Source organism: Alosa sapidissima, chromosome 9 (assembly GCF_018492685.1).
Source record: "Alosa sapidissima isolate fAloSap1 chromosome 9, fAloSap1.pri, whole genome shotgun sequence".
Classification (NCBI taxonomy): domain Eukaryota; kingdom Metazoa; phylum Chordata; class Actinopteri; order Clupeiformes; family Clupeidae; genus Alosa; species Alosa sapidissima.
Window position 1 is genome coordinate 7,404,220 of NC_055965.1, and position 113,964 is coordinate 7,518,183.

At 42.6% G+C, this 113,964-nt stretch overlaps 6 protein-coding genes, 2 long non-coding RNA genes and 1 pseudogene across 17 annotated transcripts in view; 6 read left to right on the forward strand and 3 right to left on the reverse strand.

The window, feature by feature from the left end:
• The first annotated feature begins 3,605 nt into the window (after positions 1-3,605).
• On the forward strand, positions 3,606-6,353 carry LOC121718246. Of its 5 annotated transcripts, none has more exons than XR_006033886.1 (5): positions 3,606-3,706; positions 4,300-4,349; positions 4,674-5,402; positions 5,716-5,809; positions 5,954-6,353. It is a non-coding gene; the product is annotated as an uncharacterized LOC121718246 (long non-coding RNA). The 5 variants fall into 5 exon arrangements; XR_006033885.1 differs by having other exon boundaries at positions 4,674-5,209; positions 5,328-5,402; positions 5,716-6,353; XR_006033888.1 differs by having other exon boundaries at positions 4,674-5,209; positions 5,331-5,402; positions 5,716-6,353.
• Positions 6,354-11,927: 5,574 nt separating this feature from the next.
• On the forward strand, positions 11,928-60,276 carry LOC121717877. The gene is made up of 41 exons (XM_042102581.1): positions 11,928-12,081; positions 12,977-13,015; positions 13,120-13,449; positions 13,692-13,934; positions 14,559-14,864; positions 14,954-14,982; positions 19,766-19,831; positions 19,964-20,114; positions 20,203-20,316; positions 20,587-20,774; positions 20,938-21,096; positions 21,633-21,875; positions 29,577-29,745; positions 32,700-33,005; positions 33,095-33,123; positions 34,255-34,320; positions 34,453-34,603; positions 34,689-34,802; positions 35,073-35,260; positions 35,439-35,611; positions 37,705-37,893; positions 37,992-38,058; positions 38,179-38,270; positions 40,777-40,899; positions 47,179-47,186; positions 47,315-47,353; positions 47,461-47,787; positions 48,142-48,384; positions 49,157-49,462; positions 49,551-49,579; positions 50,799-50,864; positions 50,997-51,147; positions 51,236-51,349; positions 51,616-51,800; positions 53,602-53,760; positions 53,919-54,125; positions 54,334-54,566; positions 54,665-54,731; positions 58,039-58,130; positions 59,418-59,580; positions 59,757-60,276. The coding sequence occupies exons 1-41, from the start codon at positions 12,060-12,062 to the stop codon at positions 59,868-59,870; spliced, it is 6,060 nt and encodes a 2,019-aa protein (XP_041958515.1). The 5' UTR covers positions 11,928-12,059; the 3' UTR covers positions 59,871-60,276.
• A 982-nt stretch (positions 60,277-61,258) lies between these two features.
• On the reverse strand, positions 61,259-62,316 carry LOC121718248. Its single transcript, XR_006033891.1, has 3 exons — positions 62,216-62,316; positions 62,067-62,123; positions 61,259-61,981 (listed from the first exon to the last, which is right to left on the reverse strand). It is a non-coding gene; the product is annotated as an uncharacterized LOC121718248 (long non-coding RNA).
• A 29-nt stretch (positions 62,317-62,345) lies between these two features.
• Positions 62,346-65,095, forward strand: c9h22orf23 (chromosome 9 C22orf23 homolog). Of its 3 annotated transcripts, none has more exons than XM_042103163.1 (7): positions 62,346-62,419; positions 62,736-62,829; positions 62,954-63,016; positions 63,144-63,320; positions 63,485-63,619; positions 63,944-64,044; positions 64,451-65,095. In XM_042103163.1, the coding sequence occupies exons 2-7, from the start codon at positions 62,739-62,741 to the stop codon at positions 64,559-64,561; spliced, it is 678 nt and encodes a 225-aa protein (XP_041959097.1). In that variant the 5' UTR covers positions 62,346-62,419; positions 62,736-62,738; the 3' UTR covers positions 64,562-65,095. The 3 variants fall into 3 exon arrangements, with proteins under 3 accessions (XP_041959097.1, XP_041959096.1, XP_041959095.1); XM_042103162.1 differs by having other exon boundaries at positions 62,376-62,478; XM_042103161.1 differs by lacking the exon at positions 62,346-62,419 and adding an exon at positions 62,442-62,584.
• A 1,532-nt stretch (positions 65,096-66,627) lies between these two features.
• LOC121718218 (intelectin-like) lies at positions 66,628-72,005 on the forward strand. The gene is made up of 7 exons (XM_042103144.1): positions 66,628-66,808; positions 67,150-67,275; positions 68,479-68,726; positions 68,998-69,156; positions 69,800-69,920; positions 70,427-70,530; positions 71,448-72,005. The coding sequence occupies exons 1-7, from the start codon at positions 66,742-66,744 to the stop codon at positions 71,598-71,600; spliced, it is 978 nt and encodes a 325-aa protein (XP_041959078.1). The 5' UTR covers positions 66,628-66,741; the 3' UTR covers positions 71,601-72,005.
• Positions 72,006-72,764: 759 nt separating this feature from the next.
• LOC121718219 lies at positions 72,765-76,206 on the forward strand (annotated as a pseudogene).
• Positions 76,207-78,432: 2,226 nt separating this feature from the next.
• On the reverse strand, positions 78,433-97,083 carry micall1a (MICAL-like 1a). 3 transcript variants are annotated; one of them, XM_042103058.1, is made up of 17 exons: positions 96,939-97,083; positions 96,040-96,166; positions 92,174-92,222; positions 90,104-90,245; positions 88,496-88,596; positions 86,912-87,036; positions 86,014-86,648; positions 85,333-85,396; positions 84,750-85,177; positions 83,901-84,304; positions 83,140-83,274; positions 82,585-82,711; positions 81,152-81,242; positions 79,754-79,827; positions 79,518-79,632; positions 79,000-79,046; positions 78,433-78,882 (listed from the first exon to the last, which is right to left on the reverse strand). In XM_042103058.1, the coding sequence occupies exons 1-17, from the start codon at positions 96,982-96,984 to the stop codon at positions 78,755-78,757; spliced, it is 2,838 nt and encodes a 945-aa protein (XP_041958992.1). In that variant the 5' UTR covers positions 96,985-97,083; the 3' UTR covers positions 78,433-78,754. The 3 variants fall into 3 exon arrangements, with proteins under 3 accessions (XP_041958992.1, XP_041958990.1, XP_041958993.1); XM_042103056.1 differs by having other exon boundaries at positions 83,901-84,346; XM_042103059.1 differs by lacking the exons at positions 96,040-96,166; positions 96,939-97,083 and adding an exon at positions 93,244-93,514 and having other exon boundaries at positions 83,901-84,346.
• A 516-nt stretch (positions 97,084-97,599) lies between these two features.
• gga1 (golgi-associated, gamma adaptin ear containing, ARF binding protein 1) lies at positions 97,600-111,169 on the forward strand. The gene is made up of 17 exons (XM_042103084.1): positions 97,600-97,676; positions 98,725-98,809; positions 99,225-99,300; positions 99,860-99,958; positions 100,513-100,636; positions 101,111-101,211; positions 102,825-102,905; positions 103,280-103,414; positions 104,136-104,217; positions 104,520-104,630; positions 105,056-105,193; positions 105,361-105,437; positions 105,688-105,884; positions 106,386-106,624; positions 106,854-107,023; positions 107,881-107,991; positions 109,094-111,169. The coding sequence occupies exons 1-17, from the start codon at positions 97,634-97,636 to the stop codon at positions 109,202-109,204; spliced, it is 1,980 nt and encodes a 659-aa protein (XP_041959018.1). The 5' UTR covers positions 97,600-97,633; the 3' UTR covers positions 109,205-111,169.
• Positions 111,170-111,337: 168 nt separating this feature from the next.
• Positions 111,338-113,964, reverse strand: part of ddx17 (DEAD-box helicase 17) — a 10,034-nt gene continuing 7,407 nt past the window's right edge. Inside the window, exons 13-14 of one of the 2 annotated variants that reach the window (XM_042103078.1) lie at positions 112,947-113,186; positions 111,338-112,583 (exon numbers count right to left, since the gene is read on the reverse strand). In XM_042103078.1, the coding sequence (XP_041959012.1) occupies positions 112,078-112,583; positions 112,947-113,186 (746 nt within the window). In that variant the 3' untranslated portion in view covers positions 111,338-112,077. The remainder of the gene's footprint in view (positions 112,584-112,946; positions 113,187-113,964) is intronic. The other variant, XM_042103077.1, reaches the window with a different exon arrangement.

Below are 113,964 nucleotides of genomic sequence, written 5' to 3' on the forward strand. Positions count from 1 at the left end.
GTCTTAGTAGCTTAGTTTAGGGTGCAGTTGTGGCTTCAATACTGTTAGGCCTACATCACATTGAATCAAGATAATCTCCCACAAGGGCAAAATTAGAAGAAAGCAGAGCAAACATGCACATAGGCTATTAAATAGTGTTGACTATATGGCTGGCTTAACCTCTAGAACCTCTATGTTACGTCACCGCCACTGTTATTATGTTTGGCAAATAAAAAATAAAAATGGGTCTGCACTTGTCAGTTAGTTTCCATTTCCTAGGCAAGGGATGTACGCCTTCTGTGGAGAAATGTTGCTTTACTTTCTGTTTCGTTTTTGAAGAACCAATACGTCATGATACATAAGCCGTAGCCTACAAATGTGTGTGCACACACTAGCCTACACCATTTGAGAGGTGCAAACGAATGTTTAAAGGCTTATTTATACAGTCGACTGGTAACTTTAAGGTAGGTACAGTGAGGTGATTATATAAGATTATTAATTATTGACTTGATTTTAATCATTAGCTTATCTTGTGGGAGGATGGACTGCATAAATAGCCTAGTCTGCTGTATTTTTTAGGCTAATCATGATCAGTTCATTTTGCCACTTGTATTTGCTATAATTAACCTAAAAAAATGTGATTTGAAATTCTCTCTGTTCAGCTAGCACTTACTTTGCACCAGAATTCGTTTAAATGAACATAATTGGCTATGGTTTACATAAGGAATATTATTGCTATGCTTTAGGACACATTTAGGATACCTGTGCACACTTTTTTCAGGTCTCAAGGATGTGCAATATCTGTCTCAGCAAGGTCACTGGAATTGTGATGGTTTGGAATTTATATTTTACTCTGTATATATATATGTGTGTGTGTGTGTGTGTGTGTGTGTGCGCGTGTTTGTGTGTGTGTGTGTGTGTGTGTGTGTGTATATGTGTGTGTGTGTGTGTGTGTGTGTCATGCGTCATGCGTGTGTGCATGTGTGTGTGAGTATGACAATGAACAATGTCTGAATTATCATGTGGAGTCTAAATGGATTATTGCATACAGCAACTGACCATTTTTGTGTATCTCTCTCTCTCCCTCCCTTTCTCTGAGTCCCTCTTGTATCCTACACCTCTCTCTCTCTCTCTTTATTTGCTCTTTCTCCTACATCTCTCTCTGACTTTGCCTTTGGGCGAAATGATGACTCTCACAAAGTCAAAAAACCTTGTGAATTCTCTCTCTCTCTCTATCTCTCTCACACTCTATCTCTCTCTCACTCACACTCTCTCTCTCGCTCTCTCTTTCTGACTTTGCCTTTGGGCGAAAACATGACTCTCACAAAGTCAGAAAACCTTGTGAATTGCTATACCAAAAGCCTGACAATACCAGTCAATGACATACCAGTCTTCTCAGTCACTGGGGCCTCTGGCCTTGGATTCCTGTGTTGTGCTGCACAACCACCGTTGGAATCCACCAGTGGTTTCCTGAGAACTTGACGCAAGTGCCACGATGACCTCTAACGGAGCCTTTGGCTAAGTCCTCTTTCTCTCATTTCTTTACATATTGTGTTTGTTATGACATATCTGCACTGTTATGTAATATTAAATGAAGTAAATAATTAGCATTACAGATATTTTATGTAGATATTTAGACTAGCGGTAGTAGTAGCGGTAGTAGTTTATCTATGTCTTCTTGCTGTCTGGACAGAACAAGTCCAGGGGGTTCTCAGGCAGCCAGAGGTCAGATAATGGTTCCCACCATGAGATGGAATGGGTAAGCTACACATCCACAGCAGTGCTTAATAGGCACAGCCCGTGATACTGGACAAAGGGTGCCGACATTCAAATTTTCTGTTTATAGAAAGGGCATATAATTTGTTTCAGCAAAACATGAGTATATTGACAGTGTCAATCTTTAAAACAGGAGGCTGTGGGTGATCTGGATGACATCAACATGATCCAGAGGATGTGCCTGAGTGAGGAGATGGACTGGGTACGTGTGTGTCGGCCATCTTAGAGCCCCTCAGTTTACAGTTTATGCCTCTGATGTTACAACCACATCCACACTAAAGCACCTGTCCACTGAAACTGTCATCAAACTAGAGTCACATTATTTCCATATAGATACGGTGTTATTTTGGTGACAAACCCAGCAATGTTCTTGGTATAGGTTAGCTCAAGCAGCTTTGTATTCTATTACATCTTCTTAAATATATGATGCAGACACCTCAGATGGGTCCTGTGGATGAGGTCACCCGATCATTACAGAGTCTGTGCTTGGCTCCCCAGGAAGAGCAGATGGACTGGGTATGCAGACTTTAAAACAGCCCTTTATTCAAATCCATATGTTTAATGGACCATCCCTCCACTACTCAGTCCTTCATGTTGACATTTGTTCACAGATGCCAGAAGATGCCAGCTGTGGCTTGGTAGAATCATTCCAGGGCCTGTCGCTGGGAGCAGTTGAAGAGGAGATGGAGGCTGATGAATGAGACATTCGATTATTTTTGTCAAACTGTAAATGTGTAAATTATTGTATATATTTAAATGTTTTGTATGTCTGCATACTGTATATGCGCTCATAATAAATTAGCAATAACAAAGATGACCTCCGAAGAGGGGGGGTGGGGGTGGGTCAAAAAAAGGATGAAATGAAATGTTCAAATTATGTATATTTGTAATCCATTTTATAAATGCATTAAGATTATACACGCTACAATAGACAGCTTGAACTGCAAAGCTTTATGGTGGTGTAGAATTTTCTCCACAACTTTTTGATTTATACCCTTACACAAATGAATAAACTGGTAGCACCTTATGTTTTAAAAGACACTGACTCTGTCTGTCTATATTGGAGAGACATCTCCCAGTAGACAAGAGTGGAAAAATCAGTCAATGCAGACGTGCAAATGGTGTCACATTTTCATGCATTTACAGTTATTCACTGATGCTTTTATCCAAAGCAACTTACAAATGAGGACTGATATTAAAGCCACAGTGTAAACAGCAGACCTTAAAGGAACAGTAAATACTACCTTTACACACAGAACAATAAATACTACCTTTACACACAGAACAATAAATACTACCTTTATACAGAACAATAAATACTACCTTTATACACAGAACAATAAATGCTACCTTTACATACAGAACAATAAATACTACCTTTACACACAGAACAATAAATGCTACCTTTACATACAGAACAATAAATACTACCTTTATACACAGACCAGGACAAATGGGCATGGTAGTGCAGAGGTGTAAGTGATAACCAGAAGAAGTAATCAGGGAAGTTAGTAATAAGTGTGAAGTAAAGGAAGTTCATGGTGAGAGTGGTGTCATGAAAGCCTAACGAGGCTTTGTCACCATTGCACAATAAGTTGCAGATCATTGTTCCTTAGAGTACCTACTACACAATTGAGATTTTTAAAAATATTTTGGGCTTTGGCTGTTTTCAATTATCCAAAGGAGAGAGAGAGCGATAACTGCATGTTTACATGCTTTGCCAGGTCTGGTTCCTAAAACAAACATCTGTTACCGTGTGGTGTGCCTGGGTGTGTCTAAAGAAATGCCTGGCACAGGAGCAATAGCAATAGGATTCACTTTCGATTCAGTTTGGTAAGACTTACCGTAATAGATTTGCCTATGAGTACCAGTGCCACTTGCCAGCGTGTCCTCCTCTGTGTGTGCAAGTGTGAGGGTCAGCAACATCAAATCAACAACCACCCACACACAAGTAAGTGTGAGATTTATTTTTAAGAAATAAAAGTGAAATCTGTTGGGTGGGAGAATGTTTAATGTAGTTTAATATAGTTTACTGTAAATCCTGAAACAAATTGTTGCCAAAATTTGAATATGTAATGTTACGCATTTCTATAAGGTATCACACATGAAAAATATGTTCGGCTGCTAGTTACTTGTAACAGCTTTTATATTTGGTCTTTCCATCTGTAACAGTTTTACACAGCTCAACATTGTTAGGGTTAGGCAGGGATCACATTAGCAAGCGACAGGTCTCCTATTGTTCTCTAGGGTTCGGCAGCGGAACGGTGGCAACGCTGGCGTAACGCTAGCATTGAACAAGCTGAGCGTTGGACTTGGTTCAACTTTCAAAGCGCAACACAAGCGTATTCAATTGTCAGATTAAGGCAAAACCGTGTTGTGTTACCATAGGAACAAGATATAACTTATTATGGTCTGAGCGTTGCATACGCTTGCCGCTGGCTAATGTGATCCCTGCCTTAATGTTCTTAGTTTGTCTTCTATGTGATTACATTTCATGTGTCGGTATGGAGAACACTGTCACTGACTGTCCTTCAATTTGGCCAGGTCTGAATCAGCTGTCTACTCAACCATCTAAGGGGGAAAACACTCTGATGGTGATCTACCATTGCTCTGGCAGTGGGAATTGGGGACATTTACATTTGTGACTTAAATATTTTACATATCTGTGTGTGTGTGTGTATGTGTGAAAAAGTGAGTGAGTGGGAGAGAGAGAGAGAGAGAGAGAGAGAGAGAGAGAGAAAGTTGTTGCATGTGGAACGTCTGAATGTAAGAAGGAATCCATTTTAGAGTTATGCTACATCATTTACCCAGTACAAGATTCAACAGGAATTCAAATGAGATCAAATGCATTTCTTAGTATTCTGTTGTGACTGACTGTTTCCCTTCATATCTCCCTCTCACCCTTTTCTTCGTTCTAGTCAGTCAGACCATCAAGACTGAGCTTTGCAAACCAAGAGCCACTCTTTAGGTCACCAGCAGCGGTCAGCGATCTGACCGGGTCTCTGGTCTGGACAGCAGCCCTCTTGACAGAGGAACACACACACCAAGAGCATGTCTGACCAGTGTACCAAGGCAGTCAGATTCACAATGAGCTCTGCTGCTAAAGAAGCCATCCTTTGGGGGTCAAGTGTCAGTGGGAGGTCTGATCGGTTGTCTTGGGAAGTCATTATGAACCTACCTGGACAAGGAATTGTACCAGGTGGTCATTTGACATGTTCTCCAAGACAACCTGACTGAGAAGCGATGCCTAAGTCCTCCTTCTCTGTCTCCTTTTCAATTGTTTTTTTTTTGACGTCATATACAAAATATTTAAAATATATAAAATGTATCTGAGTTATCAGATTATAATTAAATTAGAGGAGGGTATAATGTACTCTATCTCTAATGCCAGGATAAACTCAGAGGATTTAGACAGTCCCCTGCATCAGAGGACTCAAGCAATGAGATGGAATGGGTATGTTCACCTGCATAACGCACACACCCCAGTTTGACCAGAGATCTGTCAGATAAAATAGTTTCCACTTTTCAAACAGTTTGAATCTGAGCGCCCAATTACATTTCCCATACTAAAGCAGGCAACTAGAGATGAACATGAGGACATCACCAACATGCTGGAGGGACTGCATCTGAGTGAGGAGATGGAGTGGGTATGTTTGAGATCAAGGAACCTAGGCTGTCCATTCAACCACCTAAAGACTAAATCATGACAAAATCTGACAAATAAAACATCACAAAAAAGGACGAAAGATCCTACTAACCAACACCATATCCTAATAGCTCCTGCACTTTCTGCTTGTAGCAAAGCGTCTCTGATGTTTATTATACAGTGCTATAGACTGGAGAGCTTCTCTCAGCAGCCCCAAGTGATGCACCATCGATATAGTGTATCAGCCCCAAGTGATGCACCATCTGTATAGTTCAACTGTGTGTTTGATCCTCCTGTACATGTCCTGATCTCAGACACCTCAGACGGATCCTGTAGATGACGCCACCCAGAGGGCTGACAGACCTCAGCTGAATCACTATGAGGAGGAGATGGACTGGGCATGACGGGGTAAGTCAAACACATTCTTCATTCCAAACAGCTCATTCTAAAACAGTTTTGTTCAGTTGCACGACAATAATAATAAATAAAAAAAAGTCTATGTAGAATATTGGCCTATACATTGTCTGCATCTTTAGAAACCATATTTTACAGGCGCCTAAGGATTCTTCCAGTGACTTGGCAGAACGTCTGCAGTGCCTGCCGATGGGAGCGGAGGGAGAGGAGATGGAAAATGCCGAGCGTGACTGTGGTGTTCCCTATTTTCACCGTTTGAAAGACCAGCAGATCACATCTCCAGTGGACTGTAAATAATGTATTTAAAAGTGTAAATTGTACATCTGACACTGTGAACCATATTGCTGAGTTTAAAACGGCTCTAGTAGCCTCTGGGCTCTCATGCTCACAGTGACTTTTCCTGCTTGTGAATTATAACCTATGATTTGATGATGTTTGTTTTTATAATGTATATATGTGCATGTATGTATGTTTACTAATAGACGGGTGGTGGTGGTGGTTGTACTGGATCAAAGTAAATGTGACATACATCACTTCATCGATGGCCTGTTTTCAGTGATCTGGTGTTCACAATTATAACATGTTTACCTACACTGAATCTATCTTTTGGTAATACAATCACACATTAAAAGGTGCCCTGCCACACAAAACCGTTTTTACTTGCATTTGTTTAACATGTTAGGTCTATGCGTTTGTGCTATGTTGTGAATGTGAAAATAAACAGCTACCTCCTTCGTCAGCTCTAGCCACTGAAAAGAAATAAGCAGAGAAATTAGGGCAATTGCAAAAGCTCTTCAGATTGACGTGGAATTGATGAACTCATTACTATTCATGAGCTCGCCCAGTTGAGACCATGCCCACAAAATTCGTTTAGCTCTGTGACTGTTTTAGTAGGCCTATGCAAGGATGGCTGAATGTCAACGGTCTATGCACGAATAGAACTTCAACAATGCATTTTGACTTAAGGATCATGGCTTCAGTTTATTTTTTTGGAACAATGCTATAGGCTTTGCAAAAAGGTTGCTGTTGAAGCCTGGAGCAGTAGGCTACCATCGCAGCAGTCTACGACCAGTGCCCGTAAGTAAAACGTTACGGTGTGTTTCCACACACCGAAATTTCGCGTCGCTCTCATTGAGGTTGAATGGAGACGAAATTCGCCCTGGTTGGGCGAAATGAAAGCGAATCGCCGAGGCAGGCGAAACATAGTTGGCCAAAGTTTAACTTTATTTAAATGAGGACCATTCGAGAACCAATCAGGTCCGCGTCTTTATGTTTGGAAGCGGGAGTTACAAAAAAGTCTGACCAAGATGGCGGAGACTACCTGAGATGTAACACGAAAATTTTTATGTGATTAAAATGTTTCTACACAAACATTGGCACTTGGATCAACACGAATTGTGGTTTATATGCCACACGAACTTAGTCAGAGCACATACACCACTAAATAGACCACTATATATGTTAGTTTAAGCACTCAATCTTTTTAGCTAGCTGACAGGCGAAATGCTAGTATTTTAGGACATTGGATTGCATTGTAAACCTAGCTAGACAGCTAGGCTACATGCTGCAACACAGGTATGAAATATATTTTGTCTTATTGACCTTGTTGTTTCTATGAACATGAATTGTTGTTTATAGGCAACATCAACTTAGTCGAGGCATAAAGACCCCTGGATATCTTCATTAAGTACTTAAACGTTTGAACTAGCTGATTAGCTTAATTAGCTCGCTTGCCACCACTGGCTAGACACTGCAGTCAAAAGGTTTGCGGTTTCGCCGTCACGCCCCCGAGGCGAAATTTCGCTGGCTGAAAATCGCAAGGTGTTTCGCTGTGTGGAAACCCACCGTTATTGTCAACTCAAGGAAGTGCTACAGGTTTAATGAACTCGCTAGCCTAGGTTTTATTTATGCACATTTGGACAATGCTAGCATTGGCTAGCCAAGCAAAGTTCATGCCATGAAGCTAAAATTAGTTGATAACAGCGACCATCGCGGCAGTCTACGGCCAGTACAGTCCGTAACTAAAACGTTATTGTCAACTCAAGAAAGTCTTATGTTATACAGGTTTAATGCACTCGTTAGCCTAGCAGGTTTTATTTATGCACATTTGGACAATGCTAGCACTCGCTAGCCAAGCTAAGTTCATGCCATGAAGCTAAAATTAGTTGATAACGGCTGTCATGTTATGGAGGAAACCTACTAGCTGTTAGCCAATCAGAGTCAAGCAGCTTAGCTCGTTGAATATTAATGAGAACTGGTGCAAATCGAGCTGAGTCTTTATGCAGGCTTTCAATACCACGCTAGAATGGCTTGAAACAAGGTAACCAAGGCATGTTTTCCACAGAAAATGTTACAGAGTCCATTGTAGAACTTCAGACATTACCACAAAGTAATGAAATACGTGTGGCAGGGCATCTTTAAAAACAATTTATCATTTGCAAAAAGTTTTATTGATTCCAGTGCCATCAGAAAAGAGACATAAGTGCCCCAGAAAAGCTAGATATAATAATGTATAATAATTTACCATCCTATCCTGCCCCAATTCTTTCAAATGTCTATTCTCAATAAAGTTTCATTAGTTTCTAACAGAAGGAATACACAGGGAATTTCAAAAGCATTAATCATAAACTTACAAACCTTATCATGTATTGAATAATCATAGCAAACATGAAGTCATGACAAAAAAAAAAGGCCACAATAACATGACTTATTGAGTGGGATATGTCTATGCCAGAAATACATAAGCATCAGCATCCTTAATCCTAAACGCTGGATAGAGTGGTTCAGTAAAACGGGCCTTGAAAGTGTGCAGATGGATCAGGGTGTCTGAACAGACACAATAGAAGGTTAGAGTACCAGCCTCGCAATCCAGGAACACCCCCACTGTGGCTGATGTGGGTGACGTTGCTGGTATCTCAGTTGCCACATTTTTGTACCAGGCAGTGTAACCTTCATCATGGCAGGTCAGACACCATGACTTCCCATTGGTTCCCAGCACACAGTCTGCACCCCTGCCCATTCCCAGTAACGACGACCAGATAGGCCTTCGTTACACGTCACTTGGGAATTGGAGCCACGAAATCGGTCAGGATGGTCAGGATGGCATGGGGAGGAGATATGAACTCATGATGGGGGCTAGGGAGAGCATGGGGAGGAGATATGAACTCATGATGGGGGCTAGGGAGAGCATGGGGAGGAGATATGAACTCATGATGGGGGCTAGGGAGAGCATATAGAGGAGAGTATGAGCTCATGATGGGGGCTAGGGACAAGAAATGTGATGCTGATACAGTGCACCCGGAAAGTTTTCAGACCCTTTCAAGTTTTCCACATTTTGTTATGTTTCAGATTCATCTTAAAATGGATTTAATTATTTTTTTTCTCATCAATCTACACACAATGTTCCAACACTCCACAAAAAACAGGTGTTTGGAGTGTTTCTTAAATTTATATAAAAAAGACTGAAATATTCCATTTACATACAGTAAGTATTCAGACCCTTGGTTGTGACACTTGCAATTGAGCTGTGGTGCATCCTATTCCATCAATGGTCCTTGAGGCGCCTCTACAACTTGACCGGAGTCCACCTGGGACTAAATGAATTTACTAGACATTAGGAGAGGTATACATCTCTTTATATAAGGTCTGACAGTTGATGGGTTGATGGTGTATGTCAGAAGGAAAAAAGTATATATATATATATATATATATATATATATATATATATATATATATATTCAAATTGGTATTTAATTCCTTGATTATGATATATGTTAATTCCATAATTTTATATTTAGGCTAATATCCATCACGAAAAGCAATAATAATATAAGAAAAGAAAAAAATTGCAATTAATCAAACTCGAATCAAACAAACAAATCTTGAATCCTGATTTTTTGCACTGTTGTGCAGCATTAATATGACACAATAAGACATTTTTAACCCTGACTGACTTCTAGAGTCTCTGTTCTGTTGGCACATACAGTAGGTTCTTCATAAACAAAACTGGTCAAGCCAGTCGGGCCTAAAATACAAAGACAAATATTTATGGTATGGTCATGCTGAAAGCAGTTGTATGCAGTTAACTGGTCATGAATCTGGTCATGCTTCTGTTCTGAGAACTTGAGCAGCAGTTCTGGGAAGGAGAAAATACTTCCTTAAAGTGTGTTCTTTTTCTTTTTCTGGGACTTTTCTCTGACTGGTCATATTCTCATAAATGAGCCAAGATTGAGAAATGTGTAAAACAACACACACAAAATGAGCCGGGCGATGTATCTGATACAAAATGAGCCAACCAGGCAATGAGTTAACATTCAAGCACAAACTTGCACAGACGAGCAAGTTCTCTAAGTCACACCATTTCCATGAAATCATAGACAAATTCTCATTTAAAGTCATCTGTAATTTCCCTCCAGATGTGAAATAGCACAAAACATTACTCAGGTTGCTTCAAGTGCTTTAAACATGTCAATAAGTTCAGAAATATTGACAATTGCCTGTTGCCACTGCCTGGTTTCTGCAGTACATTTGCCTAAATGCCCACTGCAGTTTTTGTGGAACACTAATTAGAGCCCATGAAGCTTTTGCTGCTCCAGACAGTTCTTCACAGCACTGGACCCCAAGTATGAAATGGAGTAGCTGTGCTGAACCACAGAGTGCAGGTCTCTGTGTCCATGTCGTACTGTATGTCTATTAACATTCTTTATCCCTGTTCCATATCAATGCTTATGAATGGTAACTATAACAACCATGTAGGACGACCATAGATATACGTTATTATATATATGAGGACAACGGTTGAGCCTGGAAGCAGGCTTCGCAACAGTGGAATCAACTGTAAACAAGCTAACTGTCCATGCTATTACTGTTATAGGCCTAGGGCCAAAGAAAGTTGTACAAGTTGGCTTCTTTTTAAACGGAACCGCGTGCTATAAAGGCATCACTATTGCCTATAGTGGCAACCGGGTGATAAGCGGGATAACGGCCTTCGAGGTGTCCTGTTACACTCTGCTGCGCGTCAGGGAGTTCTTTGCCTCTCGCCCTCGTCCATTAATTCCGTATAACAGGACACCTCTGTGGCCTTTATCCCTTACTTACATGAGCATTTTTTGAGTTGTGAAAGGACACTCTTGTGTTTGTTAGGAGTGGATGCATCCAGCAAGTCCACACGGACTCGGCCTGAGCCCAGAGCTAGTTCCACATGAACAGAAGGCTGATCTGGTGCTTTATGTACAATTTAAATAATGATTTAAATAAGGACAGTACTGTAAATGACAGCACAACTGTGATATGGGTCAATGACGTGACATTGCACATCATCAGGTGTTGCAACCAGGTAAAATACTAATTTAAACCAAGACATAGTAGATTAAAGTGAACAAATGGTTGAAACATGTGTTGTACTTAAGTATTCTATTAAACAATATACTTGTTTAATTTGTAAAGTATTTATTCACATTTTAGTAAAGTTTTAAAATGTGAATAAATAAAGTAGGCTACACAATAAGTTACTTTTAATACCAATGTCAACTACAAAATAATAATATGTTAAGCATTGTACTCTCAGGTATACTTAACCAAAAAATAAAACAGTTACAAAAAAAAAGAAAGAAGTGTGTTTAAAAAAAAAACATTTGGTTGTGGGTGGTAAAATGCTTTCTAAAAATGTGTTTAAACACAAGTCTTCTGACTTCTAAAAAAATGCATTCTTTCCCTTTTTAAAAAGCCTTATTTGTCAGTTTCCCATAAGCAAAACGAGCAGTCTGAGGTCATATGAGGGCAGGAAGAGAGGGAGGGTAGTGAGAATAACAGTGTCACGGTCTGTGACTAGCGGAGTGCAACTGGCCCTTAAGACTCTGGTTTGCCACGTAATATTTATATTTTATTCTTTGCTTACTAATTGACTCTTCATTTGATTTTGTCAAAATCCTGTCTTTCCTAAACACCTCTCATTTCACTGGCTAAATACCAACAAACGCTGTCTGCACACACTGGCTAAATACCAACAAACGCTGCACACACACTGGACAAATACCAACAAACGCTGCACACACTGGCTTCCTCTTCTTCTCGGATGCTCTCTCTTTTTATTCGCCCCGCCTCACATGAGAGCTGTCATGAGCTAAGCAGTCGTACCAAGACCAGTTAGTGAGAGTACAAGTTACACAGTGAACAGGCTGTCTTGACCACTGGAAATCCAAGACAAAGGTGTCACGCTGCGTCTTAGTCCGAGGAAAGATTCAGCATGGATGATATCTACCTTCCAGGTGGGTTACTACACTGTTATAACCAGGTCTATATTTATGATGGCAAACAAATACAAACTGGACTAATTTTTCTATAAGCTGTACTCAGAACAACAAACTGACTATTTCCAATGCCGTTGAACTTTTGAGAAAACTGTTTGAGAAGCTGTTGAACTTTTGAGAAAAAGAAATGACAGACATTGCAAGAACTTGATGACCTTAGATGACTTGATAAGGCAAGGATACTGGCCATTTCCCCCAGTTGTTATGACCAATTGTTATGAACAACCTCTCAAATAACTTTAAGTATAAGTATATAGTATATATACTTCTTTGATCCCGTGAGGGAAATTTGGTCTCTGCATTTAACCCAATCGGTGAATTAGTGAAACACAAACAGCACACAGTGAACACACAGTGAGGTGAAGCACACACTAATCCCGGCGCAGTGAGTTGCCTGCTTCAACGGCGGCGCTCGGGGAGCAGTGAGGGGTTAGGTGCCTTGCTCAAGGGCACTTCAGCCGCGGCCCACTGGTCGGGGCTCGAACCGGCAACCCTCGGGTAACAAGTCCAGAGTGCTAACCAGTGGGCCACGGCTGCCCCAAAAAAAGTCAAATAATCCACAATCAATGGACATGTTGGGACTTATGGAGAAGGAAATGGTTTATTATTGGTTAGTAGTTGCTGCTATGTGTGTGGTCTGTTATTGATGAAGATATTCTGTCCTGAGTGAGTTGTGACAAGTTTGCTCCTCTCTTGTTGGCCTTGTGCCAAGACATTTCTGGAAATGAATTGAGAAATTGTGTTGAAATCTTCGTTCGTGTTGGTTATTCATGTGAAGAAGATTTACAATGATTTACATTATTCAATGTTGATGAGATATAACTATTTATTTTGCTGTACTTTTCCAATCCAGTGAACCTAAGATGTACTCTGCCCTTCGCTGTGTTATTAGGTAAAGATGTAGTAATCCTTCTACAAATATGAACACAATGAAATATGGAAATGGAAAGCTTCAGTTTATGTCATCCATGTAATCTCCATCTCTTGCACCCCCAGCAGTGTCTCCAGCCTTGGCAAACATTCGGCTCATAAATGGGACGCATCGTTGTGCTGGAATAGTTGAGGTTCTTCATGACGGTCAGTGGGGTACCATATGTGGTAGCAAAGCCTGGAAGACCGACAGTGCTGAGGTGGTTTGCAAAGAGCTTGGATGTGGGAGACTCCGTTGGACCGAAAAACATGATCGAAAATCCTCTCAGCCGATCTGGCTTGACAATGTTGACTGTGATGGAAAGGAGTCCTCAGTGAAGAACTGCGGCCACGGACCTTGGGGTAACCACCGTGGATCTATCTGTGAACACTCCAACGCGGGCGTTGTCTGCTCAAGTGAGTGAACATGGATGGCTTCTAACTTTTCAAACCAAAATCTAACCTGCTTATTATTTCCCTAAAAAAACTATGGTCTGGATCTGGCCTTAAGTTCAGCGTATGTCAATCAAGAACACTCCCTGTTTTGGTTGCTCTGTAAAGATAAAAGATAAAGATAAGATAAAATAACTAATATAACTATTGTGAATGCAGCAGTTGCCACTTCTAACATATGAGCCCTCTGGCTTCCCCATATTCAGACACCTCTAATTCAGTTGATGTGAGGCTGATAAAGAGGTCTGACCGCTGTGCTGGCCAAGTGGAGGTTTATCGTGATGGACAGTGGGGCCCTGTGTGTTATCATCACTTGAATATGACTGATGCTGAAGCGGTTTGCCAGAAGCTGGGCTGTGGCTATGCCCTTGAGGTGGTCAACTCAGTACTGAGAGGGAGGATTTATGATTGTGGACTTGGTGAAGGTGCTGCTGAGGTTGTCTGTTCAGGTAGGTGATGACACACTGCCCCTGATCTACTGTCATTGCGCTTCCTCATTTGTTAAAGTGTTCAATAATGAGATGTCTGTAAACAAGAAGGGTCTATAATATGCTTGCATAAAGTGCATAATATGCTTGCATAAAGTGCTGTTCAATTCTGAAGAAATTACTGGTCATATTCCTGGTCTTGATGTACAATCAATTTATACTATATATCTACATGACTAAACTTTAATCGGAAGTAATAAAGAGTAAATTATTCAGTTATGTTTCATTTCCTGAGTGTAGCACTGTAAAAATGATTGTTGGCGTACGTTGTAGGTCCATATATGGGGCAGTTTTGTGCACTTGCTGCTTCCTTTAATTAATATACAGTGTTGGTATGCTCTTCCTGTATAACATGTCTCTCTGCCTACCTCTCCCTCATCCCTTTTCAGTATGCACATCTTCATTTGGTATTTGGCTAATTTCCACATTCAGTAGTACTCTTTGCAGACTGTGTATGTGTACGTGTGCACCCTCATGGCTACTCTCTCTGTTGCCTTTCTATCTGTTCGTCATGACTCTTCTGAGGCCATTTTAAGTACCAGTGTTGTGTGTGTTGAATGGTGTTCACGTGATTCTGTCGTATAGCCGTCAGGCTGGTGAATGGGCCTAATCGATGCGCTGGCAGAGTGGAGGTTTTCCACAACGGAGAATGGGGAACCGTGTGTCATGACTTCTGGGACATGACAGACGCTAAAGTGGTCTGTAAAGAGCTGGGCTGTGGGGAGGCCATTGAAGCACCAAAGGATGCTCATTTTGGAGAGGGATCAGGGCAGATCTGGCTGGATGACATGTTATGCACTGGAAATGAGTCGACTCTGATGAGCTGTGGTCATCAACGTCTGGGAACCCATAACTGTGGACATCACCGAGACGCTGGGGCTGTCTGTTCGGGTAAGTTGCGATAAAATGTTTTCTAAATCAGTTCTGAAACATGACTTGAGTATCAGGCAGTGACTGAAATAAAATATCTCTGTTTTTAGAGTTAATTACTACCATGGTAGAATGCAAGGTAAGCTGGAACCACATTTCTATCGCCATAACATTTTGGTTATTCAAATTTTCAGAATTTTGCAGAATATTCTGATAATGACTGCTGAAATGACTAATGACCACTGCTGTTGGTACACATATTGTGTTTCTAGTTTACAACCTTCATGTAATTACGCCAAGTAGTACATGCCCTCAACACCAATTCAGATGTTCTAATTTGGTATTCTATTGTATCCTCTTCTAGATTTATTTTAAGTAGCAGTCTGTGTACATTTGTACATAAAGGATATAGCCTACAGAATTATCCTGACAAGCTGCACCCACTGATAAACAAAACCTACTGTAGTTCCTGATATTACACAATTTGTTGGTCATTGACCATGACCATTGTAAGCATGTTGCTCAATCAATGACAAGAAATCAGCTACGCAAGTCAGAGAATTACATGTTTTATATTCAGTAAACTAATTAGGCTATACTGTAGTGGACACTATATACACTATATAATATGACATAATTCACTGTACTGTGTTAACTCGTTCTGTGCTTACTGCTTTATCTCGTTCTGCTTTAGGGACGCTGTCTCTTTCAGGATACGCTGCTGGTTTGTTGTTATCACCGGCAGCGCCATGTTTGTTTCATATCATTTTAGTATGATTGAATAAGCGACACGCTGTTGCGTTGTCAACGTGAGACTCTTTCTCCACTCCGTTTATTGCAATCCTACATTGGGGACCCCGACGTGATCTACTGGACGCATTTCAGAGACATACCGAACGACTATGACGACAAACGCTGTTACTATAAAACTTCCTTTCTGGGAGTCATCGGCTTCAGCTTGGTTCGCTCAGACCGAGGTGCAGTTTGCTCTGTGGGACATCACCGCTGACGCAACCAAATACTACTATGGTTAGTCTCCTGAAAACCCCACCGCAGCGGATAAGTATGCAGCACTCAAGGTTCACCTGTTAAAGACATTTGAACTTTCTGATGCTGAGAGCTAGCCGGCTGTTTTCCCTGCAAGGCTTGGATGACAGCAAACCCTTTGAGCTTATGGACAGGATGTTGGGTCTGCTTGGGGAGCACACGCCTGATTTCCACTTCGTCCAGCTTTTCTTGCGACAACTCCCTTCTCAGGTACGGGTTGCGTTGTCCAACACCACCATCACTGAATGCCATGCGCTGGCTGAGGAGGCTGACAGTTTTTCCTGGCTGGTCAACATGGTGGCATGACTGCTGCTGCGCTCTATCCTGCCTACGCCGCCGCAACCGCACTGGCCCACACTTATCACGCTGCCACCACCCCACTCCCTGGTGATCTGCAGTGACGACGGTTTTGCACCGGGAACGTTCTGACAACGGCCTGTGTTTTTACCACGCTAAATTTGGATCCAGAGCAAAGCAGTGCCGTTCGCCTTGCAGCTTCAGGGGGACGGGAAACGCCAGGGCCGGCGCTCAGTAGTGGCCTTGAGCGTCGGCCGCACCGGCAAGCTGCTGTTCATCCAGGACTCCCTCCGGGCGTCATCTGCCGCCAAGCATGGAGTAGAGCATCACATCGCCACCACTGGCCCGCTTGTCTACGCCCGGGTGAGGCGACTGGACCCAGCAAAGCTCGCCATCGCCAGGGCTGAATTCGATGCCATGGAACGCCTCGGCATCATCCGCCGCTTCAGCAGCCCATGGGCTTCACCCCTCCACATGGTTCCCAAGCCCGCCGGTGGGTGACGACCCTGCGGCGATTACCGCCGTCTCAACGACGCTACAACGCCAGATCGCTATCCAGTGCCTCACATCCTGGATTTTTCAGCACACCTGGCAGGTAAGGTTATCTTTTCTAAGGTAGACCCTGTCCGTACCAGCAAGTTCCCGTCCACCCGCAGGATGTTCCCAAAATGGCGGTGATCACCCTTTTTGGCCTGTTCGAGTTCCTGAGGATGCCATTCGGCCTTAAAAACGCCACCCAATGGTTCTGTCAAATTTACTGTGACAGCTCCAGCGCCTCATCGACTCTGCGCTACGTGACCTGCCTTTCCTGTTTGTGTACCTGGACGACATACTAGTGGCCAGTGCCTCCAAAGCCGAACACCTATCCAACCTGCGGATCCTTTTTGAGCGTCTTAGCCTGCATGGACTGATCATCAATCCAGCTAAGTGCCAGTTTGGATCAGAGGAGGCTCCTTCATTGAGGAAAGGGAGGAACACCCTCCCTAAAATTTCAGAGAAAAATAAAGAATATATAAAGTGAATTACTAATCTGATAAATTACTATTAATATCACTATTTTTAACACTTTGAATGAACAAAATCGTTCCCCTAGGTCAAAATGCTAACTGCACCCCCTATCGCAATTGAAAATTACTGTATGGAGGAGCTTCCTCCTCAAGCCCCTCATTAAAGTCCATTATAAACGCCTCGGACCCCAGCGGCTCGTGAATCACGTCGTTTTCAATGGCCAAGGGAGGAAGCTCCTCCGTACAGTAATTTTCAATTGCGATAGGGGGTGCTGTTTTTAGCGGCAACGGTGCAAGAACGTTATTAGGCATTTAGCTAAGAATCTAATCTTGTGTTGAACGGAAAGCTTGTTTTTTGCTCGTAAAATAAACATTACAATGGAATCAGAGGACAATGTCCATCTTTTATACATTCAAATACAGTGCTAAGGTTAGGACCAAAGCAGGAAGACCAGTTCCAAAAATTCATATTCCAAAAAAAGATAAGGCTAGTGTAGGCTACTGAATTCCCACTTAGCTATTACAACCCGTCTTTAAATTATAGCGATTTGGCTTTAAAAACAATAGCATGTTACAAATAACCACATTTAAGGTCTAATTTTTAAAGGTAAATAGTTACATGGTTTTATAAAACAAGTGTCTATTTTTAATATTATAGACTTTTCTGCAAATGTATTACATTGAGCAAAACCTCCAGACGTCCCATAATTTTGCACATCTGGAAAACAGTATTTCATAACTAGACCTACATATTTTCCCTGACTTCTCAGACCTAAATTTACATTTATTTATATTTACATTTATTAATAACTCTATTGTTCAGATATGCCACCAACACCATCACTCACAACACCATCCCTCACATTTGCCACTAACACCAATCAAGCGGACATTCCTTCCTCCGTTATTTTTTTAACCACCGGCCGCCACTGGTTTGGATTGACCACCATAGACTTCCTGGGACATCGAGTCACCAAGGACGGGCCGTGCCACTCCCGCCTAAGGTTGATGCGGTCTTGAATTTCCCTCGGCCGGTCACAGTAAGGTCTCTGCAGGAGTTCCTGGGAATGGTGAACTTCTACCACCGCTTCATTCCCACAGCTGCTGCTCTCATGTGCCCCCTGCATGGGGACTTGTGGGAAAAGTGGCCAAACACCTGGTGGATTGGTCCTCGGAGAGAGACACAGCATTCACAGACACTAAGTCTGCTTTGGCCAACGCAACGATGCTGGCACACCCATCACCTGATGCGCCAATTGCCACAGATGCTTTGCGCTTGGCGCTGTGCACGAGCAGTGGGTGGATGGTGCCTGGCAACCGCTCGCTTTCATTAGCCACCAGCTATGCCCCAGTGAGCGTAAGTACAGCACCTTTGACCGTGAGTTGCACTTTACCTTGCCATTCGACACTTCCGTTCGCTGCTGGAGGGCCGACAGTTTACAGCTTTCGTCGATCACAAGCCCCTAACGTTTACCATGGCTAAGGTGTCTGAACCATGGTCTGCCCGCCAACAGTGACATCTCTCTTACATCTCAGAGTTTACCATGGACATACAACATGTCGCAGGTAAAACCAACCTCGTCGCAGACTGCCTGTCTTGTGCCATCGTGGGGGCCGCCCACCTGGGGCTTGACTACACCCACATGGCAGCCGATAAGTCCACCGACCCGGAGGTACAGTCACTCAGGACTGCTGCCACTGGACTGCAGTTAATGGAGATTGCTTTTGGTGATGGTGGCGCCATGCTGCTTTGCGATGTCTCCACCGGACCGCCACGACCCATCGTTCCCACTGCATGGAAACAACGGGTTTTTGAGGCTGTGCACTGTCTCTCTCACCCGGGTAGAAAACCATCTCAAAGGTTGGTGGCAGCCAAGTTTGTCTGGCATGGGCTAAAGAAAGATGTGCGGCACTGGGCAGACTCTTGTGTGGAGTGTCAGCGCTCCAAAATTCATCTCCACACCAAAGCACCCCTGGCGCATTTCCCTGTGCCGGAGCGGAGATTCGACCATGTCAACGTGGACCTGGTGGGCCCCCTTCCCTCGGTTTCACTTACCCCTTCACCATGGTGGATAGGACCACTCGATGGCCAGAGGCTGTCCCACTTACAGCAACTTCGCGCCACGGCCTCCCGCAATCCTACACTCCTTCACGTCTGCAGTCAGCAGAATATGTTTTCATCCGTCACGATGCACACCAGAGATCGCTGCAGCCTCCGTACGACGGCCCGTTCCGCGTTTTAGAGATGGGAGAAAAGCATTTTGCGGTAGACATGGGTAAGGCAGAACACATTTCTGTGGACCACCTCAAGCCGGTTCATCTGGATTTGGACAGACCTGTGAGTCTCGCCCAGCCTCTATTACGGGGGCGCCCTCATGTTTGGCCCAAGTCCCGACCCCACTTCCCACTCTGTTTATTGCAATCCTACAATACTACTGATACCAAGAATATTAATTTGTGTAATTTCTGATAGACAGTAGTGTTGTAGTGAATATACCTGTTTAAATGGTAAACTAGGATATGCTGTATATTGTAATCATTTCACAGCTTTTGTTGTAACTGGTGTTGTAGGATGTGAAGTGTAAGCTCCGTTTTCTGGGTGAACTGAAAAAGAACACATTAGTGCTACCTGAGCGGGTGAGTCTTACGGTCAGGGCTGTGTCAGCCTATCCCTGCTTGTTTCACAGTTACTTAACATTGTCATGGTGCTGTTTCATAGCATGTTTTCATAGTGTGGGATTTTCCTCTTTGTTGTTCTGTTACTCACAGGTATTGACCAAAGCACTGGATTATTTACTGGACATTAACCAACCGAATCTGACATCATTCGGAGGCGCCGTGGTTCAATCTGCTGAGTGGCTGGCATCCAGGCTGATGCAACCGGGTCTCACCAACAAAACAATTACAACAAATACCACAGGTATGCCAGTGACGGACCCGATGTCTCACTCCCTTCAGACACTGATAGGCAATACGCGACTGTGCGACTGACTTTTGTTTGGTTACAGAGTTACAGATTGTGAGTGTTGGAACAAATGCCTCTCTAACTGCACACACTCAGCTGATGTCTTCTGACGTCCTTCTGGACATTGACCTCCTGGGAATCGCCCAGAATAACAATGGTACGCTCCTGTCAATCACAGGTCCAGTTGAAGTAACTGGCAGTTATGTCCAGACCTGTTCTCTCAAGTATTTCTCTTACAGCCATCACATTAAGAGCAAACACATTTATAAAATGAAAGCCTGAGATTCTAGGCTCCTCCATACTGTGGGGTCTCTGTGTGTTTAGCCACAGCCTCTCCACCTCCACATGGTACGTATCCCTGTACACTCATGCTTTGCTTTGTCTCTTACAAAACTGGCACACATTTTCCTTACCTTACGTCTTCTAGGTTCAGCATCTGTGGTATTGATGTCCTACAAGAATATGCAGGATGTCCTTCATGCCAGTCTCTTCAAAACAGAAAATGACACAACTAAGACCATGTTGTCAAAAGTGGTGTCGGTCATTTTACCGAACACCCAGAACAAGACACTGTCTAGTCCAGTCAACATCACTTTCCAACACGTCAAAGCGAGGGTTTGTTTCATATAAAACATCTTAAAAGAAAGAATAACTCGTAGAATGTCTGAAACGTTAACTCCTTTGCTTCGCTCAAGATGCAATTACAATTCCAGAAATTCTGTGCAATTACACTTGTATTTCTTTCTAGTGAAATGAGCACATCTCTCATCTCTTCTAGCCCTCAGATCTAATTGGGGAGGTCTCTTGTGTGTACTGGAACATCAGTTCTTGGATAGAGGATGGATGTCACGTCAGCCAAACCAACACCAGACACACTGTGTGCACCTGTGTCCACCTGTCTACCTTTGCTCTCATCATGCAGACAGAGATTTCCAAGGTTCTTATGCAACACAAATATTACTGGTGTCTCAGTCATGAAACATTCAACTTCATGTATTTTACTGGTATACAACTTCACATGTAAATAAGTACATGCTAAAGTAACTGTTTTAATTGCGCCACCAACCATTATTACGGGTATGTAATTTTCAGAGCGATCTAACCTTGGAGTTGCTGCATACCATCTTGGTGTCGATTGGGTTGGTGTTCCTGACCGTGGCTGTGGTGACCTTTGCCATCTGCCGGTTTAACCCCAGAGTGACCAACGCCGCTCGTCTGAACCTCTGCATCTGCCTACTGCTAGCTCATCTCCTGTTCCTACTCACCCAGAACTACTTGCACCTCATTAAACCTCACCAGGTGGTTATTGTTTACAATAATATGTGCTAGTCACACTATCAAGACCCACTGTTATCCAGATTACCTATAATCAAAATAATTTTAGAAACCTTGACTGTCTTGCTTTTGTAGTCCTATTCTTCCCCTGGATTCTTCCCTTTTTTATGGGAATGTTTGTCGATGTCCAAAACATAGATTCCTGGGCCGCCAGTCACCGTCTCGGTGTGTCCGCAGGTGCTGTGTAAGGTCCTCTCAGGTGTGCTGCACTTCCTCTACCTGTGTTGCTTTGTGTGGATGTCCATCGAGGCTCTGCTGCTCTTCTCCTCCATCAGGAAGCTCAGACAGGTCAAACCCAACGACCGCGCAGGGCCACACTGGGGTTACAAGCTCCTGATTGGCTACGGAGTTCCACTGGTCATTGTGGCCGTGTCTGCTGGGGTGATGCCTGATGGATATGGAAGTCAGCAGTGAGTAATGAAATGGCAGAAGCAACTGGAAATAGTTTGTAGAGGTGAAATTAAATTAAATATTTAGAATTAATAACTATTGGTCTTGTTCTCCATAGATGCTGGCTGAAGACCGACTATGGGGTTATCTGGAGTTTCCTTGGTCCTGTTTGCCTCATTCTTGCGGTGTGTATGAATGAAGTAATAACATTGAACCTTGAGGGGTTACACTTTACTTGACAGTGTCGACATAAGAGTGACATAACACTGTCATGAACGTGTCATGAACAAGTCATAAATGTTTATGACATAACGCTTCTGTTATTAAAGGAATTATCCGGAGTAAAATGCACTTTAGATCAATTTACGGATGATTAGGAGTACATACGTTGAGTTGACATCAAAATCATGTCATTCGGATGTGTTTTGAGAAAGTTCGATTTTACCGTTTTTAGTCAAAACTCATTAGCGTGGAAGTGAGAAGGGCATATTATTTTGCCGCTACAAAACGCTATTTTTATACCTCTTCTACAGTTCCAAACAACATTACACTTACGTGGTAGTAAGTAGAGGGTCCCTAAAGCCAAACCGAAATATCCCGAGGGTTATTAGGGTTAGTGTTAGGATTAGAGGTTAGGATTAGGGTTAGGTTTCATGTGTCATGACAGTGTCATGTGTTCACGACAGGGTCATGTCACTCTTATGTCGATACTGTCATTATATGTCACTGATATTATTGAAGTAATAACATGACAGAGTGATAAGAGATGTAAATACACAAGGAGACTTGATGCAACGCAAGCCACTGACTGCTTGTCTCTTCCAACAGGGCAACATCATACTCTTTATCGCCATCATAGTCACTCTGCAGTCCACTCTAAAAGAGGCACGCAGTGATGTGTCTAAGGTGAAATACACCAGGTAAGATAAAATATGTGTATAGCATACAATACACACAGTACCCACTGACACACACACAAACACAGCCCCCCCCCCCCACACACACACACGCATCTAGAGCTGGGACTATACTCAAACACAACCACTACTCATAGTACTCCCATACATTTTTTCATTAAATGTATAGGCTTCTCTTATCACTCTGTCCGGTTCTGCTCTCTCCTGGTTTGAATCCTACCTCACAGGACGCTCGTTTAACGTATCATGGCTTGGTCAGCTATCTGCACCTCACCATCTCACCACAGGGGTCCCCCAGGGCTCAGTGCTGGGCCCCCTTCTCTTTGCTATCTACACCACCTCCTTGGGACAGATTATCCGTTCGCATGGCTTCTCATACCACTGCTATGCAGACGACACACAGCTCTATCTGTCCTTTCCACCTGATGACCCCTTGGTTTCAGCACGGATCTCGGATTGCCTCTCAGACATAGCTACATGGATGAAGGCACACCACCTCCAGCTGAACCTCTCAAAGACTGAACTACTGGTCCTCCCAGCTAAACCTACCATACATCACGACATCAACATCAAATTTGACTCCCTGTCTGTTTCACCTACCAGGACTGCAAAAAATCTAGGAGTTGTTCTCGACAACCAACTAAACTTCTCAGATCATGTTGCCTCAGTCGCCCGGTCATGCCGTTTCGCACTCTACAACATACGGATAATCAGGACTTACTTGACTCAAGATGCTACCCAACTTCTGGTTCAGGCAATAGTCATCTCACGACTCGACTACTGCAATGCCCTCCTGACAGGTCTCCCAGCCTGCGCAGTGAAACCACTTCAGATGATCCAGAACGCGGCGGCGCGCCTGGTCTACAACCAACCCAAAAGGGCACGTTACCCCGCTGCTCATCCAGCTACACTGGCTACCTATGGCGGCCCGCATCAAATTCAAGGCTCTAACGCTTGCCTACAAAGTAGTCTCCGGTTCTGCTCCCACCTACTTGAATGCCCTCATACAGACATACGCTACCTCCAGACCGCTGCGCTCCTCAGACGAACGACGTCTAGCTCTACCACCGGTACGCTCAAGCCAATCCAAACTTTTCTCATCTGTTGTTCCTCGTTGGTGGAACACACTGCCAGCTCCTACAAGGGCAGAGACATCCTTCTCCATTTTCAGAAAACTCCTGAAGACCCAGGTCTTTAGAGAACATCTCCTCTCATAGCAACACTTACAACAAGTCTTACTGATCCTAGCACTCACCAGCCGTCTCAAACTGACAAGTAACTGCTAAAAACAGCACTCACTGATGCACTTATTCTTACTGTACTCTAATGTTTTTAAATTGTCCTAAAATTGTTGAGAACTGCTCTAAAACTTAAACTGTTTACTATGTTGTTAGTCGCTTTGGCTAAAAAGCGTCAGCCAAATGTAATGTAATGTAATGTCTTAATATTCACAACACCTTGTGTCAAATCTGTTGAGGTATTTCAGATGAACCTTAACAAAGGCATGTTTCCCTCCACTGCAGAGTCCTACTGTTCAAAATCATGGCCCAGTTTGTCATCCTGGGTTGCCCATGGATCCTTGGCATGTTTACAGCAAAGAGCAAAGTCCTCGAATTTATCTTCATAATTCTCATTTCACAACAAGGCACTTTCATCTTTCTTGTTCACTGTCTCCTGAATGATGAGGTCAGTTAACATCTGCTTCATCTGCTCAGATACTCCATTAAAAAATCCCACTGTGTGCCAGATCCATGGTTATCGCTGATTGAAACAGTCTACATGCCATTCAAAAGCTAAACTCCTGGCATTGTCAGTAGGTGACTAATTAATAACTAAGAACTTATTCATGTGTGTAACTACAGCATGCTGTCTTCCCCTTTCCAGGTGAGGCGTCAGTACAAAAAATGGTGGCAGGAATTCAGTCCACCTGAGAAACATCTGTCTACCACTGCTACCTCGCTGGCCTTAAATGAAAACGTCACAACAGGAACTCATGAAGAATGACAGGTTAACTAAAGGCCATTTTGTGATACAGAAATGAGCAATAAGATTCCTACGTTGCTTGCTTACACAGCAGCCTTAAAACAAAATTAATTAACCTATACCAGCTCTGAAAGGCTTGTCTTTAACCTTCTCAGTAAAATTGCTACGCTTTCATGTCCATATACTGTATATTATATTGCATTTTATATCAAAATCAATACCATGCTGTGCGCATATACTCAGTAGCTGTTTGAGACCAGCACTATATGGGCTAAAAATGGCCAAATCATCTGCGTACATAAGGTGATTATGATTACTTCGAGTCACCAACCCTACAACCTGTACCACATGCATTTAAGATCAAGGACAAATCATTCATATATGTATATGTTCTATATATATATATATATATATATATATATATATAACCTGTAATCTCTTAATTATGTTGTAATATTTTCATTTCATTTTAATAGGCTGAAATACGTTGTATTTTCCCAAACTCTGATAAACATTAGAACACTGTTTGAATAAAATATATGATGTTGATTACCACTCACCTCTGGTTTTTTGTTGAGTTTCCCACATGTGGAAATACTTGGTCCGAAAAGTGTTGGTCTTGCCTGTGCATTCTGTAGCCTAAATGTGATGTCAGCCTATAGGCTTAGGCTACTTAGCTTAGTTACTTACTTGTTTATGTAGCCTACTCATAAGGCTTTTAGGCCTACTCCGAACACACCCTGCACTTGTCACCATGGCAACTTGATGCAACTTGTCAAGCTGTCTGCAAGTTTGTTAATGGTTTGGAGGAGGAAAACAGTAATGTAAAACGTAATCTATTTTTCTAATAGTCTACCTTTATGCCAACGATACAGTTATTTACGTGCAAGCAAAAAAACAGTAGGCTGCAATTAAACTGAAGCATTGGTCCATGTTACTGACTGGCTAAAAAAAATCATGTCTACACTTGAACATGAAACACTCTGTATGTTCTTCTCTCAGAAATCCACAAGTGCACAGCAACCTGATATTTTTATTGAATGAGAAAAGCTCATGGTTGTGTCTGATTTTAAACTGGTATCATTTTAGATTTTAATTAAACTTTTAACTTTTAAAACATGATAAAAAGGTGGCTAAGATTGTTACATTTAATCTGGTTAACTTGCAACAGATAGGCCATATTAAATATAATCATGGCATGCATAAAAAGCACATATATCATACTACACTGTTTCATAAGCTGGTCTCAAGCAAAAACCCTTTATAAGCAGACCTTAAAAACACAAGACCAAAAAACTATCAGCTATCAGCACTGTACATATCAGCTATTTATTTGTTGTAGTTTTCTACAATTTCTAGATGCCCGTCTCATTTTAATTAAATATTACATGGGCTTGCACTGCCCCCACTGGGTGAGTTCATAAAGCAGAAGAACAGCAGTGGCAGGGCAACTAGGGCAACCACCAGGGGAGACTGGTACAGTGTAGACACAGCACGTTTGGGCAGCAGGGGAGACTGGTACAGTGTAGACGCAGCACGTTTGGGCAGCAGGGGAGACGGTGAGTTAATTGCTGTCAATCATCCCTAAGGGCACCTCCCGAACTTTGTTTAAAAAAACATCAACAAGGCTTTTGCTGTATGATTGTGTGAGTAAGGTCACATACTGGGTGCCTTTCAAATAAGGACCACCTAATTAAAGGGTGCTTTCACACCTTTCACACAACCACAGTGTTTTCTCCAAGGATCAATTTGTTTGGGTACATGATTTATATTGATATTGCTATTGATGTAATTTACTAAATGATATATATAGCAATATATATACTATATATATATATATAAGATATACTCACTTTAACAAGTATGAAAACATTTAGCCAAATCTTATTAATGTGTAGAGTAAAAGTTTACATAGTCTTCTTCACAAAGGTTTTTTGTCATTTTTTAGATGCATTGATAATATCCCTTTATCAGCATTTGTAACATGTATCATCATAAACATCATGGAATATTTCATTTCCATGTCCAAAGCAAAGTCGGCAGTCAGCTTGTAGCCAGTAGCCAGATCAATGTCATTGTTACTCTAATACATGATACAGTAACGCATGATAATGACAATACATAAACACTGATCTTTCATGTCATGATTAACAATTATGTTAGTCTTATGTCACAGAATTCAAGCAAGGCCGTAGCCAGGATTTTTAAAATACCGAGGTCAGGGGTGTCGCTAGAAATTTTGGGCACCCTGAAATGCTAGGGGGGGTTTTCCGAGCCCTTCGATCATTTTACCAACAATGACAGAGCCATAGATTTTTCCATTTTATAACATGTTTTGTTTATAACTTGAGCCAAGACACTTTTCCACAATATTCAATTTTTTTAGATGCACCTGAATATCTGAAGAGCCTTTTCCCAAATTGGCATTTAAGAGAAATGTCTTGAATGTTTTAAAGTCAGCTTCTTGCAAATCCCCCAGTATCGACAAAAGAAGTTCAAATGCCATGGTGCTATTTTGAAATAAAATATTGTCAGCATTATATTAATTAAGGTGACACACGTGGCAACTTTTTGACCTAAATGTACTGATGATTAAAGTACTCCAATTATGCCACAAAAGTACCCAAACAATAATACTAAAGAGAATTGCCAAGAAATATTGTTCAAAAAGTTGCCCTAGATTGCCCACTGCTATTTCAAATAGGTCTGACACCGCCAACTGTCTCAGCAAACAGGTAGTATCATTTCAGCCTAATTATGCCCTCAATCTTTCACTTGCATCAACAACTCCAGATGTGGCCAGCACATCTTGACGTCTTGGTTCAGATCCATTGTGGTGCAGAGGCAAAATGACGTAACTGAATGTGCAGTGTGTATTGCAGATGTTCCTCTCATCTCTAATCCGCTGTGGGTTGTGAGGGTGTAGTGTATGTGAAGCAACATCAGGTGATGAACAAACTCGTCAGACTGGTTTTGGACACACAACGTTTTGGAACCAGACATTTTGGAGTAGTGAAAAAAGCAATCAAGGAGATCAAATTAATCAAAATAACTGATTAATTTCGATTAATTAATTTGAGAAAAAATAACTCATTAAAAAAAATAACGCAGATTAATCGATTCCGTATGACCTTTGACCCCGAGCCGTAGTCAGTAACCATTAGACTGTAAAATGAAGGAGAGAGAAGAAAATGTGCTGCCTGGATCATTGATTGGAACATTTACTTTTAAAAAACGGCCTGATGGTATTGATAAAAATAAAGTGTTGATTAAAATAAAGTCCTCTGCAATGTCTGCAGCAAGGAATTTGCATATCACCGGAGTTCATCAACTCTAAAGTCGCACATCAATGCAAAGAAATAGTGTTGACATTGAGGGGAGTGTTAATTTATTTGCCCTAGGTTATATCTGTGGCCCGAAATACCTTGTTTGTGAAAAACAACTTCTTCCCGAAGCACTTTTGATTTTATTTCCTCAGCATATTAGGTCATATCATAGATTATTATGGCCATTATTATGACCACCGCGCAGCGAAGCGGCGGTCATATAGGTTTAGTCAGATTTTTATTTTTCGCATGTCCAAATTTCCGTCAAGGATTCCCGGGACACTGAAAGACCGGGGTACACGAAACTTGGTGGGCATGTAACCCCACATGGATAGCATGGAACCATCGTTTTTCATTTTGATCTGTAGCCCCCCCGCTGGACTGCACCCCCCGAAAAGAGGGTAGGGCAGACACAGTTTTCTGTGAATATCTCGAGAACCGTAAGGTTTTTTTTTTTGTATTTTGATCTCAAGGGGCCATGGGGGTGGGGTTGTATAAAATTAATTTTACATGTGAAATCTATGAACTAATCATGTTTTGGTACTTGTTGTCTAGCAGATACCAGTGAGAATTAAGTGTGGCTAATGCAATTTAGTGAGACAGTTAGAATCATAGGCCTTTCAGCGTGATTTATTTTTGTGGAAAAAATGTGCTAGACTGGGCGGCGGTCATATTTTGTACCGCTCTGCGGTACATCTAGTTAAAATAATAAGAGTTTTTGAACTTTAATGTCACTAATGCTGATTATTCAATGATTTATTTTAATTTAAATATTTAAAATACTTTCACAGCAAAAATTATATATGTGATTAATTTAGATTAATTAATCACAGAGTATGTAATTAGATTATTTTTTTTAATCGATTGACAGCCCTAAAATGTAAATAAATAAAGTATCAAGGTCACATTTTATTTTACACTTACTAATTCAAAATTTTTTGGTCAAAATTAATTTTGAAAAAACACCTCCCATTTCAAATCAATGTGTCAGGATACACACCGACTCAGGTCAACAGGATCGGTTCAAGCATCAAAGCTGTATTTATTAGAAGAATACGTGTCTCAGTCAAAACGCACAGAAGATCAATCCAAAATGAACAGGGTAAATGAGAAGCCTCCAAAAACACAGAAGATCCAGAAACAGCATAAACGGAAATCCAAAGAGAGTCCTTAAAGAATGTTCAAACGCACAGAGGAACTGACTTAACTGAGGGAGAGAAAAGTCCAGGATCAAGGGTAGAGAGCACTGTGTGACGGCCATGGGTACAGATCTGAGTCTCTGGAACAGCGACGAGGACAGACAGGTAGCCAAGGTCTCAGCTGCTTAAAAAGCGTTTCAGTGTGATTACCCACAGGTGTGGGTAATCAGTACTCAGGGGAGAATGATTGAGTGGTTGCCGGCGATTGAGGAGTGGGTGTGGCTGAGGCAGAACCTGGCATGGCTGTGACATTACCCCCCCCTCCAGGGGGCGCTTCTGAGGACGAGGGGGCCTGGCGACGTGGTCGACCTCGGCGGCGAGGAGCAGGTCGACTGGGATGGGCATGATGGAACTCCACAAGCAAGGCAGGATCGAGGACGTCATCTCGACGAACCCAGGAGCGATCCTCGGGGCCGTATCCCTCCCAGTCGATCAGGTATTCTAGTCTACCTCTACGCCGCCGAGAGTCGAGGAGGTCCTTGATGGAGTAAACAGGACCCTCGTCCAGGAGAAGCGGCAAAGGGGGCTCTGAAACAGCTCCAGGCTCTGTGGAGGAAGGAGAGATGGGTGAGTGATACTCCTGCCCGTGCCCAGACGACCTTGGTCACACCTGGGAGTCGATTAGATCACCGACCTTCCTCCTTCCGATGGGAACACCTGCATCCTTGTCGTCGTGGATCAATTCTCCAAGGCCTGCAAATTACTACCTCTAAGAGGGCTTCCAACTGCTTCAGAGACTGCTGATGCTCTGTTCACCCACATCTTCCGCAATTTTGGAATTCCTGAAGATGTTGTGTCTGATAGGGGACCACAGTTCATCTCGCGTTTCTGGCGGGCCTTTCTCCGTCTGATGGGGGTAACGGTTAGCTTGACATCTGGCTATCACCCTGAAACCAATGGGCAGACTGAACGTAAGATTCAGGAGATCAGTCGTTTTTTGCGGACTTACTGCCATCGCCATCAAAATTCCTGGAGAAATTCCTTCCCTGGGCCGAGTATGCGCAGAACTCCCTGCAACAGCCAACCACGGGTCTGTCCTTCTGTCAGGATACACACAGACTCAGGTCAACAGGATCGGTTCAAGCATCAAAGCTGTATTTATTAGAAGAATACGTGTCTCAGTCAAAACTCACAGAAGATCAATCCAAAATGAACAGGGTAAATGAGAAGCCTCCAAAAACACAGAAGATCCAGAAACAGCATAAATGGAAATCCAAAGAGAGTCCTTAAAGAATGGTCAAACGCACAGAGGAACTGACTTAACGGAGGGAGAGAAAAGTCCAGGATCAAGGGTAGAGAGCACTGTGTGACGGCCAAGGGTACAGATCTGAGTCTCTGGAACAGCGACGAGGACAGACAGGTAGCCAAGGTCTCATCTGCTTAAAAAGCGTTTCAGTGTGATTACCCACAGGTGTACAACAACTTTGCTGCCGTGATCGCTTGCTGAACAATGATAAAACAGTTCGTTATGGACCCTTTCAAGAGAGTTCCATTATCAGCATCATAGTTGGCCCCACAAGACTTCCTTTTTAACATTCCATATGTTATCTTAATGCAGAGGAAGTAGATTGGGGCCCAAATAGAACGTTCAAGTATTGTTTTTGTTTTTATTGTTGAAAGGGTCTATTGCAAAGCGATCACGGAGCTCGGTTTGGACTAGACCAAACACGCACAAAACTCTGAACAACTCGGTAGAGTTATCAACCTGCCGAACAATGGAAAGACAGTTCTTTGAGGCTAGGCTAGGGTTTCTCAACGGGGGCGTTCGTACTACCTAGGGGGGCGCTGGCCCCCAAGTACGTGAGAGTTTTTTTTTTTTACATTTTAAACTTTCATGGTTTTCACATATTTTTGGTGCAAAAATAGGCTACCTGAAATAAATAGGCTATTTTCATTCATGGGTTTCTAACCCCTCTACCGTCCCAGCTACATTTTACTGTTCATCTATGCTCAGTGGTCATACAGTGCAGTTCGGGCCTGCACACGCCCGGACTCACGTTCCCCAGCCCCAGCTATCGTCATCTCTATAGCCCGTTTTCCTCTCGCTGTTGTTCTGCAGCTACTCTGAGCGTAGTCTCCACGAAAAGACCGTTGCTAATCCGTTGGATTGTTACGGTGCATATGTTGTTCACGTGATGTGCACTTGATTTTTGTCCATGATAAAATGACACGTCTTGTTGCCTACATTTAATGTGAAAAAAAAAATCATTACAACCAATGCTGATGTGGTAGTGTTTTTTTTTTTACCCAACCAGTCTCCTATTGGGACATTTTCTTATAATTCCAGAAGAAACCAAAACAGCACAGAAATGGGCTCGTTTTTTATTTAAGCAATATAGCATGAGTGTGAGTGGCCTAATAGCCCACCCAGGGGTGATATATATATTTTTTTAATTGTGTGTGTGTGTGTGTGGGGGGGGGGGGGGGGGGGGGAGGCACCAGAGGATCAAAGTAAGGTCAGGGGGGCGTTTGCTCAAAAAAGGTTGAGAACCACTGGGCTAGGCAATACTCACGGAGCGTCCGAGACAAGGACCAAACCAGGCCGCTCTCACAAGGCAAAACACTCTACCTGTCGGACCAAACCAGGCCGCTCTCACAAGGCAAAACACTCTACCTGTCGGACCAAACCAGGCCGCTCTCACAAGGCAACACTCTACCTGTCGGACCAAACCAGGCCGCTCTCACAAGGCAAAACACTCTACCTGTCGGACCAAACCAGGCCGCTCTCACAAGGCAAAACACTCTACCTGTCGTCACGTTCAGCCTACGCATGGAAACACCAGAGAACCAAACACACAGCAGACGAGACACCGGCAGAGAGAAACGAGAGAGGCGGAGACAGCGCTACCTTGGCTGTTATTTATAGACACTGACCATCTCCCGTATGTAGCCGCCATGTTTTCATTATATTACTTTATTATAGGGGGTCAGGTTTGATCGCCACAAATATGCTTGCATAAAGTGCATCAAAGTAGTTGATGTTTAGTTTTATAGAAATTACCAGTCATATTACTAGTCTTCATGTACATGTAAATCAATTTATACTGTCTATCTACATATAAACTTTAATCAGAAGTAATACAGAGTAAATTATTCAGTTATGTTTCATTTTCTGAGTGTAGCACTGTAAAAATGATGCTCTTCCTGTATAACAAATGTCTCTCTGCCTGTCTCTCCCTCATCCCTTTTCAGTATGTACATCTTCATTTTATATTGTGAAGGGCTAATTTCCACATTCAGTGGTACTCTTTGCAGACTGTGTACACATGTGCACCCACATGGCAAATCTCTCTGCTGCCCTTTCTATCTGTTCGTCATGACTCTTCTGAGGCCATTTTAAGTACCAGTGTTGTGTGTGTTGAATGGTGTTCATGTGATTCTGTCGTATAGCCGTCAGGCTGGTGAATGGGCCTAATCGATGCGCTGGCAGAGTGGAGGTTTTCCACAACAGAGAGTGGGGAACCGTGTGTCATAACGAATGGGACATGACGGATGCTAAAGTGGTCTGTAAAGAGCTGGGCTGTGGGGAGGCCATTGAAGCACCAAAGGATGCTCATTTTGGAGAGGGATCAGGGCAGATCTGGCTGGATGACATGTTATGCACTGGAAATGAGTCGACTCTGATGAGCTGTGGTCATCCACGTCTGGGAACCCATAACTGTGGACATCACCAAGACGCTGGGGCTGTCTGTTCGGGTAAGTTGCGATAAAATGTTTTCTAAATCAGTTCTGAAACATGACTTGAGTTTCAAGCAGTGACTGAAATCAAATATCTCTGTTTTTAGAGTTAATTACTACCATGGTAGAATGCAAGGTAAGCTGGAACCACATTTCTATCGCCATAACATTTTGGTTATTCAAATTTTCAGAATTTTGCAGAATATTCTGTTGAATTGAATGGAAGATCCTAGGTCTGATATTTCTTGATAATGACTGCTGAAATGACAAATGACCACTGCTGTCGGTACATATTTTGTGTTTCTAGTTTACAACCTTCATGTAATTACGACAAGTAATACATGCCCTCAACACCAATTCAGATGTTCTATTTTAGTATTCTAGTGTATCCTCTTCTAGATTCATTTTAAGTAGCAGTGCAGGCCTCTCTGTGACCTCCAAACAACCTGTGACCACCAAATTTGTACATAAAGGAAGTAGCCTACAGAATTCTCCTGACAAGATGCACCCACTGAAAAACAAAGCCTACTTTCTCTATGTATTTAGTTTTCAAGAATGATCTATGAGCAAATAGAAAAACAATGTTCTCACCTTTGTGTTGATTTAGTTTCAATCTATCATATATTAAGTAGGCCTACCATTTCTGCAAGCTGCTGTTTCACGTTAGCTCCTGATCTTACATAATTTGTTGGTCAGTGACCATGACAACTGTAAGCATGTTGCTCAAGCAATGATGAGAAATCTGTTACAAAAGTCAGAGAATTACATGTTCTAAATCTCTTTAGCCTACATAACCTAGGCTATAGCCTATTTGTTACCATTTCATCGTGGCTTTTGCTGAGAAACAAATAGTTTGCAACAACACATGCTGAACTTGAATCAAACATTCTTTAGAACACAGCTGATCAACCGTCTGCTTTCACTTTTGAATGAAGTTCCAGTAGTTGTGGAGTGATATGAAAGACATGAATTAGAAGCACAAAACCCATTTTCCTTGACAGCGAACTGTGATACTTAGCAATGGTCTTCTATCGAGAATTATCAGACCTCCGAACGTTGGGATGGACCATTAAAGTGAATTAAGCATTCTGCAGCATTGATAATTCATTAAAAACTAATCAGGCTGTATAATACTGATACCAAGAATATTAATTTGTGTAATTTGTGATTACACAGTAGTGTTTGAATATACCTGTTTAAAATGGTAAACTAGGATATGCTGTATATTGTAATCATTTCACAGCTTTTGTTGTAACTGGTGTTGTAGGATGTGAAGTGTAAGCTCCATTTTCTGGGTGAACTGAAAAAGTACACATCAGTGCTACCTGAGAGGGTGAGTCTCACGGTCAGGGCTGTGTCAGCCTATCCCTGCTTGTTTCACAGTTACTTAACATTGTCATGGTGCTGTTTCATAGCATGTTTTCATAATGTGGGTTTTTCCTATTTGTTGTTCTGTTACTCACAGGTATTGACCAAAGCACTGGATTATTTACTGGACATTAACCAACCGAATCTGACATCATTCGGAGGAGCTGTGGTTCAATCTGCTGAGTGGCTGGCATCTAGACTGATGCAACCGGGTCTCACCAACAAAACAATTACAACAAATACCACAGGTATGCCAGTGAAGATCCGATGTCTCACTCCCTTCAGACACTGATAGGCAATACGGGACTGTGCGATTGACTTGTTTGTTTACAGAGTTACAGATTGTGAGTGTTGGAACAAATGCCTCTCTAACTGCACACACTCAGCTGATGTCTTCTGACGTCCTTCTGGACATTGCCCTCTTGGGAATCGCCCAGAATAACAATGGTACGCTCCTGTCAATCACAGGTCCAGTTGAAGTAACTGGCAGTTATGTCCAGACCTGTTCTTTCAAGTATTTCTCTTACAGCCATCGCATTAAGAGCAAATACATTTATAAAATGAAAGCCTGAGATTCCAGGCTCCTCCATACTGTGGGGTCTCTGTGTGTTTAGCCACAGCCTCTCCACCTCCACATGGTACTTATCCCTGTACACTCATGCTTTGCTTTGTCTCTTACAAAACTGGCACACATTTTCCTTACCTTACGTCTTCTAGGTTCAGCATCTGTGGTATTGATGTCCTACAAGAATATGCAGGATGTCCTTCATGCCAGCCTCTTCAAAACAGAAAATGACACAACTAAGACCATGTTGTCAAAAGTGGTGTCGGTCATTTTACCGAAAACCCAGAACAAGACACTGTTTAGTCCAGTCAATATCACCTTCCAACACGTCAAAGCGAGGGTTTGTTTTATATAAAACATCTTAAAAGAAAGAATAACTTTAAAACATCTTAAAAGTAGAATGTCTGAAACGTTAACTCCTTTGCTTCGCTCAAGATGCAATTACAATTCCAGAAATTCTGTGCAATTACACTTGTATTTCTTTCTAGTGAAATGAGCACATCTCTCATCTCTTCTAGCCCTCAGATCTAATTGGGGAGGTCTCTTGTGTGTACTGGAACGTCAGTTCTTGGATAGAGGATGGATGTCACGTCAGCCAAACCAACACCGAACACACTGTGTCCACTTGTCTACCTTTGCTCTCATCATGCAGACAGAGATACCAATTTCAGATCGATACAAGATTTCTAAGGTTCTTATGCAACACAAATATTACTGGTGTCTAAGTCATGTCAACTTCAGTCTCAGTCAACTTCAAGTATTTCACTGGTATACAAATTTACATGTAAATAAGTAAATGCTAAAGTAACTGTTTTAATTGCAACACCAATTACAGTGTTTCCCATACATTGACCCCACCACAATATCAACATTGAACACCACACAATGATTTTCCAGGTTGTACTAAATTGTGCTTAAATCTGGTTAGCATTATAAACATGCTGCGCTAATTTGTTGAAAACTGTTGTATTGAAGTTAATTCTGCAAACCTACCACCACAAATAGAATTCAATTCTGTGGGAAACACTGAATTAGTATTATGGGTATGTAATTTTCAGAGCGATCCAACCTTGGAGTTGCTGCATACCATCTTGGTGTCGATTGGGTTGGTGTTCCTGACCGTGGCTGTGGTGACCTTTGCCATCTGCCGGTTTAACCCCAGAGTGACCAACGCCGCTCGTCTGAACCTCTGCATCTGCCTGCTGCTAGCTCATCTCCTGTTCCTACTCACCCAGAACTACTTGCACCTCATTAAACCTCACCAGGTGGTTATTGTTTACAATAATATGTGCTGGTCACACTATCAAGACCTACTGTTACCCAGACTTGCTTTTGTAGTCCAATTCCTCCCCTGGATATTTTCCTTTCTTTCGGGAGTGTTCATTGATGTCCAAAACATACCCTAGTGTTCAATTTATATTTATAAATATACTGTAATTACACATATAGCCATATTCTACTGCTCTTTGTACTGTTCATCCTGCACATCCTTGACGTGTCCACCTTGACAGGGACAACAAGGAGGCAGACATTTTGCCCCTCAACAGCCCCCTCCCCCCAGACAATTGCACTACCCTATCCCACCCAGAGTGTTCTATTTATATTTATAAATGTACATACTGTAATTATGTTTATACAAAGCCATATTCTACTGCTCTTTGTACTATTCATCCTGCACATATACTGGATTTTACTACACCTATAATGTTACTGTTACTACACTGCACTGTATAAGGTTCACACTGAATATCCATATTTATTCTGTTTTTCTTATATATTATTTAAGATTATCTTATATAATATATTACTGTTAATAATACACTGCATATATATATATATACAGTATATATATTTTTTTACTACTCTTATAATGTTATAATGTTACTGCTACTACACTGCACATATCTGTACATGTTGTTCCTGCATTGTTCATACTGCTTATCCATATCTATTCTATAAGGTTAGTCCTAATACAAATGCACATATAGTTAATTTATATTACTGTAAACCATTCCACCATCTTAACTGTATACTGTATCGTAACACCTCCAATTATCACCCAATACTAAAACAACGATATTTTGTAATACTTCAAAATAACATTTGATAAATGAACCTTACATTTCTCAGTAGCCATAGGTGTGTGGGTTTGAACTAAATCTGGTTTGGTTCTTACCGGGGCTTTTACTGCCTGAAATATTCGATTTTGTTTACTACGCTCGGAGGTTAGTGCTGGCCTGGTGAGTCGTCTACTTCCACCCTTTCACACGGCACATGAACGGTTAGGCCGAGAATTCTCGTCGCTACTTCAAAATTCCACTGGAACTCCAAGCGGATTTGTACATGCAGCCTTACAACACTGTTTACAGCTCTTCGAGTCATGGACAATTTTCATTTTTGGTACATAGCTAATTTAGATACACTTATGGTGTGGGTGCTTGCGTTTCTTTAGGAAACCGCCGTCTTGGTTTGTATAGAAATTAATATTAAGTGACACATACACGCAAAAGGACGGAAACACGGGACTGGTGGTAATAAGGGGCGTTCCGATACTATTGTCTACACAGCACTATATATATTTGACTGTTTATGTACCACCTGCCTTTACTGTGTATATCACATTTCTGCTTTTTTGCATTTCTGGCTAGAAAGCAAACTGCATTTCGTTGTCTCTGTACTTACTCAATGACAATAAAGTTGAATATAATCTAGTCTAATCATAGATTCCAGGACCGCCAGTCACAGTCTCTGTGTGTCCGCAGGTGCTGTGTAAGGTCCTTTCAGGTGTTGCTTTGTGTGGATGTCCATCGAGGCCCTGCTGCTCTTCTCCTCCGTCAGGAAGCTCAGACAGGTCAAGCCCAATGACCGTGCGGGGCCACACTGGGGTTACAAGCTCCTGATTGGCTACGGAGTTCCACTGGTCATTGTGGCCGTGTCTGCTGGGGTGATGCCTGATGGATATGGAAGTCAGCAGTGAGTAATGAAATGGCAGAAGCAACTGGAAATAGATTGTACAGATGAAATTAAATTAAATATTTATAATTAATCATTTTTGGTCTTGTTCTCCATAGGTGCTGGCTCAAGACCGACTATGGGTTTATCTGGAGTTTCCTTGGTCCTGTTTGCCTCATTCTTGCGGTGTGTATGAAGTAATAACATTGAACATTGAAGTAATAACATGACAAAGTGATAAGAGATGTAAATACACAAGGACACTTGATGCAACGGAATCCACTGACTGCTTGTCTCTTCCAACAGGGCAACATCATACTCTTTATCGCCATCATAGTCACTCTGCAGTCCACTCTAAAAGAGGCACACAGTGACGTGTCTAAGGTGAAATACACCAGGTAAGATGAAATATGTGTATAGTATACAATACACACAATACCCACTGACACACACACAAACACACATTCACAAACACACACCCCCACTCACACACATCTAGAGCTGGGACTATACTCAAACACAATCACTACTCATTGTACTCTCATACATTTTTTCTTTTAATGTAAAGGCTTCTTAATATTCAGAAAACCTTGTGTCAAATCTGTCGAAGTATTTCAGATGAACCTTAACAAAGGCATGTTTCCCTCCACTGCAGAGTCCTACTGTTCAAAATTATGGCCCAGTTTGTCATCCTGGGTTGCCCATGGATCCTTGGCATGTTTACAGCAAAGAGCAAAGTCCTTGAATTTATCTTCATAATTCTCATTTCACAACAAGGCACTTTCATCTTTCTTGTTCACGGTCTCCTGAATGATGAGGTCAGTTAACATCTGCTTCATCTGCTCAGATACTCCATTAAAAAATCCCACTGTGTGCCAGATCCATGGTTATCGCTGATTGAAACAGCCTACATGCCATTCAAAAGCTAAACTCCTGGCATTGTCAGTAGGTGACTAATGGGACTAATTAATAACTAAGAACTTGAGTGTAACTACAGCATGCTGTCTTGCCCTTTCCAGGTGCGGCGTCAGTACAAAAAATGGTGGCAGGAATTCAGTCCACCTGAGAAAGATCTGTCTGCCACTGCTACCTAGTCGGCCTTAAAACGTCACAACAGGAACTCATGAAGAATGACCACCAAAGACTTAAGGGACCCCAATGGATTCATTTGACAACAAATTCAATTCTGTGTGATTCTCCATGGGCTTTGTAATCAACCATGCAGTATTCAGCATAAGCCTCCCATTTTGTGATACAGAAACCAGCAATAAGATTCCTACGTTGCTTGCTTACACAGCAGCCTTAAAACAAAATTCATCAACCTATACCAGCTCTGAAAGGCTTGTCTTCAACCTTCTCATTAAAACTGCTATATTTTCATGTCCATATATAGTACATTTATCAAGTTCCTGGTTTCTGTTTCAAATGTAGGCCTATATGGGACTGTTTATCGACTAAAATGTGAAGTATATATAAGTGTTGCTTATTTATTGTTGTTGTATATAAAATGCATTTTATTTAACACAAACCAGTAATATTTTATCTTATCAGTCCCCTATATGGTATTGTTTATCTGTTTGAATTTCAAAATAGCAATTAGAAAAAGTGCTATTATTAATGTTGTTGTTATTATTGTTGTTGTTATAAAACGTCTTTTATTAAACACAAACCTGTATTATCTTAATTATTGCATATCGTTTTAATATTTTCATTTCATTTTAATAGGCTGAAATACTTTGTATTTTTCCCAAACTCTGATAAACATTAGTACACTGTTTGAATAAAATATATGATGTTGATTACCACTCACCTCTGGTTTTTTGTTGAGTTTCCCCACATGTGGAAATACTTGGTCCGAAAAGTATTGGTGTTGCCTGTGCATTCTGTAGCCTAAATGTGATGTCAGCCTATACTAGGCTTAGGCTACTTAGCCTACTTACTTACTTGTTTATGTAGCCTACTCATAAGGCTTTTAGGCCTACTCCGAACACAACTGCTTGTCACCATGGCAACTTGATGCAACTTGACAAGCTGTCTGCAAGTTTGTGAATGGTTTGGAAACAGTAATGTTACGTAATCTATTTTTCTAATAGTCTACCTTTAGCAAATGGAAATGCCAATGATACAGTTATTTACGTGCAAGCAAAAAACAAACAGGCTGCAATTAATCTAACTGAAGCATTGGTCCATGTTACTGACTGGCTAAAAAAATCATGTCTACACTTGAACATGAAACACAGCACAGCACAGCAACCTGATATTTTTATTGAAGGAGAAAAGCTCATGGTTGTGTCTGATTTTAAATTGGTATCATTTTAGATTGTAATTAAACTTTTAACTTTTTTTAACTAACTTTTAAAACATGATAAAAAGGTGGCTAAGATTGTTACATTTAATCTGGTTACCTTTAAACAGATAAAAAGCACATATATCATACTATACTGTTTTATAAGTTGGTCTCAAGCAAAAACCCTTCATAAGCACACCTTAATAACACGAGACCAAAAAACTATCAGCTATCAGCACTGTCATATCAGAGCTATTTATTTGTTGTAGTTTTCTACACTTTCTAGATGCCCGTCTCATTTTTAAAATATTGCATGGGCTTGCACTGCCCCCACTGGGTGAGTTCATAAAGCAGAAGAACAGTAGTGGCAGGGCAACTAGGGCAACCACCAGGGGAGACTGGTACAGTGTAGACGCAGCACGTTTGGGCAGCAGGGGAGACTGGTACTGTCACAGTCACACCAGGTTCGGTTCCAGCCACACCCACTGCTCACTCTCCTGAAGCTCCCCTCACTCGTTCACACTCCCCAGTTTACTAATGACCTGCACCTGTTCCCAATCAGCCTCACTCCCTACTTAAACCCCAGTCTCCCCTCAGTCTTTGTCTGGCCTCGTCAGTGATGACACCAAGGTGCTATCCACCAGCCTGACTCACAAGGAATACGCCTCCTGGATTCCCCTCGCCTGTTCCAGCGTCCACCTGGTCCGACCCCACGAGTCACCTCCGGATTTGGATCTACTGTAGTTAAGTCGATCTTCTGTGTTTTGGGACTTCTTCCGTTAAGTTTGCCGATCCTCTGTGTTTTGGACCCTCCTTGGCCTACTGTTTCCAGTGGAACTTCTGTTTGATCCCGACCTGGGTTTGACAACCCATTTCCTGGTTTTCCTTTGTAAATAAACTATATTGTTTGAACTCTACCTCCCTGTCCTGAGTCTGTGGGCCGTGACAGATACAGTGTAGACGCAGCACGTTTGGGCACCAGGGGAGACGGTGTAAACCGCAAACTGCGGTGTAAACTGCAGTGCAGTGTAAACAGTCTTCTCAGTGCAGGCCTCAAATTACTGGAACAGCCTTCCTAATGATCTAAGAGTACGCAGCAGCTATCTAACCTTTTAAAACCAAACTTAAGAGATAAAAAAACAAAAATAACCAAAGCTGCAATGAATAACTAGTCTCTCATCCTTGGTACTGTCCCTACATCATACTCTATTCTAAATAGTTTTTCCCCTTTCCCCACTGTACTTATTCTCTCTCTCTCTCTCTCTCTCTCTCTCTCTCTCTCTCTCTCTCTCTTCCCTTGTTTCCTTAACCAATAAAACAAAAACTCCCGGACCACGTAGCTAAAAAAAAAAAAAGAGTAGACCTACTTCAACAGTATTTTACACAAAAGGCCTACTCACTGGACCGCCTTGCTTATTGTCTTTGCACATTACTCAAGTCAAGTCAAGTCGGCTTTTATTGTCAATTTCTTTACATGCACTGGTCATACAAAGAATTGAAATTTCGTTTCTTACTTTCCCATGCAGACATAGACATGCTTTAAATACAGACATAGACATACTATGGACATAGCCATAGACAATAAACATTAAATTAAAGTGCAAGACTGAAATATAGAACATGTATGTATCAAAATAGAAATATAGGACATATATTAAAAAAAAATAGAGGTAGTTGTGTTGTATATTTCTATAGTCTTAACAGTTACATGAAGTAACTGGGGGGGGGGGGGGGGTTTGGTAGACAGGATCCTAGTTTCCTAGGTTCCTGGTTGGCTGGTGGGTGGGGGGGGTAGAGTGTTCAGCATCCTGATTGCTTGGTGGATGAAGCTACTTGCCAGTCTGGTGGTGCGGGAGCGGAGGCTCCTGTACCGCTTTCCAGAGGGCAGGAGGCTGAACAGTTTGTGTGCAGGGTGGGTTGTATCCTTGACAATCATTAGTGCTTTGCGGGTGAGGCGGGTGGTGTAAATGTCCTGCAGGGAGGGGAGTGGTGCTCCAATGATCCTCTTAGCTGTGTTAACAGTGCGCTGGAGGGTCTTCCTGTTCTGATCTGTGCAGCTTCCGCCCCACACTGTGATGCTGCTGGAGACGATGCTCTCGATGGTCCCTCTGTAGAATGTAGTCATGACAGGAGGCGTGGCACTTGCCTTCTTCAATTTGCGCAAGAAGTAGAGGCGCTGCTGGGCTTTCTTCGCCAGTGATGCTGTGTTGGTGGTCCAGGAGAGGTCGTCGCTGATGTGCACCCCCAGAAATGTTGTGCTGCTCACTCTCTCCACAGCATCTCCGTCGATGGACAGTGGTGGCAGTTGTTTGTGGCCTCTCTGAAAGTTGACAACAATCTCCTTGGTCTTGCTGACATTTAGCAGGAGGTTGTTGTCTTTGCACCATTTAGCCAGCAAGTCTACTTCTTCTCTGTAGTGAGCCTCATCGCCCTTAGTGATGAGGCCCACCAGTGTTGTGTCGTCCGCAAACTTCACCAGATGGTTGGAGCTGTGAGTGGTTGTACAGTCATGTGTTAGCAGTGTGAAGAGCAGGGGGCTGAGCACACACCCTTGAGGGGCCCCCGTGCTCAGGGTCAGAGTGCTTGAGGTGTTGTTCCCGACACGTACTGCTTGTGGTCTCTGCAACAGGAAATCCAGCAGCCAGTTGCAGAGGGAGGTACTGAATCCTAGCTTGTCCAGTTTGCTGATGAGTTGTTGTGGTATTATGGTATTGAATGCTGAACTGAAGTCTATGAACATATGAGTCTTTATTGTCTAAGTGGGTGAGGGCTGGATGGAGGGCAGAGCAGATTGCATCCTCCGTGGATCGTTTGGCTCGGTATGCAAACTGGAAGGGGTCCAGGGTGGGGGGTAGGGTGGCTTTGATGTGTGACATGACTAGCCGTTCGAAGCACTTCATGATTATGGGCGTGAGTGCTACAGGACGGTAGTCATTGAAGCATGATGGTGATGATTTCTTTGGCACGGGTATGATGGTGGCAGTTTTGAAAAGTGATGGGATGACTGCTTGCTCCAGAGAGGTGTTGAAAATGTCTGTAAAAACATCCTTCAGCTCTTCTGCACAGTCCTTCAACACTCGTCCTGGTATGTTGTCTGGGCCTGCTGCTTTGCGTGGGTTAATGGTGGCTAGTGTCCTCTTCACGCTGGCAGAGGACAGGTACAGGGGTTGGTCGTGGGGGGGAGGTGGGGTTTTCTGTGGGTGAGTGTCATTTTGTGCTTCAAAACGGGCGAAAAAACTGTTCAGGTCATTTAGCAGAGAGGTGTTGTTCTCACAGCTCCGTGGCGCAGGCTTGTAGTCAGTGATGGCCTGTATGCCCTGCCATAGGCTCTGTGCATCTCTGCTGTCTTTGAAGTGTGTTGTTATTTTGTCTGTGTAATCCTTTCATTGTGTCAGACTAGGATTCATATGATTTAAACTGGCATATCAGAACTGTTCTGATTTACATACAAGTTGGTTCAATATTGCAAACAACTCATCTATATTTTTATTTATTCAACTATATTTGACCACATCTGCTCGCGGACCACTTGGGATAGCTTGCGGACCACCAGTGGTCCCCGGACCACACTTTGAGTTATACAAAGAGGTCAAGATAATGTTTTGTTTTAATGATAACGTTTACTTGTTTTCGGAGAATAATCCTATCTGATGTGTCAGATCATGGAGCAGCTCAGAAATGGACATGGGGGACTCTGGCCACGAACGACCCAGTACAGCAAGGAAACTCAGGAAATGTAGGTAAATGCTATGAGAGGTCGTTTAGACCAATAATGAATATTTCACATGCACATATGTTTCTGCAACTATGGTCACTGTTGATGCCCCTAAATATAAACAAATAAACCCCTATAAAATATAAAAAGTATTTAAAAAGTATTTAAGTGTTACGGTAAGGACCCATAATTAAAGTTTTTGCCTGCATACTTTCTGCAGAATTTGCCTCATTGCCAAAACTCTACACACAGTCAAATAAGACATAGCACTTGGAGATAAACAATTCACATCAACCGCTCTGGTTTGGGCATAGTGGCTCCACAATGGAACAAGTCCAGAGGTCCAGACCGAACTGCCCACCCTCAAATTTTGTGAGCGGGGCTAAGTTAGACGGGCTTTCAGGCTAGGAGTTTGGACCACTGAGCAACGGTCCAGTTCTGTCTCTCCTTAGCCCAGGTAAGACGCTCTAACCTTGTCTCTATTTCAGGAGTGGCTTGACTCACTGTAAAAATATCCCTGTTAAATGACCTAGTAAAACTGGCATCAGCCACAGTTAACAGCATTGAACCGTTATTTAGCAGTGTCTCTATGTTATCGTCTAAAGGCATATCTGTTTAACATGCACTTAGTTCATTAAGTGCTTCTTATGTGTTATGGTTTATTATTGATATTCTCCTTATTGTAGCCTTACCATGTTAATGTTATTATATTATTGATTGAACGGACATTATTGTTTATTATTGCTTTTTTCCCTCTTTTTCATTGTTTATTTCATTAGGCTATTGATTGAATTGACATTGTTGTTTATTGCTATTGCTATTCTTTTTATAGTCTGGCCAACATCTTAATTTGTTCCCTGTTTAAAATGTAAGTATTATATTGTTTTGTATTTGTATGTCGCTTTGGACAAAAGTATAACCATAACCATAATCATCTTCAACAACAGCATAATACTGTAAAAATATTACAGTGCTGGTCCAGTAAAATTATGGTAAACTACAGGCAAGTTATCGGCTTTACACCGTTTATACCTCCACAATATGCCTGTCATCTGCATTGCCGTAGAAATACCTACCATACCCTTGTTAAAGCTGCTCTAAGCAATGACACACATTTTTTAGGCTAAAATATTTTTTGTCACTTACACCAAACATCACCTCACTATCAGCTAGCTGCCTGTGTCCTGAATACACTGTACATAAAAAAAATGTGATCTCTGTGGACAGCCCAGGCTCCAAAAATGGCAACATAAACAACCTGGGCCAACCTGACCCATAAAAACATAACAAACTGTTGCAACAAATCACCAATGAGATGCGTGTTTAGGAGAGTTTCATTTGCACGGGAGGGAGGGGGAGGAAGTAGCAAGCTAGCTCTCTGTTTTGTTTGAACATCAACAGAAGTCACGTTACCCAGCATCGCTTAGAGTGCCTTTAAGTATTACAGTAATGACAAAACAACTGTGATCTGCAAAAGAGCAGTCTGAGGTCATATGAGGGCAGGAAGAGAGGGAGGGTAGTGAGAATAACAGTGTCATGGTCTGTGACTAGCGGAGTGCAACTGGCCCTTAAAACTCCACGTAATGTTCAAATTTTATTTTACACTTACTAATTCAACATTGTTTTGTCAAAATTCTGTCTTTCTTCTCAAAGGAAAATCAATGGCTACGAGCTTCCAGGAGAAGACAGGTTGGCAGGATATCAAGGCAACTGGGGCACTGTAATTTCAGATATACGTACACAGGAGAGGTGTTAAATTCCTAGTGCTATATACAGTAGGTGAGGGATTTTCCACAGTGGCCAATCAACAACCAAATCTACTGTATTTACCATCAACAAACTAATCATCAACAAAGCTGGTAATTTAAGTTTGTTGATGGTGGAAGCTGGTGATGTTGGTGAAGGATGTTGTTTGTGGGAAAAAGAAACATCCTTCACCAACATCCAACAAGTGCATTTCACTGGGGCTATTAAGCAGGCACCTTCCTTCATCTGTGTTTTATTGAATTAGGCCTACGACACTTCCAGAAGACTCAACAGTGTTATCTGGCATCCCAGACCCACCCCCCTTCACACTCATGATGGGTTCTCTACCAACAAATACCGACTGCACACACACTGGCTAAATACCAACAAACACTGTACACTGGCTAAATACCAACAAACACTGCACACACACACTGGACAAATACCAACAAACACTGCACACACACTAGACAAATACCAACAAACGCTGCACACACACTGGACAAATACCAACAAACGCTGCACACACACTGGACAAATACCAACAAACACTGCACACACACTGGGCAAATACCCACAAACACTGCACACACACTGGACAAATACCAGCAAACACTGCACACACTGGCTAAATACCGACAAACGCTGCACACACTGGCTTCCTCTTTTCTCTCGGATGCCCTCTCTTTTTATTCGCCCCGCCTCGCATGAGAGCTATCACAAGCTAAGCAATCATACCAAGACCAGTTAGTGAGAGCACAGTGAACAGGCTGTCTTGACCACTGGAAATCCAAGACAAAGGTCTCATGCTGCGTCTTAGTCCGAGGAAAGATTCAGCATGGAATATATCTACCTTCCAGGTGGGTTACTATACTACCATACTTCTGCTATTATCAGGTCTATATTTATGATGGCAGACAAATACAAACTGTATTCAAGACTCTAAGCTGTACTCAGAACAACAAACTGACTATTTCCAATGCCGTTGAACTTTTGAGAAAGCTGTTTGAGAAGCTGTTGAACTTTTGAGAAAAAGAAATGACTGACATTGCAAGAACTTGATTAGTCAGATGACTTGATTAGGCAAGGATACTGGCCATTTCCCCCACAGTTGTTATGACCAACCTCTCAGATAATTCAGAATCCACAATCAATGAACATGTTGGGCCTTATGGAGAGGAAAATTGATTATGATTGATTGGTTAGTAGTAGTAGTGCTGTTATGTGTGTGTTCTTGTTATTGATGAAGTCATATGTATGATATTCTTGCCTGCTTGTGACTACAAACTTTGGTATTTTGGTGTGCTGACAACTAGGTTTCTGACAACTAGGTTTCATGTCCTCTTTTTTTCCAATGGTAAGCATAAATGCTCTCTTCTTGGCCTTCTGCCAAGACATTTCTGGAAATTAACTGAGAAGTTGAGTTGATGTTGTCGTGTTGGTTATTCGTGTGAATACACACCCAGAAGATTTACTTTGCGGCAAAGATGTGGATCTACAAATATAAATAATGATGTTTAATTATGCTCAGAAGTGACTGTGAAAGTGAAATTTGAAAATGTTCTGGTCTGTGTTTGGCAATCGATACTGAATATACCTCTCATTTTTCAATTACTGTAATTTATTATGCAGGTATGCATTATGCATTGTTGATGGGATATGACTTGTATTTATGTTGTACTTTTCCAATGCAGTGAACCTAAGATGTGCTCTGCCCTTCGCTTTTTTATTAGGTAAAGATGTAGCAACCCTTCTACAAATATGAACAAAATGAAATATGGAAATGAAAAGCTTTAGTTTATGTCATCCATGTAATCTCCATCTCTTGCACCCCCAGCAGTGTCTCCAGCCTTGGCAAACATTAGGCTCATAAATGGGATGCATCGTTGTGCTGGAATAGTTGAGGTTCTTCATGACGGTCAGTGGGGTACCATATGTGGTGGCAAAGCCTGGAAGACCGACAGTGCTGAGGTGGTTTGCAAAGAGCTTGGATGTGGGAGACTCCGTTGGACCGAAAAACATGATCGAAAAACCTCTCAGCCGATTTGGCTTGACAATGTTGACTGTGATGGAAAGGAGTCCTCAGTGAAGAACTGCGGCCACTGGCCTTGGGGTAACCACCGTGCATCTATCTGTGAACGCTCCAACGCGGGCGTTGTCTGCTTAAGTAAGTGAACATGGATGGCTTCTAACTTTATTCAAACCAAAATCTAACATTCTTATTATTTCACTAAAAAACTATGGTCTGGATCTGGCCTTAAGTTCAGCGTATATCAATCAGGCTTGTGCAAAATTACAGAATTGAATTGAAACTGGCTCTTAAATTCCAATTCAATTCTTGAATTTCACTTGCATTTCAATTGAGGTAGCAATCAGGAAGCAGAATTGCAATTTGAATTGTGCACAACCCTGATATCAATCTAGAACACTCCCTGTTCTGTTGCTCTGTAAATAAGTAATATAACGGTTGTGAATTCAGCGGTTGCCACTTCTAACATATGAGCCCTCTCCCCATATTCAGACACCTCTAATTCAGCTGATATGAGGCTGATAAACGGGTCTGACCGCTGTGCTGGCCGAGTGGAGGTTTATCGTGATGGACAGTGGGGCCCTGTGTGTGATCATCACTGGAATATGACTGATGCTGAAGCGGTTTGCCAGAAGCTGGGCTGTGGCTATGCCCTTGAGGTGGTCAACTCAGTCCGGAGAGGGAGGATTTATGATTGTGGACTTGGTGAAGGTGCTGCTGAGGTTGTCTGTTCAGGTAGGTGATGACACACTGCCCCTGATCTACTGTCATTGCGCTTCCTCATTTGTTAAAGGTTGTATCAGCGGCTAACGTCACTTCTGTTGATGTTCAAACAAAACAGAGAGCCAGCTCGCTACTCCCTCGTTAGGAAAGATTAGATGTATGTGATAATTTATGTTTGGGTCTTTTTTGGGCCTGAAATCGCTGATACAACCTTTAATGTGTTCAATAATGAGATGTCTGTAAACCAGTTTATTTTCATGGCTTCTCCTCCTTTTTATGCAACAGGAAGGTAGCTATTGAAGTAGTTGCTGTTTAATTGTGAAGAAAATTAGTTGTACGGTCATATTACTGGTCTTGAAAACCTTAGTCTACATCAATGGAACTTTAATGGGAAGTATTGATTCAGTTGTCATATGCTTAATTTCTTGTAGTGCTGTAAAAATATCACTGTGATGAGTGTTGATGCTATTGGGGCAGTTTGGTGCACTTGCTGCTTCCTTTAATTAATATACAGTGTTGGTATGCTCTTCCTGTATAACACGTCTCTCTGCCTACCTCTCCCTCATCCCTTTTCAGTATGCACATCTTCATTTGGTATTGTGAAGGGCTAATTTCCACATTCAGTAGACTGTGTACACATGCACATGCAGACTGTGTACACATGTGCACCCTCATGGCTACTCTCTCTGTTGCCTTTCTATCTGTTCGTCATGACTCTTCTGAGGCCATTTTAAGGACCAGTGTTGTGTGTGTTGAATGGTGTTCATATGATTCTGTCGTATAGCCGTCAGGCTGGTGAATGGGCCTAATCGATGCGCTGGCAGAGTGGAGGTTTTCCACAACAGAGAATGGGGAACCGTGTGTCATGACTTCTGGGACATGACGGACGCTAAAGTGGTCTGTAAAGAGCTGGGCTGTGGGGAGGCCATTGAAGCACCAAAGGATGCTCATTTTGGAGAGGGATCAGGGCAGATCTGGCTGGATGACATGTTATGCACTGGAAATGAGTCGACTCTGATGAGCTGTGGTCACTTACGTCTGGGAACCCATAACTGTGGACATCACCGAGACGCTGGGGCTGTCTGTTCGGGTAAGTTGCGATAAAATGTTTTCTAAATCAGTTCTGAAACATGAATTGAGTTGAGGCAGTGACTGAAATCAAATATCTCTGTTTTTAGGGTTGATTACTACCATGGTAGAATGCAAGGTAAGCTGGAAAAACATTTCTACGGCCATAATATTTTGGTTATTCAAATTTCCAGAATTCTAATAACGACTGCTGAAATGACTAATGACCACTGCTGTTGGTACACATTTTGTGTTTCTAGTTTACAACCTTCAAGTAATTATGCCAAGTGGTACATGCCCTCAACACCAATTCAGATGTTCTATTTTGGTATTCTAGTGTATCCTCTTCTAGATTTATTTTAAGTAGCAGTCTGTGTAAATTTGTACATAAAGGATATAGCCTACTTCTCATGGAATTTAGTTTTCAAAAATGATCTGTGAACAAAAAGAAAAACAATGTTCTCACCATTGTGTTGATTTAGTTCCAGTTTCAATTGAGTAACATTTCTGTAAGCGACTGTATTTCCTGATATTACACAATTTGTTGGTCATTGACCATGACCATTGAAAGCTGTGAAAAAAACCTGTGGCCACCAAATTTGTACAGAAAGGATATACAGAATGCTCTTGACCAGATGCACCCACTGAAAAAAACATGGGATTTAGTTTTCAGATATGATCTATGAACAAATAGAAAAACATTGTTCTCACCTTTGTGTTGATTTAGTTTCAGTTTCACCATATATAGTATTGAGTAACATTCTGTAAGCTATTGATATTACACAATTTGTTGGTCATCAACTATGACAACTGTAATGTTACTCAATCAATAACGAGAAATTGGTTACAAAAGTCAGAGAATTAGCCTACATGTTCAGTAAACTAATTAGGCTATACTACTGATACCAAGAATATTAAAGCTGCAGTTGGCAAGATTTGTTTGATCATATTCACTGAAACCGACACTATGCTCCAACAGAACAACATAAATCAGCCGATTTTAGAAAAAAAAAACACACTTAAACACACTTCTATCTCCACCTACATTAGAGCCTGTTATTTGTTTTGCAAAAATCCACAGCTCCCGGTTCTTCTGGTCCAATCAGAGCAGGGCTGTGTGAGATCTGACTGTCAATCACAGTCTGGTGCAGTCTGGTGCGCACTGATGAGCACAAACTCGATGAGAGGGTGCTCGGTGGTAGTGGGGTTCGGGCATAAGAGTTGTAAACATTCAAAATGTTGGCTAAGTCCCCTCAATCTGTCAGACTTGCCAACTGCAGCTTTAATGTAAAATGGTAAACTAGGATATGCTGTATATTGTAATCATTTCACAGCTTTTGTTGTAACTGGTGTTGTAGGATGTGAAGTGTAAGCTCCGTTTTCTGGGTGAACTGAAAAAGAACACATTAGTGCTACCTGAGAGGGTGAGTCTCACGGTCAGGGCTGTGTCAGCCTATCCCTGCTTGTTTCACAGTTACTTAACATTGTCATGGTGCTGTTTCATAGCATGTTTTCATAGTGTGGGTTTTTCCTCTTTGTTGTTCTGTTACTCACAGGTATTGACCAAAGCACTGGATTATTTACTGGACATTAACCAACCGAATCTGACATCATTCGGAGGAGCTGTGGTTCAATCTGCTGAGTGGCTGGCATCTAGACTGATGCAACCGGGTCTCACCAACAAAACAATTACAACAAATAACACAGGTATGCCAGTGACGGACCCAATGTCTCACTCCCTTCAGACACTGATAGGCAATACGGGACTGTGCGACTGACTTTTGTTTGGTTACAGAGTTACAGATTGTGAGTGTTGGAACAAATGCCTCTCTAACTGCACACACTCAGCTGATGTCTTCTGACGTTCTTCTGGACATTGACCTCCTGGGAATCGCCCAGAATAACAATGGTACGCTCCTGTCAATCACAGGTTCAGTTGAAGTAACTGGCAGTTATGTCCAGACCTGTTCTCTCAAGTATTTCTCTTACAGCCATCCCTTTAAGAGAACATTTATAAAATGAAAGCCTGAGATTCCAGGCTCCTCCATACTGTGGGGTCTCTGTGTGTTTAGCCACAGCCTCTCCACCTCCACATGGTACTTATCCCTGTACACTCATGCTTTGCTTTGTCTCTTACAAAACTGGCACACATTTTCCTTACCTTACGTCTTCTAGGTTCAGCATCTGTGGTATTGATGTCCTACAAAAATATGCAGGATGTCCTTCACGCCAGCCTCTTCAAAACAGAAAATGACACAACTAAGACCATGTTGTCAAAAGTGGTGTCAGTCATTTTACCGAAAACCCAGAACAAGACACTGCCAAGTCCAATCAACATCACCTTCCAACACATCAAAGGGGTGAGGGTTTGTTTCATGTAAAAAATCGTAAGGAAAGAATATCAACTTAATCTGACATGTTAACTCATGAAATGTCATCAAATCTGTGCCATTATTCTTGCATTTCTTCCTAGCAAGGGCGTAGGTTTGGTCTGAGCTTTGCTGGGGACACTACCCACTAACCCCCCCCCCCCCCCCACAGAAAAAATAGCCACTCAACTCTTTTACCAACCACTAGAGACACAATGTGAAAATGTGATATCATGATTATAGTAACCTAAATAGTCCCGGTTATCAACATTATTGGGATATGATTACAATGTGCTGAATCTTTCTCTACACCTACCACCAATGTTGGACAGAACTGAAAATTGGCCTGTCATCCATGCACAGTAGCAACAAAACAGGTGTGTCTCCTTTAAAAAATAAGTGGTGTGGCTCCTTTAAGACAATCATTTGGTGAGTGAGCTGTCCAACTTGATCTAACTATACTAGTGTCTAGCCTAATCTGATTTTAATATTTACAGATATCTACAGATATTCTATTTGGTCTGTTATGAAATCATGCATTGACCAATTTAAGCACAGCTCAGTTTAAAAAAACTTAAATGCATGCATGCTTAGCTTTTTTGTGAAAATAAATCATCAAGGCTACATTGACAAACTCTTAACCATGAGCTGTATATTCTCTGATTCTAATATTTACAGATATCTAGGCGATGTAAGCACAGCTCAGTTTTAATTTATTTCTCTTGGCTAATTACTTACGAGAATGCATTACAACTTTGTGTTCGGTAAGGTCTGCTGTTTATTCTGATATATGCTTTGTCATGTGTTCCCTGAAGAGTTTGTGAGATATTCCACCGAGATGGATGTGGAGATCAGTGCAGAGAATAATCTCTTGAAAATTTATAAAAAAATTATAAAAGGTTATTTTCCTCGCGAACCGTTATCACAACATTTAGCAGCTAGCTAGCACTGTTTAAAAGCTGAGAAAAGGCTCTTTCATGTGACATCTATGAGTACTTCTTGAGGAAGAGAAGAATGGGTGAATTTGGACGCACTTCCTGTGACTATTGTAGTGTCAAAAAGTGAAGCACTGCACCATGCTGCGGCTCACTGGTATGTAGGTAGGCCTAACTTCAAATCAACACGAGTGAGGCTACTGCACATTACATGAACCGTACGACACACTTTCTTATTTTTAACCATCAGGGCCTATGAAAATTCCACGTATCTAACTGTATAGCCTATTTGGGGTATATACTAGCATATGCTAGCTCCATCTTACCCGCCACAGTGGCTGGTAAAATGACAAAATTCACCCACCAGTGCACAAATCTCTGGGCTATACACATAACACTGTCAACTAAATTTGTACCAAAAAACGTTTCTGGTTTCTGGCATTTCTATGCCTTGAAAAAGCACATCATATTACGACTTACACTTTGTTTCTTGAAATAGCTTCTGATGTCCTACTTTTCTTGCCCGACATCCTTGAAACGACAGCCAAGCAAAGAAAGATCTTTGCAGCCAAGTGTGCCAAAAACTTTGAATCGACAGCATACAGGAAGCTAAGCCAATCAACAAACAGACCTGTCTCTAAGACATATTTTGGGAGACAGCATGCACTGAAGTGGGAAATTATTTAACCCTTTGTGTACTGCATGTGACCGCTTTTTTCCGTTTTAACCTAAATATTGGTGGAGACATTTCAGTCGTAATTTCACATTGGTGTGGACACGTCCTTCGGTCATCACGCAAATCTACGTCCATGCTTTCTAGTGAAATGAGCACATCTCTCATCTCTCAACTCTTCTAGCCCTCAGATCTAATTGGGGAGGTCTCTTGTGTGTACTGGAACATTAGTTCATGGATAGAGGATGGATGTCACGTCAGCCAAACCAACACCGAACACACTGTGTGCACCTGTGTCCACCTGTCTACCTTTGCTCTCATCATGCAGACAGAGATTTCCAAGGTTCTTATGCAACACAAATATTACTGGTGTCTCAGTCATGAAACATTCAACTTCAAGTATTCCACTGGTATAGCCTACAACTTTACATGTAAATAAGTACTTTTTTTACTTTGTTTTAATTGCGCCACCAACCATTATTACGGGTATGTAATTTTCAGAGCGATCTAACCTTGGAGTTGCTGCATACCATCTTGGTGTCGATTGGGTTGGTGTTCCTGACCGTGGCTGTGGTGACCTTTGCCATCTGCCGGTTTAACCCCAGAGTGACCAACGCCGCTCGTCTCAACCTCTGCATCTGCCTGCTGCTAGCTCATCTCCTGTTTCTGCGCACCCAGAACTACCTGCACCTCATTAAACCTCACCAGGTGGTTATTGTTTGCAATAATAAGTGCTGGTCACACTCCCGTACTGTTACCCAGATTACCTATAATCAAAATAATTTTATAAACCTTGACTGTCTTGCTTTTGTAGTCCTATTCTTCCCCTGGATTCTTCCCTTTCTTATGGGAATGTTCGTCGATGTCCAAAACATAGATTCCTGGACCGCCAGTCACCGTCTCTGTGTGTCCACAGGTGCTGTGTAAGGTCCTCTCAGGTGTGCTGCACTTCCTCTACCTGTGTTGCTTTGTGTGGATGTCCATGGAGGCCCTGCTGCTCTTCTCCTCCGTCAGGAAGCTCAGACAGGTCAAACCCAACGACCGCGCAGGGCCACACTGGGGTTACAAGCTCCTGATTGGCTACGGAGTTCCACTGGTCATTGTGGCCGTGTCTGCTGGGGTGATGCCTGATGGATATGGAAGTCAGCAGTGAGTAATGAAATGGCAGAAGCAACTGGAAATAGATTGTACAGGTGAAATTAAATGAATTATTTATAATTAATAATTATTGGTCTTGTTCTCCATAGGTGCTGGCTCAAGACCGACTATGGGTTTATCTGGAGTTTCCTTGGTCCTGTTTGCCTCATTCTTGCGGTGTGTATGAAGTAATATGTATGTAACATTGAACATTGAAGTAATAACATGACAAAGTGATAAGAGATGTAAATACACAAGGACACTTGATGCAACCAGGGACAGACTGCAAAAAATCGTCCCTGGAATATATGGCCCAAGCTGCCCTCAAATCAGTCGAGCACTGCATTACCCTTAAATACGGTATGCATATCTTTTCAAATAAGTATTGTTGAGCACTGAAAGTGGACAAAAGTAGGCCTCTCTGGCTTTCACTCTGACTGATCAGAGGTAGCCATGGAGCACATGATCTCCATATTCAAGTATAGCCTACATGCAATTATGAAAGAAGAGTTTCTGCTAGAATTCAAAGTAGGCTATCAAATTATTCAATACAATTAGGTATACTGTACAATGCTGAATTGATAGCAGCACCCATAAAATTACTGTATGTGTAAATCTAAATTACCTATGTTGTGGTAGACCTTATTGCAATTTATACCAGTTACCACCAGGACATCTGAAACAACACAAAACACACTTTATTCCTGTAGGTTATACTACCTATACATTGCTTCCTGAACCCTAGATAGAGCCCTTTTGACGCTCTACTTTGAGAGACCAACCACTCATGCCGCCGATGTTGAATTTTGTGTGTCTGGTGGAAACTGATCGTTTTTTGACACACTTTTGCGGTCCGGGTTTGCAAATCATTAATTTATGTTTATTAACTTATGTTGCTATTTGTTATTGTGATCACGGCAGTGGGCGACAGCCTTACTTTATGTTATCATCACCTAATCTCTCTCCACTGCCTATGTAAGCTAGTTTAAATCATATGAATTCTCTGACACAATAAGCAAGTAAGATTGTTCAGTGAGTAGGCCTAGTGTAATATACTGTTGAAGTAGGTCTACTGTTTGTTTGTTTTTAGTTAGGTGGTCCATGAGTTGTTTTTTTTATTGGTTAAGTTTGAGAAACACTAATTCTCAAATCACTGAGGCTATGCCAACCTTTTCAGCATGAGGACAACTCACGTGTAAAACCACGCAGCTCTTTTCTCCCGAACTTATTTAATCAGTTCAGTTAGTGTAGGCTATCTAGGAACAGGGCAAGCGTCATGGCAGAGTCAGCGCCCCTCAAAAAGGAACATTAAGACCCATTTCACATCAGACTACACAAAAGTGTACCCAATTGTCTCATAAGAGTAAAACATAATAGTCTTGCACACTGCACTGTTTGTAACAGTGACTTTAGCATTGCTCACGACGGGTTAAATGATTGCAAAAGACTGGTTGAGGTGAGTTTAACAAGTGTAATTTCATTTGCATATTACTCAGGCCTATACTAGATGGCTAGTTGCCAAGGCTACATGAAAAGGCCAAACTACCAAAATCTACATATTTTACTATCACAATTTCTATCAATAGGCCTTCCTTATTTACAAGGATACAAGGAAGTTTATTGTCACATGCATATACTGTAGTTACTGGAAGTAAGAAATGCAGTGAAATTATGTCTGGTGTCAGCCTATTTGTGCAAAGTGTGGGGGGGTAAAAAGTGCAGTAGAAGAGGGGTTTAGTAGATTAATTGGCAAGGGCTGCATAAGAAACACACTTTATTCCTGAATTTATTTATTTGGTGTACTGACTAGACATTATTGAACAAACATCTGCATTTCAGTATCTAAGTAGGTTAGGTTGGGATGTCTGCTATACATTGTTGGCATTACTGTTAAAATGCACTTCCAGTATAGTAAGTATTGGCAAAACTGGTTAACATTTTTATGTTGAGGCGGTGGGGGTGTTGTCGGCAGCTGCTGAAAGTAACTAATAAAGTAACTTGTAATCTAACTTAGTTACTTTTAAAATCAAGTAATCAGTAAAGTAACTAAGTTACTTTTTAAAGGAGTAATCAGATTACTTTTTCAAGGTAACTGTGGCAACACTGCTCTCTACCTTATCACAATTAATAAGTCATCATAATCATCATTGTCAGCATGGCATGTCAGACATACGTGCTCCATCACTGAGTTCTTGTTATCATGTAGCCTCAACTAGGCTATGCTGTCCACCAGCTGCTCACTGTCCCTCTGCTCTGTATGCTTGCTTACATCTCCTCGTTCAACCAACTTCAGCCTGTTGCTGACATAGAGCTTTCATAGTGTTTTTTTTTTTTTCACAATTGGCACTACCGGCCCGTCACAATTTCAACATGTAGGCTAGAGGTCTGCGCGGGACTGACTTTTCAGTCCCGCTCCCGCATTAATGTGTCATTTTTAGTCCCGCGCCCGCCCGCATCTGTAACATGATGTCCCGCTCCCGCCCGCTAAAGCCCGCATGCAGGAGGGATAGCCTATTCAGCTTTTCTTTCTGTCTCACGAAAGGAGCACACACACCTGAGAAAGACTCTAGATGTCTGATTTTAAGTTTCTTGGTTCTGAATGTAGGCTAACAACTGAAGTAGGCCTAGTCTGGTGCCCTCTTCCTCTGTCATGCTTTCGATTTCGAGTTTTGACAATGAGCAGCAGGAACAAATTGAACCCACGTAAACAATATAGGCTATAGGCCTGCTATCCGTCAGTTATGCTTAAACCCCGTTTTTTAATGCTGCCTAACAGAACATCCAGCTGAACTATAGTTATGAACACTACTTTAATCATTCCCATATTTAATTGTACGCACATATTTAATTTGCGGGAGTGCAGTGAATCATCGATTTGTCCCGCACCCGCGAACGCACCTCTCTCATCCCTCCCGCTCCCGCAAAGAGCTTTCAAAAGTTGTCCCGCGCCGCACTCTTTTGTGTCGGCACCAGCGGGTCTACTGACTGTCCTTCCTTTGGGCCGATTGTTGGCCAAACAAATTTAATTATATAGCCTTTTTTTATCGGCCCAAAAGGTGCGTTGGCCTAGCCTGGTCCTACCAGACTCATACATTTCATAATGTACAGAGAGTCTGGCCACTTTCCATTGCCAAGCATTAACTTCCTTGAAGGCGAGTACCCTGTTAAAGTTTAAAACTATTGGATCTGCCCAGAGCCACTCTGGATCTGCCATAACCAATTGCTAACGTTTGGTCGTGACGTATGTCTGGCTCAAACTAACGCACAACCTCAACATCATCGTTCTCAGCTACTCCCTCTGTTCGCTGATTGGACCTGCAGATTTTTGCAGGAGAAAACCCACGAATATACCGCAGACCCAGACAACGTACTGAAGGGAAATGAAAATTGAGCGGAAGTACATAGGAGGGCGGAGCCAGGCTAGCGTTGGCCCACCGGGAAAATTATGTAACGGAACCCACTGTCTGCTTGTCTCTTTCAACAGGGTAACATCATACTCTTTATCACCATCATAGTCACTCTGCAGTCCACACTAAAAGAGGCACGCAGTGATGTGTCTAAGGTGAAATACACAAGGTAAGATAAAATATGTGTATAGCATACAATACACACTGACACACACACACATTCACAAACACACACACTCCCACTCACACTTCTAGAGCTGGAGCTATACTCAAACACCATCACTAATAATAATAATAATAATAATAATAATAATAATACGTTTTATTTATATAGCGCCTTTCTCAGACTCAAGGTCACCTTACAAAGTCAACACAAACAGAGCACACACAGAGCAAGACAACACACACACACAAAAACAGGCATTTCTATGAGGTGGCGGAAGATGAAAAGTGTTCCTGAAACAGAAAGGTCTTGAGATGAGCTTTGAAGAAAGGAAAGGAGGGACAGTCACGGAGGGATTGAGGGAAGGAATTCCAGAGCTTAGGGGCCATGGCGCTGAAAGACCTGCCACCCAAGGTAGAGTCTGGTGCACGGGACAGAGAGAAGATTTTGGTTAGAGGATCTAAGGGAGTGGGAAGGAGTGTAAGTGATCAGAAGGTCACAGAGAAGCAGAGGAGGAGCAAGGTCATGGAGGGCTTTGAAACTGAGTTTTGAATTTGGTTCGGGACAGAACCGGTAACCAGTGATGCTGAGAAAGAATAGGGGTGATGTGAGCAGATCTCTTGGTATGAGTGAGTAGTCTGGCTGCGGAGTTCTGAATATATTGTAGTCTTTGAAGTGATTTAGTGGGGAGGCCAATGAATAAGGAGTTGCAGTAGGCTAGACAGGACATAATGAAGGAGTGGACCAGAGTTTGTGCATCGGTGGTAGAAAGGAAGGGGCGAAGGCGGGCAATGTTCTGGAGGTGAAAGAATGCAAAGAATGAGGATTTGACCATCAATGTTCAGACTGAGACTATGAGATTTGGACAGTTGAGATTTGGGGTTGATGAGAAGGATTTCGGTTTTATCTGTGTTGAGTTTTAGAAAGTTATCTTGCATCCATAGCCTTAAGTCAGATAGGCAGTCAGTGAGTAAACTGGAAAGAGGGTCAGTGAGGGAGGATGTGAGATATAATTGTCATCGGTGTAGCAATGGAATTGAAGGCCAAGTCTACCGATGACTGTGCCAAAGGGCAGGATATATATAAGGAAGAGGGGCCCAAGAACAGAACCCGGACACCACGAGTGACAGGGGATGTGGATGTGGACTTGTATTATCCCCTGTTACATAAATATACTCTCATACATTTTTTTCACTAAATGTATAGGCTTCTTAATATTCACAAAACCTTGTGTCAAATCTGTTGAGGTATTTCAGATGAACCTTAACAAAAGCATGTTTCCCTCCACTGCAGAGTCCTACTGTTCAAAATCATGGCCCAGTTTGTCATCCTGGGTTGCCCATGGATCCTTGGCATGTTTACAGCAAAGAGCAAAGTCCTTGAATTTATCTTCATAATTCTCACCTCACAACAAGGCACTTTCATCTTTCTTGTTCACTGTCTCCTGAATGATGAGGTCAGTTAACATCTGCTTCGTCCCACTGTGTGCCAGATCCATGGTTATCGCTTATTGAAACAGCCTACATGCCATTCAAAAGCTAAACTCCTGGCATTGTCAGTAGGTGACTAATGGGACTAATTGATAACTAAGAACTTGAGTGTAACTACAGCATGCTGTCTTGCCCTTTCCAGGTGCGGCGTCAGTACAAAAAATGGTGGCAGGAATTCAGTCCACCTGAGAAAGATCTGTCTACCACTGCTACCACATTGGCCTTAAATGACTACGTCACAACAGGAACTCATTAAGAATGACCACCAAAGATTTAAGGGAACCCAATGGATTCACTTGACAACCAATTAAATTCTGTGTGATTCTCTATGGGCTTTGCAATCAACCATGCAGTACTCAGCATCCCATTTTGTGATACAGAAACGATTAATACGATTCATACTTTGCTTACACAACAGCCGTAAAATCCATCTATAGGCTACCAGATCTGAAAGACCTGTCTTTAACCTTCTCAGTAAACCTGCTACGTTATCATGTCCATATTCATTTATCAAGATCCTGGTTCCTGCTTTAAATGTAGGCCTATATGGGATTGTTTATCTGTTTGAATTTCAAAATCGACTAAAATGTGTAGTAGGCTATAAATAGGCTATGTATAGGCCTAGCTTAGTTTTTTTTTTAAATGCTATTATTATTGTTGTTTTTATTGTTATATAATGTATTTTATTTAACGCAAACCAGTAACATCTTTATTATTTTGTAGGCTATATCAGTGCCTTATACCTTTATATGGCTCTGGGCTATATATTATTTAAATATTTTTATTTAATTTTAGTAGGCTAAAATACTTCAAACTCTGATAATTGATAAACATTAGAACACTGTTTGAATAAAATATATGTTGACCACTCACCTCTGTTTCTTTGTTGAGTTATATGGAAATAATACCAATAAAAGTATTCTCGTCCGAAAAGTATTGGTCTTGCCTGTGCATGTCGCAGTGACGATGTCGGCCTACTAGGACTATTATTTATGTTTATTTATAAGGCTTACGTCGACTGATTTTTTCTTTCAGACATTGATGCACATAGCCTAGAGTTCAATCATTCTGATTTGCTGTCTAGCAAATTATGTTTTATGGGGTTATGTCAGAGCCCCGATGTTATGGGGTTATGTCAGAGCCCAATGTTCCTATTAGACAAGACATTCTCTGGTTATTTTTTCTGCGCACGGGACACGGGAAACCACGCGAACACGTTTTGGGAACCATAGTTTTTGGTTCCCAAACGTTCCCCGAAGGTTAGTTTTTGAGTAAGTTTTGGTTCCCATGGAAAGTTTGCTGAATGTTCCGGGAACGTTAGTTCTTGGTTATATAAAACTTTCCCTGAATGTTCCCCTAACGTTATCTAAAGGTTGCAACCTTTAGAGAACCTTCCCCTAACGTTCCCTAACCGTTGCAAACTTTAGAAACCTTCCCCTAACGTTGCCTAACCGTTGCAACCTTTAGGGAACGTTCCCATACCGGTCCCTAAACGTTGCAACATTTAGGGAACGTTCCCTTCCCTAAACGTTGCAACCTTTGCATACCAATTTTATTATTACTTTAAACTACTTTAAACTGCATGAGCAGGAATGCATTATTATATATTTACAGGAATTAATAAACAGGCAAAATTGATGGGATTTATAACTTTAATATAAAATAATCAAAATACAAAAAAATATAAAAGGTCTAAAAATATATATAAACATCAGACTCCATGTTACCCAAGTATACTAAAACAAGGAATTTGACTTTGGTGGGTGCTCTATACATTCAACAAATAGACAGACATACTGTACAATAGAGACAACAATATACATTGTGGCAGATAACACAATATACAAAACAACAATACAAATAAGACATAATACCATTATAAGTACACATGGAGTGTGATGTAGAGTGCAAAGTAATAGTGCAAATGTAGTGTGCAAGACACATATTGGAATGATAAAGTATGTAATGTGCAGGTGAATGGTCAAAGTGGGGATGACCCCACTTATCTGCAGTTCAGGAGAGTGACGGCAGTGGGAAGAGAGTTGTTCTTGTGTCTGGTTGTTTTTGTGTGCAGGGATCTGTAGCGCCTGCCAGAGGGGAGGAAGTTAAAGAGTGTGTGTGCAGGATATGTGGAGTCTTTGGTGATGATCTCTGCCCGCTTAGGTCCCAGAGTACAAGTCCTGGAGGGAGGGCATTTTGTTCCTTCTCTCCTGCAGCTCAGTGACTGTCGAGCAGGACGACAGCAACATGTCATCGATTGGAGCAGAGGGAGGTGACTGGGAGCTCCTTAAGAGCATGAGCAGCTCATCCATCTTCTCCTCAAATGCGTCCATTCGCTGTGCCATACGGTAATGGTTGTCCTTATTGCTATGGAAAAATGGATGGTGTCAGTTTTAGTTGTTAAATACATTATATACTTGCATATGTGAACAAATTAAGTGAGTCTTCTTACCTCTTAATTCCGTCTCCATGGCCAAGCCACCTCCCTCTGTGTGATGAGTCACTTGTGCTGTTTACAACAAAAAAAAAAGTTAGTTACTCTCAAGTTCCTGGTCATGAAATTGTTTTTACTTGGAAATGGAAAATTCAAAGACACTGTACCTTCAACTGGGTCCCAAGATGAAGTGGCAGGCGTTATAATAGACCCATCCAGCTCTGGGCAAGTTTCCTTGCTGTACTGAGTCGTCGTTCGTGGACAAGATCTCTGGTTATGTTTTCTGCGGACGGGACACGGGAAACCACGCGAACACACCCGCACTCCATGTTACCATAGCAACCACCTGACGCAACTTGACAAGCTAGCTGGTAGCTAGTCAGATAAGGATAGCACATTTGTGAATTATTTGAATGGGGGGAACGCTAACGTTAGTCTAATGCTACGGAATCTACTTTTCTAATAGTCTACCTTTAACATCTCATTATTTTGAATCAGTTGTGTGTTGTATTGTTGCTCGTCGCTCGTCCACCTCTGTGAGTTCTCGCCTAATATGTTAACTAGCTGCTAACGTTACGTTAGCATAATTGGCTATAGCTTAAGCTTAGTCCAGTTACAAAAAGTCATGATAATGTTAACGTTTCCTTGTTTTCGGAGAATAACCCTAGCTTCTCTCTGATGTATCAGATCATGGAGCATCCCAGAAATGGACATGGGGGACTCTGGAACTGTCCACGAACGACAACTCAGTACAGCAAGGAAACTCAGGAAATGCTGAAATGTAGGTGAATGTGCATGCACATTGTGCTCATGTTTATTATTACGTAACGGTAACTTAATAAGCTTACCTTTGGCCTACAATAGTTACTTTTCGTCCATGTCTGTTTTCCTTTGGGCCCTAACAGTGATGATGCAAGAGTCACGGCTTACTAACCTGCAACAGAGAAAAATCAGCAGTCATCTGAGGAGTAAGCACTGCAGGGCCCAGTGATTTTGCCTATTGGTCATCATATCCCAGATGGAGGAGAGTACCACTTACACTTACACTTCACTTCTGTGATTAATCTAAATCCTTATAACATGCCTTTTCTCTAGAGGGGGAGGCCCTTCCACTGACCTGTAACCCTACTTCATCGGCGCCTCCTCCTCAGCCAAAACCTAAAGCCATCAAGACCTCCACGTCCCTGTCGGCCAAGCCACTGAGACGGCAGGCGGAAGTGTGCAAAGCAGGAGACAGCTACAAGAGGGAGCTGTTCCGTCCGAGTGCAACAAGTAGGTGGCAGCATTTGTTTTTTCCATCCAATTTTGCCTTTATACTAATCACAAAGGCTACCTATATTCATCCATCTAAGAACATTAGAAAATACAGTGAGCGCTGGCCTACACTGACCATGGACACTCTGATAGTATCTCTGTCTTGTTTCCTCTTGTTTCAGGGGATCTGGAAAAAGAGAAGAGGAGATTGCAGAACATTTTGTCAGGCAGCGAAGGGGACCCCAAACCTAGAGGGGTTAGGAGTCTCGCAAAGGGGAAGTCTGTAGACAAGGAGGAGAAGGATAGATTTCAAGAAGGTAAGAAAATTAGTATAAACGATAAAAAAAAAAACTAATTGTCCCTAATTCTGGAAAGAAAATATTTGAGCCCATGAGCCAGAATTGTACACCCTTCCCAATATGCTCCTGAAGTAATGTGTCGATTGGATGTAATAGTGTATGACTCGATCTATAAGAGATTATTAGAAAATAGAATTACGGATATGTTATTTCTAGAAATAGAATTGCTTAGAATTTGTTTGCATAGAGAGCTCAACAACAGGTTTGATCATGTGATCTGAATTAAGCATCCCTTGTCACTGTGAGCTTTGAGTGTCTACATTTGTTTGCTTTATATCACAGTTCTGGAGGAGATTGAGGACAGGAAACAATTCTTAGAGGAGATGACCTCTCTTGGGATGGGCTCCCATTACCAGCATATCATCAACACTGAGATCTCACAGGTAACAAAGTTACGCTTTAATCATCAACACTGAGATCTCACAGGTAACAAAGTTACGCCTTAATCATCAACACTGAGATCTCACAGGTAACAAAGTTACGCCTTAATCATCAGCACTGAGATCTCACAGGTAACAAAGTTATGCCTTAATCATCAGCACTGAGATCTCACAGGTAACAAAGTTACGCCTTAATCATCACCACTTAGATCTTTCACGTAACTACTTTCTAAGAACATCCTGGTCTGTTTTTGGATGATAATGACTAACAAGTGTAAATTTTCTATGGGGACCAAATGACAATAATCGGAGTAGTTTTAAGTCCATTACCAAATTTATTGTTAAAATCACTCGAGTTAATGTTAGAATTAAGTCAATGAAGTGAGTTGACCTGGCTGTTATTTCACAGAAAATACGGGAGTTGGAGTTGATTGACAAGGCTCGCAGTGCTTCATTGCAGTCCCTCTTAAAAGAAGAGAAGAGAGTGGAGAACACCAGCAATGACAATCCCTCACTCTAATGACGTGTTTGACAACATCGTATTCAAAACTGCCTTTTGTGTTTGTTGTCATTGTTATCTGAGGCTGAAAACTTCCTTCAAGTATCATGTATCCAATTCAAAACCTTTTAGTACAGACATTTAAATGGATATAATCAATAGACTGTGATTCAGATTGTTACCCTTGAAAAGAGGAAAGACTTTGTGTCCATTTTAGCATTACCATAACATATTTTCTTACACCTTACACCTGTTTCAAGAGTTTTCAAATTGATTTCCAGATGTTCTTTAAAAATGATCAGTATTGCGTTTTGATCTCAGTATTTGCGTTTTTTGATTTTGAATAAATGAATGAGTGTGAATGATAAAGCGTAAAATAGTAAATTATTTTGTTGTCTTGTCTCAGAAATATCACACACTTCTGTAACATTTGATTTGACCTGTTACATGTTATCATGCAGTTGGTAGGAAGATAGGCCGACCGGTTCTTTTTGACTTAAGTATTTGGATTATTTCAAGATTTGTGTTTAGCATTAAAGTTGAATGTGTTGTAAACTTTGCAGTGGTTTCATTTGTATTAATCTAGTTTTGTTGTTTTCATGATTTACTAAAGAATGGAGATTTTAGTATAAAACCTATTTTTATACTTCATTTTTCTACTGCAATTGTATCTTTTTGAAAATAATGAACAAACCTTTGGCGGGTCTGGGGCTTTTAGAAAGCAAGCTTTTGAGATGAAAAGTGTTGTAATCATGCTGTTGATGATGAGGCCACAAAACCCACAGCTGAACTGGGGGAAAGCTACATTGGTGACAGGAAGTTTCACTTCATTTTTGTAACAAATAAGTAACCCCTTCATTTTTGGACAGGCCGTGTATATGACACTCAGGCCTGAGGCCAGATGGTAAATACACTAGGCTACTGTTTTTAAAAAAAAGTATGGGGTAACTTAAAGGGAAATTCCGGAGTTAAAACAACCTGGGTTGTACAACATCTTACAGCACTGTGCAGATCTGGCTGAATCTTACAATACAAACATGCATCACGTTCAGCCAGATTTGCACAATGCTGGAGGAAGTCGAACGTGCCTGCTGATTTGACGCTATATCGAAACAGAAGTAAGGCAATGTGTTGCCTTCAGAAACCCTCTTTGTTAGCCTCTCTGTACACTTTCAAAATACTTGAAATACACTGGGTTATGTGTAGAAACCCAAGGGACACTACCCCTGAAGCGTAAGGCTATATTTTGAACTATGTAAGTGGTTTGAAAATAGCGATTTATTTTTATGTATGTTTATGCCCAACACATTATAAAGCATTTTGTTGCTAATGCAAACTCCCTTCAGAAGAGTGTAAACAGGTTTTAACCAAAAAGGGATTGGAAGGGGTCAGAGCCCTGGTATTCTGTCTGTAATGGAGTGGAGCAGAAGGAACTTATCAAATATGTGAATTTCAAAGCAAACTCATCAAATAGCACTCAGACTGTTCTATGCAGTCTATTGTATCACTTAAACTTGGAATACAAAATGAAAGAAAGCTCACAAAGATGGAGAGAGTTAGCCTACTTTGATCCCAAGTTGTTGCTGAGGCAGAGAGAAACAGACCATAATCTAATAAAGCAAAATGTAATTGCCTTGACTGTCTCACTAATAACTTGCAATTGGAGTTTTGTTTTGATTTATTTTGGGATGGCTTCTAAGCTTGTATTTATTCAAAGCAGCTTGATTGCCAAAGGATCTGGCAATCAAACTTATTCCAAGTTTTAGATAGATAGATAGATAGATAGATAGATAGATAGATACATACTTTATTGATCCCCAAGGGGAAATTCAAGAAAGTTTTAGTGACAAACCTGGGTAAGTTAACTCAGAGTAAGTGGTAAACCTCCTACAACAAGAGCCCTATGGCATTGTTTTGTAAGGAGAATGAAGCCATACAGATCTAGGAGGTTTACCCCTTACTCTGAGTTAACTTACCCAGGTCTGTCACTAAACCATGTACTTGGAATACCCCCTGATCTCCGTATTTCGTAACGATTGACCACAGCCACATCCTCAAGCCAAAGTCTCAAGTCATTGCTTCATATCAGTCATTGTCCTTCTGCTTTGCTTACCTTGGACACAAACTTGGCAACAAATAGCAGCACTGCTGTGAATGTCACTATAGTTGTTTGTGTCTCAGTCCTTTTTTGTTATTCAAACATGTTGCAAGGGCTTCTCCTGCTAACATGGCTAACACTGACATTCCAACCCACTGAGTGTCTACAAGGTAAGATTATTTGAAATCATTTTGTAGCAATATTTCGAAAATAAAGTAGACAGCTTTGTTATTTAATTTAAAAAAAATGCATAGTAGGAGAAAGAAGTATGTCCCTTTTCTGATGACGTATCACTCAGTGTCAAATGGGATGATTGTGAGAACTGTTTAGTTTTTTTGTTTGCTTGTTTATTCCACAAATAATCCTGCAAACAGATTGATGAAATATATATAATTATTGAACACAGAATGGAATCATGTAATACTACTACTACTACTAATAATAATAATAATAATGTTTAATTTTTTATTGCTTCCTTATAAATCTAAGGTCATTGTCATTTCTCTTTTAGGAGTTGGAAATTCCCTTGGTATTAATATCAGCAACACAAATCAGGAACTAGAAAAAGTTCTGAGCAAGTTTGGCATTGTTGCACGTAGCTGCAAAGACATTCAACAGAAATATGGTGTTCAAGAAGGTGAGCCCTTCATTTTTGCTATGTGTCAAGGAATTTACCTCAACATATAGACACAAGAACCACAACACGTAGTATTGGTTTGCTCACAGACTCTCGGCGCCACGAGGAGAGAGTGCTAGTGAAAGGTATGAAACCCCTCACCATCAGTCTCTGAACCTGCAGCCCAAAAGCAGTGTCTTTTATTGTACAGATACACAAAGAAACAGGATGCCAGACATCTATCTCCTCCAGCGCGACTTTCCTCAAAACCTACGCACAGACACACTCAGATGCGGGGGGCCTTTTCCTGTGTGTCCCAACTCGAACTCTGTGTCCTTGAAACTCAGCATAATATTTTTGATTACAGAGATGATTTATATATCTGTTTACACAGGTGTTTTATACAATGATAATAATAATTCCTTTACACTATGAAATAAAATGCTCTTTCTGCACTAATTTAATTAAACTGGATCTAGCATACTGTGTGCACCTACATAAAAAATGTAGGGTTTTTTACTGATCATGTGGTCCTTTTTACTGATCATGGGGTCTTTTTTTACTGATTATGGGGTCTTTTACTGATCATGTGACCTTTTTTACTGATCATCTGGTCTCTTTTACTGATGATGTGGTCTTTTTTACCGATCATGTGGTCTTTTTTTACCGATCATGTGGTCTGTTTTACTGGTAGTGTGGTCTTTTTTACTGATGGCGCTGCCTTTTTTACTGATCCTGTGGTCTATTTTATGACGGTGTGGTCTTTTTTTACTGATCATGTGGACTTTTTACTGATCATGTGGTCTTTTTTAATGATGGTGTGGTCTTTTTTACTGATCATTTGGTTTTCTTTACTGATTATATGGTCTTTTACTGATCATGTGGTCTCTTTTTACTGGTCATTTTTTACAGACCATGTGGTCTTTTTTACTGATGGTGTGGTCTTTCTTACTGATTGTGTGGTCTTTCTTACTGATTGTGTGTTTTTTTTTACTGATGGTGTGGTCTTTTTACTGATGGTGTGGTCCTTTTTTACTGATGGTGTGGTCTTTTTTAATGATGATGTGGTCTTTTTTACTGATGGCGTGGTCTTTTTGACTCATTGTGGTCTTTTTTACTGATGATGCGGTCTTTTTTACTGATCATCTGGACTTTTTACTGATCATGTGGCCTTTTTTACTGATCATGTGGTCTTTTTACTGATGATGTGTGACTGGATTTCAGATGGCCTGTACTACCTCAGCACGTCCAGTGGGGTGCTGTACCAGACGTACTGTGACATGACCACAGCAGGTGGTGGCTGGACTCTGGTGGCCAGTGTACACGAGAACAACATCTATGGGAAATGCACTATGGGGGACCGGTGGTCCAGCGAGCAGGGAAGCAATCCCAACCGCCCTGATGGAGAGGGCACATGGGCCAACCTGAACACCTTTGGGACTGCAGAGGGGGCAACATGTGATGACTACAAGGTAACAAGGGCACCTACTCACTAGCAGACTTACAACAAATAAATAATGATGATAATTTATCAGTATTTGTATGGATTCATGACACAAAATATTGGAAAATATAAAATCAATAATATACAAGTGACAGTGGTATGGCTATACACCTGGTCTCACACTCTTAATATTTCATTGGACCACCTGTGGCTATAATAGTAGAATATTATTATTATAAAAGAAGCAAGAGTTGAGTTGAGTCACGGTCCTTGCAGCTCATCTTCCTGGACCTTTACAGAATCCTGGTTACTTTGACATCATAGCGGAAGATGTGTCTGTTTGGCATGTCCAGAACAACGTTCCACTACAGCACTGGACTATTGCCCCTACCCTACGATACCACACAGAAACAAGCTTCCTCACTCTGCATGGAGGAAACCTCTACCAACTCTTCAAGGTGCATGAAACACTTAAAGCAGAACTCTGGTCTTAAAACAACATATGGTCTAAGTATGGATGATAACGAGTGTAAACTTTTGTTGGGGACCAAAAATAATCTGAGTGATTTTGAGTTAGACCGGACTTTGCAAGGAAATAGCATATAGCATAGCTTGAGGGCAACTCTATGTCAAAGCTGCTACCTTAAGCCACTGATTAGGCTCAACACATCATAATATTTCTATACTCCAGGGGGAGGGTCCCTGCAGACAAAAAAAAGTATTTTACTATTGCTATTACTATTTTTTCTACTACTCAAAACTACTCTGATTAACATCATTTTGGTCCTCAATGTTTACACTTGTTATTATCAGCCAAAAAAATAGACCCTAGACCCTTGTTTTTGGATCACAGAACTAGAGACAGAGAAAGCTGTGCACACTTAGAAATGGCTATAGAAAACTGATATTATTTATTTTAATTTTATGTATGTGCTGTGTGTGTGTGTGTGTGTGTGTGTGTGTGTGTGTGTGTTTGCTTGCACTAGACAGTGCTGTTGTGACAGTGAAGTTTCCTCAGGTTGAATAAAATAGTTTAGTAGTTATTTTCACATTGTTTTCCTTCATGTCCCTCTTTAATCACATTTTTAATCATTGATTTAGCGCTACCCAGTGAGGTACAACATTGGAGCATGTGGCACCAACAATGGACCGTCTATTCCTGTGGTGTATGATTACGGAAATGCTGACACCACAAGAGACTTGTATGCTCCAAATGCTAGAAGTAAGAAGATGTATTATTATATTATTATGATGCTTATGATATGTTATTAATTCTGAATTAAAGCCACTTTTTATAATATTTGATCTCAGAGTATGTACCCATGTATCAATAGAATCAAAGAACAACCTAGGGTCTATTTTTGAATGATAATGCTATCTACTTGTATGGATAGAGTAATGGTAAGGTAATGCTAATGTAGACCTTTTTTATACCCTTTCTTTACACTTCTTTACATAAAGGAAAAATACTTACATAAAGGAAAAATGCTTCAGTTTGTCTGCAGAGACCCTCTCCATAGCATAGATGAGCAATGGTTTTCTGAACCTAGTTCATCTTGTTATCATCCAAAAATAAACCTTAGGTTGTTCTTAGACTGGAATTGTTGTTTAAATTAGGAATTAAATTGAATTCAGCTGTAATTCTATTATTTCACAAGAGAAAACAGTGTATGCTGCCTGTGTAGAATTATTTGTACAGAACTCATGTTTTGTTTTACTTTCCCACAGTTGAGTTTCTACCTGGCTTCATCACCTTCAGAGTATTCAACTACGAGAGGGCAGCAATGGCCATCTGTTCTGGAGTCAAACCCACTGGATGCAACACTGAAACTGTAAGAATTTCCAAAACCTTAATTTAATGATCTTTCTAGCTGTTCCTACCTTTATGCATTTGACTTGCCACACTTCCCAGTGCATCATTTGAAACAGTTTCAGATCATCATACACTAATAATGTATTGCATTGGATTTACTCAATTGTAACGTGGACATTGGTTGCTCACACACATTAAATATGTTAAATCAAGACAGTATTTCGTTCAGTTTGTAAAGTTGATACGGTGAACATGGTGTCCAAATTAGTCACCTTTAACGCAACTTTCAAGTCAAGTCAAGTCAAGTCAAGTTTATTTATATAGCACATTTCATACACAGAGGTCATTCAATGTGCTTTACATAAACAAAACCAAACGATAATAACAAATAAAAGCATAGAAGGGCAATATAGTCAAAGAATAGTTAAAAGGTAAAGATCATAATAAAAAGAAAACATAAAACACAAGGTAAAATCATTTAAAAATAAAGAATAATTAGTAAGCAAAAACAAAGGCAAAAGTAGTAAAAAAAGTAATAAAAGACAAAGTAGAATAATTATCGAGGCAGATTCAGAATTTGTAACTCGGCACAGTTAGCAGAAAGCGTCTGAGAACAGTTTGGTCTTAAGTCTAGATTTAAAACTGGCTACAGTTGGGGCCTTTTTAATGTCATCCGAAAGTTGGTTCCACAGCTGAGCCGCATAGCAGCTAAAAGCTGCTTCACCATGTTTAGTTCTAACTGTAGGTTTTACTAGCAGTTTTACTTTATGTTTTGAAGAGAGAGAAACAATAGCTTGTGTGACTATGAGTGTTTCATTGTGAGTCACAATAAGTACAGTACCTTCACCCTCTCTTACATCTGTAATATGCATGTGGCTTGCTGCAATATACTGTGCGTTTTTGTAAAGTGTGTATAACGTGTGTAATATTTTTCAGTTTTGCATTGGTGGTGGGGGACACTTCCCTGAAGCTGCTCCTCGTCAGTGTGGCGACTTCACAGCCTTTGACTGGGATGGTTATGGGACCAACGTGAAATGGAGTTCATCCAGAGAGCTGATTGAAGCTGCAGTACTGTTTTTTTATCGCTGATTCTCTCTACAATAAAACTCTGGGTCCACAAATGAATGTGACAGATCATGTTTAGGAATGAAATGATGCACTTATAAGGACATTTTGTGTGAACATTTGTGCTGTTTTAGGTTTAAGGTTGTCCGATATTAACCTACCTAGGGTTTGGGGTTGTCTCCTCTTCTGGCTGGCTAAAGAGCTTTATTTTGAGTGTCAGTGCATTCATCTGTTATTTCCCCAGTACCGACATGCAAAGTGCATCAAAATCTTGAATTTATATTACAAGTGAAATCTATTTCGTTTTTTGGATCTTGCATCTTGTCTGATTTCCTGATCCTACCCCTATCTCTCTCTGCCAATCATTTCCTGACAAGCTCTACTCTCGATTAAAGGCAAAAAGACTCACAAATAAAGTTAATAAAAGTACACTGAGTTTCAGTTCTCCTTTTATAAGCCCACATACTTCCACCACACTGATCATGGACAACCTACAAGACATAAAATATACATAAATATATAAAATACAAACAAAAAACTGGTTTGGGTTAGTTATAACCCTATATATATATATATATATATATATATATATATATCATAATACTGAGGGCTACACTCATCACTTATGTAATTGTACAGTATAGTATGACAGGCAGGCAACACAGACTTTCACACACATTGCCTGAGGCCTAAGGACAAAATCACATCAAAGTAACTTATCTATGTTTATTGTTAAATACTAAAGCTGATCCATAAAATGTATCACTGAAACATAGAATACAATGAAAGAGAGATTGTAGAGATTACAGATGAAGAGACCTTGTGCCCAAACTGTTGCTGTGGAGAGAGGAATAGGCCTATGCACACTACAGTATCTGTTCTCACTTTGATTGGTTGATTGTATAATAACCTGCTTGTATTCTGGCTTTGGTTTGTTTTAAAAGTGCAGAAAAGGAAGCTTCTAACTTGTATTTAATCATCTTCACAAAAAAATGCTTGACTTCCAAATTTACTTTTCCGCCTATTTCGTAACAATGACTGACCACAGAGAAAACCAGCCAAAGGCAAATTTCATTGTCCAACGTTCCACTTCATAGTATTTTTGCTTTGCTGACCTTGGAACCATTGCTGCAAACAGCACTACTGTGAATAGTTCGTAGTGCGTAGTTGTTTGTGTCTCCATCATTTTGTCTGTCAAACATGTTGCGAGGTCTCCTGCAGCTGACATGGCTAACACGGTCATCCCAACCCACTGAGAGTCTAACAGGTAAGATTCTCAGAAATCCTATTTTAACAATACTAAATAACAAGAGTGGATAGCTTTGTTTTTCTAAGGTAAAGACTAGGTGAAAGAGTGTACGTCTCATCTCTGATGCTATATTCAAATGTCAAATGTCTTATTATGACAGCTGTTTTTGTTTTCTTTGTCTGTTTCACAGTATGTTAATAATCCTGCACACAAATTGGTGGAATATTGCATAATTAATAAAAACAGTTTACTGTGAATAAGACTTTTTTCTTTTGGCAGGTGATATTCTTGAGAAGTCAAATGTCCAACTTCAAAAAATTATGAGCAGGTTTGGTTTTGTTGCACGTAGCTGCAAAGATATTCAACAGAAATATGGTGTTCAAGAAGGTGAGCAGCCCTTCATTTTTATTATGAAATAAAATGTTCTTTCTGCACTAATTTAATTAAACTGGATCTAGCATACAGTGAGCACCTGTATATGTCATGTGGTCTTTTTTACTAATCATGTGGTCTTTTTTACTGATCATGTGTTTTTTTTCTGATGGTCTTTTTTTTACTGATCATGCGGTCCTTTTTTACTGATAGTGTGGTCCTTTTTTACTTATGGTGTGGTCTTTTCTACTGATCATGTGGTCTTTTTTACTGATCATGTGGTCTTTTTTACTGATGGTGCAGCATTTTTTACTGATCATGTGTGACTGGATTTCAGATGGCCTGTACTACCTCAGCACGTCCAATGGGGTGCTGTACCAGACGTACTGTGACATGACCACAGCAGGTGGTGGCTGGACTCTGGTGGCCAGTGTACACGAGAACAACATCTATGGGAAATGCACTGTGGGGGACCGGTGGTCCAGCGAGCAGGGAAGCAATCCCACACGCCCTGATGGAGAGGGCACATGGGCCAACCTGAACACCTTTGGGACTGCAGAGGGGGCAACATGTGATGACTACAAGGTAAAATCAGTGGTAATATTACCGGCCTCCAAGTCTAGGGGAGCTTGGGGCACAGCACAACCACGTTCTCTTGCTTGATCTTAAAATACAAAGAGAACGGACAAGGCAAGGATCAGGTGTTGCACACTGGCATTCATTTATTAGTTAAAATACTTTAAGCATCAATACTCAACTATTCAAACATGTCCAACAATGTTCAGACACACTCAACATTAAATATAAATACTTAAATATTCAAACATGTTTAACAATGTTCAAACACACTCAACATTAAATTGATTAACACACACATTTACAGCATTAACCCCTTTCATAATATACATGTGGTGAGAATAAACACAACATTTAGCAACCAATTCATTCCTTTGTAACCTCACTAAAAAGCCATGGCCACATGGTTAATGGTGGCAAACCATATACCAGATATATGGTACCTGCCCCCATCCCCGTCCCTCCCTCCCAGGGTGCCATCTACAGGCCTGGAGATACTCTCCAAGACATTTTCCCTGACAGCAGACTGAATGTGTGCAATGTGTGCTATGTCATGAGTGTGCAAATACTAAAACATACAAACTTTTAATTGACAATATTAATCATAAGAATTAAAATGTTACCACAGAAACACACAAAACATTTCCCCTCTGGACCCCCAACAGTAGCACTCAGTTTTTGTGAGGCTTACAAACAATTTAAAATGGAAAAAATAATGATGATAATTTATCAGTATGTGTATGGGTTCATGGCATACATGATCTGAATATCTAAGCAGCAATTCATAAAAAAGCTATACACCACTTGACTGGTTGGAAATGACAGATTGGTGGAATTAAATTATTTTTTTCCTGTTTGTGAATTGCATTTGCATTTTTATATGATATGATATTGTTAAAAAGAAACTCCATTTCACTCCATGCCATTCCTCTGACAATGTAGCTGGTACGAAAATATGTATTTTTTGTACTTATTAACAGAATCCTGGCTACTATGACATCATAGCAGGAGATGTGTCTATTTGCCATGTCCGTAACAACGCTCCACTACAGAACTGGACCATTGCTTCAGTCCTCGATACCACACAGAACAAGCTTCCTCACACTGCATGGAGGAAACCTCTACCAACTCTTCAAGGTGCATGAAGTGCTAAAGACACACACACACAAATACATTTGCTCGCAACCAAAGTGACACTAAGACACATACAAAGTCAATTTTTAACATTCTTCAAAAGTCCCTCTTTCATAACTTTTTAGCGCTTCCCAGTGAGGTACAACATTGGAGCATGTGGCACCAACAATGGACCGTCTATTCCTGTGGTGTATGATTACGGAAATGCTGACACCACAAGAGACTTGTATGCTCCAAATTCTAGAAGTATGAACAATTTTCTTGGGTTTTTTGTTACAATTTTAAATTAAACCCACTATTTCTAATATTTTTGTCAAAAAGAGAATATCGTAACCTATACACCATACCACTATTAAACAACATTCAAAGGCAATTATATTGAATTGAGCGGTTATAATTCTAATATTTCTCAAAAAAGAACACAGTACTGTATGCGGTGCCTGTTTAGAAATATCTGCCCATGCTGGACTTGGATGATGATGTGATATTTTCCCACAGATGAGTTCCAGCTTCCTGGTTTCATCACCTTCAGTGTGTTCAACAACAAAAGGGCAGCAATGGCCATCTGTTCTGGAGTCAAACCCACTGGGTGCAACACTGAGCATGTAAGAATGACCACAACACAATTTTAATGACCTTTAAAACAAACCTCCTAAACAGCTGTCTACTTGCAAGAGCTTTCCGCACCTCCCAGGGTTTTTATTTGTCTTACCACAATATAACGTGCCTTCTTTGAAAGTGTGTATAGCGTAATGTAAACTGTGAGTTATGCCATCATCATACTGTACTGTATTCCTTCATTTTATTTTTCAGTATTGCATTGGTGGTGGGGGACACTTTCCTGAAGCTGCTCGGCAGTGTGGCGACTTCACAAGCTTTGACTGGGATGGTTATGGGACACATAGCGGGTGCAGCTCATCCAGAGAGATGACTGAAGCTGCAGTGTTGCTTTTCTACCGCTGAGTCTCCACAATAACACTGAGGTTCCACAGATGAACAAGATACAATGTTTGGGAATTAATCAATGGTCCGCTCGGGGACAGGCAGCCTACGTTTCTGATATTTTACATTTCTATCCCATAGTAAGTAGTGGAAAGATGGTGTAAATCTGCTGAAAGATATTTCTCACCCCCTCGTTTCTGGTTATCTTATTGCTGAGGTCCACATTACAGTTAGATTAGTCTCCTCTACTTATAGAGCTTTCTTTTCAGGCTTCAGTGCATTCATCTGTTAATTTCCTGCCATTACACTTGTATAAGCACATAAAATAAGCATTCAACTAACAACAGGCTACACGCAGAATCTTGTACTTGAATGTCTTTTTCCTTATTCTCTCAACATACTGTAGGCCTACTGGTCATAAATGGACTAGCGCTGTGGTGAATGCTCTCCAATGCTCTTTCACACTACGGTCACTCATATCCAATGGCAAGAGGCAGCACACCAGGATCTATTTGAGGTTCAATGTCTTGCTTGGGCAGGGTCAGGATTTTAGTTTAGACAGTAAACCATGGGAAGACATGACTTCCACTTCACCACGGAGTTCAGAAGTATTTATGCTATTTAATGCTACCATCAATATTAACTCATTATGGGACAAATGTTTGGTTTCTCCATGTACTGAACACTCAAAATTAAATAACCAAATGTGCATGTAGTGAACATGTTTGTACTGGTTGGTAAAACTGCTCTAACATGCAAAAACAAAGTTCACCCTGTACAAAAACGCCCCAGGTTGTTCAAATTCCTACACACTTTTCACCAGAAGAGGGCACTGTTTTTCCAGCACTGGTACATATGGTCCTTCAGGCATAGTCTGAGATAATTGAAATGCAGGATTTTATTCAGAATAGTATAGTATTCCGATTAGTATTCAATGTTCAATGATAAATCAACTGAATTCAACTTGAACAGATGTGCATAAAATGTGAAAGGAACACACATGGCTTTGTTAGATTAATGAGTTTTATTTCTCAGCTTCCTTGTCTGTATTTGGCTTTGTTGTATTGCAATGTAGCGTGAAAGTCTTTAAATGCAACGAAAGCCCTTCTGGTATTAGTAACAGACAGACAGGCAAAGAGACATGTACGAGATCACAGTCCCGCCGCAGAACCTGTCCGCTGGAGTAACAGCAACAGACACAAACTACAGACACACCTGCATGTTGACCAAGACACATGAGAACAAAACAGAGTCAGACAAAACAAAAGGACGACAACAACAACAACCAAGACAAACAACTCCGGACTCGTCTATAAATAGCACAAAATGAGGGCACTCCCTCTGCAAACATCATCATCCTCTTCCTCTCTTAAGGCCAATACATACTGGCAGTTATTGACAGACAGGAGTTACAAAGTAAAAACTGAAGGCAGTGTAATATATAAATTAAACACAATGTTGCAGAAACTGCACTAAAGGGTTTTCCTGCATGTGACAAAATGCATACGTTAATAAACATATCTACAGTTGAAAATGATCAAATTCATCATGGACAGCCAATGTAGGGCATCTTATTTTCCTGATGGTGCAGATTCTTACAGATTTGTTTGCAACCTTCGAGGAAAATAAAATATTTTGCAAGCTTCTATAAAAAAGCTCAGATAAAATGTAAGTACTTTAAAAGATCACAGAGGGCATCAGGGCTCAAGTCAGTTCACAACCTCACTGAGAACGGCATATGACTGGAGCTCAGTATACACTCCCATGTCAGTCTGATAGGTAGGATTGGTTACGTCATTATTTTCAGTTTATTTTTCATTTACAATTTCCTATTGTCTGCATATGAGCATGGTATTTGATAACAAACAGATCTGAATTATACAGACATACATACAGACTGGGGGGGGTCTTGGATGACTAGGGATTTCAGAGTTCTTCAGATTCTCCAACATCACATGTACATAGCCATGGTCAACCATTCGTCCTCATAAAACCTTAAATGTGCAAATCACTTAATGGGTCAGATGTAGGTGCTGATATGTCAGTAAAGCCTGACCACAGGGAAGAACCGCACTGCTCTACAGCACCACGAAGGCCCCGTTCAAACTAACACGCTACCTCATTAGATAAAAAACAGAACGGAAGAAAGAGATTTCAAAAATAACTGGGTGCATTAGCAACCCAGGTCGGCCATCATGATGCAACGGACACCATTTTTTTTTGGCGTCTGATGCTGTTTTAAAAGTTACATAAGGTAAATATGTTGTTCAAGACTGTTAAAACCTAGGTGAATGAATAAGCATAATATGATAAGGAAAACACACCTACAAATGCGTAACAATAACTTCAGACTTGCATTGCATAAATACATTTTTTTTCTTCCTAAATGGTTCTGAGGGCTTTGGCGGCTACTTCTCTAAAACGCTGGGTAAGATCTGATCTGTAAAATACAATCACAAGGTAGTACAGCACTTTGGAAAGTTACACACACCTCGACTCCACTCTCTTGGCTCGTCAGTCCGAGGTTCTGGTCAGTTTTTAGCTCTTTTGAGACGATATCGGCCTCCTGTTTTTTTCTCTCTCTCTCTCTCTCTCTCTCTCTCTCTCACACACAGTTCACAAAGGCAGCGTAAAAAAACCCAAAACCAAACTCTTACACAATGCATGGCTGTGTTTTGGATGAAGTATAACATAAACGGACACAGGAAGAACGTTGCGGTCAGTTGTCGAAGTCCAAATCTTGTCAAACTGAAAGTGCCTGTCCTCTCCTGAGCACTCTTTCTTTCTTACTTTCTTTCTTTCTCTCACTCGCTCTCCATCTCCATCTGTCACTTTCAGTCGATCGTGGCGTCCCTTCTGCGATGCGGAGGAGGAGGACAGCCTGGCGCTCTGCTTCAGGTCCAGCTCAACTCTTGTCCTTATGCGGGCTGCCACCCTTGGGCCCCTCGCTCTTGTGACTCAGTCTCTTCAACACCTTCATGGGCTTAAACTTTGCTCCTTTCTTCTTCGGCTCGTCTCCCTCTTTGTGGAAATCTGAGAGGGCATAGGAAGGAGAAGTGTTGGGACAAGCACCGAAGACAAATCAGGCAAATCAGGAAGGGCAATGATCTCCAAAGGGAGAACCCAATCGTGTCCTCCTGGTTGGCTCACCTTTTCTTTTCAACATGGCTGCCAACAGCTTATCTTCCTCTTCCTCCCTATGAAACAGAAGTCAAGTGGAGACAATCACCACCAATGACAATACAGCCCAAGGGTAAGGGCGAGGGTGACCCAAGGGTCATTAGTGCACTGGACATTCAAGCCCTGAAACTACGAAAACTGTGACGGATGCAGCCGTCCAGCAAACATATGGGGCTCAGATGGAAATGACTCGCAGCTAACATGAAGTAAAGTAAAGTAAAATACAGTAGAGTCAAGTAAAGTAAAGGCATAGAGAGCTAATAAAGTTAGCAGGCACTTTTATCCAAAGTGACACTGATTTGGGATTCAAACCCAGGCCAACCCCACTGTCAGGCAGCAACAGCACTACTGCCCCAGCATGTCACCACCATGGGCATAAAGCACCTCTTGTCACTCAAGGTTAATTATTTACTGTGGCTGGTTCCTGGACCCTGACTGATAAGGGGGGTTGGTTGGTGTGGAGATGTTGGTGTGGAGCGCTTGATTACCTCTGCCTGTCCTGATCCATGTTGTTAATGATCTGGTTCCTCTGCTCGATGATGGTGACCAGCTCCGCCATCAGCTCCTTCTCACGGTTCTTGTCCTCGTCAGTCCACTCTTTTTCTGGGGGGTGCAAAGGATGTGGTGGTCAGACTAAGGCTATGGTGATGTACTCAAACATGCTCTTTCTGGACTAATGATGTCTAAAAGTCCATGGATTTTTTGTTTTTTTTTTAAATCCCACCTGGCTTGTTAAGGAGACAACGCAGTTCATACTCCACGTCGGCCTGTCTTTCCTCCAGATTCTGCTGTTTGGCCCTGAAAACACACACACACACACACACACACACACACACACACACACTTACTGACTTGCTGCAACACTAAAAATCTCCCAGGCACTCCACAGTAGTGAGACGTTGGCATGTGTATGTGCGTGTGAGGTGAGACGTTGGCATGTGTGTGTGTGTGTGTGTGAGGTGAGATGTGTGTGTATGTGTGTTCGTGTGCAGTTAGACGTTGGCATGCGTGTGTGTGTGAGGTGAGACGTGTGTATGTGAGGTTAGACGTGTGTATGTGTGTGTATGTGTGTGCGCGCGTGTGAGGTCAGACGTGTGTATGTGTGTGTATGTGTGTGCGCGCGTGTGAGGTCAGACGTGTGTACTGTATGTGTGTGTGAGGTTAGATGTTGGCATGTGTGTGTGTGTGTGTGCGCGCGTGTGAGGTCAGACGTGTGTATGTGAGGTTAGACGTGTGTATGTGTGTGTATGTGTGTGCGCGCGTGTGAGGTCAGACGTGTGTATGTGTGTGTGAGGTTAGATGTTGGCATGTGTGTGTGTGTGAGGTGAGACGTGTATATGTGTGTGTGCGTGTGAGGTGAGACGTGTATATGTGTGTGTGCATGTGAGGTGAGGCGTTGGCATGTGTGTGTGTGTGTGTGTGTGTGTGTGTGTGTGTGTGTGTGTGTGTGTGTGAGACGTTTGTATGTGCGTGTGAGGAGACGTTGGCATTTGTGTGTGTGTGTGAGAGGAGACGTTGGCTTGTGTGTGTGCGTGTGAGGTGAGACGTTGGCATGTGTGTGTGTGTGTGTGAGACGTTTGTATGTGCGTGTGAGGAGACATTGGCATTTGTGTGTGTGTGTGAGAGGAGACGTTGGCTTGTGTGTGTGCATGTGAGGTGAGACGTTGGCATGTGTGTGTGTGTGTGTGAGACGTTTGTATGTGCGTGTGAGAGGAGACGTTGGCATGTGTGTGTGCGTGTGAGGTGAGACGTTGGCATGTGTGTGTGCGTGTGCATGTGAGGTGAGACATTGGCATGTGTGTGTGTGTGTGAGGTGAGACGTTGGCATGTGTGTGTGCGTGTGCATGTGAGGTGAGACATTGGCATGTGTGTGTGTGTGTGAGGTGAGACGTTGGCATGTGTGTGTGCGTGTGAGGTGAGACGTTGACATGTGTGTGTGCGTGTGCATGTGAGGTGAGACATTGGCATGTGTGTGTGTGTGTGAGGTGAGACGTTGGCATGTGTGTGTGCGTGTGAGGTGAGACGTTGGCATGTGTGTGTGCGTGTGAGGCGAGACGTTGGCACGTGCGCGTGTGAGGTGGGACGTTGGCATGTGTGTGTGCGTGTGAGGGGCACTACTCACGTGTAGACCAGCTCGGCCTCCCTGCGCACCAGCTGATGTTTCTCATGAATCAGAGTGAACCAGTCCACCAGCAGATGCTCCTCTTCCTCATCTGAAACAATTCATCAGGCAACATCATTCACCATTATAGTACCCACATCTGTTCAACCGAGAGGGTACATTCAGCCCCATCTACAACAAATAAGACCCCACCACACACTTACACATGCTGATGTGAAATTGTCACTCAGTGACAAATTGGGTTTGCATATACATATCTCACAAGGAGGTTTTGGTGGGTTGTATTCACATACAGTTCATTGTTTTCAGACATGTTTCAATACGTTTTAAGAATAACCCTCCCCACTGTTTCCTCTGACAACAACAGGCCCTGCATATTATTAGCAGTCGAAACGTCGAGCCCACACCAGCATCAGGAAGTCGTCTCAACAGGAAAGTAACTACTGGCTATGGCTTGCATCACCGCACGCCCTGCACTCTGCTTAGTTTCTCCAGACGCCCAGCCTCCTCCCCTGCCCTGGTGTGTGTGCTGTTCTCCCCCTGCCCTGGTGTGTGTGCTGTTCTCCTCCTGCCCTGGTGTGTGTGCTATTCTGTGTGTGCTGTGCTGTTCCAGGGCTTAAAGCAATAAAAATGTCTGTGCCTGAAGTTTCAGACATTTATGAGGACGTCATATATACAGTCTCATTGCCTATTTTCAAATCTTGAGCATACCAGCTCACGCCTGAATTCAGGCACGGTGCCTGAACACTTTAAGCCCTGACCGTCTCCTTGTCTCTCTCTATGCTGACCAAGTCACTCTCTCCTACGCCATCATCTCCTTGTCTCTCTCTATGCTGACCAAGTCACTCTCTCCTACGCCATCGTCTCCTTGTCTCTCTCTATGCTGACCAAGTCACTCTCTCCTACGCCATCGTCTCCTTGTCTCTCTCTATTGACCAGTCACTCTGTCCCATGTCCCTGCAACTTCCTCAACATAGAACAGCACAGAGCCTGTGTGGAAGAGTTGATCTGAATTTCAAATGAAGATGGCGGCTGATGATGGAGTGGTGGCGAGCAGTTGCTTGCTATTCTGTATGCATGTCTGCCACTGCATGAATGATGGGGCCTGTTAACACTTCCCTACTGAAGTGTCTTAGTCGTGGGGCTGATATTCGATCACTTCTACCCATCTAGCCAACCTTTCTCCTAACATCAGTTTATCAAACTTCATCTTAAATTCTCCTGGTGTTATTTGTAAAGCCGTGCCTGTCTTGTGTACATGACCTCTACATGACTGTGTATACATGCCTTTATAATATAATTTCATCAAGCCATTCATGATCCAGCCTCTCACACACACACACTCTCTCTCTCTCTCTCTTTTAGCTCGCACACACACACACACACACACACACACACACGCCAGACTTTCCCTCCCCATCTCCCCGTCTCACCGTTGCCGCAGTCGCGGAGTCTCTTCTCCAGCTCCACGCCCCTCTGCTCCAGCTCGTCCAGTTGGCGCTCCAGGTCGCCCATCTCCCCATGGATGTCCTCCACCGGGATGTACTGGTCCGACTGCACCTGGACGCACCCACAGCACACACAACACATCAGCTGTTTGACCCCCTCCAGTCTGTCAATGGTTCATTTCATCAGAATAAACCCTCACCCAGTAATTCTTTAAAAGGTTTTTAAGTCCCGGTCCTGCTCATTGATGGATATTTCTTATGCAGATTTGCACAAGCACAAAGCATTCAATGTGCATTCAATACATCAACCGCATATAAATACATACTATATGCATTCAATACATCATACATAATATACACTATATAGATTCAATATAATGAGCATAATACTCTTTTTTGTTTTGTGTTCTTAACCACATTCCGATCCCATAAAAATGCTACATGAGAGACCTGCGATTCACACCATGTAACATTAACCTTCAAGGACACAAACACACAAATGAATGACCCTTGACCCCTCTGGTCCTCCTGGCTCCTGACCTTGCGTTTGATGAGGGGGAAGCCGTGTCCAGGAGCCGGGGGCCGGGCAGGGCGTGGGCCCTTGGGTGGCCTGGAGGTGGGGGAGGGGTGGGAGGGGGAGGCCTTTCTGTTGAAGGGGTTCTCCTTACAGGTTCGCTGGATGGACAGGTAGCGGAAGGGAGCAGGTGAACAAGAGCAGCAAAAACTTTTATACGAATTACAGTTCAACTGTGTTAACATTCAGAGTTTTTTTGGAGGCTGCCAGTGTGTTTTACATTATAATGCTATCGCTTTTTTTCGACTTCTCAGAAAGAAACACCCTATGTCAAGAGCTTTTTTGACAGCGGATCAATTACAAAACATAGTAGTGAGACCCGTCGTTTCCCATAACAACCAGCAAAAATGGAGAAGTTGCCGGTGGAGAAACTTATTGTGATCGACTCGGAGCACAGTGTGCTAGGATACGACACTTCAACTGTACCACCAATATCCATTCACTGAGTAAATCTAGACATGTCTCGAAAACTTCTGGTCAGTATGTGTGAAAAACTAGCCGACAACACCAACTCTAGATTAGCACAAATGATTATGGTAATCGAAGATGTTTTGCACACTGGCCAGCTTTTCCTGTCACAAAGATGCCAAGTGTGAACACAGCCTTACACAAGTTCATAATCATATATTACACAGAAGCTCATCATATAATGTAAACGATTTAAAAAATATATATATATTCAAATGTTAATTGATCTGAGCTGGGCATCTCCCTGGCTGCCGCTCACCTTGCTGTGTGTGGGGGTATCGGCTGGCGAGGCCCCGGCGGACAGAGAGCCCGTGGAGGTCGTGGGGGGGCGCGGGGGCGGGGGCCTGGGCGCCTTGAGCCCCGCGCTGCGGCTGGTCTGCGGCGTGGCCGGCGCCGAGCTGGTGTTGGTGGGCGGTGCGAGCACGGGCAGCGCGGAGGGGCTCGGGGAGCGACGCTGCTGCAGCTGGGAGTCCGAGGGCGGTGGAGACGGGCCACTGATGGAGGGCTCCGACACGCTCTTGGTGAAGGGGTGCGTACCTGCGGGCTCCTGCGGTCCAGCGGAGGAGGAGGCGGAGGAGGGGGAGGAGGAGGTGGGGGCCGGGGGCTGGGAGGTGGGCTGACCGTGGTCAGAGGAGGACGAGCAGAGGCTCTCTGTGCTCAGGGCTGGGGAGGGAGAGGCAGAGGAGGGCTGAGAGAGGGAGGGAGCTGAGAGGAGGAGGAGCAGGTAGGAGGACAGAAACCCAGATTTTTTTTATAAGGTTCAACAAAAAGAGGAAATGACAACGCAGGACGTGAAGGAAGGTCGGAAAAGAAAGAGCGAATGAAGAGACACAAGCAGGAGAAGAAGACAACAGTTAGATGCATAAGGACCAATGGGGTGACTTGCACAACGGTTATGAGGCTCCACTCATCAGTAACTAACTAGTAACTACCTACAGCAAAAACTCTTACTAATAATCAGTAGGCCAAACTAACTACTAACTAATTAAACTAAAAACTCATGACTATGTCCCTATGCCTGTAGAACGAACCATCTCTGTCACAAGAGTTCGTCCAGTGGGGCTGACTGGGATCATCTCTCAGACTGCAGTCAGCACGTGCGACTGACCTGTAGTGGAGGGCCGTGGGGGTCGGGGGGCCGGCCGCCTCTTTCGGCCACTTCCTGGACTGGCCGAGGGGGCGGGGCTAGTTCGGCAGGGAGGCGTGTCTGTGCCGGAGGCCTCTGCTGCTGCTGCCGCCTGCGTGATGCTGTACCAGGGATGGTTGGCCAACGCCGATGGCGGTGCCAAGCTGTCCGCCAGCTCCTCGGCCAGCTCCTCCTCGTCCTCATCGTCGTCGAAGGGGTTGCTGGACTGGGGGGGCGTGCAGGGCCTCGAGCCCTCACCTTTGAGAGAAGGAACAGGGCCAGTGCGTTGAGATGCACCAAGCCCGGGAGGAGGAGGGGGAGGAGGGGCCGGTTTCTTCTTGGTATCTGACTGGACGAGAGCCAGCCAGGGCGGGTCTTTGGGTTTGGGGGTGTCACTGGATTGGCTGGAGCTGGGATGGGTGAGAGAGACGGGCAGCAGGCATGACCAGATGTATGAGGCTCACAAGAACAAACAAACAAACAAACACAGGCACTCAGACGTACACTGTGACAGATGAATGAGGGGAGTGAGGCCCAAAGGATGCTGGGAATCGGCCCCTCTTACCTTCCAGGGGAGTGTGATCGTTCGCGGGGGACGGGGGCTGATCGCCGGCGATCGTTTGGATCCCCTGGGGAGAGAGAGCAGAGCATGTCACCACCGACTAACGTCCCGACCTTTACCAAACAACAAGGAAATATCTAACCACTCTGAGACTGTACAGATATTGGACAATGTCCAAAGGGTGCTACGGCTGATAACCTGCTTGTTGGTTACACAACCAGTATTGCAATCAGAGTAAAGGTAAGGACATTAAAAAGGCAAAATAAATTACATTCTCTGGTTTGGAATGAGCCATAGCAAAAGCATTTGACGGCACATCAAAAGGCAGTCAAATGCTTGCTATGGCCACAACAATCCTTTCCTATTAGCTGCAGTAGAACTTTTTTCTGATCTGTCAGTCACATTTTTCATTTTAAAGCATTTGACTGCAGTTATGTCTGGCAGCTTCCATACCAAAGAAATGCATCTGTGTATCTGTGTACCTAACATGCTCCTAGTCAAGTTTACCACAGATGAGGAAATGAAAAACAATATCAATAGTTGACGACTGGGTCATAGGAGTTCCAGTTTCTACTGCACTCCTGGTGTCAGCATGGCCACAACTCCCTTCTCTAACATGTGGGCCCCTAGCTGCAGGCTCTGTGTGATGGATGACTACAGAAGTTGGTCAATGACCCTGCTAACCGTTTACTGCTGGACTGGTCACCACCAGATGGATGTTCCTCGGGGCGGGGCGAGGAGGAGGCGTGACCTCGGCTGGCCGTCGTGGGGCAGGCACGGGCTTGCTCTCCGGCACACCTCGGCCCAGTGGAGCATGGGGAGGGGCACCGTTTAACGTGCTCGGTGCTGGCTTCTGCGCATTTTCATCCTGCCCTCTCTTCTCCTCCTCCTCTTCCTCTTCCTCGTCCGTCTCGTCGAAGGGATTGGGTGGAGTGGACGACTTAGGTGGTGCCGTCTCCTCCTTCACGCTGTCGCTCGTTTCTCCTCCCTTCTCGGCCACTCTCTCGGCCACACTCTTTTCTTTCTCGGTCTCTCTCTCCATAGAGTCTGATTTGGTAGCCGGGTCTGGTAAGGCCGTGGCCTGGGGACTAGCAGCGTTCTCAGTGGGCGCTGGTCTGTCCAAGCTCCTCCCTTTGGGTGGAGTTTCAGGCCTTTTAGGACGAATCCTTGCAGGCATTCCCGGCTGTTTGCTAAGATCCGGTCTGCCATTCTGATTGGATGAGGAGGACCTGGCGAAGTGATGTGTGCAGACCAGGGAACCTGCATCACTTCCGGGTTTGTAAGATCCTGGAAGCAAGGTGCTGCTACACTCCTTACATCTGAAAATGCAATCAGAGGTGATAATGCGGTCAGCAGTTCAGCTTTGAAAAACTGTTCTGGAATTCTGGAAAATGGTCATTCATTTCCTAAAATTATCTGAACTGTCTAAAAACAAAAGCAATTTGGCTTAACAAAAAAGACATGCACCGTTAAAGACATACATTTTAAGCATAACAAATAAATGCATGTCTCAGTTCACTGGATTCTGTCTGCTGGGGTGCAGTCTCTGACGGCGATATGGAAAACAGGCCTGGCCATTCACCTGAAGCAGTTCCGGTGGTAGAGCTTGCCGTCGACCAGGAACCTCTGCACCAGGTGCACATGCTTCCCGCAGGCAGCGCAGGTGCTGCTCAGAGTGCTGCGTTTGGGGGCGCCCATCGCGCCCGTCTGCGCAGACGCAGCCACGGGAGACCAGACGGAGGAGGGAGGCGGAGGAGGAGGTGGAGGAGGAGGTGGGGGTGTTTTATGGAAGGGAAGGCGGGGAGATCAAATGGAGAGTCAGGATCAAAAACCGGAACCGATTTGGTAATGTCATATCATTGTTTATTTGTTTATTTGTGAACCCTTTTTTTGGTTTGTTTATCATCTGTTATTGGAAGCTACCGGACATTTCAAGTGTGTTGCCTCCTGGGTTGTGTCGATTCAATACAATGTCATTGGCTTAATAAGAAATATTGCTACTGGGATGACATCCGTCGGAAATTAGCATGAGTTAGCAATTGCCGAGCTGTGCTCATTCGATATGTTTAAAGAGTTAGTAGCACGATTCCAACACATTGAGACTAAACTGTTGCTCTATAGAAAATGGAGGTTAGTTTGGCAGATACAGTTAAAGTGTGGAGATTAGAAAAGTGTGGAGATTAGAAAAGTTAAAAATGGGACTGACCTAACGGATTTGACACCCCCCCTACAGCAACCCCCCCATTCCTACTGTCTAGGCACAGGATCACAGAGAGGAGGGGATATCAGAGACGAGGAGGAGGAAGAGGACGAGGAGGAGGAAGATGAGGAAGAGGAGGAGGAGGAAGAGGAGGGAGGAGAGGGGTGGGTTTCCGTCTAAAGAAGGGGGGAAGAGCCAGAGGACAGGAGAGATGGGGGGGTAAGTGCATGCGGAAGAGAAGACGTAGAGAGAGAGAGAGAGAGAGAGAGAGAGAGAGAGAGAGAGAGAGAGAGAGACAGAATGAGGAGTAGTCTCTTTACAGACTTGAAAAGCGTGACAGAAGTTAGCACCAGAGCATTCACTTCAGACAGATAAGGCCTCAACATGCACAAACTCTAGCTCTCCCTCCCCCGTAGATTGGATATGCATCATGGCCGACACTCCTACGTTAAACTGATCGGAGCTGTGCTGCTCCCTTCCACATGCACCAGTTCATTGCTGGGGACAAGACATCAACACGTTTGAGAGTGACTGAGGCCCCCTTCTAATCAATTCAACACCACCCATGCAAAGTACCCACGGCGACGTGGTCCTGGTTTGCTTCCTTCAATATCCTAGTAGTAGTTCAATAGTACCCACATATAAGCTACGGGTCATTCAAATATCATTCGCTTACACCTATAAGCAATTTGGGTTTCATAAACAGTGCTGACCATGTGGGATTCATTCATACTTAAATAGTGAAATTGCTTATTTATTAGGGTAGTGCAATATTTTTCTGGCAAACAAGCCCAATCCACATCCATGCTGAATGATAGTCCACATTAATTTGTGTTGAGCAATTCAGTGAAATTGTTTTGAACACGTGCAAGGAGATAGTGAGGTCATGTGTGGCCTGGTTGCAAGGGGGGTGCATGTAACAGAATCATCTGCAGGCACAGTTTAGACGACTGGTGTTCTGCTTACCTCAGGCTCTACCACTCTGTCTTCCAGGGGGGCAACCAGTCTCTTCAGAGCTGGTTCTATTTGGCCTGTACCACTGGGTCTCTTCATGCAGGGGGGATTGGCTGGAGACATAATCAGGGATAGGTGTGATTTCTCAAGAGCACTTTAAGTAACCTTATGCAAGATCTGACAAGTGTCCCCACACACCCCATATATATTACCTTTTTAATTACTACTTCTCATTTATTCTTTAAAGTTGAGCTGGTTCTTAAGCAAAATATTCATTCCTTTTATAAGTACATGACAATAAACTACTTGAACTTGTGTACTGACAAAGTAGACGAGGAGTGACACCATGTATTGCCAACATATGCTTCATTAAAGGATGTGACAGTTTAGTCCATTTGTTAGGATAGGCAAGTTAGGCCACTTGGTGGGAAAAACAGACTGGCTGACTAACAGGCAGGACTTCAGTGATGTCACTACCTGTGGATAATTGTTTAAAGCAATGGTTCGGAGTAATTTCACCCTAGGGTCCTTTGCACCATGACCCCGAGCCAAACACCCTCCCAGAACCTTTTTTCCCTTGGTCGAACCCTGGTCGAGTAGCACTGTCAGAAACTAATGACGTTCTGCAGTCGTAATGGAACCAATTTTTATCTCGTAAATTACCCCACTAATAATGCCCTGAATGGTACCAAACTTCTACAGTAGTACAACTATGACCTTTAGTCCAATAACGAGGCATTAGAAAGTTTGTAAGTGCACCAGGAGTTTTAAGGAGTTTATTTAAATAACACTTACCTCTGCATCTGCTACTATACCGCTGCGTCGACCTTTCTTCTGTGATTTGGGAAAAGCCCGTAAAAAGTCCTGGCAGGAAGCGATTACATCAACGTTTTTTGGTATATCCAGTTTTTAATATTTTTTTCCGAAGTGTTTACAACTTAGTGTTAACTAATAATTGTTGCAAACTGGACTACGAACAATATATTAGTGCATTCCTGGATCTACACCCTTATGCATGCTTCCTGCCAGGACTTTTACGGGCTTTTCCCAAATCACGGAAGAAACGTCGACGCAGTGTGGTGCAAAGGACCCTAGGGTGAAATTACTCCGAACCATCGCTTTGTTTAAAAGACCTGCCCTGGCCTTCCCGGCTCACAATTAGGACCCGCTCAGCTGGAGCTGTGGCCCATTTCCCTTCAACTTAGTTACCCTTTGTGGGTCTCCGAAACCTGTGCCATTCAAGAGTAACCTATCGTTTGGACAACCACCACCAAAGAAAGAAAAATAAAGCTGAACTATAAACAATAAAAGATTCACTAAGCCCCACCAAGCTCTTACAGGTAGGGCTCCCCTCACTAAGCCCCACCAAGCTCTTACAGGTAGGGTTCCCCTCACTAAGCCCCACCAAGCTCTTACAGGTAGGGCTCCCCTCACTAAGCCCCACCAAGCTCTTACAGGTACACACTCATCCACGGACACTTAAGACCTACTTCCAAACCACCGCCATCACATAGGGCAAGTGCATTAGGCTTAGAGGATAGGGCTCTCCTTTATTTAATTAAATTTGCGGATCGCACCCTTTTAGTTCGTAACACATTCTTGTGTGTCGGTGGCGCTCACCGTGAGACTTGTTGGTGAAGAAGTTGTAATACTGAGAGACGTATGTGATGATGCTCAACCGGTCAGGCACTTTCATGGACACCATGTCCTCAGCGTCCAGCAAAGCTGGGATGCCAAGCTCGGACTCTGCCACCTCAAATGCCTGGTGGGGGGAAATGGTAGGATTAGATACAGGCAGATCAGTAGACAAGGATTTTATCAGTGATTTATTTTCCACCGAGCTAATCATTATGGTTGTGAACTAGGCTGTTAAGGAAAAGTCAAACATCACTTGATAGTCAATAGATATTATAAGAGAGGAGACAACTCACTATGGGAAAAATGAGAGAGTGAATCTGTAATATAATAGAAGATCTGTATCTGCAAGTCTTGTTCTCTATTAATGAAGAGCCAATCAGATTGTCAGAAAATGCATTACTAACCCTTTGCCTGAGGGTTACCTGAGCAACAGAGACGCACAGATATCTGATATCACAGATATCTTTACACAGATAGACTGTAGAGTATTAGAGGTTTATGAATTATTTTAGATGACTTCAAATAGCAACTTTAATGGCCCTAATGCACGACTGTTATGTTCCCAGTCCATTAGCATAATCTCATGCAAGTACAAAAACTCCAAAATCCAAAAAGGTCCAAGCAGCCGCTGGACTTGAGTGGACCTCACAGGTTAACATGATCACTCCGGCACTGAGCAATTGCCTTGCAATGCAGACTCATGTGATGACTGTCTCTCTATTGTCCTCTCTGGATGAAACTGGAGAGCAAGAGAATGGGGAGGAACCACAACTCACAGAGACAAACACAAGTTGGCCTTTGTACTCTGTGTGTGTGTGTGTGTGAGAGTGTGTGTGTGTGTGTCTTCTTGTACTTCAATGCATCGCTGCTTGATCTAGGCTGATGTGGCTGGAGAGCCGCCAATCTCTCGGATGAAAATGCCTCTGAGAGCACTTCTGATGTGGCCCGCCGACATGTGGAGTCCTTACTTATTGGACTGTAATTCAAATGATTCAAAGGATGGCGTACAAACTAATGCAGCTGTGGGCCTTCTATCCTGTTCCAAGAAACAGCTGATAACCGGGGACACTGATGATGGCTTTTATGGTCATGGAGCAGTGATAATGAAGTAGTCTAGATGCTTCACAGGAAAGAAATGTAGACATTTTCTTCCAACAAGTCTGAAGTGCAACTTTACAGGTGCAGTCAGCGATTGGGCAGGAAGTCGCGTTTGTTTATGTTTATAATTTGTATTTAAATTCGTTAGCAGACGCTTTTATCCAAAACAGCGTACATTATCTTTTAACCAAGGACCAAACAAAACACACCAGAGACATTTAAATGTTACTAAACTATTTTAATATTTGTAGCATCTCCTCCCCATTCACTTGAAAATAACCCCTTTCTCTTTCAGGATATTAAACTTTACTCTAATGTTTATTTATTATTTTAATTCATTCATTTATTCTTAACTCTTTGTGTAAGTTGTGCTACAAATCAGTAAATATTTCCTAAAATATGTTCAAGCCAAAGAAAGCCATAGTTGTTCAATTCACCACTCTGAAACTAAACTAGCTTTCTGTGACTACTGAGAAATGTTCTGATGAAAGTAACTCACATGGGCCATACCGCACCCAGAGATTTACACACAAGACAATGGAAAAAGATCATTCTAATGGAATCTGTTGCAAAAAGCTACAAAACCCTTCTCTCCCTCAAAACGTTTATTTTAGATTGCAAATGATGTCAAATTGTACAAATCGTACACACGCACACACACACACACACACAGCAGATCATGAATCATCAACTCTGACCGTATGTGACATGTCACACCTGACAACTAACTGTTGTTGCTTCATGTTCTCTGACTCACACACACAAGCTCCAAAGACATGAGGTAGTCAAACTGGGGCATACTCAGACCTTACAGGGAGCCTCTAATTACAGCACTGAAACGTGAGGTCACTAGTAGCGGGCACACGCACACACACACCCAATGTCTCACTGTGTCATCAGCTACACCAGACTCCTCAGACGGAGCACCTAGACCTGCGGGAGTGCATGACTCACCAGGCGGTTGTTCTCGTAGACATTTTCTTTGGAGAGGGAGTCGAAGTCACTAGAAGGAAGAGAGCAAACAGGAGTGAGGGAGACAGAAATACATCAAGGATTTACATCAACATTTGTACCGCATTAGGTTCAACTGCTGGACCACATTATTACACTCAGACTCTGACATGCTGCAGGACTGAATCTGCGCTTCATCAAGAGGATTAAAATGTACATCTATCAGAGAACATTATATTAAACAAAGCCAATCCCCTGACCTCACCAACTGAGCCTCAATACGCAGTCTATAATTAATGAAGTTACACATTCTCAGGACCATGAATATCAGACTGACTGCTTTAGTATTTCATTTTTGTATCTAAATAATATTCTACAGCAGGATCCAAAAATATTATGGGCCCAGAGGCAACATTATCATGTCACTTGAATCTGGCATAGGCCTATAGCTATAGGACACAAGCAATCTGCCAAAATGGGTCGATTCTCCATCTTACTTATACTGCACAAAGTACAACATTATTTCACTGTCAATTGTCAATTTGAAACTTCGAAGTGCTTCGAGGCTTGCAAAAGCTGTTTATTTAAAAATAGCTTCAAGGCAAAACATGTTTATTCTGAAGGGTCATCAACATTTGAAGAAAAAGACCACATTAATCACAACCCACTGCAGCGGGTCTATGAGCTGAACACACACAAGATGGTCCTTTCTGTGACCACGCCTGTCCTCTCCACAGCCCGGAGATGGAAATCTTACGGACATTTCTCCTTCAAACAAATACAGTCATTCATTCGTTCATGCATTGACACAGCATGAGAGAGGGAGAGGGAAATCCGACCCACAGAACAGAGGCTCTGGGCTGCTGTTGTGTGGGCCCACACGAGGCTCCGCTGGCTCCTGCCTGGAACAAAGCGTCCTCTGTTGGCCGCGGCTAATCTAACTCCCGTGTCTGCAAATGCACTTAGCTAAACCTGGCTAAATGCGGACAGGTCGCACAGTCGGCCGGCCCGCATAACAACACCTTGCTGGGGTGAAAGGTGGGGGGGAAAACAAACATGGCTGCTACCCTCACCGTTCATTGAACAACACATAAACCTCCTCCTCGTCCACCCGTTTGCTGTGCCCTTGGTGGTTGTGAGCGACTGTCGCACTGCTGAAGGACAGACAGGGGCTCAGCAGTCAGTGAAAAGCGGCGAGCGTGAAGTCGCAAGATCACAGAGAAGTCCGACTGCAGTGCAGAGACAGTGAAGAGTTTGAGGGTATGTGTGAGTGTTTGTGTGTGTGTGTGTGTGAGTGGGGTGGGGGGTGTTATAGGAGGGGTGGGGTGAAACTGGAACTGGGACAGCGCCCGACAGGCCCCTGGCTTCACGCGTCAGCTGTTCTCTGTGCTCAGCGCTGCCAGCCTCGTCCAGCAGCCGCAGCAGCAGCCGCCGCCACATGATTTAAAGCGGAGCAGCCTGGCGCCATGACACTGCGCGTTTGGGGAAGAGAGATGGTGCGGTTGATGATAATGCCGCAGCCCAGCAGCAAATACGACTGGCTCTGCTCTCAGCCCTCTGCTGTGCACATAACACATTTTGCAATTGTGGCTACACACAAATCAGCAGTAAAGGAAAGTGTGTAGGCAGAGAAGGAGTGAAAAAAGGAGAAGTGGAGACATGTGAAGAAAAGGAGGACGACATCTAGCCTTACAACTGAGGATGAGAAACAGTCACTAGAAGTAGACTGCTTAAAAAGGTGAACAGAAAGGCTGGATAAGGAAACAGTGAGAGCCCTGAATGAGAGCGAGAGTGAGAACAAGAGAGAGAGAGTGCACGTGAGGTTATGAACTCACATGCAGTGAAGACCAAACAAAAACCCTTCAGGTCCATCATACACAATTGATGTGTTTAGGCTGTACTGTAGGCTAATAGCTGGCATAACACAACGTCATATGCAAGAGGTTATTCCATTCTCACACTCTACAGTCATGGTTCATTTAATGACACTCGATATTAGGAGAGTACAAGCTAAGCATCCTTGTGGAGTTGTTTAAACTGGGGTGGAATTTCAGTAAATCCTGACCACTGCAATGTCGTACTGACCAGATGAATGTCAACAGGCACAAGTTACGTGCCAGAAACCATTCCATCCCCTGCATACGAAAAGCATTAATTCCTAATGGCATTTGATTTCTCAGAGTACTACAGTACAAGTTCAGTCGGACGTGATGCCACTAAGTGCTGGGTGGGTGCAGTGCAGTGCTCTGTGTGGTGCAGGGTAGAGCAGGGCATGGAGCCAAATGTAAAGTGACAGGCAGAGGCCCTGGCCGTGGATTAGCCTGACAAACTGTCTGTCCAGATCAGTCTTAGGGGACAAGGCCTACCCAAGTCCCAATTTCACATAGAATGATATGGTGTGTGTGTGTGGCTTAGTTGACTTATTTACATACTCCAGCGTGTCACAAAGATCTACAGGTAAAAATACAAAAGCAGTGTATCTGTGGACTCTACACTTAAACATCAACTCATAGGCAGAGAGGTGATCATACACTTTAGACTACAGATTCAATATAAAAATGTTGCCAAAGTGAACAACACTCAAAAATATATATTGAAAACTAAGAACATGGCAGTGAATTGCCTGGCAGAAATCCTCTCATCACATCTCTTGGTCTGGTGTCCAATCTTGGCTGTACTGTCCTGTTGATACAGCAACTCTGTGGCCTTGATGTAAGAGGCTGTCTAACTGCCGCAGTCTGGGACGGCTGGGGCTAGTTGAGTACACTGTGCGCTGGCGGTGTTGTTACAGTAGGGCCGCGGACATCACAGAAGATTATACACGGTACATTGAGCTTTCCGCCTTGCCATTAGGAACGAGCGGACGCAGGGACCTCAACTTCAGTTCACTAGCTCAAGGCTGGCTAACAAGGCCCTTTGGACTGGACTGCTGTTCCGTTATAGAGGTTAGCAGACTATTTGGGACGCCAAAATGAGAAGCAAACCGTCTTCCATTTAAGCTCATTTGGAACTCACATTATGAGCGCAGCATACGACACAACTGTTTTCAGACAATGCTTGCGCCAAGACACCCAAATATAGTGACTTATGCGGCCATGTGGTGTCAAGTTTAAAACAACTCTCTCATCCCAAAGTTTACATTGAACCAGCCCAGCCGACAGGTCACACGATTTAGTGAGCTAATCCTGTAGACATCTTGAGAACAGCCAATGCTTTGCCAACAGGTTCACCAAACTAAATACTTATCTTATCGCAATGTGTCTGTTTACTGGCCATGTGAGGATTAACCTTAACTTTACGTAAGAGGAGATATCTGCGCACAACACAGTTGCGCACAACACAGAAACGTTACACATTTAGGCCAAGACTTATAGGCCTATGGTAGGGGCTGGCACTACTAAACATTCTCGATTCATCAAGAAAACAATGTGCCCAGACATAGACATACCATACCACAAGACCATACCAATCATAGTCTGCCATAACAGCAAGACTATGATTGGTATGGTCTTGGATGAGTCAGTCGGATCAGACATCACACTGGCCTGGGCAGGCTATGTCCACGCTTCCACTGATTTATAAGAAATGACATAGAACTTTTTTTTTACATTCACAGCACATATTCATCTTTCTCTTTCCACAGTCACTGTACATAACATTACACCATGAGTTTGCGGTCTCCCCACCTGAATGTCGACATGGACGAGGTGGTGTGATTCACACCTGTACCACGTCATTCACAGCACTGTGCCCATCATCCCCAATCAGCCTCGACCCCGCAATGTGTCAACCATCATTCTGACAGCTTTAGGCATAGCTGCTATGCTAAACATGTTTAATATTTTAAACACAATATTTCACACACTTACATCAAATCCGGTCTGTGTCTGTGGATGATGGCACAAAACGCCAGGCCATCTCTGAAGGACGTTGTCATATCCCTTACGTCCACATCGTTGTAACCCTCGCATTGTATCCTACACCACTCTTGAAGAGCTTTAAGCGACCCCATTATTAAAAATGCACATACAAAGAAAAAAGAAAGGTCTGTCTTGCGGTGCCGAACGATCCAGATATTTCAGCAAGGGCAAAATCAAAGTTAGCGAGCCTTGTCTCAGTTAGTCTAAGCGGGGTGGTGAGCCAACACCCGATATCACTCCCAGGACTTCACACAAGGTTGGGTAGCTTGCTAAACAACTAGCTGGTCGGTCGACAAAATGCAGGTCACAAAATCATATTCGCTCATGCAATACGGAGACAGTCATTTACGTCGGAAACGTCCATCCAAAAAACATGATATGTATTCAAAAGAAAGAAACAGCTCATTCTTGCTGCCATGCCATCCAGCATCGAACATTTCTTGCTCAGGCGTTTACAGATTCAGCTAACACAATGTAACGTTGACTTGGACTGGCCAACCCAGCCAAACAGCCATGGATGCGTCAATTCAAACGTTCAGCAAAAACAAATTAAAAAGTTTCAGACTGCAGAACGCAAAGCCCAAAACATAACATAAGCACAGAGTTATGTTACAGCGACATACATGCAGTTGCCTTTGTTGTAAATGCCTGTACTCTTCTGTGAACAACTTCAGCCAAACTCATTGCAAGGAAACAACGTCAATTTCTTAGCTTGCTAGCGCTAGCTGTGTTAGCTCGACGAAAGCCTGGTTAAAATCGACTTGGTTAGGTTCCAAATACAGTTAGTCCAATCCGTCAGTCTGTCATCCTTCAAGCAGTCATGAGCAGAATAAATCTTTGTCCCACACCATGGATACCTCCACCTGGTTGTCTTCTGTTCTGAGGAACATTCATTGAGACCTAACGTTACAGAGCACAGCAGCCTAGTAATCACCGTGCTGCCTTGGCTGCCGTGCAATGAATCATGACTGGCCGGCTGAACTCGCGCTCAGCCCATCACGGCAGTCATTTGTATAACCACAAGGGGATTATGCATTTGAGTTGCTGCTGTAGACTTTCTGAAGCTAAACTGTAGACTCTTTCTAAATATTGTATTGACTGTAAGTAGAGCAATATAAAAAAAAAAATGTTTGGTCTAGTCTAAACTTGTTGAGCACAATATTACTGTATGGGGAAAATATGCTTAGGTGGATAAATAACAGTAAATAAATAAAAGTAAAGCCCGTGAATTGCTATGATTTGTCGGACAAACTGGCATATTGATATTGTCTAATTCTAGATAGTGCACACACAAATTATACAACATTATATTAAATTAAATTATAAAAGTCATACAAGGCTATACAATAGCTATACATGGTATGGATTTTCACTAAGAACTATATTCTTCAGAACATGTCTCATTATCAACGTATACGTATAGATTAGAATATATCCTTTATATTAACTTATTTTCCATCACCCAAAGAAAGTTCATGAAAACCATTGCGTAAATACAACAATCATCGCGAGACTGTCCGTCAGCCATAGGAATCCCCGAAAGATGGCGGCGCCGCCAGACGAGGGGAGCTTGGAGTCTCGCATCAGTGAGTCATACGGAGTTTTTAGCCTTGCAATGGCACAAAAAACTTGTTTCATGGTTGGCATCAACTTTACCGCCACGTTAGGGCTGTATTGTGCCTGTATTAGTCTTTCTATTGACAGGTTACTTCCTCCATATAGGTAGTGACAAGCAACCTGAAAGTGCTAAGTTAACGTTACATTCATCGGTACGCTAGCGAGCTGTGTTGTCAAACAAAACCAGACCTTATCCGCGAATTAAATTCATGGGTCTTTCGTTTTGTAGCATGTTATCAAGGGATGAAATGGACTTTGTTGAGAATGTCTACTAATTTATATTGGAGGATATTCCTCAAGCAGTACGAGTTAGTCCGTTGCAAGTAATCGTGGAGGGTAGCTAGCATTTTAGCATTTATGCTTAGCTTGTGTCTAGCTTATGTGTCAGTGTGGAGAATTGGGAGGAGTCACTTGTAGCTAAAGTTGACGTGAAAATGCTAACAGGATGGCTAATGATCAAAATGGGTTGAAAATACATCACTAACGTTAATTGTTAAACTGTGTGACGGAAATTGTATAATGTTATCGTGTGCTGATATGAGGATCTTGAATGAAGCATTTAAGGTGTAGATTAAAGATGTAATTTCCATGTCTTCAAAGTCGTCAACATTTTGGTTACATTTTCTAAGAGCTCTTCAAAATGGTTCAATACCTAAACATTTACTTTTTGCAATAGCTTGACCATATTCCCTTTGTCACTATTTATTTTATTCTTGATGGTCTGTAATACCGCTGTTAAACTCTTGAGAGCACAGTATGACCATTTTTGCTACACTGCTAATATCTGGAAATTGCTCACAGGAGCTCACAACGTGTAACCAACAGATTTTTGAGTACTGCACAGTACAAATACAAGCCAGTTGACTGCGTGAAAATATAGCCTTTTTCCCCATGTTGAATCACCTGCTCCTCACCCTGCACGTTACTCGTTTCATATATATATATTTCACCCTGCACGTTACTCGTTTCACATATATTATTTTATGCTATTCTATGTCTGATGTATCACCATTTTAGACAAAGCTACCAACCCACTCAACAGAGAGACAGACTGGGATAGCATTCAAGCCTTCTGTGAACGACTGAACAATGAACCTGACGGGTGAGTCGACATAATGTTCAGGGCAAGCACTATTTCAGCCTTTTGAGGAAGCTGCCAGGTAGAAAATGGCCACAGTTGTCATAGTGACATGCATTTTTTAGTATCTGTCCTAATGCCTTTGTAAGTAATTAGTGAATGCCATAATCTGTTTCACATACAGTGCAGAATTATTTGTATAAGGCCACAGGCAAGGAAACGACCTAGATTGTCATCAAGCCGTTTAAAGTTTTATTAGAGTCCTCTCTATCAAATGTTGTGGAGACTCCTCTCTTTACGTACAGCAAGTCTAAAAGGGTATTTAAAGTGGCTTATTTGTGATTTATAAAAGTAAACATTTTGACTGTAGTATAATTTACAAGCGAAATAGTGCAGCCTCAGACCTGCTCATTACCCAATGTCCTTTGCGTCTCTACAGTCCTCAGCTGGCCACCAGGCTTCTGGCTCACAAGATCCAGTCGCCCCAGGAGTGGGAAGCCATGCAGGCACTAATGGTAGGAGTTTAAGGCTGGACTTGGCAACAGAGCAGCCATGTTTGATTGATTACCTCTCTATTCAGGACCTCTATTAAGGTCAAATCAAGATTTCGTCTTTTTTTTAAAGATGTGGATTAGGCTAACCCATACCTTACTCAATAAGAACGTACTGACCCTGTGGTGGAAGTGATATGAGTTGTGACTCAACCGTGCAGCTCAACTAAAATGTGGAATGTCCAGTTTTAGTTGTGTGCTGAATTGGTCAGAGTTATTTTAGGCTCGTAGCCTATAGTAGGTATTGTTCAGCACTTTGCATTCTAGTACTACAGCTATTGTTATCATTTGCAGTGTTTCAAGCTTACAAACCCCAATTTGCAGTGGTTAGATTATAGTTATTATTGAGTTATAACTTAACATGAGACACCGTTAAAAAGAAAGAAGTTGTGTAAATGCTCTGTCAGTTCATAGTCTTTGTCTTTGAAGGTGGTCCCATATCTATGACAAGTCATGTGTTTAAAGCAGCAAGGTCAAAGACATTCCAGAATAGACTTCTAAATCCAGAACTTTATTCTTATAGGTTCTAGAAACATGCATGAAGAGCTGTGGGAAAAGGTTCCACAGCGAGGTGGGGAAGTTCCGGTTCCTGAACGAACTCATCAAAGTAGTCTCTCCCAAGGTACTCGCCGCAACCTGCATCCTCTTTGAAGTGTAGACGGTGTACAGAAGATACGCCCCATGCACAGAGGGGTTTAGGTTTACAGATGTCAGCAACAGTTGTCATACCATATCATGAGTGTTGTACCATCTCTATCGGTTGTGGGTTTTTACTGCTTAAAGCCCTTGGCTCTGCAGTTGAGCTTACTAGAACGTTGAGCATTAGTTCAGAGAGTTCATTCACTAAATGTGCAGCCTCTTATCTTATTTGGTTTAAACACCCTGCATCAGTCATGTCATGTCATCGTGCCATTAGTCTTTTTAAATTCCTGTTGAGGAGGATTTGTGTCTGGAAAGGAATTTGTTTCTTCATTTGAAAAGGCTCTTCTGTTATGACTTAGCTCAGTTGGAGTCCTAGTCACGGAAATGGTGGATATCCAATGACAGAAAGATACAGTGTTGCATTAAGCAGTGTCTGAGCTATTTGGTCTTTTGTCTGTGCTATTTGGTCTGAGTCTATGTATTGTTGTGTACTGTTATCTGAACTCTTCTCTTTTGTTTTCAAATGGTGTTTAGTATTTAGGTTCCCGTGCCCCTGAGGCAGTGAAGAAGAAAGTGCTGGAGGTCATGTACAACTGGACCTTGGTGCTACCAGAGGAGACCAAAATCTCAGATGCTTATCAGATGCTGAAAAAGCAAGGTGAGCTTATCGCTACGGTAGTTAACTGAGAGGAGGAAAGATAAGAGGAGTTGAATGTCTGGGGAAGAAGGCAAGCACAGCAGAGTGTGTGTGTGTGTGTGTGTGTGTGTGTGTGTGTGTGTGTGTAGCGGCCAGAGAGGTAGGTAGATATATACTTAATTGATCCCCAAGGGGAAATTCAAGATGTGTGTGTGCAGCTGAACTGACACAAATTTACATCTGCATTAAATGGGGGGATTGTATAAACACCTTTAGGTTGCTAGAATTGTGTAACACGATTGAAGTATTTCAATGCATGTTTGTGTAGTGGATGTGCACATATACATGTGGGTCTATGTATGTATCTGTATATTCAACACAAGAAAATGGGAACAAAGGCTTGCGGAAGCCCCCATGGTGAATGGCTGGCGTGTAGAAAATATAGACATGATATCAGCGAGCTTTAAGTAGATGGAAACTCATTTTCCTGTCCAGGCATTGTGAAGCAGGACCCGGCACTTCCTGATGATAGATCCCTCCCAATACCGCCACCCCGACCCAAGAACGCTATCTTTGAGGATGAGGAGAAGTCAAAGGTAAATAAAACACAATATAACAGGTTTGGAGTCAAATATTTGTTTGTTTGATTGCTCTGTGTTTGTGGCGGCTTACATAACTCATTCATTTAAAAAACAGTGTAGTGTTAACCTCAAACATTTATTGTGACTTTTCTAACTTGAATTAGATAAAGTTGGATTGTTACTTACTTACTTACGCCTACCGCCAAACTTTGGGCATAGGCCAGAGAAAGCAGAAAAGTAGTGGCAACGAGGGAAGACTTTGAATTTGCTAGCACTTATTTTTTGGAATCACGTGAATCAGCTGTAAGGAGGTGTGTTTATCTGTCCTCCGTGTGACCATACACTATCAAAAGGAGTTTGATGACATAGTGGTTTACAAAAACACACCTCAAAATATGATCCTCTAGATTCGTTAGATAGATTACCGGTAGTTTCTTTTAGACCTCATGCAAAATGAAACTGTGACTTGTTCTAGTTCAAGTTTCTAAAGATAGTAAACGTTTTGTGGAAAGATGTATATGTAAACATCTTACCCTGGTCTTCAGTGCCATATTGGGGGACTGAGCTGAAAAGCAATTGCTTTTATTATATTATATTATATTATATTATATTATCAGTCTCCCTGTAGAGTTGAAGCTCAATGAATCCATGGATAATTTTATCATGGAAGATCGATAACATGACATTTGATACAATGTGCCATTTGGACCAGTTTCCTTTCTCCTACCTTCACTGATGATAGACCTGACCATTAATCTAGAATTACACACAAGGTCCAGTAAGCCAACCATCTGAAAAATGAGATATGTCCTATCCACAGGGGATAGATATCTACGGACTCATGCCTTTTGTCAGGCTTTTAGAAAATCAGTTTTCCATTTAACATTTCTGTTGAACAAAGCATGGTATTCCCAGTTTGCCATTAAGATGTTTTTGGCTTATGCTCAAAAAATGCAGGCCTATCTGATTTCGAACACTGCTCTCTCCTGTCATACAGGTTACATTGGTGAGAGTACATTATTCATCAATTCAAACAGGCAAATACAGTGTCTGTGTTAATAAACTTAGTCACTGTCAATAATTGCAAAAAAGGCTGAAATATCGGTGTAACAACAGGCTAAAATAATTAGTAAACATGAGGTACCAATAGGACGGTTATAAGAGATACCAACCTCTGAGGCAGAGTGGTTGTCTTTTAAAAATGTTGTAAGTGACTTTGGATGATGTCTTGTTTGTTGATGTTTGAACCGCACTCCTAACAACAAAACACCGGAGAGTGAGCTCAACCCTCCTCTCACCAAACTCCTGTCCCCCCTTTGCAGAGACAGAGGAACAGTTTTGCTCCACTTTTTTTGTTGCCAGTTCCTGGAGCCAGGGCTGTGTACGAAGACTAGGTTTTTTTTTTTACAGTGTACTCACAGAATGGACAGTACATGAGGAGACATTAGCTGAATGTGACACAGTGTTACGGATTTGAAATCGCTTACAACTGCTTCCAGTACCGCTGTGTGCTGTGATCCCGCTCTAAGTTCAAGGCCGTGATTAAAGCTATTCTTGTGCTTGTTGCCCCCCCCCCGTTTGTTCCTGTGCCCTTCTCATTTCCTTCTTCCTTCCCCCCGTGTCTGTAGATGCTGGCACGCCTGCTGAACAGCACTCACCCCGAGGACCTGCGGGCCGCCAACAAACTCATCAAGGAAATGGTGCAGGAAGTGAGTGCCTATAGCTACTGCTTGCTCTCTCTCTGTCCCCTGCACTGTGTGTTTGTGCACAGGTGTGCGTCCGTGTGCGGGTGTGTGTGTGTTCATTGTTGTGCTCTAGTCTTTGTCAAAAGTCCCCCCCCCCCCCCCTGATTGTTCCATATTGAATCTGTCCAGCATATGTTCCGGGATGTTCTTTATTTCTGTGCCCTGTGTGTGGCAGTTAGCACAATAGCGTTTCACCCCAAGGATTAAACATGATGACCTGATCCTTTGTTTTGTCACAATATGAAAAGCATCTGTAAACATTAGCAATGACGACTGCATCAGGTTCCCTTTCCTGTTTGCGCACGCTTGTGTTTACTCGTTGTTGCCGCGGTGCTCAGGACCAGAAGCGGATGGAGAAGGTGTCCAAGCGGGTGAACGCCATCCAGGAGGTGAAGGAGAGCGTGGGCCTGCTGACGCAGCTCCTGGGGGACTACAGCAACGAGAGTGCCCAGAACAACGAGGAGCTCATCAAGGTGCGCCGTGCATGCACGGGATAATGATGGCCACAGGCACAAGTTTAGACGCACACACACACACACACACACACACACACACACACACACACATGAGCGTGCACACATGCAGACACAAATTACATAGACATCACACACACACACACACACACACACAAGGCTCCCACACATTTTCCACAAGCAGAAATCATACAGATATTGTTTGTGTGTAGACTTGCTGTGTCAACTCACACATCTGCACACACAGCAGTGCCAATTACCTCAGCACCTCTCACATCCACGGCACGTTCAACAGCGGCCCTGGGGTCAGAGTTCCCATGGAAACTAGCTAATAATCTGTGTGAAGCCACCAGACAATTAGTGATCAGTGAAATCAAAGCACAGACACCTCCGTCGTTAAAGCACTCCTGTAGAGTCTCGACTCGTTTGGTTATGCTGTTAAAGTCACCATTTGCTAATAAAGAAGGTGGGCTTTGATGTGATGATGCATGCAAAAAAAACACCTTTTAAATGGGTGTACTTAGTATCTTTTGGGAAATGTTGTTTTATGAAGAGAGTTAAAAGTTAATTCCCATGTTGATGCATCTGTTATTCTGAGCAGGATGAAAGTGTATGTCTAATGAGGAAGTGTGTGTGTGTGTGTGTGTGTGTGTGTGTGTGTGTGTGTGTGTGTGTGTGTGTGTGTGTGTGTGTGTGTGTGTGTGTGTGTGTGTGTGTGTAGGACTTGTACCAGCGCTGTGAGAAAATGAGGCCCACACTGTTTCGCCTAGCCAGCGACACAGAGGACAACGACGAGGCCTTAGGTATGGACCAGCAGCAGCACCAGCATGTTGTTAACTCTGGTGAAATACTGTTGTTAAACATGGCCAAAAACACCTCAGTCAAACACTGTAGTACATCTTACATGATCTTATTTCAAGATTAGGATTTGTATTCAGTTCAAGACATGACAAGAAACTATATAAAAATTAGTACTATTATTAGTAATGATGACTCCCTTCTATGTAATGATACCGTGATGAGTTGATTGTTAGTGTGTGACCACTGTGATGAGGTGACTGATAGGGGATTGATACTGTCTGACCGCTCTGATTGCCCTCCTCAGCGGAGATCCTGCAGGCCAACGACAGCCTCACCCAGGTGATCAACCTGTACAGGCAGCTTGTGAAGGGAGAGGAGGTCAACGGGGACAGCTCGACCATGCCTCAGCTCAAAGGTCAGGAGCCCACCTCACCTGCTCGCCCACAGCTATTGAGATTTGTGTTGAGTTGTGGAGCTTGTTGAGCTGAAACACTCATTTGAAGCAGTTGCTGAATGGATCCCCAATTATAATTATATGTCAAATACCAAGCAATGGAGTAGCTGTTTGTTTTGTGTCTGTCAGATCATTTGACCCCCTTCATAACAGCAGTGACCCTGAGGATCAAAGATCATTTGACCCCTTCATAACAGTAGTGACCCTGAGGATCAAAGATCATTTGACCCCCTTCATAACAGCAGTGACCCTGAGGATCAAAGATCATTTGACCCCTTCATAACAGTAGTGACCCTGAGGATCAAAGATCATTTGACCCCCTTCATAACAGTAGTCATGACCTTGAGGATCTTGATGTTGTGATTTCTCCTTCGCCCCACGCGCAGGAAGTAGCACTGCTCTGCTGGACCTGTCAGGCCTTGATACTTCGCCCTCCGCTCCGACTGTCCCAGAGTTCCCCTCTCAGCCCACCCCTTCACAGGAAATTGGCATCAGCCTGCTGGACGATGAGCTCATGTCGCTAGGTAACTGCCTCTGATCTCTGTCTGAACCCACCCCCCCCACACCATACTGCAGCTGACATTCGTCAGAGTGCAACCGGATGTCCCCGTATGTTTAGTTTACATTCCACTGCATTAGCTGGACGAGTTTTGCTTCTTTACAACTGGTTTATCCACTTGTGTTTGATCAGGGTTGACTGATGTGGCCCCTGCAAGCTCTAATCTGGCTTCCCAGTCCGGAGACGCAACGACATGGAACTCTTTTCAGGTGAGAACAGGACTTGCATCCACAGTAACGCACATTTCACAAACACTGTAGTATGCAGCAAAAGTCGCACGCAACACATTTTAAGGACGCAGCTGATTTTTATTATATAAATAGTGCTGTAATGAGTGTGCTATTTTGTTGTAATAAAAAAGGAACACATTTGTACATGGTAAGGAAAGTATATTGTTTGACTTGAAATGTGCTGAATGAAAATGTACTAATTATTTATACATTACCTTTCGTTCTTCAGTCTTCTGATAGTGTCGACCCACCTGCTCCAGTCGCACCTGCAGCGGTGCTGTTGCCCTCTGTGACGGCAGCACCTGCGGCACCTGCAGTCCCAGTTAGCGGCGCTCCACCTACCACCAAGGCCCTGGATGAGCTGGACCTGCTGGGCAAGACGCTGATGCAGCAGTCCCTTCCCCCCGAGAGCCAGCAGGTCAAATGGTAACCACTCATGTTTACCTGTTGTCATTTCATTTCATCTATTTGTTTATTTGATAGGGACAATGCTTATTAGTTGACGGACAAAATGCTGTGAGTTAGCTGTGAGTGCCAATTCATGTTTATCTGTGATCCTAGAGCAGGGACGACTCTGTCTAGTCTTTGTGGTAATTAACAAGACCCTTTGTCTTGGCTGTGATTTAATTTGGAAGTTGGTAGTTAGTAGCCTCAACGTAAGCCTTAAGATGTTGCACCAAATGCAGCTAACCAAGCCTTGCAGGTGTTTGTGAGGGACTGATGAGATTAGGGCTGCAAACTACAAAGTATGCTCTCAAATGAGCATTTGCCTGTTTATAGTTACTGGATTTCTCCACAAGATGAGCAGCTTACTGCAGATGTTCTCAGTTAGGTATGTTAGTGTGCTTAGAACTTGTTTTTATTATGTATTTATTTTAATTAAAATGAGTTAATGGATGTTCTTTTCTTTTTTTTGATTTCCGAAAGGGACAAACTTCAGTCTCACTCCAAGCCCACTCTGCGCGACCTTCAGACCAAGACGACCACGAACCCCAGCCCAACGCCCAGCCCCATCCTGACCCTGACCTCGGACCAGCCAGAGATGCTCCTGGACGCCCAGCACGGCCTCGGCGCTCCCTCGCTAGACCTGACCTCTGGCACTAGCACTCCCCCGAATGACATTTCCTTAGCTAATGTGAATGTACCCTTGGAATCCATCAAACCTAGTAAGATGATCTATCTAAAGGGTTTTGAGTTGTGAAAGAAGGGTCAGTTGCCTGGATTGGACATAGTTGTTAAAATGGGATATAAGGAATGACATTTGAGAGTGATATAAAATAAATTATGTAATAAATTGAGTGTATTATTCAGTGTACCTCTAAACCTTACTGTGCCATGATGCTCTCTCCCTCTCTCCCTCTCTCCCTCCCTCCTTTCTTTTCTGTACGTTTTTAGGTAGCATGTTGCCTGTGACGATATTTGATAAACACAGTTTGCGGGTGCTGTTCCACTATGCACGGGACTGTCCCCCGTCACGGCCGGACGTGCTGGTGGTCATCATCTCCATGCTGTCCTCCGCCCCCATACCCATTACCAACATTCGCTTGCAGTCGGCCGTCCCCAAGGTACGGAGCTGTCCGCACAGGCGCTCTCTCTACACCAGTGCAAAGCTCAGCGCTCTAGTCTGAGGTTAACAATCCACAAGCTGTGACATTTTGAATTTGTGCAGTGAGTTTGAGTCTGACTACCCGAACAAATTGGTGTGTACTGCAGTGTAGCAGTCTAGGCGGAAAGATTGAGAATTGGTCTGGATATCCTTGGTTCACATGCGATTTCCAAAGCCAGCAGTGAAATTAAACTTATCGTCGTAGCGTATCGTCAAATCAGCGAGCCCGTTCGACCTTGCAGATCTGGCTGAATCTTTCAATACAAACATTCCTTAAACAGATCTGCGTAGCGCTGTTTCGATCAAACAAGCCCGTTGATTTGACAATACCAGACCAGGAACACAATTTCTTCCTACAGTTACAGGTCTTGTTATAACCTCTTTGTACACTTTCAAAGTTTACAATACTTTGGTTTGTCTGTAGAAACCCTCATCACACTACCACAGAAGTGTAATTATATTTTGAGCATTGTTAGTGGTATAAAATAGCAACGTAAATATACCCTAGGTTGTTTTTACTCTGGAGTTACCCTTTAAGCTGATACATTGAATTCTTAAGAAATTCTTTCCAAACGCATCCTCTTTCAACCACTATTTCCAGGAACAGTACATTGTTTAAAAATAAAAATAACATCACTTCTTTTTAAGTGGAATTTTGGGAGGGTGTGATGGGGACCCATGTGTTCATGAGTGTTCTCTCTCTCTCTCACTCACTCACTCACTCACACTCTCTCGCTCTCTCTCTCTCTCTCTCTCTCTCTCTCTCTCTCTCTCTCTCTCTCTCTCCCCCTCTCTCTCCCTCCCCCCGTGCCACAGACTATGCGGGTGAAGCTACAGCCTCCGTCCGGCACGGAGCTGCCGGCCTTCAACCCCATCCTCCCCCCCGCCGCCATCACCCAAGTCCTGCTGCTGGCCAACCCTCACAAGGTAAGCGCCAGAGCGAAGGCTCACACGCCACAGGGTACCGTGACTGTCCAGCTCCTGACCCACCTTTCCAGGCCATCTTCATGAATGAGTAAATATTTATGTGCCTTATATGCTAGAGCTAGTTTGTCCTGTGGCAAGCTTCTTGTTATGTTTACCTGTTTTAATGCAACTCTATATACCGTATTTTCCGGACTATTAGTCGCTCCGGATCATAAGTCGCATCAAAAAACATACCGTATATATCTTTTTTAATACACCTCTTTATTTTCATGACTATTTACATTGTACATTCTCACTGAAAGCCTCAAAACTATGAATAAATGCAAAGTTGTTTGGCCCACAGATGAATATTTGTCAAGTTATGGCTTGCTGAATATGGTATGAAGTAAAATAGCAAAGTAGCAACTTTGAAGAAACTAGAATATAAGACATGTTTTCAGTTATTTCACACTTTTTTGTTAAGTACATAATTCCACGTGTTTATTAATAGTTTTGATGAATCTACAATGTAAATAGTCATGAAAATAAAGGAAACGCATTGAATGAGAAGGCGTGTCCAAACTGTTGGCCTGTACTGTTTGTGTATATATATATATATATATATATATATCTCTTTATCTATTTATATATATACACCTGTTTTAATACACCTCTATAATACCTGTACTGGAGATTATGGCCCAGGTGCCTCTTATCTTGGCCAGACTGTCCCTTTGAGTTGTAGAAAACAACCGAGGTGCTGAGTGACCTTGAGCCAGTCTGCTACCCAGGTGCTGAGTGACCTTGAGCCAGTCTGCTACCCAGGCACTGCCTTATACAGACTGGCCTCACCACTCAACAGCAACTTTCTATGCTATGAGTCATGTAGACACTGAGCAGTATTTAAAAAGCTATGTTTTATTTAGAGAGCTGAGTCCCTTGAAAAGGTGGGAGTAAAAATATGCTGTGGAGTGCCTCTGACTAAAGAGGTATAGAGTGAATTTCCACAGCAATACCCAAGTAAATTCACAGCGCACACTTATCAGTTGTCAGATGTGACAGAATGCACGGGCATCATCTTGAATGTGTTTGCAGTGATTCTTCTATTTCTTTTCTCTTGCAGGAGAAAGTACGATTGCGGTACAAGCTCACCTTTGATCTTGGAGAGGAATCACATGATGAGTCTGGGGACGTTGAACAGTTCCCACCCCCAGAGAACTGGGGGAACCTTTAGGAAAACGGACCAGCTTCCTGTTTGATCCGTTCTGCTTCCTACTACCCTTGCCCGATGGTGTGAACTCGATACAATAATCCTGTCAATGGTCCTGCTTTTTGAAACTGCAGTCCGTTCTCATTGCCCACTGCAGTCCTCTAGCTCTGCCTCATGCCTACCTGTCTGAGTCTGTCTAGTGTGTCTCTTTCTTTATTTCTCATTCCAATGATTGACGGTTATGAAATCAGCCATGTCCCTCTGCTTGAACACTGTACTTGATTTAGCTGTGTGCAAATGTAACCAACTACAACAACCCCGTTGCTATGACTTCCAAGCAAGTAAGTTGGGCCTTTTTTTTTTTTAAACAGAACGTCAGGTGTGTGTGTGCATGTATTTGTGTGTGTGTGTGTGTGTGTTTGTGTGTGTGTGTGTGAGAGAGAGAGAGAGTGTGTGGGACTGTTTGCATTTCTGTTCAGCATTTACTCATCTGTGTCGTCAAGTACTAAAGAAAGAATGAAACGAAGCCGTCAGTCCAGTCGTCTCGGTTTTACCAGTTGCATAGTGACAGGTACATGCAGTGGGCAGGTAGAGGTCTCGAACCACACAACCGGATAATGTGTCTATCTGTGATCTATAACATGCATCCAGTCCTCTACAAAGGAAATCCAAATTATCCCTTTCCATGGACTTGAAGTTTATCAGATTGTTTTCACCTGTTTTTTTTTTTTACTATTATTTAAACATTTTTCTGTCTGATATTCCACATGAAGTTGCACTTTCTTTTGCACATTACCTCCCAAATACAGACTTATCGTTTTATTCCACTACATTACGTAGTATTCACTCTAGACAACACACAGTTGGAGCTCACCTGGTCTTTAGAAGGAACCTTAAAAGGGGGAACCGTGCGGACTATTTGTGTCCGCGGTCCTGAGCCGTCTGCACTTCCCTTGTTGACTGCTGTAGACACCCAAAGGGAGCCCTGGTTTGGGGGTTCCACCAGGCAAGCTGTCGATGCTGAATTCTTGTTTGAAAATCTACCGTATGTGCCTGAGCTGACACGTTTCTTTTGCGTTTCTAGTTCCAGTCTTGTTCTGTTTCTTTTATTATTTTTTTTTTTAAGCTGTGTAGAGATACATGTCGTACATTAGTCTTTTAAGTTTGGAATTCCATTTTGAAGAGAGCTGTTTGCAAATGTTTTTTTGTTTTGTTTGTTTGTTTGTTTCTGCTTGGTAAATGAATTTTCACACTAACCATAGAGTGCACCAGGGACAGGGAGTTATTTGGAAGCAATTTGTGTGTTAACTTGTGAGATCATGAAGAATAGAAGACGGTTAACGGTTAACACAGTTGGAACTCTCACCATTCTCCACCTGTGCTGCCTCTTTGGATCCTCCCCTGGAATATTCTCATGTAAACCCTATTGTGATGTTGCACTTCCGACTTGTTGCCCCCCACCCCCCCTTGCTTACCCCAGTATGGTTGAGCCTGTGCCCCCAGGCCTGGGGAGGCTATGAATCAATGACGTCCCTCCAGGAGAGACCGGACTCATAAGCTGAGCCTCATACCCACTCAGCTAATGGGAGCTGAATGGCTTGCGCTTGAGGAAGGCCAAGCTGACTGCCATGGCAAACGTGGCATCCTCAGTCTCCAAAACACATTCCAAAATACCCCCATCTGCCCACCTGCATCATTACCCCCCCACACCCCCACACCCCCATCTGCCCACCTGCATCATTACCCCCCCACACCCCCATACCCCCTAATGCTCATGCTACTTGCTCACTTCATTGCCCTTCCTTAATATTTCATTAACTGGTCTGATTTTGTAAATAGTATCGGTATTGCAATTATGTACATTTGCCAAAAAAGAATACAAAGAAATACAGATGCAAAATCATTATGGAGGGAAAATGGAGAGAATGTAGTGCAAATATGTATTTAAGGGAAATAAAAGTTATTCTTTTTCTCGGGGGTTTAAAACAAGCAGTGTTGTGTTCTATGGATGCAAGCTTCAGGTGGAGAGCGAAAACCTTTTCTTGGGCTTTAGAATTGTCTGGATGGTCCTATCCGTCCTCTTATTTCTGTTACTGAACTGGCATTCTGTAGTTATGAGAACATAGGAACGCACAAAATTGCTACTCAAGATAGAACTATGATGTTAAAGGTCTTTATTTAAACCTGTAAAAGAGAAGCACAATAGTATAAAAAAAGAACAGACTTGATGGGTGCAGCTCCCATTTGACTAAGATTTCAAACAAATCAGAGGCACTGGGTTCGGTGTATGTTTTCCAACTGCATCGTCTTCAATCCCTAATTAGTCCCCAGATTAAACATCATATAATGATCAAAAATACAAAATAAAAGAAGTGACCAAATTGAATTCAATCTTATACTATATACTATGGATGCAGGTGGCTTGACACTGAGATATAGAAAGTAATGACCTGGATTTTGGCATTACAAAAGTATAATATATTTGATAATTACAAAAGAACGAGTTATAGCAACTTAATTCATTATTCAAATGGATCAATTTCCTTTCTGACCCACAGTTACTAATTCACACATAATGTCTGGCCACTATTTGCCAAGAGGGGCTGCTCAGAAGAGCGTGGCCCACCAACAAAGAGAGAGACCAAAGCTTCTTTACTGGTACAGCACATTCACATAAAACACAATCAGCTGCAGAGCATAAAACTGAAGCGAATCAGCCCTTACCTCCTCAGGTCCTCCACTGTTGGTGACAACTAGCCAACAGGAGAGGGGGGAAAGAAACGAACACAGGATTACACTTTCACCATGTCCATCTATTCCTATGGGAGGAGGACAGAGGGCTCTTTTTTTTGGGAACGGGTCAGGTTGATGGTCCTTAAGATAAGCGATCTCTTAGGCTACTTCCTGGGCGGTGGAGGTGGGGGAGGAGGTGGCGGGGCGAACGGATACGGGCCCTGCCCTAGGAACCCCATCATGGGCTGGGGAGGAGGGGGGAACTGCTGCGCCATGAGAGGCTGGGGCCCGGCCACGCCCTGGGCCGGTGGAGGAGGGGGCTGGCCGAAGGGACCCTGAGGCGGACCCGAGGGCTCCTGCACGCCGCTGCCGCCACCTCCACCGCCACCACCACCCCCCCTGGAGCCGTACTGGCCGCCGCCACCGGAGCCGTAGCTCTGGAACTGCTCGTTGTAGCCGCCGCGCCCGTCCCGGCCGCGGTCCCGGTACGAGGAGGAGGAGGAGGACGAGCGGTCCGAGTCGCGGCTGCTGCCCGTGGAGCGGCCGAAGTTGGAGCGGCCGTCCTTTGAGCTGCCGCCCACATAGCGCATTCGCCGCTCACACTCATCCTGGTACATCATGTTGGGGTTGTTCGAACTGGAGCCGCCGCCACGGTAACGCATCCTACCTCCTGCCAAGGGGAGAAGCACAGGGGACCTTTTTCACAGCAGACACTTTTGACATGAAATATATAGCCCAGGTGTTTCTAATGACATTCATTAAGGTTCTGACTGCTACACTTACGGTAAATAGAACAAATGTAAATTTAGAAACACCTGTGCTAGCCCTACTATTTTATGTCAAAATGGCTGCTGTGAAAAAGGTCTAGAGAAACATGGCATCCCCAACCTCTATTGGCCCCTTCTGTAAACCCAACTGCTTCTACACCTCCGTTTGTAAACTTATCAATGCCCAAACCCACATGCTAAATCCTGCCCCACCTGTTCAGCCTCCCTCGTCCCTCTGCTCTGGAGTGTGTGTGTGTGAGCCTCACCTCCGCCTCCTCCTCCTCCGCGTCCAGAGTCCACCAGCTGCAGCAGCTTGGGGTTGATGGCCTGCCGCGCCTCCTCCAGCACACGCACCAGGTCGCGCGCCTGCCGCAGGTTCCCCGGGGTGAAGAAGGTGTAGGCCGTGCCCTTGTTGGTGCTGCGGGCGGTGCGCCCGATGCGGTGCACGTAATCCTCCGACGAGTTGGGGTAGTCGTAGTTGATGACGAACTTGACGTCCTCCACATCTTCGGGAGGGGAAGGAGAGGTGAAGAGGTGTTGTCGTTTTGGGTTGAGAAGAAGAGAAAGAAAAGTCAAAGTGGTGACAAAACGATTAAACAATTTTGTACATTATTTTTAACACCATCACTATTAGACCTATCAGTCAAATCTACTTAAAACATAAATAAGTTTCTATTATATTCTATTTGTACATTATTTTTTAACACTATCACTATTACATTTTATATATTATAATAAAAGGTCAAATCTACTTAAAAAGGTACAGATATTTCACTATCAAAATTATTAAGCTCAAGCATTCAACTTCTGTGTATACTTACCTGTGAGTCCCAAAAAATATTTTAAAAGTAAAAAATGTGTTAATGCCTTAAAAATACATGTAATATCTGAAAAAGTTGAAAATCTAATAGATCTAAAAGTATCTTGTCTGGAGAGAAAGCCATTTAGCTAACCGTAACCACCAAAACGAACTGCATCTTGCCTATAAAAGCTTTTGCAAAATCTTAATTATTTTTTTTTTATTTCTGTCAACACTAGTTTGACAGAGGTAACGGTGCAACCTTTAGAAACAAGCCAATACTTTAGAATGTATGGAAGCAAAACTGTTGTCAAAAATGCTCAGATTTGGTGGTTGTTTGACACTAATCTATTGCAGGTCGTAGTTGAATTTGTTGAAAAAAAGAGCAAATAAAGGACTAAGGGGGTGTTACTAGATAAACGTTTTGAATTATATACCACAGCTAGAATTTCAAGTACTCTGTGTCCGAGGTGATAATGATCAGG

Excerpts from the sequence above, each read along its gene's own strand:
- LOC121718218 (XM_042103144.1), top strand. The coding sequence starts at position 66,742 with ATGTTGCAAGGGCTTCTCCTGCTAACATGGCTAACACTGACATTCCAA. Across the intron at positions 68,727-68,997 it reads CAACATGTGATGACTACAAG|AATCCTGGTTACTTTGACAT; the intron begins GTAACAAGGGCA and ends GGACCTTTACAG. Across the intron at positions 69,921-70,426 it reads GTATGCTCCAAATGCTAGAA|TTGAGTTTCTACCTGGCTTC; the intron begins GTAAGAAGATGT and ends ACTTTCCCACAG.
- LOC121717877 (XM_042102581.1), top strand. The coding sequence starts at position 12,060 with ATGGATGATATCTACCTTCCAG. Across the intron at positions 34,604-34,688 it reads AATTACAACAAATACCACAG|AGTTACAGATTGTGAGTGTT; the intron begins GTATGCCAGTGA and ends GTTTGTTTACAG. Across the intron at positions 47,354-47,460 it reads GCCCTTCGCTTTTTTATTAG|TGTCTCCAGCCTTGGCAAAC; the intron begins GTAAAGATGTAG and ends CACCCCCAGCAG.
- c9h22orf23 (XM_042103163.1), top strand. The coding sequence starts at position 62,739 with ATGGAGCATCCCAGAAATGGACATGGGGGACTCTGGAACTGTCCACGA. Across the intron at positions 62,830-62,953 it reads AACTCAGGAAATGCTGAAAT|TGATGATGCAAGAGTCACGG; the intron begins GTAGGTGAATGT and ends GGGCCCTAACAG. Across the intron at positions 63,321-63,484 it reads GTTCCGTCCGAGTGCAACAA|GGGATCTGGAAAAAGAGAAG; the intron begins GTAGGTGGCAGC and ends CTCTTGTTTCAG.
- gga1 (XM_042103084.1), top strand. The coding sequence starts at position 97,634 with ATGGCGGCGCCGCCAGACGAGGGGAGCTTGGAGTCTCGCATCA. Across the intron at positions 99,301-99,859 it reads AAGCCATGCAGGCACTAATG|GTTCTAGAAACATGCATGAA; the intron begins GTAGGAGTTTAA and ends TTATTCTTATAG. Across the intron at positions 106,625-106,853 it reads CTTGGAATCCATCAAACCTA|GTAGCATGTTGCCTGTGACG; the intron begins GTAAGATGATCT and ends GTACGTTTTTAG.
- micall1a (XM_042103056.1), bottom strand. The coding sequence starts at position 96,984 with ATGAATGTTCCTCAGAACAGAAGACAACCAGGTGGAGGTATCCATG. Across the intron at positions 84,347-84,749 it reads CCCACGGCCCTCCACTACAG|CTCCCTCCCTCTCTCAGCCC; the intron begins GTCAGTCGCACG and ends TCCTCCTCTCAG. Across the intron at positions 83,275-83,900 it reads ATACCCCCACACACAGCAAG|CGAACCTGTAAGGAGAACCC; the intron begins GTGAGCGGCAGC and ends CTGTCCATCCAG.